The sequence below is a fragment of the Cyprinus carpio genome, chromosome A12 (assembly GCF_018340385.1).
Source record: "Cyprinus carpio isolate SPL01 chromosome A12, ASM1834038v1, whole genome shotgun sequence".
Classification (NCBI taxonomy): domain Eukaryota; kingdom Metazoa; phylum Chordata; class Actinopteri; order Cypriniformes; family Cyprinidae; genus Cyprinus; species Cyprinus carpio.
Genome location: NC_056583.1, coordinates 12,639,239 through 12,757,760, shown reverse-complemented (window position 1 = coordinate 12,757,760; position 118,522 = coordinate 12,639,239). Strand labels below are relative to the sequence as shown.

Genomic DNA, 118,522 nt, shown 5'->3' with positions numbered 1-118,522 from the left:
GTGAGTCTGGGAAATTCTGGGAAAAGAGACATGTGCGCGCACTTTTTGAATAGAACAAGTAACCAGAACACTGTTCAGAACCTTCAGAAGATCAGAGCCTTCTCTTTGGTTAATACATTGGCCTACCGAAAAATGTTTAAAAAAAAGCATCATGGCACAAATCCCATGTTTTGTTCATGTAACAAAAGTTAAAGTTAGCATGAAAAGGAATTAGTTTTCAACACATCATCACACCCAGTAACAATTACAGCTGTGAGGGGGTGTTTTGTCCTATGAGTCTTTCCACATTTAGACTGGATTTCTGTTTGGTTTTCCATGCAAATTCTGTGCCAACTCTGCCAAATGTGATGGAAAGTGTGGGTGGACAGCAATTTGTATGCAGGTCAGACATATTTTCCGTTGCATTAAAATCTGATTTATTCCAGATTTCAAACCCTGTCAAGTCACCTTTATTTGTATAGCGCTTTATATTCAGTATAGATTGTTTCAAAGCAGCTTCACAGAGGTAAACATTACACTAAGAGTGAAAATGCAGGCAAAAATTAATCAAATATGAAATTTCTTCAATTTCAGCTTGAAAGCAGTTCTAGGGAATATAACTGTAATTAATCAGCTCAATGTATTTCAATGTTGATTTGATTTCAATTTAGCTGAAACATTCAATTCTGCTATAAAATAGCTCGAGAGAGGACAATGGTATCATTATTCATCTCAGGTCAGTTCAATGTTGATTCAGTTTAGTTCAGTGAAAGTGTTGATATTGCAAAGTTCATCGATATCAAAACAAACTCAATTCAGCTATAAAGCAGCCCAACAGAAGACAATAAAGTAATTATTCAGCTCACTTTAGGTCGATGTTGATTCAGTTCAGTTCAATGTGTCAGTGTTGCAAAGTGGTCAATTATGAAATGACTAATAGGCAGCTCAGTTCAACTGTTTTGTTCTCATATAATAATGTCAGTACAGTCAAATCAATAATTATCCAGTTCAGTTCAATTGTTTTGTTCTAATATGATAATGTAAGTACAGTCAAATCAATAATTTTTCATCAATGTTAATTCTTTTAAGCCCCCTAAGACATTAAACCAAAGCCTTTGCTTGTGCTTTGCCTCATTGTCCTATTGTTCTGTGCTTTTAAAGGCCAAAGATCTTTACTTTGAGATCCTCCAGAATAAGCTTTCAGGCTTTGTGTCATGGTTACATGGTTATGACGTAATGCTGGTCTTTTGTAGTTCCCCCATGACAAAACCAAAGTGTTTTTGTTGTTGTTGTTGTTGCAATGGATGATATTGTGTTCATGATTTGTCTAAAGTTTTTCAAGCAGCAACTTGGTCTTCATGTTGGCCAAGCAGATATGTGCTGATTTTAGTTGGGAGTCCTGAGTTATCTTTATCAAGTTATTGTATAATTAAGTGATTAACCAGAGGTGAATTTAAATGGACACATTAGGTACTTTGCTAATGAATTAAATTTAATAACTGCATTTCAGTTATTTATTTCACTTTCCACTCATTTTAACATTGTAGAGAGGACTGGAAAGAAAAATCCCATATAAGTTTTAATTTGACATAAGATATAATGCATTCTACTTATGATTAGATGATAAGATTTTAGAAAAAATATGATTTCATTTTGACAATTATTGCAAATATATTAAATAAAGCTATAAATTATACATGAAATATCCACAAGGTTTTTGGACTCTATCAATATCAGCGTTAGTTCGCTTGTTGAAGACACATTGTTTATTCTAACAATGGAAGCAGGCGCATCAGCACACTGATTGTCGGTGCCCTTTATCCTATGGATAAAACACAGCTGGTGCTTTTTTACATTTTCCAGAATCAGTTTTCTCATTTACCTGTGCAATAGTGCAGCAAGTCATGCTATTACTAAAAGGCTATTGTAAATATTTTACAATAGAATTGTTCACCCATTGAATAGTTCACCCACAAATGAAAATTTGCTGAAAGATCTGCTGAAATACAACATACTGTAGCCTACAAAGGCTTCAGATTAGAAGAGTCATGGAAAAGTCATGCAAACTGAACTTTGATTTAATATTTAACATTTTATGAGACTTAATCAGATGCGAGGATAAAAATGAACCCCTGCAGTTTGGAGCAGTTTAGTATGATTAATTCTTCAGAGGGTTTTGCTTTATGTGCTGAGAATCACTCATATATTTTTATTTGAATTAACAAAAATAATAGTGTAAAAAAAAAAAAAAAATTTGCTGAAAATATACTTGCCCTCAGGCAATCCAAGATGTAGATGAGTTTGTTTCTTCATCCGAACAGATTTTGAGAAATTTAGCATTACATCAGTTGTAAACTGCAGTGACACACTGCAGTGAATGGGTGCCGTCAGAATGAGAATTCAAACAGTTGATAAAAACATCATAATAATTCACAAGTAATCCACACCACTGCAGTCCATCAGATAACATCTTTTGAAACGAAAAGCTGCATGTTTTTTCAAGAAACAAATCCGTTATTAAAGTTTTAAGTTTAAACCATCACTTCTTTCTTAAATACAGACCCATAATACATTATAATATAATAACATAATAATATCTCTTGTCTCACATTAAAATCCACCGACATATTTGTTTAGAAATGTCTTGGACAGTTTTTGCTTGTAAATGGTGCTTGATCTGTGCATAGTTCTCTCTTGATTCAGATGAGACTTTTTTTCACCAAAGAAAGCAATATTGTGAATAGAGGACGAGGACACATATTTTAGCTGGAAGCAACAGTTTGAAGTAAAAACAAATGTCTTAATGATGGATTTGTTTATTAAAAACCCACAGATTTTCACTTCACAAGACATTGATGGACTGGAGTCGTGTGGAATACTTGTGGATTACTGTTGCTTTTATCAGCTGTTTGGACTCTCAATCTGACAGCACCCATTGATCCATTGGTAAACAAGTGATGCAAGGCTACATTTCACAAAATCTCTTTTGATGAAGAAACATAATTTACATTTTGGATGGGTCATTTTTTTGCCCCATGTTTTTTTCTCATGTTTTTTTTTACACTAACACTTTTGTTGGTCTAAATAAGACATTCCTAAGTGATTCTCAGCACATATACCAACACCCTTGAAGAACCAGTCATGCTAAACTGCACTTTTTACACCATTAAAACAATTTTAACTAAGCCTTTGCTTCTTGTGCTTAGGTAACCAAAGCCAGTGATGATTGGTATTGTAAATTGCAAGTGGATGTGCTGATATTATTATTTGTTTTAATTTGATTTCTATATAATTTAATGGTTGAACCTGAATTATATTATGAAGGACAGGTAGAAATGACCACTCACCAAACATAACTGTCAAAAAATACCGTGCAGTTCTTAGTGCAAATGTTTTAATCTTATACGTCAACCACCAGGGGGTGCTGTAGTAATAGTTCTTAATGTAATGCTGTTACGTTGTTTCCTAATTACTCAAGTGTTAAATCGACATTGTGTATTAGCCTATGTTTGAGTGTTTGATGTCTTTTTTTTCTCTTTCTTTCTTTCTAACTCACAATTGCCTATAAAATTTCAATAGCTCTTTGTTCTTAACAGATCAACTGAACGTTTGCAGCCATGAAGCATTGCCCAATTTCAAACTTGTCAAACCAGTCTGTGATATAAATTTTCTCATAGAAGAAAAACAATGAGCGAGACAGCAAGGACTAGCGTGTCGAGGCGGATCAAGTCAAACTACTAGAGGTAGAAAGGCAACATATTCAAATAGAATAAACCTGGCGGTCATGTGCTCTAGAACAGGAAAGACAGGTGTTCAGTCGTCTGAACTCTCAGAAAGGAACGATTTATTCATTCCTGGAAATGATCCCTTAGGAAAGAACAATTTATTCACAACAAAAGTGTCATTATGATTTATTAACGTATGCACCGTCTCCCTGTAGACCCCTTATAATAAAACATAATTTCATAGAATAAGGGCAGGTGTGGCATATGATTGATTATGTGACCGCCAATCATATTTTAGGATTACACTTTAATCCCGCCCTTCTTTAGTTAACTGTCCAATCAAGAAACAGATTACTTCCGCTCGCCTGCCTCATTGAACGAGGCGTTTTGCCTGGAATGGAAAGCAGTTTGGACGCGAAGAGCTACTCAAAGCCTGGGATATTTTACTCCAAATTTTTCATTTTTGCCTTTTGAAAGGAAAGTATAGGCAACTTTTTTTCTCGAAGTGCCTGCCCAAGAAGCCCAAGGCGTCTTACTGGACTTCCCGAACACAATACACACAGCCCGAGTGAGTAATAACAACTTATTTATCTTCAGGGACCGCAAGCAAAACATTTACCGCGTTGTTTGTACATAACCGTGACTACAAATCTTAAATGTTTAGTCTTTGACGGGAGTGTGAAAAGAAGTTCTTTTGAAAACTCGAGTATTGACTTCTTTCATTGTTTTTGTGGGTCCTGTTTTGCTCGAGCCAACGGTCGGGTGCACTTGTCAGCGCGAGTTCTCCGGGTCAAGTGCACCCGACCGTCGAGCTGAACTGGACAAACAAAACAATGAAACCAGCCTGCTATCCTTGAGGCATGGAAGCGATCGGCTTTATTTCATCAGAGAGTGCATCAACGGGTGGGTTCGCCTTGAGCAACAGGGCAAACTCATCAGTCATCGTAAGTGCTCAACTGTTAGGGTTGGCTTGACATGCTCAATTAAGTATAATAAAGCGAATGTGTATCAGATCGTTTATTTAATTTCACCTAGTGCTGTTGCTTCTGGGTTGACAGTACTCCTGAAGCCATGTGCTGTCTCCGCTGTTTCTGCTAGAACTACTGTACGTCCTGTGTCTTTTTTTGTTGAGACAAATTAGGTAACGTTATGTTAGATAAACTATTATGTAACACATGTTGTTACTTTAAATATTTACATGTTTATTTACATTTTACATTGAATCCATTACAAATACTTGACTCTATTGTGTCATAGTTTTCTCTTTTTTTGTTTTATAAATGTGCATATGTATTTATTTAATATTTTTTGAAAATGTTCAGAAATTTCATTCTCCCTCTCTAAATTTATTTACATAAACACCAAAATCACACATACACTTGCATATATGTGCAATTCCTGATCATGAGGTTAATATTTGGCATGCTGTAGTCTGTAACATTTCTCGACATCAGTTGATAAGGTCTCTTGGCAAAATGGAGAAATGGTGCAAACCAGAATTAATTTATTATGCATTTCATGGCATGCTTTCATAACTTGGCCTTGAGGCTTCCATAGGATCAGCCCTCTGGGATCTTCCTTCGCAACAGCCCATTGAAATGTAAAAGCAGAAAAAGCAGTGTGATAGTTTATTCTCTGACCCAGAGCAAATGTGAAATAGTCACATAAAGTATTCAAGTAATGAAATGACTATGAACGCACTCTAACATTTGTTCAAACAGATGCTGAGTTTTCACAGTCTTGCTGCCCTGTGGGAAACACTGGAGACAGTGGTTTGTTTGAGAACTGCAATCTGCTGTGTCAGATATCGCTGCTCAGAAGTGCCCTGTCTGCACTCTCTCTGACTCCCCTCTTCTTGACCTCTTTACACACACACTCACTCTCACTCGTCGTCTCACAGTGTCAGTTGACAGGCTGACGTTACAATCCATGTCCTGATCATTCCGGCTGTAACCTTTTAGAGTGCATGTAAATGCGTTATGTGACTTTAACTAAAGTCCTCAGAGATCAGTTAGCGTATCTCTTTTCTGAGTTTAGAATGCAGAGAATTCCCTATCCCTTCGGATTCCATGTCTAATGTGGACTGACAGGAGGGAATGCATTCTTTGGAGGTCCTCCAGGAATAGTGAAATATGAAATACTGAACACATCCACTTGAAATGGAGAAGAAATTTCTGGTGGGTCAAACTGAGGCGATGTGAATAGATCATTACAGTTCATCACCTGTTTATGGGTCTAAATCAAAGCTTGTGTCTTGAACTGGTCTCACTGTTATCATCAAACTGTGATCACATGGCTTTTAATACAAACATAGACTCAGGGAATATTTACACTTGGTAGCTTAATGCATTTTTATTGATTGTATAGCTATCATGACCATGTTTAAATGCCCTCCAAGATGCATTTGAGCATAGAAAACATCAGGTGGTGGTTTGAGATTCATACAAGATGCGGCTCAGCCAAGTGTAAGTGCATCTGGCTGTTTAGGTTAGATAAACTTTAGGTCTCTCAAACATAGTTATGTTATCATACGGAAATTTAAGAAACCTGCAATCCACATGCAAGCAGAATAAACTGTTCAAAAGAAAATGTAGCTGCCTTGTCTGACTTTTATACACACAGGAACAGCAGATTGGATTTGTATTCTTTTTGCAGAGATGTACTTTAGTGGTCAATTTATAAATTCAACGTACATAACCATTCCGATAGGAATCCGATTGTTCAAGGTGCTCGAAGTGACCAAGTGTAAATACCCTCAAACTGTTTTAGATGTCTTGCTAATGCTGACATTCTATGTGTTTGCCAAAGAGCTGAAACACTTTTCACTCAGAAATTCCTAGTAAATTTCACAACTACAAAGAAACTGCAGGGAGTATTGAGGCAATGAGGAAGACATTTCCTATCAAAATAAGGCTTGAATATGATACACCCTCATGCACGGTTTGATGTAACCATGTGGCTCCTCAGATTTTAGAGGCAGAGCATCAAAAACAGCACTAGCTAATTCGGTGAGGTTGTCAGACAACCTACTCTGTGCAAAATAAAAGATGAGAAGGAGAGGAAGGACTGCATATTGATGCAGTAAATGTTGCTGGCAGAAGTCTTGGTGGTAGTAGCAAGTTTTATTAGTCTGGTAACTGTTTGTGGAGGAGGTCATCTGAACTGCAGTGCTAGAACAGGTGTCTTATGTCTGGGTGTTAGCTGATCCAGTGTGTGGCCCGGCATTACTGGCATTCCAGTGCTTTTGTTTCTGTAATGGTGAGGTCGAAGCTGAGGGAAGAGAGGTCTTGGAATGTGATATGAGAAGTTTTGAGCTGCAGCAAATACAATAATAAGCATCCGCTTTAAATGCTAGTTAAAATATATAAAATATACTATATATTGTTTTTACAAAAATTAAAATAAGTGTTTAAAGTTTCCATTGTCTTGAAAAACATAAATATCAAGGAATTTAAGTGGGCTATTTTTTTTTTTTTTTTTTTTTTTTTTTTTTTTTCAGGCCTGTAAAAGTGACTTATTTTTTATTGTATTTTTATATGCAATATATACTCCTATTATTATACAGTATTTTAAAAATATATAAATATAGTCAATACATTTCTAATTATATTATATTTCTTATTTTTAAATGTATAATAAATGTATATTTATTATATATCAGGCAAGTTCACATTAACCAACTTTTTTGGTAAGCTTTACAAAAGTGAAAATATTGTTTAACCATTTGCATATTCCTGTAAAAACTAGAAATATAAAATCTAGAAAACCTTCAAATGTGTTTGTCTTTTCAGGCCTGTTAGTCATGGATTTTTATTGTACATTTTTTATTTTTGTTAATATATTTAATATGCAGTATTATAAAAAGTTTCTTTTTTTTATTGTAGTTTAAAAAAAACTCTATTACATTTCTTTTTTTCCCCCATTTTTGTTTGTATATGCATTATTTCTACAATTAGATGTCAGCTCCTGTTTAATTCCTGTGCCTGAAAAAAAATATGGTCTAATACTCTGAATTTTGGTGCTATATTAAAGCAAGTTTTAAATATTATAAGTGCGGTGGCCTTGGTTCCCCATTATTAACTCGGAGGGAAGTAAGTGACCAGTTCAGCCGTTTAGAAGAATGTGGTGTGAAGGTCATACTCAGCAGAGCACTGTTAGCAATAATACAATGGTCATCACTATATCTTGCAGTGTGTCAAAGCTCAGGTGTTCATTTCAAAGACCTCTGCTGCTTTTGGACTGTAGAGCATCTGAATCAGTGGTTCAGTTCTGCTGATATGTACATTATACCACAGATCTGCTGCTTATTCCCCATCTGGCCATCCTGTGTCTGTTATTCATTGTACACTAATACTTACAGATCAGAAAATGTTACACTGCCATTGCTGTTTAATAGCCATTTCAGATTGAACACTGTGAGCTCAAACTCATTTTGGAAGCAAGAAAATAGTGGCAGCATAAATGCAAAATTCACCTCTCATAAGGTCATCACTAGAACTTGACTTGATATATGTACTTCTGTACTGCAGACTGGTCTCTGCCTCTTCAGCACTTCCTGTGAAAGCTGAGCCCAGGCAGGCTATAAAGAAGGTGCTTTTTGAGACATGAAGGAGGCTGATGCAACTTGTACAATAAGCTCTTGAAAAGGATAGCAGCATATTGTGAAGCCTCTGATGCTAGATACACATTATCTAGTTCAAGACTTCGTTCTGCTGGAAGTTGAAGGTTTTGGAGAGCTTAGTATGTTGGGATAAGCTTGTGTAACAAATGGCCGGAGATGTCACATGTGTTTGTATCCCAGTTTGTTTTATTGATGAGAGTTTTCCCATGGACTGTTTCATGCATTGTAACCAACCTCATCTCTGCTCAGCACTACTTTTAATAATTCAGTGATATCATGGTGAAGAATGGAGGAACGAGATTAAAATAACCCAGTCACTCTGTAAACCTCCATTTGGGTCTATAGTATGGAATAGTTCAACCAAAAACAAACATTCTGTCATTTATTTACTCATGTGATTCCAAAACTGTATGACTTTCTTCTGCGGAACATAAATGAAATACATTTTCCAAATCTTTAAAATATTATTCAAAATATCTTTTGTGTTCTGCAGAAGTCATAGTTTTTGAATGACATGATTGCAAGTAAGTGAAGACATTTGAGTTTTCATTTTTGGAGGAATTATCCCTAGACAAACTCTTAAAGGGGGCGTAACACACACAGTTTCACCCAATCTCATGTTAAATTTGAGTACTTATAGAGTATATCATATCTCCAAAAAGTCTTTAGTTTTATCATATTTATAAAAGAAAGATACAGCTTTACGATTCTCTCCGGAAAATGCTGAGCTCCTGGAGGTGTGCCGTGGGCGGAGCTAAAGAGTGACGAGCACTTGATCGCCGAATGCCAACAAAACAGACATTTGATGCCGTTTCACTTACCGTCTGCAGTTCTGAATCATGACCGTGATCTTTTATAGCTGGGACCGCTCCATCTTTCAGTATCAAACGATGTGCAAATACAGCGTCGAACTGGGCCTTGTTTATAAAACGTTTGTCAACAAACACACTTGTGAAACTCCGTTGCTGCCCAGGAAAAACAAACTGCATCCACTGTTTACATAATGCTGGGTTCTTTTGGAAGCTGCAAGTTATCTTTACCTTACAACCAAAAACACACTTCTTGGGAAACATTCTTCCAGAGTGAGTCACGTGCAGCGCTGCCGCTGGGTGAAGCTCGTTGATGAGCGCGATCCTGCTCTCGCTCTGGTCGATGCATGTACGAGCACGTTTTTCTGGGAGAAGTTCCCATATAAGGAGTTCCACCCTCGTCTACGTCATGAAGAGCCACGATCGAAATAAACTCTCCGAAACTTGTACAAACCCGGAAGTACAATTTTTAGCACAGAAATACTTTGCATACGAAACTTTGTCCATGCTTAACATGAGAATCCAACTCTTTAACAGGGTAAACAACTATGAATGCATGAAACAGCATTGTACCCCTCCTTTAAAAAATAATTCAGGAGATTTAATGCATGGCTGCAATTTGAAAATTCAAATTAATTCATTTAATAAAAACGTTTAAATTGCCAACATTTTCTTTGAGTTCTGTTGACCATAATTAATAGTGTTGATCATTAGTACTGCATGCAATGTAAACTCACATTTCTGCAATAATTGGTTTTCTTATACTAAATGAAGTTTTAGTAACGTGATAAAATTGTCTTGTTACATTTGGATATTGGGCAGTCAATTTCTAGTTCCCAACATGCTTACCTTAAGACTGAAAAATAATAAATGTTGAACATAAGTGTTATTTTGCTTTCTTTTTTTTTTTTTTTTTTTTTTTTTGTGAAGTGACAGACAGATAGTGTTTAATGTTGTGATGTTTGACATTTAAAAGTTTCTGTTGTTGAAGTTTTTGCGGTTACCATTGTCCTGAAGAGTAGACTACATGAAGGTAAACACTATAGGCAGACCAGTTTTATGTCATGGGTCTCCAGATGTGTCCCTGGAGGATTACTGTCCTGCAGAGTTTAGCTCTAACCCTCATTAAACACACCTGAATCAAGCTAATCAAAGACTTCTAGAGACTAGAGACTTCCAAGCGAGTGTGTTGGAGCTGATTGGAGCTAAACTCAGCAGCTGCATTTACTTGGTAGATCCTGTGGATGTTAGAATTGCTTCAAGTTGAATTAACTTGAAAAGTGTGATGCATAAGTGGTGCATGTAAAACCAGCACATCATGCATGAATGCTTTCATTTTGAATGTATTTTGTGACTGTTTTTCTATGATTGTTAGTAATGTCTTGTAGTCCTGTCTGTACTTTTACCTTCTTCTGTCTTCTCCTCTGCAACAATTAGCCCTGCACAACTAAAGTTTTGCAAGCTGCTTTTGCGCTCCATTCGGAATCCTAGCATTAATAATGGCAACATTTCAAATGGTGTCTTATTCTTCTCATCCATGTCTGTGGTCTGCTGGTTCTTTTCATGTTTTGAATCTTTAGACATGCTGTCAAGTGTGTGTCTTGCATCTTTTGTGTATGCGCCTGCATAGAATTTTGTGCAATTAAAGAGATTCAATAAATAAAATGAGGTTTGCAAATAAAAAACATATTCACAAATATCTTTTTATTTCACAAGCACATTGCCTGGCATTCATTTGTGAATTGTGTCCTGTGCATTTGTAGATCGCTGCATGCATCCACACAACCGTCTACTCAAGCCAATCAGATAACAGCCACACTTCGCTGACCAATCAAAGCACGTTCTCGCTATAACCAGTCACATTTTGTTTTACATTCAGGGCGGTCTGATCCTGAAATAACTTCATTCATCTGCATTGGCTCAAATAGGAAATGTAAAGGCCATGAAAATACAGAAAAAAGATGTTTAATATTGGAATTTGTTACACAATTAGACTGTAAGCCAAGCCACAGTGTTATATTTTACGTGCCTTTGAAAATGCCAGAGAACCAAGCTTTAAATCACAGGAAACAACGCTATCCTGGATACAACCACGCTATGGAAGCGTCATGTTATTCAAGATGGAAAGAAAAGTGGCAATAAGTAACTGACGAATAAATAACTTGATTCAACCTCATGATAAACATGCAAGATTATGTAATGGGTTTAAAGGGGTCATATGATGCGATTTTCAATTTTTCCTTTCTCTTTGGAGTGTTGCGAGCTCTTGGTGCATGAAGAATATCTGTAAAGTTGCAAAGACCAAAGTCTCAAATCCAAAGAGATATTCTTTATCAAAGTGTAGACTTTGCCACACCCCCCTACAACGGCTCATTCAAATACGGCCCCACATGTCTACGTCACTGTGGAAATATTTGCGTAATGCCGCCCAAATGTTCACAAAAAGAAAGAAGGCGTGGTCTCAGTAACTGCAGTTAGTGTCGAAGCAGCCATGTCAGGGAGATGTTGTGTGTATTTAGGCGAAAGCAAGAGCAGTTTATTTGGCCTTCCGAAAGTAGATGCATTTAGGAATCTTTAAGATTACTTACGCATTTTATGGACGACCGTTTCGTGAACCTAGGAGTGGAGGTACTTTGACTTTGCTACCTCTGACTTTGCTGCGACAGTCTGGCGCTTCTGAATCAGCTACTGTAAGTATGTTTTGTTATTGGTTTAAGTATTTGTTTTGTGTGTGCATGTGCGTGCGTGCGTGCGTGCGTGTGAGAGAGAGACAGGGTCACACAGTACAGCTGTCTTAACCGTCCGTGGCTTGTGTACTGCAAACACATAGGAGCTTCATCACTGTGTCTGTCACGCGACTTTGTTCCCCTTTCGAGCTCGAACTGATGGTAAAACTAAGGACATTATTAACTGTCATTACATTTATTTTGAAAGATGAAGCTCGCGATTATGGAAAGTGGCATTACATTTCTGACGAGTGCTTGCGGTGTTCAGCCAATCACAATGCACTGGGTCAGTTGGCCAGACTGCCCTTTGCAGAAGGAGTGACTTTGGAGAAAACTGACCAGCTATCTAGTGCATTGTGATTGGCCGAATTCCTCAAGCATGTGACGGAAATGTTATGCCCCTTACCTTACAGTGATGCCAAGTCCTGGCGCAACGAAACAAAACCAGTAAAACCCATTACAAACAAAGCATTTGTTGCATCCATTGGGGACATAATTACTGATTATAATGATACTGTCTTTTTAGACTTTGCGTTGCGTATCGTGCCGCGTAAACATAAAACCATATCTGCATTTGCAATAGGAGAAATGACAAGCGGTACTCTACACTGAAACAAGCGCTACTCTACACTGCTCAAAAACTCGCGTTTGAATCGTCAGTGGCAAATTCTTTAAATAAAAAAAAAACGTACTTGCAGGCTGTGTGTCAGAAGTGCCAGACTGTCCTTTCAAAGTTGGAACTGCCCCACTTTATAGAAACAGCCTTTGTGCACAGACGCATTGTTAGCTACTCTGCAGGTTCAGGAAACAGTCCTCCATAAAATGCGCTGCGCGCATCTGAATATTTGGGTTGAACTGTTCTGGAACAGTGTTGTAAATACAACTTAACCACAGATTTCTAGTTGTGTCCTCTTTTGGAAGGCCAAACAAAGTAGTTTTGCTTTCACAACGGAGAGAGATTCTCTGTACTTGTCATAGCATAACTATTTGGTGTTTTAAACCGCGCAGGTGCGTGAGACTGAGCATATGGAATCACCAATAATCGAAAAAATATACTTTCAATCAAACATACTGATAAACTAACGTTAAATATAAGAATACTGTATTTAAAACGGCTAGTTCATATATAGTTGGACACAACTGTCATACCACGCGTCCTGTGACAAATTTGCCACATTGGGCACGGAAGTTATCAGTCTAAATGTTCAACAAAATCAAAAAACAGTCAAAATCAAAAATAAATATCATATAACACCAAAAACCAAAAATTAAACATTAAACATAAAACAAAAAGTCAAACATAAAAAATATAAAGTATTTTAAAACAGGTAAGTTCATATATTTGGAGTAAAGTTCAATTGAATGGATGCATCAGTCATACAGCGCTCCTGACAAACCACCACATAAACAACATAAAGCAAACCCAACAGAAACAAATGATGCATTCTAACATAACTGTGGCATTAAACTCAGTTAGTGAGGGCTTGTTTAAAATATTGTACATATATAGACCGTTCAGATTACTTGTTTAAGTGCAATGAGATACCTTATATCTGCAGACGATGTAGGCTACGTCTGTTTGTGGATGGAGACTTCGTCACCCGCTATAGGCTCTAATCCTCATGTGTGTGAAATGCGGTGCTGAACTGAAATAACAAAGCAATTTGATAGCCGAATTATAAAGGCCACCAAATAAAAATAATAATAATTATTATTATTGTAAATACAACAGTTTAAATTAAGTATATGAGCAGCTATGTGGATCTAATGGTGTATAAAGCATTCAAACAGGATTTTTTAAACCACACAAACAGCACTGTTCAAGTGTCCATGGAATGCAGTTCCTTAAAGTTCCTTACGATTGGTCAGCGTAGTGTGGCTGTTGATCTGATCTGATTGGCTTGATAGATGGTAGGTGGAGTCCATGCATTTGTGGATTGTCAGTGTCTTGACACTAGAAGTGTTTCAAAATCAACAAATGCACACAGAAATCCACAAATGCACAGAAATACATTAACTAATGTACGGGAAGTGATCCACAAATGCATGTAGCGAACTACAAATGTACAGGATGCAATTCATAAATGAATGCCAGGCTAAGTTGTGTTGGTGACAAAGATATTTGTGAATGTTTTTTTTTTTTTTTTTTTTTTTTTTTTTTTTTGCAGGTTTATTTGTGGATCATCATCTATTTATTTGGAATTATGCAACAATTCTATTTCCATAGAATCCTCTCATTATAAGCAGCTGTCTGAAGTGGTTCTTGGCTGTGGCCTCAGCCCTTTAAGATCTCACTCAAAACACTGGGCCTCACTCCAGACCCCCCACACTAAACCTCAGGTTTGAGTTCAACAGTAGCCAAGCTCCCATGCCAAAAACACTTCTACAGACCCTAGTCTACTGCTGCCAAATTTCTCACTGTTTTCCACATGATGCCTTCATTCATTGTGTATTTGTTTGTGAATTAATGAGCATGGACTCTGCGAGAGGAAGTGAGGGATTGTTGGTGTGTGTGTTACAGGATTATTAAGCTTTATGAGGGTGGTCTTGGCATTCAGGCTCAATAATGTGGACATACCAATGACTTATGTCAAAGCGATTTAGCTTTTGACTGATTTTTTTTTTTTTTTGCATCATTTCCACATGTAATCTACATCTTTTATAATGACTGTGTAAAATATGAAATCTCACATAAATGCATCTTCTCCCTGTGAGATTTTTCAGCGTTAAGGTGTGGTCCCATTTACCATTGTTCATTCAATTTCATTAGGAGTCCAAAATGATTGGAAATTTCTCGTTAGCTTGCTACTCCAGTGTCAGTGGCTTTATTTGATTAATTAGTTAATTAATCTGAATTAGTTTATATGGTTCGATGAGACACTTTTTGTTGCATTGCAATCTTATAATAAAAGGCGACAAGCAGCTAAAATGCTTTAAAATAACTTGCAATTTATCATCTGGTCTGTGCCATTTTCCTCCTTCTCTTCCATAAAATATAATTAAGAGTGATGCTTTATTTATGTGATATTTGAGCTTCCTTCATGACTGGGAGCACAAATAGCTCCTCTCTGGTCCAAGAAGAGGCTGCAAATGTTAAGCCACAGCGTAATTTAAAACTAGTTTTATCCCACCACCCTGTTTTTAGATGCCGTTTATGGTTTGTTGGCTGAAAATGTCCACAAATCCATAACGTCTTCAGAGTCTCTGGTTAACAAATGTATCGATAATGATCGATACACTTGTACTAGCCAATAGCTTTAGATATTTCCATAATAATTCCTATAGTACATGAAGTGCTTGAGACTGCAGTACCATGAAACCGAAGCATATGAAGAACATAATTTCCTCCAGTCTTGGACTGCTTAAAAATCCCACTAAGCTTCCTATGTACTGGAGGCAGCATTTTTTGTCATCTTAGGTGTGCACCTTACTCAAAGGCTGTTCCAAAATGTACATAATTATTCTGCTTTCTAGACTGCTTTCTAGACTGCATTGCATCTTTAATACAATTAAAAATTAAGTAAATCATTACAGAGAAGTATCAATAAAGCCATATCTAATTAAAATGTACTATTTTTTTTATATATATTTTTTTTTACTTTTTTTTTTTTTTTTTTTTTATATATACTGATATTTTTATCCAATATTTGTGTGCAGTGCACAGGGTGTTTTTATGCTTAATATCACTTTGTTGGCTTAGCTGCATGCTAATGACAAACCCTGTTGAAAACAGTTGTGAGTCGAGTTGTGCACTTTGCATGCAGAGCTCTATTTACATGAGTTGCTGCCTAGAGCGTTCCAAATCGATCTCTTATTAGGTTCCAATTCAGTTAGGATGCTGCCTTGGAAGCTAGCTGCTTATGCAAACAGTTGACAACAGTGCAGCTCACTAGTATAAATCATACTTTCAACCCTCTATGCACACATTGGCAATAGAATCAGCACTAGGGATGCAACGATACCTTTTTTTCAAAAACTGTGTGCTCTTGAAGAGAGTTTCATCGTTTTGACTGTAGTAACCGAATGCAACACGCAGTTTGATTGCTGAATGGAGGATGACAGACAACCGCAGCGGAAAGAAGAGTTTATGTGAACTTGAATTTAATGACTTAAATATTCATCTGTACATAACATTGAACTATGGAACAGCTTCAGAATACTTGAAATATAGTGCGCACAAACTTTTTGGTGCTTTATAATGTTTTTGTGCCTTTCGTGGGGCTTAACAATAACACAGAATAGAATAATAATTTATTAATAATTTTTTTTTTTTTTTTTTTTTTTTTTTTTTTAATTTTTAGTTTACCTTCCAGACTTTAAGCACACACAAACATACATACATTCAATAAGCTCCTCTTAACAAAATTACAAAGATTTTCGTGAAGATATGTGATATTACTGGAAGCCATCAGTTAATCAATTTTTTTTTTTTTAATAATAGAATATAATTTTTAATAATTAGAACTAAAATATATGATGAAAAATATATAATGCATGATTGACAAATGCATGTTTAATGTTATTGGTTATTTAATTTATGTCAGAAAAATTATTACTAATGAAATAATCTTTATACTATTACTAATATAAAACACTCTAAAAGGGTTAGTTCATTAAAAAATGAAAATTCAGTAATTATTTCCTCACCTTATTGTCATTCCAAACCTAAAAAATGTTAATTTTTTTTAAACACAAATCAGCCGATATATCGGCCATGGTGCAATATATTGGTTGACCACTAATAAAGGCATCATAAAACGAATCCATATGAATCGAACAGATTAATCCAAGTGTTATAACGAGTCATGGGCTTAGAATACATGGGGGACATGGGTGACAGGGGCCAGTGTGAATAAATCTAGATTTAAATTCAAAGAGAAAATATAGTCTATGTATGACCTGATGTTTTATTTGTATCCAAAATGAGGGGATGTGTACATTTACGGAGCACTCATAGTAAGAGAAGGCTCATAGTAGCAATATCTTATGATGTGCCAGGAAATCCCTAAGATGGACATAGGCATCCAGTAACTAAGCTGAATAAAAAGCAGAAACGTTTTGACTGATGAAACGTGAAGACAATAAATGTATGATTGCGATAATGTATCGTTTGTGTCCATGTTTTTCAAGTCACTTCCAGGTAATAAAGTATCTGAAAAATGCAGTGCTAATTGACATTTAATTTATTACAGTATACAATCTAAATATTTTCTTCCTTATTCTGTGGTAAAAAGGGGGAAAGTGTTTGTAGTAAATAAATAAATCATAAAATAGCCATTAGGAAAATATAGGAGAAAATTTTATAGAACACAAATTATTGGTTATTGTCCAGCAGTGTATTTTAACAAGAGTATTTAAATGTAAGAGATAGATAAATCCTGTCAATTAGACAAAAATAATTGAATAAATAAATAAATAAAGGTATTATTGTATTTGACATTTGTCAGCCTCACTTTTGAAATGATAGGTATGCCCCTGATATAAAAAGTGATATAATTGCTTTGTATGTTGAACAGACATTTAGTTGCATAATTTAGTCATATTTTGAAGATTTAGTTCTTTCATGTGGCCTATTTCTCAGCTGGACTCTTAAGGATTTCTTTAGTTTGCTTGATGTGCGCTCACTTGTGGCTAGACAATGTTTTATAGTGTAACCATAAACAGAGTACAGCATTATGCTTATTCTCTTATTTCTACAAGTCTACGAATATACAATAGATTTTTTTACAATAGATTTTTGACTATTGTTGCTATTATAATTTAAAATGCAGACTGGTGCACAATCACAGAGAAAACATCATGGGACAGAATGGTTGGAAATACTGGACGCATGCCCACTAATGGTTGTCTGGTTATGCATTTGAATACAGTTTAGGATTTGAATGAGCCGGGTTGTTTGCTTGTTTGTTTACTGAACTTTTCAGAGAGTAAGATGCTTTAAAGTAGACATTTATACCCAATAGTTTGCAGGTGTGTTTGTATGTGTTGGTCTGTGACTGACAGACACTATAGGATTAATTTTAATAGAAAGTATTGAGAGTCACTGGAAATGTGCACTTTTTTTTTTTTTTTAATAATAGTCTTTTATTTCTGTTCAGAAAATGTTAGCATTCTGATTAGTTTCGCGTAACCAGACCTTCAGACTTACGGAGGAAAGTTCTGGGAACCATGGACGCTTTGAATGGCTAAGGACTGCCCAAAAGGCCATATGACCGACAAATAAAGCAACCAGTCATGTTCCGTTTTGTGCTGCATCATGTTTAGAGGTGTGGAAATGTCCCCACAATAACAGACTTGTGTGTAAAACTCTTGGATTTATTTTAAAGAGTCTATGCTGCAAACTTTACAAATTTCACATACTTTTGAAAATCCAGCGTTTATTTGATCCTGATAAGCACTCATTTTCACTGTTGTAAACACAACAGCTTCATCTTCCATGAGGGTTTGGCGTCAGGGCATCTTTGTTTCCAGGTGGAATGTTAAAGAAAACAACACACAAGTCTCCTGGAAATCCTGTAGAATGCAAGCAATCAGATGACCACTTCGGAACTAAGTGTTTCCAATTTTACATCAGACGTTCAGCCAACGGTCATGTTCTGATGTTTTGGCTATTGCCAGAGGTGGGACCAAGTCATTGTTTTGCAAGTCATAAGTAAGTCTTGTATCTTTGCATTCAAGTCTTGACACAAGTCCTGAGTCAAGACAGGCAAGTCCTAGTTGAGTTGCAAGTCCTCAACTTTAAGATTCAAATCTTAAACAAGTCATTAGTGCTCTTTGCCCAAATTAGTGTCTCAGTATATTAACCATATCAAATTTATAGTAATTTATATCAGGAATGCAGGCAGAATAGGTTTGACATAGCAGTTCAATTTCATGTGAGATGGGTGCCCTTAGTAAAACTACTCATGTTCAATTTAGGGATTGTGCCAAAATAGGACAAGCAAAAATTTTTTTTTTTTTTTTTTTTTAAGTGACAGAATAGCAAAGACAAAATAATTTCATAGAAATAACAACTTCAACAGACTTTGCATGTGTGCATGAGAATATATGCTTCTAGGTTTTATATCAAAGCCACTGAGCCTTTATTTGGAACCTCAGTGAAACAGATTTAAAAACATGTGAGCGGAAACACAGAAAGAACTGCTTTCTGTTAAAGAAAAAATAACTGCTACCATACCACACTTTACAAGTGTGAGAGGAAACATGCAATATATGGATGCAGACAAACTCATGAACAGTCATTTCAGAATGTTTTGCTAACATCTTTTATAACTACAAGTAACAGACAAAATCATTTTATAGAAAAAAAAGGCAAAATATTTGATATTCAGATTCTCAAATATATGTACATAAATGTTAAAGTGTTGTTGAATGTTGTATGTTAAGTTTATAATAAGCATAGTTGATTGCTAAATTAAGGGGCTATGTGCACTATACAGACTGGATTTACATGAATGCATTCATTTACCCCCCCCCCCCCCCCCCCCCATGAAAAGTGAGTGCCTGGTGAAGAGGGAGAAACATTTAGTTGGTAAAGGCTATTTTAGTTACAAATACAATGCTCACTTGGTGAAAGAAACACTTCAAATTCTATTTGAATGGATCATTATTGCTGCTTGCCCATACAAAAAAAAGTGAGAATTATGTTTAGCGTTTAACAGCAGCGGTCATGGTAATGATGAGGCGAGCACCAGTGATCGCGGCCGCACCTCTCGTTTCTCATGCCCGCTCCACTGGCCGGCGATCAAACGGACAGGGCAGCACTGTTACGAGCGGAGATGGTCACTACACGAATCATCATTTGTTTTTTCTGATCTCCGTTCTTAAGTCATAAGTAATGCTATTACTCCATTAATTTATACTAGCCTAGGCTTTATATCCAGCCAGCGCTCCCTGAACGCAGTCTCTGGCTTATTGCCAGTCAAGCGCAAGCACACTGCAGAGACGCGTCTAGAGCAGTGATTTTCAAACCAGTCCTGCAAGCACCCCAGCACCTCACATTTTGTGTGTCTCCCTATATCTGACTGTCTTGCAGTCTCTACTAATGAGCTGATGAGTTGAATCAGGTGTGATAGATGAGGGAGACACAGAAAATGTGCAGTGCTGGGGTGCTCGCAGGACCGGTTTGAAAACCACTGGTCTAGAGTGATGATAACTCTGATCTGACCATAAAGTCTTTCCGAGTCACAGGGCTCAAGTCCAAGTCAAGTCTCGAGTCATTGCTGTCTAAGTCGAGTCGCAAGTCTTTTTTTAATTATGTCGAGACGAGTCGCAAGTCATCAAATTTGGGGCTCAAGTCCACGTCAAGTCCAAGTCATGCGACTCGAGTTCACACCCATGGCTATTGCTGATGTAAGCATGGGAGGAGCATCAAGCTGCTTATTACTTCCTGGTAAGCACCTTACTAACTGATCCTGCTAATTCCACTCCTGGTTTTAGAGAGAGCAGAGCTGATTGGATCAGTCTGGACAGTCTGGATTAGTCTTTGGCAGCTATTTAAATTTCTTTTTGTGAATCCTCCAGGATAATTCCAGATTATAAATGATCCGGTTGTCTGAGTGTTTTTTTTTTTTTTTTAATGTTTTATTTTGTAAACCGTTCCTGATTTTTTTTGTGTCATGGTAATTTTACACTTCACACACTGGCTGTGTTGAGGTTTGTAATTTGGTTTCTGGACAAATGAGTTATTAAACTAAACAGTGACTTACACTTTCATTTCAACTGGAATGTTGATTATCTTTAATTCAAAGTTTATCTGTTGTTAGGTAAAGGATTCTTTCATCTGATTGTGTAACCAGGTAACCCAGGTTTGTGGAGAGGTCAAGGGAAAGGCCTGGCAGGGTTTCCCCAGTCGGATATCTGTTCTCAGGGATTGATCTTGTCACAGCCACTACAGTCATTAATACATGCAGCCACACAAACACAGGAAATCTATCTTTATAGGTGCCTCATGGGTACTGAGGTAATTTCAGGACACACTCAAGTCTCAGGTAACAACAGCACAGGCAAAAAAGGCATAATTTATGAACATTAAGGCCTGTTCACACCAAATACGATAACTATAAAGGTAATAACAATATCTGTATTGCATCCATGTCAACACACAAGAATGTTCTGTTTATTATAAGTGTGCACTGCAGTTTTCATGTTTAAAAATGCTCAAGCTCTTTAAAGCAGGATTGAATCTGACTGGCAATTTTTTTTTTTTTTTTTAGCATTCATCAGTTGGATAAAAAAAGAATAATTCTGACAGTGATCTAACATTCCTCTGTGCTATAGTTAACCTTAGTGTGAAGGGGACTTTTAAGGGAACATTGAAGCACTGTCATATATCACTCTCTTTACTAGGGCTGGGTATTGAGCTCAATACTTTTTAGGCATCGACTGAATTGCCTCGATACCATTGCGTATCGAAAAATGTCTGGTCGCTCTGTACCAAATTTCGAAACCAGGGGTTAATTTCATCAAAGTCAGTGAGCCAATAAGCATGCATCATGCTTTATGTGCCTAAATCAGTGACTGGCTATGACAAGGCATCAAAGAAAACGCATCTTATGTGACCATTCATTCACACTGTAGCATCATGCTACATAAGACAACTTATAAAATGTATAGTCCGCTTTTACTCAAAACTCACTTTAAACAACCACTGAGTGTTTGTAATAACTCCTGATTGTTATCTAATCAGTGTCTTGGCCATTTAATGTTGCAGAAATACGTTATTTGTAGCATTTTATATCAAGTTAATCTCTACACCTTCTTGGCATTTCTTATGTAAACACCCTGCATTGTTATGAAAATAGGCAGAATCTCATGAAAATCACATACAAATCACATACTGCCATAATCATTTGTTTATTAGCTTCAAGTTTCATCCCTAGAAATGTTTTTCTGGAAGTGTAATGCACGCTCGTCATCGGAGACATGGCGGGTTATGAACACAATATGATTGACATATGAAGAGCGAAGGAGCTTCCTCTGAGTCAGAACTGTGATCACGAAAGAGAAAACACAGGCAGACAGTGTTGGGAGCAGCTAATGCTAATCAGTAAATCAGTGGAAAATGAATAGAAATTTTTATTCTGTCTAAGTTATACGTTTTAAAACAAAAAGAAAATTGTAACATACATTTAAAATAGCTTAAAATAACCTTAAAATAAGTTATATTCTCTGTACTATTTTGCTAGTTAACAATATTTCTGAGCTTACTTAGTTTTTACTTATTTCACCTATTTTCAGTTTAGTTATGGCTATTCTTGTAGTGATTCAACCCAGATAAGAGATTTGAAGCAACAACCAGCAATGTCAAATAAGCTGTGAGTAAACTGTAATTCTAATTCCACAGAGTGATATCTTTGCTTTCCATTGAGTTATGAAGTCTAGACATGGGGCATGCTGAGTATTGAATATCCCTTTGCACTAAACAGGATTAGTATTCCCCTTACTCTCATTTCTTGTTTTGACCATGTAAAGGCATCACTCCTACAGTAGTAAACATAGCAGCCTTGATTGTAACATACCTTGCCAAATTCATCTGGGTTTTTGGTGTTTTAGGTTGTTTTTACACTGGATTCAGTTGTTTGATTTCAATTGTTTCCTATGAACATGGAGTTTATTTAAGTGGTCTAGAGGTTTATTTGCACCAAACCCCACATGCACATGAGAGGAGAACATGAATGTGATGGTGGTGTAATGATATCATGGGTGTGAGGAAAGCCAGGCCCTCTAAACAGGGGACAAGGATACATTGCTAGAAGGCAGTGCTGTACTTGTAAGATCCTAAAACAGATCAAAATTGATATAAATGAGAGAATGCAGATAGGAGAGGATGATGAGGGAGGGAAAGGAAGAGAAGCTGAAGAGAAGCTGAAGAGAAGCTCTGATTATATTACTCTCTTCCACTCAGATTTGGGTGAGTAGTTCTCATTCAAAAAAAGAGACAGTGGCTCTGAAACTCCCTGCAGCCAGTGATCGCTTTGTTTAAACTTCTCTGAGACAAAGGAGACAATTATAAAAAAAGGGGGGGCTAACACACACACCTATTGCTCTCTTTCTGTCTTTCTCATGGTTTAGACAATGAGGCTGTCAAACAGTCACCTTATAAGAGCGCACTACTGTAGACCGCTGTCCCGGTTTACAGAGTCAGAGTGGTTGTGTAGCTGTTTTGACCTCATTTATGTGTTCTGAGCTATTGTGGGCTTTTCCCATGGCACATGAGTACTGAGATCCAGTTTAAGCCTGCAGAGGTTCTGAAACTAACTTGCGTCCTTCTTTCAGACCAGTGCATCGTTGAGCACAGCAAAGTTAGAAAGCCTATAGAACACACACACACACACACACACACACACACACTCTCTCTCTCTCTCTGCTTATTCATTCTTTCTCTTTCTCTTTTCTCTTTCTCTTTCTCTTTCTCTTTCCTCGCTTTCTCTTTCTCTCTTTCTTCTTTCTCTCTCTTTCTCTTTCTCTTTTTTCTCTTTCTCTTTCTCTTTCTCTTTCTCTTTATCCTATTCTATCCCACTCTATCCCACTCTATCCCACTCTATCTCTCTCTCTCTCTCTCTCTCTCTCTCTCTCTCTCTCTCTCTCTCTCTCTCTCCCGCTTTCGTTTTTTTTTTTTTTTTTTTTAAATGGTGGGTGTTTACGCAGTTGGCTAGAGCAGACCTGATCGGGGAGAACGGAGGTGCGCTCACTCTATTGGTTAGTAAGGCTGCCACTCAAGGCTGGCAGTAAGGCATGTGCTCTGGAACAGAGAAATATTGCATCCACATCGCAGGCTTTGCGATTAGCAAAACTGCAACGTCTCAAAACGCGATTGTGATTTGATTTCGATTAATCGCACAGCCCTAATTCACAGGCTTTTGATTTGATTCAATATCGGTTATTTTTGGATATATATTATCAGTTACAGGTCATGGCAAATTTTCTCAAGGGGAAAAAAAATCTCTCAACTAATGCTGTAAAATATACCTGAGAGTCAGTAGTATGGAAGGTTGAAATTTGCTAATTTGTATACAAACACTTAAAATATAGGCTACATTTAGGACTATATAGACATTTATATAAACATTTAAATGGTGGTTGTCACAAAAACTTGACAGATTAATTCAAACATAAACAATATATATATACTATATATATATATATATATATATATATATATATATATATATATATATATATATATATATATATATATATATATATGGTCCTCTCTAAAGTAAAATTTTCTTTCTAGCTGACTAAGGAGTTCAAGGTCACCGAATATGTTTTTCTGTGGTGAATGTGACGTTACGTGACCCATTGTTTACAAGCTAATGTCGTCTTTTCAATGTTTGAAACACTAATTGAGTGATAACATGAGACAGGATACAGATTTCGATAAGTTGTACTCTTTCTTGTAACATACCTTCGGATGTTCATTCATGTTTATTTCATGCTGTTACTGCTATTAAATTGGAGGAGATTATCAGTTTTGCTGATTCTAACTGAGATGCTACAGCGATCTGTCACAACACATTAGACAGTGCCAAAATGGCATTTGATATTTGAATATTGTAATAAAATGGACAGAATTGGAATTGAGACTTTGTTTCATATCAAAAGTAACAAATCACAAAGCCTATTGCAATTTATTGGATGGGAGGCGCACTACAATGTTCCCTTCATTATCTGACAGGCGAGATTAATCTATTTCATAATCTATTTCATTCTGTTTCATAAAAATGAGAATCGATTAAAATCGAGAAATCAATATTTTTTACCCAGTCCTAATTCGTAGTACATGTCTTATTGCCAATGAATTATAAGGTTTGTTATTCTGAGGAAGAATAAAAGTGTGTAGCATTTCATTGAAACAGTTCAGCCTGTGAAGCAACAATTTGTCTGCTGTGATGTCACCAACCTTATTATTGGGTTGCTTGTTGACTTATGAATGAACCTCTTTTCTTTACTCTGTGTGTAATTTTTCAGCTAAGATGATGTGACTAGTCACCATACATCTTGTCTGATATTGCCCAGTTATTTGGAAACTGTATGTTGTTGTTTCTGTATTGGGTATCTCCTTCTCTCACACATACACTTGCAACCAGACTCTAGTTTTGGTGTTTCTATAAACAGCTACTGGCTTTAGTTCAGATGCACTAATGTTTGTTCTATATCAAGTACTGCTGAAAAAGCCAATCTAAGAACTGCTCTCTAAAAAGGTAGATATCAATGTCTGATGGCTTTGTACTAATCACCTGAAATGACATACACCTATCCAGTGGCAAGTTATGGTACGTGTTTTTTTTTTTTTCCATTTTTTTTTTTTTTCACGATGGGAATTTTTACATAATAGTGTGTGTATTTGACCATTAAAGCACAATAAGAATCTAAAGAGAACTGAATTCATGATTGTATGCTGTCTGAGAGTGGCAGCTCTCTGTGCGCATGGTTCACAGGTACGCAAGTATACGCACTTTTTCATTGATCATTGTCTTTTAATAACTCTATTTAACACCAAGCATAGCTACCCCTTTTTTTTTTTTTTTTTTCATTCATGCATGTTTCTTGATCACTATTAAGTGTCAGTAACTTTTAGTTCTGTGCTATGAAGACATATTTACCAACAGTGAAATAAATAATAAATTCTCTTAACAGTGGGCATATTATAGTCATCATGATATATACTGTTATACTGCCCAGCTCTAATAACAGTTTTGCTTCTGTTCTAAAAATGTGATAGGAGCATATAGAAATATTTTAGGTTAAAATCATTTTACCTGTTAACACTTAGTTTCTGCTTTTGTATTTATTTATTTATTTTGTTCTTTTATAGTATAGTGATCTAAAGGTCCTGTTGACAGTTTTTGTTTCATAATGTTGTTTGTTTGTTTGTTTGTTTGTTTTATAATGTATATCATTGCCTTTGTTACTACTATTTAACAGATGCACAGGATGTGAAATAAATTAAGGAGAAAAATTATGCATAATCTTTAATTCATTTTATGATTGATTCTTTTATTAAAGAGCGATACGTTTGGGTTAAGTATATTAGTATGTATGTTGTATGTAACTGCATTTTGTAATTGCAGTGCAGTTAATTTTTCTGATAATTAACCAGAGAAAATATGATGCCGTGAAAAGAGGACAGAACATCCAGTTAAATAAAATGATTACAGACTGTCTATAAATAAACCACACATCTTCTGCTATCTGCTCCTAACTGTGTTCATAGTTGTGAAAGTTTACTGTAACACCTCTAACAGACCAGACTACAAACATGTGCAAAATTCAATTGGCATGGAATTGTGAGAGTAAATGGTTTCCTTTCTTTTTAGATTTACAGTATGTTCTTTCTACCGCTCTCTTTTTAGGACATAGTAACCATAGGAAGACCATATGTTTGCAGAGGTTTCATGTCTTTTAGATGGTTCCTGTTAAAATCAGCTCTCACAGTTGTATTGAGAGTAGTGGTGTTTGCTATTCATAAAGCCTGTTCCTGGCTAAATGGTTGTCTTATAGGATACTTTGAATAGGATACCTGTTGCTTTGAGCTCTCTTCATCTCTCTGCTTGTAGGAAGAGGAAAAGGAGGCTAGTGCTGGTAGAGTTAAACATTTGAACATTTGAATTTCTGGTCCATGTGTAATGCAGTGTCTGTGTCTCTTTGTGTCTGCCATCTGCAGTATTGTTCTGAAAGGGATAAATTTAATATCATAGCACTATTCTTTAAAGGGGTCCTATTATGCTTTTCACTTTTTGAATTTTAGTCAGTGTGTAGTGTGTATGTTTGGCCATAAAAAATATCTACAAAATCTCAAAGTCCACTCCAAAGGGAAATAGTTTTCGTTTTAAAAAAATCCCTTTTCAAGAACTTCCACAAACGGCTTGTTTGGAGTTCAGCGTCGTCTTCCGGGGTATTGTGATGTCACAAAGCGGGCCATTAGATTATCATTAAAATAATTCCTGCCTACGGAAATTCGAATGGATGGGGGGTGAGGAGGGGCGAGGTCATGGTTAGAATGCTTGGTTGAGAGCATCAGACAAGACGACAACGAAGAAGAAGTGCTGCTGCAGAGTTAGTGGGCGAATTCCAAACAGCTTTTTTGCGCCCTTGAAGGGCACTTCGGGAAGGGGAATCCATTTGTAGGGACATTCCAAACAGAAGTGAATAACTGAATCCCTTCACAAAGAGACGTTCCAGAACATGTGATTGATCACTTCATGGAAGAGATTTCCGTTTGTTGTCATGTGATCTTCGGTTAGTAGATCTTGCAATGCTTTTTAAAGCAAAGTTGGGGTTGATTTCGACTTCACATACAAATGTAAGTAGAATGGGCTAATTATATTTGTCTATTATAATGTAATGCAAAATATTTTTTGTCAGTGAAAGAAATATGATTTAAGACTGTAGTGTAAGCAAGAATAAGCAAGTTTAGTTTGAAAAAGTTTAATAGTAAATAAGACACAATTAGACAATATTTGAATAAAATAATAATAAGAATAATAAGAAGAAATAATTATTTGCAACAACTGATGGAGTGCTGAATGCTGCACGCACACTTGGCATTGTCAAGGTAACATTTGGTCAGTCATTTCCTTCATCAAGGGAGTTTCAAATGCTTATAGGAGACAGTAATGCCCTACACCCTTCAAAGAACACACTTCAAGGGCTCTGCCCTTCGAAGGGAGTAGGGCATAGGGATGCTTACCTCACCTAAAAAGGGTTTAGAACCGCCCCTGGTGTAGCGTGCGTAATTATACTGAAACATAAATATATTACCAATTTACCTGATTCAGTGTGATGGCTGAGCTTGTTTCTGAGATGATAACATGCCAATCCATGGTTGGATTTCCGACACTAACCATAAATCATCTTACACGGTCAATAAGCATGACTGATACTTGAGCCAACTCTGCTCTAACTGTTTGACTAGCAGTGGGAGTCAGATTTCCCCCTAGTGGATGGCTAATGATTTGCTAACTCATATTCATAAACCCTCAGGGGAACATCTCTGAATTAATTGATGCTTGTGTCCCCCTTGACAGGTGTTGGGCGCCACAGGTTGAAAACCCCGTTTCTAGTACACCCCCAATACAAAATCAAGACTTTGTAAAAGAGCATAATAAGACCCCTTTAACATGAATTCATAATATATAGCATTAATTAATTGGTTCATATTTGATTCTTCTTTTACAACATTTGATTCCTAACTGGGATTTTCACATATTTAGGAAGTCTAATAAATAGCCTAACACTGTAACAGTCAATCAGTAGAGCATATATGGGCAGGCTTTCTCTGCAAAAGCGCAAAATCTAATTATAATCCTTATACCACTTTGAAATCATTAAAAATACATAGTGAGTGATTGATGCAGTCTTTGTCATGGAATACGCTTGTTGTGAAACAAACAAAACTGGTGTTGAATAAAGGTAAAATGCGTTAAAATAATGTGTTATTAAAAAAAAAAAAATAGTACGAACACGTTATATTGCACCCCATAAACACAATCAAGCCTTCGAAAAAAGCTGATCAACCACCCCTTTAAATAAAGCACATAATCAGTACCTAATATCAACGTCATAGTTTGTATGTTGTTGTTCCAGTTGCATAAATAGAAATTGTTTCTAAAATAGAATCCACTGTGGCATTTGGCTAGGACAAAAACTCAAATTAACATGGAAAAGATAGCCTACCTTTTACTGTGATATTCTCCCTTGCCCCCATTTGCTCTTCAATAAAATAATTAATTAGGGGAAAGAGAAATATGATTTGAATTTATCTTAATTTTGTCTTTTAGCATTTTAAATTAGATGAGTTAGATTATTATAATAATTTATTAATTCAAATACTTAACATCATACTACAGACCCCTTGGAACTTTGCTGTGGCCCCCTTCTGAGTCCCGCCCCCCTGGTTGAGGACCGCTGGTCTAGACAATTTATTAAAACCCAGGAGCTGAAGAGAACGGTTTGTTCGTAGATTAAAGATAATGTGTGCTTCACCAAAACAAGATTCAATATAGAAGGAATTGTAAAGTAGTAAAGGAACAGTAAAATGAGAAGTACTGTAGAGGCAAACTTTATTGTCAAACAAAAATATAAACCTGTGTTTGTTATCTCATGGATCATCTCATTGATCACAGAGAGGGTCTTACATTCATCCCGAGAAAGCACTCCACACGGCCTGCTGCCATTGTTTGTTTTCATGCTAAGAGGCTTAGTATAGGGATTAGCCTGATGGCTCCTGTGTATGGGAAATGACTGTTGAGCTCACAGTATTGACATGAGATTAAAGTGAGAATACCTACAAATATCATCTTTCATTTACTCATTACATGATGTACACTTTTCTTCTGAATAGTCAGTAAGTGTGAGCGGTACCCAGTTCCCCCACAGGAAAGAATAGGTTCAGGGCTGTGTTAGAACATTTATATATTTATACATGCATACATAGAAGAAGAAAATAATAATAATAATAATAATAATAATAATAATAATAATAATAATAAATTTATATATAAAATAAAAGGTCTAAAAGTTGTGTGGCAGCTTTACAGTAGTCAGAAAACAGCTGTAGAAATCTACTAATTCCATCCGTCCTGCTACTCCCTTGTGTTTCGTCCACACATGTCACAGCCATCTGTGTGTCTGCCATCAAAATGATGTCCTGCCTTGTGGTTGCTGACTGTGTTACAGCCCACAAGTGAGCAGCATGTCAGTGTCTTACTGCTTTGTTGCCAGATAGATCATGCTAGGGAAAAAAACTGCAAATAAGAACAAGGCCATGAGAAACTTGAATTCAAACACTTTATCTTGGAAATAAGCCACATACAAAAATATCGCCACCTGCATCTGCCTACTTTTAATAACTCCATAAATTGGAATTAGGAACTTTATGAGCCAAGCCCAAATACATTTAGTTGTCGCTTATTATAGTGGACATGGCAACACCTGAAAAGCGTGCTCTGCAAAGCAGCCTTCCAAACATGGACAAAACACAATGGCTCTGTTGATGGTAGTTTAGATGAAAATCACTGAACATGTGTACACACACACGGGTCTTGGCTTCACTTGTAATGTTATTCTTACTCTCTCAACAACAGTGTGCACTTCAAGCATTCATTCACATGTAGTGTACCTTCTGCTTGTGTCTGTGTGTGTCTGCCCATCCGCAGATGAATGAATAGAGTGAGCACTGATGTGTGGTGGGGTGGCGGACTGCCTCTGGAAGCTGTTCTTCAAAAAGAGCCCTAAATAAATCGTTCATCTCCTAATGACTCTACAAAGCCTCTGAGGGCCAAAAGAGACGGTCGCACACAGTACTCAGCCCAACTCTCATTGAAGAGATAGGGCTCTTGTTCTCACACAAACACCTCCAATCATCACCTTAATGACTCTTACAGTGCTCCAAATCTCAAATTCACCTTTGATGACACACACACACACACACGCTTCTAACCATTTGCACAACAAGGCCCGATAGAAATGAACTTTGAGCTAGCTGAAACTATTGAACTGTTTCTTAGTTTAGACTTTGCATAACATTTATGGTTTGGATACAAGACAGCACATTCATAGGTGCTCTCTAGAATTAGATTGACTTTTTGTATGACATTTAAAGGTTTTGTTACTTTATCATACGTTTATTAATTTATCTTCAACTGTAGTACTTTTTTATTTTATTTCTGTTTTTGTAATGTTTGAGTGGATCATTTGTGACTGTAGCTTTGATATATCTCCACCTGGTGGTTACAATGTGTTAGTGTGTGTGTGTGTGTGTGTGTCATTCTTTTTTCTATTCATTTTATTTTAATTAAATTTTTTGTATACTTTTAGTTTTGTTAGATTGTGTTACAACTGAAAAGAAAAAAAATACTTGGAGGAACTCGCTTTTCTTGTTGTTCTGGTATGTGGGTGTGTGTGTGTTGTCTGTAGGCAGGTGTTAAGTCTTGAGCTGATACATGCAGCATGTGCACACTGAATTAATGTGCGAAAGTAGATTTAGAAACATTAATGCTGGTGTTACATTTTTTTTGATGTTAAAGCACTTTCTTCTATCTTAGCTTCATATTCAAAGAGAACTAAAATTAAGCCATCCAGAAGACTGTAAACACTGTGGCTTTTTGATGTTCTCACAACATTGTTTTACTGTACTTACCTGTAATATTCTCTCTCTCTCTCTCTCTCTCTCTCTCTCTCTCTCTCTCTCTCTATATATATATATATAGATATATATATATATATATATATATATATATATAGATATATATAGATATATATATATATATATCTATATATATATATATATATATATATATATGTATATATATATGTATATGTGTATATATATATATATATATATATGTGTGTATATATGTGTGTGTATATATATGTATATATGTATATATATGTGTGTGTCAGAAAAGACAGCAACTTTCAAATAGCCCACAGTGGAGAAAGATGCCTTTTGCCCACAGAATTTGTCTAAATCTATAAAAAAACAAAAAAAACAAACAACCCCCATTTATATACTACTTGTATACAGTACAATAAAACTATAAAATGTTAATTATTTTACCAAAATAAAAGGAATCATACAAAATGCATGTTATGTTTTATTTTGTACTGACCTGAATAAGATATTTCACGCAAAACATGTTTACATATAGTCCACAAGAGAAAATAATAGTTGACTTTATAAAAATACCCGTGTTGTTACCGCAATACTGTGTTGTTACCTTGATGAATTTTTTTTTTTTGTTTTTGGTGATATTTGTTCACGAGTCCCTTGTTTGTCCTGAACAGTTCAACTGTCCATTGTTCTTCAGAAAAATCCTTCAGGTCCCACAAATTCTTTAGTTTTCCAGCATCTTTTGAGTATTTGAACCCTTTCCAACAATGACTGTATGATTTTGAGATCCATCTTGCACATTGAGGACGACTGAGGGACTCATACACAAATATTACAAAATGTTCAAACACTCGCTGATGCTCCAGAAGGAAATGTCTTTTATGTGAAATATCTAACTCAGGTCAGTACAAAAAAATAACATGATGCATTTTGTATGATCCCTCTTATTTAGATACTGCAAAGTGTATGTTAAATTTTGACCAATACTGTAAATGGTTTAATATGCACTCATACCTTTGATTTGTATCAATATTTAAATATGAATTTTGTCAGCATAATGGTTTAAGATCTTCCAGCAGGGGATAACTGCAAATCTAACCAGCCAATACTGACCTCTTGAGCCCAACAAAGCAACAGATAAGCTCCTATCCAAGTGACTTCATTTTATTAGAATTTTAGCAGATATGATGCGTTACTGACACAAGGGAATTTGTTGTGTTCCCAATGGTTCATTGTATGAAGTCAGGGAAGCGTTTTATAGTTTTCCATATAATACAGGTATGTGTGTTTTATGGATTAAGTTCTACTAGCCCTTCATGACCTTCATGGCACTAGACCTGCTGTGAGTATGAGACAAATGGTGAGAAAAGTTGAAAGGTTATGTGTGAGAAACATAAGACAATGTTAAAGATGCATGCTTTTGTAGATGTACACATTGATGTCCCCTAAAAATACATCCCGCAAAATGCAGAATATACACTCTATATATATATATATATATATATATATATATAATATTGTATATATATATATATATATATATATATATATATATATATATATATATATATATATATATATATATATATAATATTGGTCTGTTCTATATACATATATATAATATTGGTCTGTTCAGATGACATTTCAGCAGTAAAAATGCAACCAATGAGTCAGCACAGCTGAATTTAGCCCCTACTTGCTCTTATTAATGTACTGACGTTACACACGTTTCCAGTAGCTCTTTGTCATAATTAATTTTTCCAGTACATCATCTTTAGATGCTCATTCAGTCCAACATAAATGCTGTAATTCTCATGATTTACTAATCTAGAAGACTCTTAATGCACCTGCAGATGATTCAATGATCTCCTGGTGCCCTTGATTTAGTGATTTAAATATTCTTTGTGAAGCAATGATGCTCAAATATATTAGAGCCCATATCTATTACCTATAATTACGCTCATTTTTTTTTAATGCATAAACATTGCATGACATTTCCCTTGTGGTCTGTGGGGAATGGCTTTACAGCTGCATGCCAGTAATAAAGTAGCTTCTAGGCAAAATTACAATTTCTCTTTTGCCATACGTGTATAACACATTAATGCTCTGGGTTCAAATTAAGCTCAATCAACAGCATTTGTAGCATGTAATGTTGTTGGTCCCAGAAAAAAAAAATTTAACTCAGAAAAGTTTTGGGTTTAGGGCCAATCGGTAATCAGTAAAATACTTACTGTTTTAGGACAACTGATCGATGTAAACCATATGCTTTACAGTTCCTACTTTGTGGTAACAAGTGCCCTCATCCTCGCCTTGCCCTTGACTTGCTGTGTACAAGTGCAAAAGTGTGTTAGTAGTTTGCTTATTCTTCCAGAAGCAGCACGGCACTAATATTATTAGTCCAAATGTTTTATTGACTGGAAGACTACTTTTTTTTTTCTCTCTCTTCACTGTATGAAGTTTACAGACATATAAACACACTTCTGCACATTGGAATAGTGTGGCGTATGTGCTCTTAAAACAGCATGTGCACACCAATGACACACCATGCCTTTAATAACACGACTGCCATGAGCCAGTTGCAGGCAGCAGTTACAAGACTACAGGGAGACCGAGAGATCGACAGAGAAGGGTCAGCAGAGGAAATAAAGAGTGGAGGATAAAGTAACAGACAATAGAGAGGGAAATGTATCAAACTGACCTCAAGCTTTTGTGTTTTTTGTGTATTGTCTCTCTGAACTCTCTCTGATCTTGTGGGGGCTTGCGATGTGTGAAGCATCTGATCTCTACCATGTTCTTTCCAGGTATCTGGAGAGGTGTATGCATGTCTGTGTTTTTTTTTATTTTTAAAGTGTGTTAAGTAACTTTACCTCTGAAACAAGTCTCTTTGCTCATCTTCCCCTCTTGTGTCCTTTTTGGTTCAAATTGCAGATCAACCTTATGGCTGTAAATTGTAATTAGCTGCATTGTCACCACTAGATGGCAGCAGTGTGCTTTACGATTATCACATAGCAGCATATGATTGAATCTCCAGCATACCTTTCATTGCAATCAGGTGTTTTTTTTTTTTTTTTTTTATATTCTCTTCTCTCCTTACGGATTCTTGTTCCACAAACCTGATACTGTATGATCTATATAGAGGGAGAGCAAGTATGGTTGCCCCCACCTTCCTCTTTCCATCTCTCAGTTTTTCATTTGTTCTAACGGGCCACTGGTTACAGGTCTTTGGGGTGACATAAAGGTTTCAGGTGCTTTCGGTGCCGCGGCACGGATCCGGGCAGGCACAGGGGCCAGGGGCCTAGACGGAAAAAGCAGAAATTGGAATTGATTTTGGGAACATTTGGGGCTAATGTATCTCTGTCTCTTTCATTCTGTCTCTTTGCTGCTTTCTCTGTTCCTTTGCCTCACATCTTCTATCTTTAAACTCATTAGGTATTACAGATATTACAGAATGAGTTCAGTTTGAAGGGCTTATCCTGTTAAAACCTTTTATTTGTATATGCATGCTTATATGAGAACCTCTGTATTTTGAATATAATCTTTTATTATATTTTAATAATATCATGTCTTTTATTATCTTTTGTAGATTTGCCAATGACATAACCAAGGATTTGCAGGGGTCGAGTCGGCCAGCCACAACGCTGCTGGATTTCTGTGGTAACGTTGTGAAGTTGAAAGGAAGCAGATTTGCCAATCGCCATGCCGGCCCTCTCCACCAGAGCCGGAAGTGAGATAGGTACCTCATCTTACACTTCATACCTTATTGTACAGCAGTTAGGTCCTCTAGTTTAACCGGCCAAGCTTGGTCAAATGACAGCTTCTGTTTAATAGTTGTTAAAATTGTGTCTTCAGTCACACATCTAACATGTTTCATGATTTCAACATGATTTTTTTTAATGTTCTTGATGGAACTTTCTTATGCTCATCAAGACTGCATTTGTTTGTACAAAAATAGTATTGTGAAATACTGTTAACATTTAAAGTAACTGTTTTTTATTTGAATATGTTTTAAAATGCAGTTTATTCCTGTGATGCCAAAGCTGACGTTTCAGCAGTGGTCAGTGCCACATGCTCATTCAGAAATCATTCTAATATGCCGATTTGGTGCACAAGAAACATTACTTATTATGAATGTTGAAAACAGTTGTGCTGCTTAATATTTTTGTGGAGAATTTTTTTTCTTCAAGATTCTGATAGAAAGTTGGAAAGAAAAGAATCTATATGAAATGGAAATCTTAATTGTAACTTTTATCAAATGTAAATTGTAACTTTAATAAGTGTTTTTTTCTGTAACTTTTAATCAGTTTAATGTATCCTTGTTGAGTAAAAGTAGTAATTTCTTAAAAAAAAAAAAAAAAAAAAATACTGAACCCAAACGTTTTAATGTAATGTAAAAAGTAGGGCTGGGCGGTATGACGGTATATATCATTACCATGAAATAAAGTGTCTATCTTTAGAGATTTGGCTATTTCATGTATTCGATATGTGTTGGACACCTGACATAAACCCTCACTCTCTTTCTTTCTCTCTCTCTTTCTTTCTCTCTCTCACTCACTCACTCACTCACTCACACACACACACACACACACACAAAAAAACAAAAACACACACACACACACACACACACACACACGCGCTTTAAATGTTTCATTCATAAGGCTGGAAGTTAATTTAATTTTTTTTTCTTTTCTGTTTATTTCTCATTGAACCTCGCCATTACACAGTGTCTGCTCTGTTCTAGTCTCATTCCTCTGTATGGACATAAAATGCTGTTCTTTTACCCCATCGTATGTATCCTGTTTTTTCGTGTGAGTGTTTTGCTTCCTGCTGACATTTGATTTCACTACCCATGGGTGTCCTTGGGCTGACAGACCCATCCACCCACTACCTGTAAAATGTGTATGTCTGCTGTTGATCTCATATGATAAATGACTCTTGCATCAACTACATACTCAATCATTCTGTGCACTTCAGCTCACAGTCTGCAGTTATTCTCTTATACGCCCCCCTAAAATAAATAAATAAAGTATCAGTAACCCTTACAGTTATGATATTTGTGTTTTCTCATAATTCCAGTCCAGATCAGTTCTGCTCCTATTTATTTTTGTTTTTAATGATTTTATTCCTTTCATTAATTTATTTTAGTGTATTGTATTGTTCTTATTAATTTTCTGTCACTAAGTTGCACTGGGACACGAAGGCTGAGGATCCAAGTGCAGTAGTTTATTAAAGGATAATCCACAATCATAGTCGAAATGTGGTCAAACACAATAAGCAATCCAAAACAATGACAGAGTTCAAGGCTGAGGTTAAAGGGATACTCCACCCCAAAATGAAAATTGTCAATAATCATTTACCCCCATGTCGTTCCAAACCCGCAAAAGCACCGTTTGTCTTCAGAACACAATTTAAGATATTTTGGATGAAAACCGGGAGGCCTGTGACTGTCCCATAGACTGCCAAGTCTGGGTTATATGAAGCGACGGGAACATTTTTTGTAAGCAAAGAAAACAAAAATAACGACTTTATTCAACAATTCCTTTGTCAACAGTCTCCTCTATGTCTCTCCATATCACCCCATGCTCTTCTGTATGATCCGTGCCACAAAAATGTGCTGTTTTCTTTGAAATCAAAGCTAAATACACGTAGAAACAGCACAACCTTGTAGCGCAGATGATAAGGAAGAGCATGGGGTGATATGTTTTCTTCGCTTACAAAAAGTGTTCCCATCGCTTCGTATAACCCAGATTGCACGTCTGATGGCAGATGGAGTATTCTGACGATGACTTTCATACCTTTTATGGACCTTGACACTGTTATTTACTTGGCAGTCTATGGGACAGTCACAGGCCTCCCGGTTTTCATCCAAAATATCTTAAATTGTGTTCCGAAGACAAACTGATCTTTTACGGGTTTGGAACAACATGGGGGTAAGTGATTGACAAAATTTTCATTTTGGAGTGGAGTATCCCTTTAACAGATAAACAGGTAGAATATCAAGAACCAGGAAAACAAGACACTAGAGCACCAGGACAAAAGGCTTAGAACTGCAGTTGTGACACATGCAAGACTTTGCAAACAGTGACTGAAAACACAGGATTATATATATAGGCAGAGTTAAATGAGCAACTGGTGAGGCATGATGAGTCCGGGGCAATTGGTTATATTAAATGCAGTCTAGGATTGAGTAGCAAAAGTGATCGTGACAATTTTCAATATGTAAGACAAACAAATATGAACACATTTATTTTCAGATATTTTTGACAGAAGTTCTTTAGCAGATAAGAATCCTTTAATGAAGATCAATGTACGTGTAACAGGTTTTATGCATGAAACTATCTGTGCAGGTATTCTGCTTGAAACTGGAATTGTGGATATGCTTATTTACATGAGTCCTGTTCAGAAACAAGTGTATGGTGTAATGGTGCCATTGTCCATAACGAGATCCATATTGAGCTCCATATTGTTTATCGTTCAGGTGCTGAGTCTCTATTACGGCTTCAGCAGAGCACCGGCTGAATATAGCTGCAATGAGGGATATGACAGGAATGGCCATATTAAATTTCTTCTCGGTTAACAGTAAATTTTTCCATTCTAATGTCAAGAATGCAGAGCATCTGGGAACAGAGGACAGAACGAAAGAGAGGGAGGGAGAGAGGGAACGTTAGTAGCGGCAGCAGCATGCGCTTTGGGACCACTTTATCGATTTCCAGCCATTTATCCTCCTCTTTTCCATCTCTCCTCTTTCTCTCTCTCTACTGCCACAGGGATACAGAACTGTAACACAAGGATTTGTTGCCACTGGAATAGCTCCCTGTTTCCAATTACATCAGAATGAAAATTTCCACTTCATTTTACCAAGTGCAGGAGAAGGGAGAGGGAGAAAAGTGGAGGGACAAGGAATTTAATTTATTTGTATTTTATTTTTATATCTCCATTTTCAGAGGATGAAGATATCTGTCGATGTCAATGAGCAGAATGCATACAGATCTGAATACAAATCTCAAAATCTGGTTTGGTTACTGGAATGTAAAAAGGGTATGAACATATTTATACACCGTTGCAACTTGCAACAAAAACTTTTAGAAAGTCATAACGTCCATAAGCTACAAACAAGCAAACTACACTTTATTTTTGTGGGTATGCAGAGGTCTTCCTCAAAGTACTAGGGTGTTGCTAGGTGGTTGCTGGGGGTTCTGGGTGGTGACTTATTAGCCCAAGTCAAAAGAGGCCAGTGTCATGTGACATTAAGGCCACATATGGAACTGGTCCCTTCTTCAGTGTAATAGTTATAGTTTCAAAAACCCAACTTTAATTTCAGACTCCGTTGTAGTCCTCTGTTATTTTTCTGCTTTGATTGAGCTCTGATATAGACATGAAATGTGTACTGTCACAAGGAATCAGTGTGTGATTGGACCAAATCTTTTCTACAGGTGTTCAGATGGCTGCTTCAGGATCACATTCCCTCCTGTTCTGTCTAATCACAGTAAAATAACAGAGACTCTGGGCTCTAAATATGCTCATGTTGAGGGATGGTTTGTTGTCAACGTATGTTGACAAAGCACTTCATGGCTCTGAACAACTGCCTTTGAAATTTAGAAACTAAATGAACAGAAATGCGGAATTTATGTTACCATTTAAAATAAATTTTTTATTTTATTTTGCAAGGATGCATTAAATTGATCAAACATGAGTTAAAACATTTATAATGTTGCTTAAGTTTACTTTTCTTTTCTTTTCTTTGTTTTGGGGAGGAAATAAATCTTTTTAACTTTTTATTCATCAGAGAATGAGGGGGGAGGGGGAGAGAAGCATTGCTTAATTTAATATTCATTTATCATTTAATATTAGTATTAAAATATTCATAAATGCTTAATGAGCAACAAATCAGCAATTTCTGAACGATCATGTGTAACTGAAGACTAGAGTGATGGCTGCTGAACTAAAGAAATTAGAAATACTGAACTTTAGAAATAAATGGCATTTTAAAATACATTAAAATAAAAATGCTATTTTAAATAGTAAAATACTACAAAATACCCCTTTTAAATTTTTTTTTTTTTTTTACGTTTAACTTTTTTTTTTTTTTTTACCAAATAAGTGCTGTCCAACATGTCAAGCAACCAATCACTGTTCGTTTCATTCAGCGTCACGTTTCGGGGCATGGAAATGTCACCACAATAACAGACCGGAAGAAGATTCTGTGCCGCGAACTTTAAATATTTCAAATAGTTTTGAAACTCCAGTTTTTAGTTGATCCTGATAAGCGCTCATCATCACAATTGTAAACGCAACGGCTTTCTTCTTTCTTGAGGTTGGGCTTCACGTCATCTTTGTTTCCAGGCAGAACGTTAAAGAACGCGACACACACGTCTCCCAGAAATCCTGTAGAATTCAACCAATCCAATGATGACTTCGACACTCCTGAAGTGTTCCTTTTGTGTCCTTTTGTGTCCCATATGCATCAGACGTTTAGCCAATGGTCCATGATGTCTGAGGCTGAGACTAGGTGATGGGAGATGCAGTGTATATGTGCAGTACTGATGTATAGGACTAGACACCACTTAGTGTTAGGCTGTGTGTGTATGATTTGAGTTGATGGTCCAGGACATGCAAGTAGGCTAGATCTGTGAGATCCTGAGCAAGAGCTCTGTTGTATGGTGTTGTGGTTTAAGAGGCTGGAGGTGAGGACACAGCGATGAAACCCTGAAATGGACTGCCAAGAGAGCATGCGTGTTTGTGTGCTTCAAGCATATCAGCCATTAAGACACAGATACCTCAAGAACAGATCAGAGATTACAACTTACAACTCATTACAACTTTACAGTTATGATCTCTTTTTGTTGCTATATTTCTCTTTCACTCTCTCTTTCACTCTCTCTCTCTCTCTCTCTCTCTCTCTCTCTCTCACTCTCTCACTTTCTCCCCTCTTCTATAATTTGTCAGCTCTGGAGGGCCTCTCTTTCTCTCTGTGGATGTAGTTTTCTGTTTTAGGAGGTAAATCAAATAGAAAATGAATGGAAGTATGCAGAGTGCAGCTGTTCTTGTTTTCATTTTTCCATTCACTCGCTCTGTTTTCTCACAGACAGGCATGAACCATGTTCTCCGAGTAGCACCTGAAATACTGACCCCTGAGGTGGTCTTATGCATGAGTGTGCATTTGCGTGACATATATATTGCTTCAGAGAGTCAGTCTCTCAGTTTGAGGCCAACAGGAGCGAGACAGGGAGCCAATGCAGCATATTTTTCATGCAGACAGCCTCTTTTGTGGCATGCGTTTCTGTGTTTGCATGTGCTATCATTGTTTCTTTTTACAGGTCTGTGTGTGAGTGGCTAAAAGTATCAGTGTTGTTCCAGAAATCCACCATGTTTGTGTGCATGTGCACTTAAAAGTTTGTGCGTGTCTGTTCGTGTTGTGTTAACTCCAGACATTTTGGATGACCTCGCTGTTTTTCTGACAGCCAGTGTAATTAAGGCTGCTCTCCATGCCCTCCGCTGCTGTCCCATAACTCTGTGAATTTGAGAAGCAAGGCCTTCCACCTTCCACTCCGCCCTGTTGTACTTCAGCCCCGCCATTGATGTCTGAGGAACGCTGTTATTTTCTGGAGGCCGCTGGGAAGTGTAGGCGTGTGAAAAGGAAACATTGCTTGGCACAGCATTCTTTGACATCCCGTCTAGTATATTTGGCCTGGCAGCCAATAATGGTCAGTTTACACGGATCCTTTTATAGGCTGCTGGGACATGGATAGATGTTGACTTTTAAACTCAGCCTGTGTCCAGATGGTCAGCAGTCGGAAGAACAGTGTTGTAAAGTCACTGACTAAAAGTAGTGACACTGCTCTCTTAACATTTATGAGTAGCGTGACAACGTCTCAGCTGTTCGCAAAACAATGCAGCTTTGTGCAACAAGTGGTTTAGTTCGAGACAGTGCTGTTTTTTGATTTCACATCGCAGCTGAGGTACTTTAAAAGAACTGCTTAAAAAAAATTCAGGATTTATGATTTGTGAAAAAAAAAAAAAAAAATGCAATTCCCAGATTTATGATTCATGGAAATGTTGTTTTTCTGCAGCATTTTACATGTCTTTGTAGTGAAACCTTTGTTAAATGCTACTGTTTGTGACAATTTTTAAGAATTAGGGTAAGATTTTCTAATTTTCTATTTATTAAAGCATATACTGTAAGTAAATGTATGATTTCAATGCTGATTTTGTAGTATCATTTTATATACATTTTGAAAAATGTTGCACATTTCAAAAGATATATTATTGTCCCCTTAAAAGTATACTTGGTACTCCGTATTCAGTTTTGCACATAAATGAATAGCACTTATGGCGTGTTAAAAGTCATGTAGACTTACATTTCTTTATTTCACCTTTAGTGTAGCCCCTATATTTTGTACTTTTTTGTGGCTTGATTATAATTTAACTACTTAATTATGAGTATTTTAGCCGGTGAAGTGAACAAAAACATTAAATTAATGGAAAAAAGGAACAACTAAAACCACAAAAAGTACATTCTCTGGGTGGCCTTATAATCATGTTAAGATAAAAAAAAAAAAAATCATCTTAACATGCAAATTTCTCGGACGATTCTTATTTCAGAGTTTTTGTTGTTGTTGTTGTTGTTTTTGTTTTGTTTTTTGTAAGTGTGACCTGCCGATACCGATTTTTGCCAATTCAAATTTTCTTTGTAAAAACTATAATTGACAGCATATACATTGCTGTGCGAAATCTCAGGCAAGAATTTGTCTTTTTTTCTGAGAGTGAATGAAGGCTGTAAAGGAAAGGTTGTGCAGAAGACTTTTTATATGGAGATATTTTACGCATGTTTTACACCATTCACTAACATTAGAACATTAGTTGTGTATTAGGCTGAAATTTGTCATGTTCTTCTGTTCATACAATAGCTAAATCCATGCTGTTATTAGTAACTAACACCCACTGAGGTCATCTTGCGCTTTAAGTTCAAGTTAATCTTAATAGTCTTAAAGGGTTACTCCATCCCAAAATGAAAATGTTGTCATTAATCACTTACCCCCATGTCGTTCCAAACCCGTAAATGCTTAGTTCGTCCTCAGAACAGAATTTAAGATATTTTGGAATAAAACAGGGAGGCTTGAGACTTGAGAACAGTGTCAAGGTCCAGGAAAGTATGAAAAGCATCATCAGAATAGTCCATCTGCCATCAGTGATTCAACCGTAACATTATGAAGCGACGAGAATACTTTTTGTTCATGAAGAAAACAAAAATAACGACTTTATTCAACAATTCCTCTCCTCTGTGTCTCTCCAAATCAGTGTAGCGCTATTTTGGCAATTCTGAGCAGTACGCAGAAGGCGTACGCTCTTCTGTGAGGAATTGTTGAATAAAGTCTTTTTTTTTTTTTTCTTTTTTTTTTCGTGTACAAAAAAGTATTCTCGTCGCTTCATAACGTTACGGTTGAATCACCGATGGCAGATGGACTATTCTGATGATACTTTTCATACTTTTCTGGACCTTGACACTGTTATTTATTTGGCAGTCTATGGGACATTCTCAAGCCTCCCTGTTTTCTTCCAAAATATCTTAAATTGTGTTCCGAAGACGAACGAAGCTTTTACCGTTTTGGAACGATATGACAAAATGACAAAATTTTCATTTTGGGATGGAGTATCCCTTTAATAGTCATCATATCTACTGTTCTGGGTTTTTTGCGTGCATGTATGCATGCCAAAGAAATTATGGTGTGTTTATGCTTGTTGAAACATCACAGGCATACTAATGAAACTTTAGGGATTTGATTCACAGTTCAAGTTGTGATTCCTAGAAAAACAGGAAGTAGTCAGACAAAGGGAGGAAGTGAGGTGCAGCCTGGGAGAGGACCATTTTTACGACCCTCAGTTTGACCCAGTGAGCAAGCTGAAGTAAACCATGATGTTCTCATTATTATTATTATTATTATTTTAGTGTACGGATGTTTGAAGACTATAATAATGTCACGTTAGAATGTTCCACTGGAGAATAATCTTTATAGCCCATCTGACGTGCATCAGGTGTCTTGGTTTAATTCAGATTTTCTGAGTCTTGTTTATATCTGCCTATATTTCCTCTTTGGGTATTGGTTATGTGTGTGTCTGGGTGTGTAATGTGTTTCCTGTATTTCCTCTGCAGGTCTGTATGAGCTGTTGTCTATATTGCCGTCTCAGCTGCAGCCTCATGTTGAGCGCGCAGATGACCGCTCTTTTCTACACGCTATGTTTGGGGAGAGGAGTCTACATTCATTGGTCAAGGTGAGTGTATGTGTGCAGTGTTAGGCGTAATCTATTCTTTAAGATGTGACCTAACACATTATGTCACTAAATCTCTCTCTCTCATTGCAGCTGTGATTTCGTTTTTAAAGAGAGTGTTGTGATTTTACAACAGTTTATAAAATAAGAAGTGATCAAACAAAACAACAACAAAAAAAAAAATAAATAAAAAAAAAAAAAAAAATAAATTCAGACTTGAAATGGCACGTAGGTCGTTTGCCATGTTGATGCTAAATCTAAATCTGTGGTTTTAATTGTTTTTGGAATTTCAGTTATTTTCTCTCTTCTTATTTAATTCTCTTTTTGAGAGGTTTTCACATGCCACTTTTAGGAAATCAGTTTAGTCAGGTTGTGCTTTGCCTGTCTTTATCAGCTTTCACTTGCTTTTAATTTCAGTTCCTTTGATTGTAGCTGTTTTTCTTCCCCTCATTCTTTTTATGTCGCACACAGTGTTTTAATGACCAATCACTGATGTCACTGATACTTTGGTACCTTGGCCCATTTGTGATACAAAGTTCACTGACTGTATGTCCTGTTGAACATTGGATTCTAAGTGCCTTGGACTGAGCTGGCCTGTGCTTCAGAAGTGCTTTGTATAACCGTCTACCCGTACCCGCAGAGGTCTGACATGCAGGACAGCAGACTGCAGTCTGAGCCAAAGACCTCTGCTCTCATCTCTCCATGCAATTAAAGCAGGGTTTCACACATGTCCAGCTGCACTCTGTTCCTCTGCCAAGGTGCCACTCCAAAGAGCCTTACAGGAAATATGACACAACCTGTAATTTCCACCTCGGTTAGGGTGTGTGTGTGTGTGTGTGTGTGTGTGTGTGTGTGTGTGCGCACTGTGCGTCTCTATATAAGACGAGAGAAAGATAAAGGAAGAGAATGATCATTTGGACATTTTCATTTCTTTCCATTTTAGTTTGTATTAGAAAGTTTGATAAGATTTGTTGTTGTTGTTGTTGTTATTATTATTATTATTATTATTATTATTATTATTATTATTATTATTATTATTATTGTAAGGCAGCATTTACACTGATATTTACAAAGATATTTTATTAATTTTTTTTGCATATGGATTTTGTCCAGTTTTTGGTGGTTCCCCCCACCACCAACACCTATTCCTCAGCTCGTAAACTTAACCCAGCTGTGAGATCAGCTGCTAATGTCTGTGGTTTTCACCTCTGTACATTTCTGTATTTGTTATTACAAGAGGAAACCAGATTCAGCACAGACTCCTGTATTCAGCCCTCAAGAGGGAACATGACACACCTGTGGGGGTGATGGGGAAAGGTGACCTCCTCAGAGGAGTCTGAGGCTTTGGCCTGCAGTAGCATTACCTATGTGTGGGACTTTTAACAGCCTTATTTGCTCTAATTTACTAAAGCAGGCATAATGGAGCACAAATGATTACACTTTCCTGCTTTCCCTCTCACAGCATATGAAGTGCCCAATCTGGCCTTGTTTTATTCATTTCCCTCCATGGAAAATGTAGTTCCTGACCTGAAAACTGGGCCCCTTAACCAGAATCCAGAAACATCAGTGGCTAGGGAGCAGGATAATGTCCTCACCATCTAAAGAATTGTTAGATTACCTTTGATCAGATCAAATTTCTTTGAGTATCATGGTCATGAACTAAAAATGAACAAGACTGCATAACATAAATTTATAAATTATAGTCTATTTAAAGCCAGTGTGTGACTTAGTAAAGTCACTTAATTGTGATGCTTTAAATTACACTAAAAGTCAAAAGTTTATCAGGAAGGATTTTTTTTTTTTTTTTTTTTTTTTTGGTGAAAAGTGTAAATGATAATGTTACAAAATATTTCAAATAAATGTTATGCTTTTTGCTTTCTCTATTCATCAAACAATTCTTACAAATAAAAAAATAGCTGTTTTCAACATTGATGATAATAGGAAATGTTTCATGATCACCAAATCAGCATATTGGAATGATGCAGGATATTTGTTTGCGGGAAGGTAATATAGTAACCACTTTGTATCAAATTCAGCTATCAGGTCTGTGGAATCATAGGCCAGTTCTACTGGAAAAGGGCTACCTGAGAACAGTATGGTATGATGTTAAAGGCTGGTTGTTGTTGTTGTTGTTGTTGTGTTATATATATATATATATATATATATATATATATATATATATATATATATATATATATATATATTTTATTTTATTTTATTTTTTTATATATAATTTCACTTAACCTTGGCAAACCCAGTCGGAAAAAAAAGTTCCACTCTCACTATATTAAGGCTTTCTATATCGAGTCAGGCAGTTTAAATCTCACACTTATCTATTTATCAGTTTATAGCCCAGACGGAAATGTCTGCCCTACTGTTGAATCTGAGACACTGAATATGTATTTGTTGGAGTCCCAATCGCTGGCAGTTACGGCTATACATTTTCCTACTTAACACTGAGCTACCATATTAATGTTTGTGAAGTCTCTTAAAGAGCAGCTGGTGTCTGATTCTGATTCTTTATAATCCATAGTCTGCATCCAAAATAAATTCCCAGAGTAATACAAGCCTTCTGCATTCGCTGTCTGGATTCTGCAAGCTCCAGAGTCAACAAATGCATATCTCTGTACACACATATGCTTGAGTGAGAGTGTGTATTTTTTTATGAGTGCGCACATGCGTTTGTCAGGGATACTGAATGTGCTTGGGATGGAATGCAGACATATGTGGTATATGTTTAATCCATAAAGCCCACTGACATATTACATTATACTCACATTTAGAGCATTAGTGCTTGGTTACAGACACAAGGGGCAAGGGCAAGACCTCATCTGAGGAATGTTGGAGCATTTCTCATACAAGCCAATCTGAGATCATATACTGCTTTTACATGACAGGAACCTTTTTTCTTCTTTCATAAGGAAAATGTGGGCTCTGTATCACAATTCTGGATCTTTCCGCTGTATTCACAATGCCGTAGCTTTCATAAATCTAAATTAGCGCATTTCAAGCGCCACACGTACCGTAAAATAGTGCCTTTCCTTCTGTTATATGAGTTGTGAAACTGAATATTAGAAATGGGAAATGCCACACATCACTGCAAAGATGTTTGTCCTTCATTTCTGGAACAGATATGCTAGTTTAAATGTTAATGTTATTTAAGTTTAAGTTCTGACATGTAACTTTTCCCCAGAACATTAACCAGTGCATCTGTTGAACTTTTCCTAAAGATGAGTTAAATAGGTGTGTGTCGCACCCGTCCTGTATGGTGGGGTTTGTGTAAACATCCCTCTCTGACAGGCATCTCACAGTCAAGCCCATCTGTCTGCAGGCTTTTCCTGTCTTGCTCTCTGAAGGTCTGCGATCAGTTTAAGTGTGAGGTGATGAGGTGCAGAAGGGCCGCTGGTGCTGTTTTGGGCCACGCAGGTCTTGGACCTTCAGGGGTTACTCAATCCAGCTGCTCTGGTCACTTTGAGACAAGCGGAAGAGATGAGGTCAATATCATTTCAACATTACGGATGTTCGCAGTAGACCAGAGCAGAAATGGTATACCACTAATACATACCATTGCCATACAACTCACTATCTCTCAGGCCCTGTGTTTACTCCTGGTATTAAGATGCATTTTGGTCAATCACAAGTATAAAAGGGAGAAATGTTCCTGCTTACACCTGGTGTTTTAATCTGTCTGTTTTGTCCACTTTCAACCACTTTCCTGATTTCTTTAAAAGGAGGATCTATGGGCGGGTGTGGACTTTAGTTCAAATATCTAATATTGCGAAATAAGCTTGTGCTATTTACATTTGAACGTGAAAGGAGAAATCAGAAAAGTATATTGAATGCTTTGTTAGTACACTGTTTTTTAGAATCAGGACTGGTAAGAGAACATTGTGCTTTTTATGTTATTATTTTTTTTTCTTTTTTTTAAGACATTTCTAATGTTACAAAAGACCAAAAAAGTATCACAGTTTCCTCAAAAATAAATAAATAAATAAATAAACAGCACAAATATTTTTAAGCTTAAGCATATATATAAAATGTCTTATGCACCAAATCAGCATATTAGAATGATTTAATGTGACACTGAAGACTGTACAACTAGCTGCTGTAAATTCAATTTTGCCAAAAGTTAAAATTTAAAATATTAATAGAACAGTTTATTTTAAAATCTAACAATTCAATATTTCACTCTTGGCATTTTTTTTTTTACTAAATAAATGCAGCCTGGCTGAATAAAATAAACGTCTTTCAAAAACAAAACACAAAATCTTGAGACAAAACCTTTGAATGGTAGTGTAATTGTTCCAAATCAGTCACAAATGTTTCCTTTACTTAGAATTCTGTCTAAGAAGGCAGCTGCGTATGTAGGTAGAACCCAGCTGATTGTTTTTGAAAACTGAGCCTTTTTCTTTGATGCTCTCTATACTCATCTCCCCTTCTTAGCCCTTTTTTTCTCCTTTGTTGTCATATTCCCTAAATTCCACGTCAAGTTTCCACTCCTCCGTATCTGTCAACGTTCAGTGTAATTGTGTTTAAAGCTGTTTGTTTGGCTGCAGAATGCTCTTGGAGGACCCAGAGGCCAGACTGGCTGCCGTTTCTCTCACCTGTTTATGTTCTCCGCTCGTGTTTTGTCAAGGGCTTGTGGGTATTGAACGTCTGGTCCAAGAGGATTTAGACATTGCTCCATTGTAGCCCGTGATCTGAACCTTGACCACAAATCATACTGTGTTTACCGAAGCATTGCTTTGTTTATTCATATGTTGTAATAGTCATTACTAAAGTAAGAGATCAAGCCAGAGATCAGTAAAAATGACACCATTTTATGATGGCTAGATAAATAAAATATGGAAAAGCTATATTGGTAGCTTCATATATATATATATATATATATATATATATATATATATATATATTTTTTATATATATTTGATATATATATATATAAATAAATAAAATATGGAAAAGCTATATTGGTAGCTTCAATTTAATTTTTTTTATATATATTTGGCTATGTATAATTTTTTTATTGCATTCTCTAAATTCATCCCTTTTTTTTTTAAAGCATAAAAAATTGAAGCTACCACAAATGTTGTTAGGTAGATTCAGTGAGGTTAACTTCACTAATTGAGTCATTAACTAGCCTTACAGCCATGGCTGATTCAGATTGTTCTCTGTCCTACTGTGCAATTTTTTCAAGTCTGAAAAAAAGAAACTATTGTTTATCGGTCTGCAATGTCTCTGTGATGCAGTGGAATAATGGTGCACTAATGCTTGAAGGTATTACTCTGATTCATTGCTCTCATTTCCTGCCTTTTTTTTACTGTGGAACGTGAACTATGATCAGTGAAAGGGCTCTGTAATGGATTTTAAATATCTGCTCTCTGGCACTCCTGTGTGGACAGGCAGGTATCTGGAGAACGGCCCGAGCTGTAAATAAAGGCATTGAATCTCACTCAGCCTCTGATGGAATCTAAACTGTACAGAGCAAAACCGCTCCGCCATGACTCAGACGGCCTAAACAGATGTCGCTCCCTGGAATGTGCAGGAACCGGACAGTTACGTTCCATCCTTCACCAGATCCCACATTCCATTCCTTCTCCGCCAAGTGTGTATGAGTCTATGTGTGTGTCAGAGTGGATAAAAAATATGTCTCTTTTCTTCACCTGTGAGTGTGTTTGCCGGTGTGCGAGAGATTCCACTTCTACACCGCTGCTTTAGTAACAGACGTGTGACCCTGCTCAGAGTTCAGTATGTTTTGAGGGTTGCAAACAGAGTGACTAAGAAAGCACAGTTTGTTCGTCACAGCCCTGACAACTGTTCTTAGCATGGCCAAGCTTCACCACATCACAAACAGCTCTGGAGAAGGAGATCCAAACAATTGCATCTTTGGCTCTCTCGGACCCCATTGATCCAAGCTCATAGAGTTCCCTTCCTTCTCCACTTCACTATGACAACCAGCCCCGTGGCAGAGTCATTTTGTCTTGTCTTGATAAATATTTAGTCCCCTTGGTAGCAGTTGAATTTCTCTTTCACTGCTGTGTGCGGTCCAGTCTAAACGTGCTGGTAGCTTCTGCATGGTTCCTGACCGTGATGTTGTCCTGGTAACACAGTTTCAGCAAGAATGAAGTGATTGAACAGATATTGCACAACCAATACAATGGACAGCCATTTAAAACATGTCAGAAGATGGTTTTTACTTTCTATTTTGAATACTTCGATCCTATCACATATTCTAATTCTACTTTTTTTGTGTTTTAATCCTCAGTGTGTAACCTGTTTATGATGTGTATTTCTTAGAAACAGGATATTTAATTAAAAATAAAGTTGGGTGGGTTTTATCCACCAGGAATCATTTTATTTTATTTTTTAATCGTATTTTTTCTCAGTTATTAATCATTGGTTAACTTGGTTAATCTTGAAAAAAGATGAAGAAATAATTTAATAAATTGTCAATTTAATGACAATATTCTAAATGTAATCTTTGGCAAATATCAAAATATAAAATTTTTATGCTGTACATTATAATGTAGTAATGTCTAAATTTAATAAAACTGAGATAGTTTTTGAGTGTTTTATTGTTAATATATTTAGGCAAAATTATATAGAATTTTAACATTGTCCATCTGATGGTTATTGACAATAACATGAAAATAATTATTGGCTTAAGTGTCAAATAGAATTTCAATGTTGAGTCCTTAATTTGGCTATTGGTTAACATTATCCAGTAGCTGTGTGACTTTTGGGGAAGTCGTGGCCTAATGGTTAGAGAGTTTGACTCCTAACCCTGAGGTTCTGGGTTCGAGTCTCGGGCCGGCAGTACCACAACTGAGGTGCCCTTGAGCAAGGCACCGAATCCCCAACTGCTCCCCGGGCACCGCAGCATAAATGGCTGCCCACTGCTCTGGGGTTGTGTTCACGGTGTGTGTGCACTTTGGATGGGTTAAATGCAGAGCACGAATTCTGAGTATGGGTCACCATACTTGGCTGTATGTCACGTCACTTCACTAAGTGATGTGAGTGGAAAAGAAAAGTGATTTGTTGTCAAACATTTGTTTAAAGATTATGTTAAAAATTCTGTTGGTTATTTAGGTAAAAAATGAATAGTTCACAATAAGACCAGGAACATTGGAAGGTGCACACTGGAAAGTAAACATTAGGAAAGTAAACAAAGTCAATGTGGAATCTAAACTGACCCTAAGTGATCATTCTGTTTCCTGTTTCACTACCTATTAGATCCATGAGAAGTTACAGTGTTATGAAGACCGCGCTCCAACTCCAGTACTGGACAGCGCCGGCTCACTGGCTCAAGACGTAAGTGAACCACATGCACACACTTCCTGTTAAAAACCAAAACACTTTTATGCTCATAAAATTTACACACGTCTGGATGGATAAACACACACACACATGCACAATGTGTGCCTGTGAAAACATATCCACAGACGTCTCCCAGCATGTCTAGCTTAAGACTGAATCCAGGAGAAACTTGTCATTAAAGGAGAGAAAAAAGATGGATGGGTGTCTGAGGCAGAGAACACAAGTATATGGGCTGCAGATGAGAGTGTGAGATGAGGCGTGGAGTATTTTGTGTGTGTGTGTGTCTGTATAAGACATTAGTCATCAGTATTGTAAAACACTCAACGTATAAATTCTCAATGGCTTGCATAATGTAAACTGACTACTATATCAACATGGCTGCATAGACATACACACACACAAACCTTTGTAAACTTTGAAGAGTTTACTCTGGATATGATCAGAGAGAGGAAAGATGGAAGGAAAGAACACAAAAGCGATTCAGAGAAGAGCATCTCAGGTCATCACTTACTTTAAGATGAGCGAAAATTCTTTGAATATCCAGACTATTCCGAAGTGGATTTATGTAATAAAAGATGCCACGTCTGTTCAAACAGTGTTGTTTTTGTGCTCAAATCTACATCCTTCGCTGATCCAAGAAGAGCTAATCGGCTTTTATACACGTCCGTTTCCTGTTCACTCATGTCTCAGTGGGCGGTGGCAACCAGCCATCTTGTGTTTCCCTAAATCTCGACTTCCGTTACAGAACTTTCTCAACCTGCAGCTCAGATTTACACTTTCCTTCAGTGTCCCTAAAGGTCCCACACACGGATAACCCGATACCTGCGTGTGCGTGCGGACGCGGTCCATCAAAGGGTCGAACAGCCAAAGCAACCAAATTACTCAGAGCCCCCTCCTGTTTTTTCAGACGTATCGTTTTCATCCATTGCTGTGTAGAATATACGACGTGCTGCTGTTTTGAACGCTGTAGTGGGTTTGCTGCCGCCACTCATTCGAGTGTAAAGTTTCGCTAATGGAGCTTTAATTTATAGTGTAGCATAAAACGCCATTTTAACCTCCGCCTGGCCCAAGATGCTGTCTAGCACTGACGCAGCAGGCAAGCACCTCACACACGCATTTCCAAAGAAAGCTTTAGCAGAGTTGAAATGCACAAACTCTAATCTGAACATCAGTATGAAGTTAAGCAAAATGTGTTCAGTTCTCATTCTGGCCACAGGTAGGCAGTAAAGATTGCTACTTCCACATGCAGGTCTCAGTCTGAATAAAACATTTGCCAGATTAAGTCCTCATTGGGTCCCTGGTGTCTTCCATTAGACTGTGGAAAAATGGAGTGCTCCAGAGCCTGCTGGATGATACTCCACTCCGCTCATACCTCTCAAATGCAGAAGTCTGTTCTGGAGACATCAGTCAAGCAAATGCATAACAACTATGTCAGATTACACCAGAGCAGCAAAACGATATCCCTGATTGATTAATAGAAACCGCTTGTAGAGTTATTTTAGATGATCATTCTATTGCCAGACACAATACAGATGTCATAAGCCAGATGTGCTGTGATTTCTGCTGTCTGAAACAAGAGCTGCAAATCCTAAAAGATTTCTTTTGTTGTAAGACAAAAACAGGCCACTTTGTATGGCATTCTTACTGATTTGTGATGAATATTAGTCTGCAATTGAGTTTTTGGGCAATATTATCAAAAATCAAGAGACTGTTTAGCAAGAGATGAAGTTTCTTGGTTGACTAACCACCGAAACACAAAATTGTCAGTAAATAGTTTCCAGTGTTTGGACATTTAATGGCACTTAATAATGTCTTGTTTTAATTGCGTTCAGATTTTTTTAAATTAATTTTGAACAAAATATTGTTATAAATTTAAACTTAAGTTTTTGTGAAGTGTTTTCTTTAAAATAATGATTCATGGATGTTTTGTAGTGGTCATCTGATATGGATATTTAAAATATAAATGCAATATAATATTACATTTTAAACATGCGTAACAATTGCTGCAATGACATTTATTTATTTTACATGATATTCACTAAATTAATTAGGAAAAGCGTATTGATCATAAATTGGGGGAAAAACTAAAATAAACAGATTCATACTTCAGAGAGTGACTTCTTGACTTTGTTATTCTATTATAGTATTTTTCACTAATAAATGAAATGTTAAAAACATGGATGAAATGCGAGGGAATCAGCAGTGCACTCAGTTATCTGGTAAGTCTGTGCACACTGGGAATCATATTTTCTCAGTGATCAGACTAATTTTACATACAGTTCACAATAAATATGATATGAATATGACATAGTGGAAAACTGGCAATAGTGCAGCATAATTTGAAATCAAGCATTTAAAGTTTGTCTTTTATGCCTGTAAAATTACAGCACAACTGTCCTGTCCACATCCAGTTCACACAGATGGACCATCTCGCCCAGAGTACACCTTTTTATGCAGGATACAATGAAGCTCTAACAGCTGGATTTGCCAGCATTTGCAAGGTTCATGGTTAAATATTTATGAAATATTCAAGAACTTCATTTATAGACTTAAAACAAGTGACATAAATTCATACATTTGTACATTTTAAGTGTGCACTAAGTGTCACTTAAATACTTTATCTGCATCACTGTATACTGTACTGTACATGTGCAAAACCATAGTCATATAAGACTGATCCCGGATCCGGACTGAGACCGGTTTTTCCTCCCTATGTGACCTCTGCTTGCTATGACATCAGCCACAGTGGATGGCATGTATCTATTGTACACATGATGTAATTTGTGTGTGTGTGAGTGTGTCACTAAGGGTCACTGTCACAATTACTCGATTGAACGTCACCTCCCAATTGGCTGGTTACTAGAAAACCTACTGACATCCTACGGGAGTGATTCTTTGAACACTGATTGCAGCAGTTCAGCGGACTCACTCATATATATATATATATATATACACACACACACACACACACACACACACACAGAGATCCAGAGCGAGTTGGGTCATAAGGCTGGGCCAAGGAGTAACACTTCAAATGGACCTGGGGAACAAGCACATCTCTCTCTGTCTCTCTCCTCGCTCAGAGAAACAGCAACGTGTCTCTGTGCTTCATTTAGTGTGTGTCTGTGCTGCTATAAATCTCTCAGTCTCTTAAACATACACACACACTCTCCACCTGCTACCTGCCACAAGGGAGACATTTATACTCCAATTATTCATCATATATGTGTGTTCATGTCTGTATGACCAATACATGTGTTCATGGATGTTATCGATGCTCATTTTCTCTCGCTCTCTGGTTTCTGTTTCTCTCTCTTGCTATCCTTTTTGTCCGTTTCTATCAGTTGACTGAGGAGCTTCAAGAAAGAAGTGCAAGTAATGAGATGAGAGAGCTTGTCAAGCTACTGTCCAAGCCACATTTAAAGGTAAGAGAGTAAACACAAACCAAAAATATTACGTCAGATATAGCATTAAATGTTGTTATTCTACCTGTTAAAAGTTTGGACACATATACTCATTCTTTATTATTACTGTTTTCAACATTTATGAGCAATATTAGTCATAGAAAGTATCAATTGACAAATGAAATGAAACTCAGAAGTAAATAATTCAAAGTTTAGGAATTAGGAACATTGGCATAATTTCTATTGCTAAAATGTATTTGTTTAAACTGTAATCCTTTAGATCAGTATTTTTAGAAATAATGAAAATCAGTTCAGATAAGCATGTTTTTGACTGATTGTGTACACTTATTTATTTATTTATTTATTTATTTATTTATTTATTTATTTATAATGATTTTGGAAAGCTAAATTTAATTTATACCTGTGATGGCAAAGCTTAATCTTTTAAAATGACATTTATTCCTGTGATGGCAAAGCTTAATGGCCCCATACTTTTGAACTGTAGTGTATATCGCCTTTAATCTGTACTAGTCTGGCTACACCATCATTGTACTCTCTGTCCTTCTTTCTTTATTCTTATTTTCTTTCATCTGTTTTTCTTTTCTTTATGTCTTTAACCCAGTGTCTGTTGGTGCTGTGTAAAGCACTAGCAGATGGCTTCTGGGGACTAGAATGGCGTCTCTGTACGATAGTAACTGTATCGCTCTCAATTAGTGTTGAAATGATCCATTCCCTTCGACCAGACATAAATCAGAACCTATTAAACAATCTCTTTCCTCCTCCCTCCTGTATGATTCACACATGAAAAAACACATTTTACTCATATTAGACCCGCTTACAGACTTATATTGACATTGATGAAAGCGGCAATTACAGCAACCCGTGTGTTGTGGATAGAAAGAACTGCTCTGGTCTGACTGAGAAAGAGTGGCTCTCGAGTTTGTGTAGGAAAATATATAGAGGTGTTTTAATTTGTCCTTTTCTCTTTTGCATATGTACAGATTTTGTGCAGGCAGTGCATATGGGTAGTTAGTTTAGAAGCTTGAATAATGACTGTTCAGATGACAAACTCTTTCCTAATGAGAGCTGCATGCCCAGTTACATTTCCCAGACTTTATTTGAACAAGTTCAGCAATTTGTTATTGTAAGAGGCCCAGTATAACTAATTAACATGCTCACACACAGACACATGGCAAGAGTACCTGAAGAAATGAGTTACTGATTTTGACCCTCAATTCACTCTTTTGCCACCTGGCCTGATATTGACCCTGTTCCTCCAACCTCAGGAGAGAGTTTAGCTCCACAAAACTCCCTTTATACCTGTGTGTGTGTGTGTGTGTGTGTGTGTGTGTGCGCGAGCATGTTTTTCTATCCTGGTGGGGACTTAAACCTGAATACACACCGACTCATATGTCACTGTGGGGACCTAAATTGAGGTCCCCATGGGGAAACAAGCTTATAAATCACAGGAGTTTTTTTTTTTGAGAATGTAAAAATGCAGAAACTTTTCTGTGAGGGGTAGGTTTAGGTGTAGGTTGATAGAAAGTACAGTTTATACAGTATAAAAACCTTTATGCCCATGTAAATTCCCCACAAGGATAGTAAACCAGACTCTGTGTGTGTGTGTTTGAGTTTGAGTGTGTTATACATGGCAGGATAGTGAATTTAGACTGAGTTGTTGGACTGTAGACAGATTCTGTGGGAACAGAGTGAAGTGATTTTTTTTTCCCCCGGAAAATCCAAAAATATGGTTTGACTCATTGGTTTCTTCTGACCTCTGTACATAGGAAGAATTATTTAAATGTTTTGAACTGTTCATCATGCATTTATGCAGTGAATTAGTTGTTGGAGACTAGATTGCTTCTCTATGGCATTACTATGCTGTTGCTAAGGTGATTTGAATGTATTTTAGCATGTTGCTTTGTGATGCGCCATACAGATAAGATGATAATTATTTCATGTTATGACATCACAGCATTATAGTGCACAGTATGAAAATGGATATTCATTTTCATTGGCTAAAGATTACGTTTAACAGTGTTAAGTAAATTAGTGTTTTCCACGATTAGCTTTAAGTGAGCATTAGATGAGATTCAGCAAAGGAAGTCTAATGTAAAAATAGGAGAAATGACCATGAACAAATTTTCAAATATCGAAAGAAGTGATGAAGATGTCATGTTGTGTGTGTTTGAATTGTCACATCAATGTACACATCCATCTTCAGCTTTGTAAAGTGTAAACCTCCCATCCCCTCAAAATGACTCCTCTTCTCTTCCGGTCACATGCGATGGTGCGAGGGCGTGGCTATTGGTGTCTGTCTCTCTGCCTCTTCAGAAACCTATCACTGAGAAGATTGCAGCAATAAGCAATTAGCAGTATGGTGGTTAAGTGCACTTTTGGTCGTGCTCCTCGTCAAGTCCTTTTCCCTATTCCCAAACAACCCAGAGTGCGTGCCCGCTGGCTTGAATTCTTGCACTTTGAAAAAGGAGGAATAACGGCAAATTTGCATCTGTGTGCGAGGCATTCAAATCTGCATCCATTTCGTTAGCAACGCCCATCTTCCAACGATCCAATGAATTACCGAAGGACGATATCAAGCCCAACCCTACATTTTTTTCCGTTTCAGAAGCCGTTTCACTCGGATATACATCACAACAAGGAAAAAAGGACAGTTTCAACTTCCGTTTCATGCTGACTTTAAGTATCTCAAAACTTCTTGATTAAAGGCACAATATGTAATTTTTGTCGCTGGAGGGCACGCATTCAAAATAAACAAAGACCAGGTAGCGTTGTTTGATGACACTGTGACTGAATGTGGATTCATGGGGGTTGTCGTCTTCATCTCCACAGCCGACGCAATCCGACGGGACTCGGGCAGAAATCATGTTCACGGATGAGCTAATGATTTATTAACATAGTAGAATTAAAGAAAAGCTTTTATTATGCCACAGTCGACAGCTTCTGCTCCTTCCGGTCGTGCGTATGTAGGAAAAAAGCAGCGCTATTTTATCATACTAGATACGTTTGAAAGTTCTGTTATAATACTACTCTGTGTGGTTGTCACCAATCTATTAAAACGCACAACATATTAAAGCATCTTTGGTGTTTCCATATGTTTTCTTCAAAACAAAACCAGAAATCAAGGGGTTATGACGTCATTGGCAGGCAACACAATGACACTATGGGCCAGTGTTGCCGCATCTTTTAAAAATAAATAAATAAAATAAATAAATAAGATTGCCCTAGCAACTTTTTCTTCCAAAAGCACCTAGCAACAAATTTATATATATATATATATATATATATATGCCAAATAAATTTTTTTTGGCAACTTTTAGCAACTTTTGATAATTGATTCAAACAATAAAAAAAAACCACACAAAGATTCCTAGCAGTACACACATCATGTGAATTAAGTTAACTGCTATTTGCAATTGTTCAATAGTAATTAGGTGTGTTCGTTTTGAAGCGGCACTGTGCAGACCAATCAGTGTATGACATCAAAGTAGCGTGAGATTTAATAGATTGCAGACGGATCAGCATGATTTCAAATTACTTTCACAGTGCTTTTATGTCAAACACTGATCGGTCTGCATAGCGCTGCTTCAAGTCGAACACACTTATTATGATACACCTTGTTAGTTAGTAGCTTGATTGTTGATCAGTTAGTTGATCTAGTAAAATGGAAAAGGTAGTACATTTCCAGGACTTTATCTGTAATCCATTATCCGTTGTAACCCCGTAAACCGAAAACATAAAATACAATGCGTAATTTAAAATGCAGGTAAAAAAAACCTGTGAAAAATAAATATGGAAAATTCCTTCATATAGTATACTATTTTTTTACAGACATTTCTTACAGTGTAGCATACTAACAAACTACTAATACACTGCTTAAAACTATAATTGTTCAGAATGTGTAGTTTTACTAGTTTACTAGCTAATAAAAAAAATAAAATTGTAATGTTCAATAGGCCCAGTTCAATATTTTATTTAAAAATAGTTATTTATATTTTTATATTATTAGAAAGAATTCATAATAATAAAGAATCCATAGAAAGAAGTTTTCCTGTCATTATTTTTGCAGTCTTTTTGTGGACTCACTTTCTGGTAAATGTTTTTTAGCAGGGGAATCAGCAGCATTGGTGTAGACTGAGTGAGTGATCCAGATTCAACTTTATCTACGAAGATAAGAAGACTGAAGTGTTCAGACAAAAACAAATTAATTATCAGATAATTCTAAGATCTAATTTTCAGTAAAATGCTGGACTGATGAAATTGACCTGCTTACTAGACACATGAATCTCTCTCTCTCCCTGTTTGTTTCCTTTCTCCCTCACTCTCTCTCTCTCTCCCATCTGTTCTGCTTTAGCCACATGTTGAGTGTTGTTCTGGAGATTAATCCCATGTCATAAAACAGAGACTTTTCTTCTCCTCTCTGTCTTGTCTCTTTTCTCTTTCTTTTTTTTTTATCTCTGGCACACAACTGGAAGATGGTTTTATATTGGAAATGTGAAGGAGAAAACGAGCAAAAGAAAAAGTGTTTCCAGCTGCATTTGAAAACACAGCATCATTAAAACAGTTCAGTAATGAATCTCTGAATGCTGTCATTCTTTTGCTATAGCTTGTCTCTGAGAGCCGAGGTGTGAAATATCTGAAACGGCTGAGAACTTCATTGCTTTTTATCTATCCGTCTGCCATTAAGCATCCTCACCCCTTGGAAACTCACAGCAATGCTGCCATATTCCCAGCGGGATACTCGTAATACTCATAATAATCAAATCAAATGAGAGATGACAGTATGATTGGTCTTGGTTTTGATTCAGTTCTTTTTTTCCTGCTGGCGACACTTTAACAAACAACATTGCCAAAGAGGGTTGTAGTGAAATAGTGACTGTAATCAATTCAAAAGCAGCTTTATTTGTCAGTAGGAGGTAGTAATCTAAAGCAGACCTCTAAAGCTCCATGATTTATACTATAGGATTCAAACAGATGCTTGGGGTATGAAGGCTGGAATGATTAGCCAAAATGAGTAGCTACACAAAATCAGTCAAACGACTACTGTTTTTCTTACTGTGTGTGCTTCTGTGGATTTTTTATGTGTACAACTCATTCTTGTTGCAGAGTTTGTTGTCAGTTCATGATACTGTGGCCAGGAAGAGTTACGATCCAGAACTTCCTCCTCTGCCAGACGACATTGATGATGAGGAAGATTCTGTCAAGATCATCCGACTGGTCAAGAATAAAGAGCCTTTGGTGAGAGAACTTCCTTCTCACACACACTTAGAAACACATGCAAATTTCCACATACTGTCAAAGCCAGACACACAGGGGCGGCCATAATTCAAGCTCACGTAGTGGAAAACACTCTTGTGAACATGAAGCACATAAATACACGCGCACTCGCGCTGTAGTGTCAGTGATGTGTTTGGCTCGCGCTCCCTGTTCACCCTTATCCTCTAGTTCCTGAGTGACCACATATCCTCCATCTAAACATGACACGAGCCGCATTCCGCATTACCTTACAGATGCTCTCACCCACTCTGTGTCCAGTGGTCTCCTGCGGCGCATAGATGTATGTGTCTGTTCCTCTTTCCCTTACGTGTCATTCACAGCTCTCTCTAGGCCAGATTTCTGGCCAGCTTTCCAGCTCTCCATTTCATCTAATTTCTCTGCGAGCTGTCAGAATCAAGACCTCTGTTTACTCATATAGTCATCAGTTACCCAAACCTGTTTGGATTCAAGCTTGAGGCTGTACTTGAAAGTGACAGTGAATAAGCATTGACATCTATTGGCATTCTTGAGTTTCGAGAATCCCAGAATGACATATTAAATCTTTTTGTATTTAGCTGAGCAGTTGTTGGGTGGTTTGCCAATGTATTGGATTCCTTTTACTACATAACAACAAATATGCTGGACTAAAGTGCTTGTGGGGAGAAAAATGTATTGGAGGTGGTAATGTTTTCGTAACACACTCCTGGACTGATGTTGTCTTGCTAATTTCTAGACCTAAGATACTGTCTGTCTGCCTGACAGACCTTATGTCTGATTTTATAACCAGTTTATACTTGTTATACATGTGATGGATAACTAGTTTTCAATTGCATGTAAATAGACTGCATTGTCATAGTTTTTTTTTTTTTAAATAAATGCGGTTTCTTCTATTCATGAACTTTCTATTCATGAAAGAATTTAAAAAGTATCACGAAAGAGTTTCCACAGAAATATTAATCAGCGCAACAGTTTTTAGCATTGATAAATATTAATTTTTCTTGAAAGTGTCTTGAGCACCAAATCAATATAATAGTAAATGTCATCACAGGCATAAATTGCATTTTAATAGATGTTTTATTTTAATATGACCATTTTTACTATTTTTGATCAAATAATAACTTTTTAATGGTAGTGTACATTAAAGCCAGCAGCTATCACTTCGAACCTCTCACCTGGTTGCCCACTGAAGCTAAGCAGGGTTGAGGCTGTTCAGTACTTTGCCTCTTGGGAAAACTAGGTTGCTGCTCGAAGAGGTGCTAGTGATGCCAGCAGGGGGTGCACACCATGTGGTCTGTGTGTGTCCTAGCAATGGGGATGTTGTACAGTCAAAATGCACCATCCTTTGGATGAGATGTTTAACTGACTCCCTGATCTCTGGTCATAAAAAAATCCCAGGAATTCCTTTGAAAATAGTAGAGGTATAACCCTGGAATCCTGACCCAATTTACCCACTGCCCTCTGTTCATCATCATGGCTTCCTAATCATCCCCATATCTATTGATTGGCTTCATAACTCCTCTCCAGCAATTAACAGATGTGTGGTGGGTGCACTATTGCTGCTGTCGCATCATCCAGGTAGATGCTGCACAATGGAGGTGTTTTTTTTTTTCTTAAAATACTCTTTACATATTTTTGCTATATAAAATGTCAAAATTAATTATTATTAGTTGTTAGTACTTTACGTATGAAAGACAATTCATAATAAACACACCTTCTGTTCAGTTCCATTGTTTTTGTGAATGGCCCTACAGGATTATGTTTATAAGTTCTAATAAAGGGTGTATAGGTGGACAATTAATGATGGATTTCAAATGCATTGCAGATTAGATGTGTCCAGAATTTAGATTTAACATCTGTAGTCGATCAGCATTCAATTTTATAGTGAAGTTGTGCATGTTACTTACTTCTAAGTGAAATGAAATGCAACATAAATCTCTTCTTTCCTCTTAATAAACATTGGGCTTTGGTTAGGTATAGTCTGACCTGTGGCCCAAGTCCTCAGCAGTTTTAGATGCTGGCTGCTCCTCAAAAACCCTTAGCTGTTGTTTTTCAGTCAAGAAGTCGAATGTCAATATTTTTTTTTTTTTTTTTTTTTTTTTTTTTTTCTGATCTGAACTTGAAATTTTATATATATTTTTATATATCAGGTGCAGACAGCTAGTGCAGTCATTATGACAAAAGTACTGCAAAGTTGAACTTTCTCTTAAAGTTTAATGTCTCTTTCTTTCTCTGGTGTGTGGTAGTTAGCAGGCCTCTGCCTCTGAGGATGATTCATTGGTTTGTATAATTGTGATTAGTTGAATGGGTAGGATTCAGTAGCTCTGATTAATTGCTATCATTTTTCAGACCATGACATCATGCGTATTTTAGTGAGGGGAGTAATGAGGAGAAAGTGGAGGGGGGTTCAAGCACTTGGACTTTGGGGATGGGACCCAAATCCTCAAATGCTCTCCCCTCTATTTGGTGACTTTAACCTGCTGATTTATTAGCAGCAGTGGCAGGATGCTGAAATAATTGGGCTTGGATCAACGTACACGTGGGGTGACTGCAGCAGAAGTGAGCTCAGTGGTGGATTTTTATTGAAAGAATGTGTCATTTTGGTTAAGGTTACTGAAAGGTTTATAGCAAGGCAAAAGACTGTGTATAGATGTGTGTTTGTTGGATAGATAAAGTGTACATGTTAAATCCAGACTGTCAGACTGTGTAATAGGAGAATGGTAGATAGAGCAGACATTTGCCAATAAGATGATTTGGCTATAGGTTGTGTGTGTGTGCACGCTTTTCATTGCACGGCAAGCATATTCTCATTTAGTTGCTTGCACATTTAAGATGGAGCCTGCCCAACAAAATCTTTTATCCCTAACTATACAATTTGTCTTTTAATTTAGTAATATTTAAATGTCGCTCATCCTCAGTATGACGATTTGAGTGAAAAGTTAAAAGAAATGTGGTATATCCACATTTTGCTTTAATGACACCAGCACAAGTGTGTCTCTCTCTTCATTTATCTCACACATACACTCAGAGGTCTGTTGTGGAACATGTTTCTCATGAAATAGGCATAGACATTCTTATTTTATTTATGAATCAAATCTAAAAGTCATTTTAATTCTTTATATGGATAAATGTAAATATAATTGATCGAAGTTCAGCAAGTGAAGTTTAATGTACAAGTCAGCAGTAAAGTATTTACTGAATTTCTACAAATTTGCCTTTGCTGTGCATTTAGAGAAATTAGAGAAATGAGTGAAGTATTTATGCCACTGTATTTGTTTTCCTAATATGATCTCTGCCAGGGTGGATCTCAGGAGGGATTTTACAGTCCTCATCAATATCTTATCTTTAAATTCCATATCCAGAATTCTGGAATCACATAACATTCTTAAGATTAAAATTCTCTATTTTTCCTCTGACACCACTGATAGATAATGTAAAAAAAGGTCAGTCATGACTTTTTAAGCAACTCGAAAACAAGTCAAACAGGGACCTCATTTTTAATTTTATAATTACAAAATTCTTTTTTTTTTTTTAGCAGCATAGCATATACTCTCTTGAGAGAGCACAAGAAAGATGCCGCACAAATAAGCGCTACAATCCACTCCATTTTGAGGCAGGCTCTGCAAAATTAACTATTTAAAATACACAGCACATTACAAAAGTGTCTCCTAGTGCTGAACTCCCTGTCAGCTTTTTTGGTAATCGATATTATTGTAATCTGTATTACTTGGAAATGATCAGCGAATCTTCAGCAAGAACCACCATACAATGAAATAGAAGCAAAGCCTGTCAAGACAAAAACAATGTTATTTTGAAAACATTTGAGAGCTTTTCACTTTAGGAACATTCTTACAAACTTTTTAACTTCTTTAAGACTTTTGAGAATCCATCTCTAGGCATGTAAAATGCGTTGTGCAGTACAATTTTTTATTTTTTTTTTGTTTGCCTGAACAATATATATAGAATAATACTTGACTTTTTTTGCTGTTGGATTAAATATAGTGAGTTTGAGAACTTCAGTTCCAGCAGAAGGCTAGTCAGTCGAGTGTGCTCTGGAGTTCAGGTTTTGTAAGGCATATGACCTGAGTTTGTCTGTTTATCCTCAGACAGTTTCAGTACTTCAGGACAATGTCAATGAAGCATGCAGAACGTCCTAGAACACTTGTTTCTTTTGAGGACTAAATATCAGAGACTTTGAAGCCAAAACAAGACTTACTACTTCGGAAAAGGAAAAAATGTTTCTGAATTTCTGTGTTTCAGTTTCAGTGTTTTTTGGTTCTTGATATCAACAGAGTTATATCAGTCAAGTATGTGGTATGAGAACTGTGTGAATGACATGCAGAAGTAAAAGGGTGTAAATGTTAACTTAATACAAATTACTGTATAACTACAAGGACTGTCAAATTAACATTACATGTTAATGAAAAAAACTGAAAAAATAACATGTTAAAATTAATACAAAATACTTACATTGCATTGCATGCAATTGCTAATTGACGAACATGATGCAGGGCAATGACTCATTACATGCTGTAGTCTATAGAATACATATAAATGCCCCTACAATTTAAGATATGAGGGCAAAAAAAATCCCCTGTATGGCGATTAATTTGCGATTAATTACAATAATTATTTGGCCCATGGTGAAATTAATTGGATATAAAAATGTAATCACTTGACAGCACTAATAACCACATGGTATCTATTTCTACCCTAATTTGGAGTTAGCTTTTGCTGCTTAAGTTTTTCATCTGTTTTTTCTTTTCTTTTAAAGCATATAGAAGATTATTAGGTCATCCATTTGGGTTAGCGATGAAAAACTGAGCACTAAGGTAATGTCACTTTCTAGAAATAATGAAGGCACAAATTAGATTAAGGTGAAAGACAGGAGCACACATGCTAGCGCTTTGAGATACATCTGTGTGCTCAGGAGAAATATATCATGGCCCTGATAGCTCCGAGTGGAAGAGAATGTTCTCTCTAGTGAGACATTGAGGACAGATACTGACATGCACTGTCAGAGGGTAATGTTGACCTGAGAGCTTATGTGTCACTCATCTCCCACGTGACTTGAGATCAGTAATAGACTGATATATTGTCCAGACGAAGTTAGGCTATTCATAAAAGGTTCATTCATACATCCCTTCCATGATATACAGCCTTGTAAACAGAATAAACATTTAATTTATTTAAATTAGTTGTATAATTAATACATTTATTAATAGACAAATTATTAATTTTAAAGAGTATTTTAAATGAAGATTTATTAGGGAGTTTGTCACTGGTCATTATGTTAGTGTGGGGTTCAGGCCACTCTCCTCACCTTTTGCATTTTTCTAATCTTTCATTCCTTCCACTGCAGAGTGTGCTCTATTTTTCCCAAGTATCCATGTTTCTGTCTGTATCCTGTTACAGAGTGCACAGGAGGTGCTCCAGTACACACATTAGCACACACTGTGTTCTTTGTGTAGTGAGGTCTGCTTGTCTTGCGAAGGCATTTCCTCATGTAGGTGAAGGAACAAGATCTGTCTTCTGAAAGTGATGTTTTTTTAGTTGGGTAAATATGGTGAACACGAGCAACACTTAAAAGGCAGCCTATGGATGATTCAGGGTGTGAAACCACAGACACACACATTAATTTCAGTCTTTGATACTTATGAATAAACATGTACACTTACTACGTCTGTGTTTTGGCTGGAGCATCACAAAAGTATGTTTCTTTTTTGTGGTCTTGTACTCTATAGCCTCAACTGCTTATAAATATTATTAGTCCAAAAGCCCATATTAAATAATATTAAAAATAAAATTGGTTCTGATTAGCTGCCTATTTCAGTTGCTTAGTGCCATATTTTGGTTTCAGCTCAGATTGAAAAATTACTTTATGTTGGAAACCTGCATTGGAGTGTGTTTTCTCATTGGATATAAAATGACCGTGTCTAGCGTTCAGGGTCATACTGCAGGAGACATGAAAGATGGTATCCAGCGTTTTATCCCAGGCCTCAACTTCCTTCTCCCACTCATTCCCTCTTTACCTCCACCCATTCCCATTTACCTTCCTGTCATTCTTATTTATTTCCATTCAGGCCTGTCCTGTTTTCAGCACATATCCTGGCATTCCTCAGCCATTATTACCTTAATGAGACCCAATTTTCCTGTTTCAACATAATACCTGTTAATGATGGAACTGTAATAAAGCAGGGTTAAAGCAACATTGAGTGTTTACTGAGCAGGTCATTGAAGGGTCAGTCTAACAGTCAATATATACAGAGGGAATGAAACATCACAGACTCAATGTTTGTTTTAAGTCTCACTGTGTGTTTGTATGTGTGCATTTATAATTGGAAGTTTAATAACCCTGTTACCCTGTTTAACGTGTATCTTCTGCCTACTGTTATACTTGCAGGTGGCATTAATTTAGCAGTGATAATTGTGGCTAATTGTGTTTTAATGGCCTCGCTGTTGTTCGTTTTGCTGTCTTTTCCACCCCAGCTTTCTCCTCGCCAAATCTATAGCAAACACAGCCATGTGGTTCTCTGTAATTTATGTTCGTTTAAGCGGCGAGTTGAAGAGATTGTGTATCGTTGTTTATGTTTTCATGCCAGTTTAAGGACTTTGTGTCAAACAATCACTCTGTCTCGGCCCGGGTCTTTGTATTTGTTTTTTCAGGTCTGCCTTGATGGCTAGAGCTTAGGTTCTGCTGAAACGATGTGAACCTCAGACTCTAATTGTAATGATGTTTAAAAAAGTATTGATGATGAGAGTGTGTTGGAAAAAGCTTATGTTGGTATGCACCAAAGAGATAATACCTGGAGAAATCTATCTGTTAGCTTTCCCATTCATCTAAATGTCCATTGCTTGGCTGTTCCCCCCCCCCATAAGTTAAAGACTTGCAATACGCATCATGAGGATGCACTAAATTGATCAAAATTGACAAGAAAAGTTATAAAACATTTGTATTTCAAATAAAAGCTGTTCTTTTGAACTTTGTTCATCAAAGAATCCTGTAAAAATGCTTTCCACAAAAAAATTAAGCAGCGCAGCTGTTTTCAACATGGATTATAATAAGTAATGTTACCTAGCACCAAATCAGCATATTAGAATGATTTCTGAAGGATCATGTAACACTGAAGACTGGAGTAATGGCTGCTGAAAATTCAGCTTTGCCAGCACAAGACATTTTAAAATACATTAAAATATAAAACTATTATTTCTAAGTTCAATAATATTATATTTGATCAAATATATTTGATCAAATAAATGCAGCCTTGATGAGCTTAAGAGACTTCTTTCAAAAACATAAAAAAAAATCGCCAACCACAACATTTTAAATAGAAAGTAAGAGTGTGTGTGTGTTTGTACTTGTTTTGACCATACTTGAAGACCAAATGTTATATTGTGAAATACTTTGACAACCCACTAGTGAGAATATTTTACTGATAATGAACGCGATATTGCGTAGCTTGTCAGTGAACTACGGCTCTGTGTATTAAATGCTGCTCCATCTGAAAGCATATGCTGGAGATTTACTAATCACAGAACCGGCTTTACTGATGAGATGCGCATGATAAACGCATGTGATTTATCATGTAGCCCTATTTATAAATCAGCCAAAAAACGTTTTTATTTAAATCTAGTGTTCTGCACATGTTTCTATGATGGGTAGGTTTAGGGGTGGAGGTTGGGTTAGGTGAAAGAAATTATCATTAATCTGATATAAAATCATTGGAAATCTATGCAATGTCCTCACTAAGATAGCAAAACAAATGTGTGCGTGTGTGTGTATGTAAACAACTAATTCAAATATGAAACAGTACAGCTAACTGTCGTTAAGGAAATAATGCATTTTGGTGGCAGAATGGTGTAGAAATCAACCAGCCTGGTCTAATTGGGCCGTGCTAACCAGACACACCCCTTGACCCATTGGCACCCACAACATCTGTTGAACATCTAATGACCTTGTAGATCGTCTTTGTGTGTTTGTACAAAAGAAAGGGTAATCCATCGTCTTCATCTAATGTCACTGTCTCGAGAGTAAGAGTACAGGTGAGCAGTTACTTTCATCACACAGTTAGGAGTGGCAGTGATGTGCGCTTGATTTTTGCATCTGGCAATCTGTCAACGGATGAACCGTCTCTGAAGAATGACTGCTGTCCCGGCGCTCTGAGCTCTGCACAGATTAAGCCATCCACTTTTGGCTGGCCTTATAATAACAGTCATAAGCATTTATTTGCTAAGAGACTCAGCATATGGAGCTGATCACCTTCACAACTGCCAGCCATGGGTCACGTTACTGATGAGTAATTTAGGGAGCCGCGGCCTCTTATTCTAACTTGCTTAATTTTTCTTCCATCTCGGTTTCTGTTTTCTCTCTCTTTTGACATTCAGAGGAAAATTTTTCATTAAAGTCTATTTATAGAGCATGTTTTAATGGGCAGACCTCAGCAGCAAGAGGAAATAAGAAAACCTTGAAAATGCTCTATCAAAGGACCTGCTCATTTCCTCCGGCTGGCTATTACAAGTTGACCTTACGGCATGAATGAAGTTGTACTCGTGAGGATCATGAGAGTGTGATTGCAAGGATGACTAACTGAGGTGGAGTTCCTGATGGGTAAATTATGCCTGCATGAGGAGTTTGGTTAGTCAGCCTTGTGTAGCATGGCTCTCTCAGCAGTATGTGTGATTTGGAGGAAGTCAATTATGTCCTAGGCAGATATGTCTGTATCAGGCTGTCGGTCTCATTTATAAATATATAAATATATATATAAATTTATCTCATTGTTCGTTTATTTATTTGTCACCGAATAAAGAGAAAAACAAACACCTACCTTGCTTTGTCCTTCCATATGCAGGCCGTTCTAAGCCAGGCCTCAACTGTGAGTTTGTTAGAGGTTAGTCATTATGGGTTAGATGAATATTAATCATATGAGAAATATCCTTTCTAATTGGCTCTGACAGAAATCTTTGTCTTGGCTTTTGTTCTGCCTTTATCTTTTATGAAAGCATTATGTATATCGAAGAGTCTTTGCCTTGCACAATGAGCCAGAATGTTGACTGTGTAATGATGTATTGATATGAATAATAACCTCGTTGAGTGAATAATGATCTGTTCCAACACACTGGAAAAAACTCCTTCCACACTCAATTAAACGGGCTACCTTCAGTTCAGTGGTAGTTTATTGAATTTTTTTTTTTGATTAAAAAGGAAAGGTTCGGACGGGTTCTAACCAGAGATGAGCACTCAAGTTAGTGACTTGGATTCGATTCGCACTTGAGACTCATTTTAATAGACTCAACCTGAAATGACTCCAGACTTGACTCAACTCAACAAGGACTCATGAATATTTTAAACATAACCGGAGTCTTTTATCCTTAACTACTGATATCATGAAGAAAGAACTTGGAATTTTCTTACATTTACATTACATTTAATCATTTAGCAAACACTTTGATCCAAAGCGACTTACAAATGAGTAGAACAATAGAAGCAATCAGACGAATGAGAGAGCAACAGTATACAAGTGCTGTGATAAGTCTCAGTTAGTCTAGCACAGTACACATAGCTAGGATTTTTTTTTTAATAGAATAGAATAGAATAGAATAGGTAAGTGCTAGTATTAGTTAGTCAGGTGCTGGCGAAAAAGATGTCTTTAGACGTTTTTTTTGAAAATGGCCAAAGACTCCGCTGTCTTGGAGTCATTCCACCAGCTGGGCACAGTCCAGGAAAAGGTCCATGATAGTGATAGTCCGTTGTTCACTTGCAGAATGCAAGCTTTTGGAGAGCGCATAGTCTGAACTAGCGAGTTAAGGTGTATTGGTGCAGCACCATTGGTTGTCTTGTAGGCAAACATCAGTACCTTGAATTTAATGCGAGCAGCTACTGGTAGCCAGTGTAAACTGATGAAGAGAAGTGTAATGTGAGCTTTTTTCGGCTCGTTAAAGACCCCTCTCACTGCTGCATTCTGTATCAGTTGCAGAGGCTTGATTGTACATGTGGGAAGGCCAGCCAAGAGAGCAGTACAATAGTCCAGTCTGAAGAGAACAAGAGCTTGGACAAGGAGTTGTGCAACTTGCTCTGATAGGAAGGGTCTAATCTTCCTAATGTTGTATAAGGCAAATCTGCAGGACCAGGCTGTTATAGCAATAACTGATCATCGCTCACAGCTCCAAGGTTCCTGGCTGTCCTGGAAGGAGTTATGGTTGACAAACCCAGCTGTATACTTAAATGCTTTAACTACATCTGCGTTACATATTTCCTTGATGTAGATCAGACTTTTATCATAGTATTTGATCGTGTATGGCCACGTATTGCACGTACATTCCAAAATGTCAGAAGAGTTTGAAACATTGCAGGAGCCACCATCAGGAACTTCATGAAGATTGGGTAGTGAATGTGTGAAAACAATTAAAGATACCGGAATGACAGCATCGAAACTTAGAACATATCACATATTACAACATATCGCATCCACAAATGTAAGTAACATTCAGGTTTGTGTGTGTTCAGGTTTGACTAATCATAATGCAAAAATTGATGCTTAAAATTAACATTTTGTTCATCTCTAAAGATTATCAATTTAATACATTTAATATTCATTTTTTAAAACCTATTAATGCCCATCTATTATCATTATTCTATATTGAATCAAAATATTTATGATCTTTTGGGGGGCGGGGGTGTATGTTCTTAGCTAAAATTAATGTGTGATTAATTTGTGATTTAATTAGATCTAGTATTGGATTCATTAGTATCTATTGGCTACATGTTACAGATTATTTTGAATATGAACGGGCTTCCTCAAATTAATAATTTTACATGTATTTATGTTTTTTTGTATCTTGGATTGACTCCATGTATACAGGTAGAGGAAGACAAGTTGAACTAGAATCCTAGTAGTATCCCTGGAACATATTTTGTCTATAAAAAACAACCTTGTAAATAGGATTTTTAAAGATAATTTATTTGCAACAATTAATAAAATTACTCCAGACTTGACTCTGACTCCAGCTTAAAGACTTCAGACTTGACTCGGACTTGTGGACATGTCTGGTTCTACCATTCACTTTATCACATTTTACAAAATGAAATGATATATCTTTAGTCTAATTCTCATTCTTTACTCACTTCTCTCTCAATCTCCCTCATGTGTGTCAAAAACACCACTGCTTTATCTCACATTGAGATGTAACAGCTAAGCTGATCACTGGTTTCTTTCACCTCCCAAAGCTCTGGGCCAAACATTTTGTCCTCCCAGATCACCAAATTGTTCCAATTATTTGATCAACAGGAAATTCAAAGACTTCTGAAGGGAGCATCGACAAACGGCTGCTCTTTCCATCTTAAAGTCTGTGTTTAACACATCAGAGGAGGACCTTGAGCTAATGTATGAGTCATGATGATGACATCGCAAAATCAATACAGGTGACCAAGTCATCAAAACACTATGACAGAAGATTATTGGTCTTACTGAGGTAAGGCAGATAGAAGAGGAACGTTTTTTTCTAGGGTTTAAAAAAAGTCCTATTGATGTGCCAATGGAAAAAGTTTGTGAAGGTCATTTTTTCACCTCTTTTAGACACCTGAAATGAAGTGAGGTAAAAACTGCAATAGGTTTTAAACACACATGCAGACTGGAGGAACCGCACCTTCATCCCCTCTCTTGGATGCTTCAGAAATAATAACAGCCTTAGAGACACTGATGTAGAAAACAGAGGGCGAAAGAAGGCAGACTAAAGCTCAAACTCTCTGACATGTTTGTCTGTGTGTGAGTAGCCCTGCTCCCTGCTAGGAGTCTTGCTGTCTTAGTCTCGCTCTCTAATTTAGCCGTGTGTGTGTGGTGACAGGCCATGCTGTGAGCGTCTGGCCACATGTGTCTCTCTGTTACAGTAGCGCATGAGTATGAATGACGCAGGATGACACACAGAGCTGGCATATTGTTGGCAGACCAGTGCCATGAATAGCTTGTACTTTTGTATTCCTGCTTGTGTTTTTGGCAGTCATAGCAGTCCATTTAAGCCATTCAGTAGTTGTGTGTATCTAGTCATACTCCATAGTCACAGAGCACTTATTTTCCTTCACACAAATGCATAGAAAGTCAAATGCATGCATATTAAATGTTTCAGTGGCCATGTGTATGCTAAACATTTTCACTGTTATCGCTCCACTTGTCTGTTTTTGTGCAGACTGTGTATTAGCAGTGGGTCTTTATACACATTTATGCAAGTAGGTAGTGGCAGTTGCCTGTTATGAAGTGAGTCACTGAATCATTTGTTCAACTGATTCGTTCAACTAATCCATTCAGGAATCATCTTCATCAGTGAGCCATTTAAATAATTTTTCAAGTGATGTTTTCCAAAAACTGATTCATTCAGGAGTGAAACGAGTGATGCTCTTCATCTGTGATTCATTAATTTAACAGATTTATTCATGAACATTGATTCAGGAATGAAATGAGTGACTTGATGTGTCCTAATTCACCTACTTATTTTGTGCCTTAAAAAGTATATAGTCTTTTTGTGAAGAAAAAGTAAATATTTTTAAGCATGTAGTAGAGTTGGCTAAATTTGGGACACAAATTATGTCATAAAATTGTACTCTGTTGCATAGTTACGTTCATTCTGTCAGTGTAAACTGGCATTTCGAGTAGACATCCTGGGGACTTTTGGCATACTCTTTTCAAAATGCTTTGCTGTATTCATCAGTAGCTGTTTCCATCAACCTTTTATGTGCAGAAAAAAAAAAAACGTAACTCTCAAAGAATTTGTTCCACTCACCTGAGATAGTTTTTGACTTGTGCGAAATAGAGTTAATGCAAATAATGGGAGATGGAAATGCATTTGCCAAAAAAATTCCTCCATGCGTATCAAAAAAGTTATGACTTTTTGCGATGCGACAGGATAACTTGACCTAATCAGCGGACTGTTCTCTTTGCACAGCATCACAAATGTTATTTTGGTCATTCTCCAAAGCCTGAGACAAAGTCTGTCATCTAAGTATTTCCAGTTTTCCTATTCCAATTTTGTGCATAAGTTAAATTCGCAACTTTGGATGGAAACATAGGTAGTGAGTCATTTATTCATTCATTCAATCAATCGATTTGCTCAGAAACACTGATACATTCAAGAATGAAGAAGTAACTTCCTTCATTTTTGAGTCATTGAATCATTCTACCAATTCTTTCAAACACCCTGATTGATTTAGTAATGAAACATGACTTCAGAGTCATTGAATTATTTATTTAACCAATTTGTTAAAAATTGCTCATTCATTCAGGAACAAAACAAGTGACTGTCTTTGAGCTACTTAATATTCTTACTCCTAAAATTTGATGTTTAGCATATTATATAAACCTGGACACTTTTAATTGCATGTTTTCTTTGAGTAAATGTGATTGGCTTTTTGTATGTGTGTTACAGGGTGCAACCATAAAGAAGGATGAACACACTGGAGCAATCATAGTGGCACGCATCATGAGGGGCGGGGCAGCAGACAGAAGTGGTAAGCGCTGATGCACCTCTTCTCTCTATACACAAATGCACTCTAACCACACCCACGTTTAGTTTGTTTATACAAAGCCTAAGATCATTTATTACACTGAATGAACTGCTAAAGTGGTGTATGTGGTCTCTTAACTTCTCTTGTTGCCCACTCCTCTTTGTTGTGTCCAGGGCTGATACATGTTGGAGATGAGCTGAAAGAGGTCAACGGTATTCCTGTAGATGACAAAAAACCTGAGGAAATAATTTGCATCCTGGTATGTGCATGTGTCTGTTGAAAGTCAACAAGAGTTCAACAGTATGTTTAACTTTTGTAATATAACAGAATGCTGTGAAAAGGGGATTTTATCCAAAGGGAAATGTTTGGACTGTTAATGTATGAAACATTATAGGCTGTGAAGTTAATGTTGAAATTGGTTAATATATCCCCCTGGCTATTTTAGCAGAAATAATAATAATAATAAAAAAAAAAAGTTTTAGAACTAGTGTAAGTTAATCTTTAATCAAAACGTAATATAGAATTAAATGATGAACGTTGACTGGTGCATTAATTTTGTTTAAAAGGTTGTTGATATGTTGTCTTTTTTAATCTGTTTATAGTCCCAGTCGCAAGGTGCCATCACGTTCAAAGTAGTCCCAGCCATCAAAGAGGAGGCACAAAGCAAAGAGCCCAAGGTACAATTCATTCTTACTATATGCCGATTAGACATGATGAACAGTTTAGGAGAAAGAGTTGGCCTATATGGGATGTTTTCCCCTGTATGAGTTTTCCCCTGTATGAGTACCACGGGCTGCTGGTTTGATGGATAAGCTTACGTTCCCATTCATCTTCAACACAAATGATTTGCACTAAACCTCTCAGCTCCCTGTCCAGCTTACAAACATTCTCTGTCAATCTGTTCCTAAACCAAGTGAGCTGTCTCACAGCCTGCTGTCTACATGAAACCTCAATTATGACTGATTTGAAATGCTGTACACAGCAACACTCACTTGCATTGCACAAATAGCACTCTTCACGTGAAGCCTCCAAGAAACTAAAATTAAAGACAAAACATAGATCACATGCACAATATTACATAAAATTAAAGCATTTTGGTGGTAATTATCTATACCTTTTAGCAAAGTTTTGCGATGCATTGTGAGATTGCTTTATCCTTGAAGAATAAATGAAATGCTGACTGAAATTTCAGCCAAAACCACATAGATGTAAATTAACATAATTGTGCCTAAAAATGTTCCCTAGGCTGCAAAGTTGTAAAACCAAAAGTGCATGATAAATAAAGTTATTGTCTCCCAAAAGAAAGAATTGACTCTGAACAGCCTAAACATGTCATCAGTAATTCGAATCCTACTTCACATTTGCAGATTTTGTAACACATTTACATAATCCCTGCCTGTGTTCTACTTTGGCTGGCCACCAAAAACACTGTGTTTTGTTTGCAATGAGCGTATCGTTTCCAATACATGCTGTACACAGTAGACCAATCACAACAGACTGGGCCATCTGACCAATTAGAGCAGAGCAGGCTCACGGAAAGGAGGGGTTTAGATGGACTGAATTTTAGAACTGCTTTGAATGAATCGTTTGAGAATTGTTGGAAAATTATTTTATGTTAAAAGCATATTTTGAAAAAGGAAAGAGATTTTGACCATGCATGTATGTAAATCTATTGAAGGAGACTCCTAAAACAATATTAGGAACCTTATAAATGGCATAATTGGGGCACTTTAATATTTTTGAAATACCATTGTTTTTTTTTTTCTTTGAATAGAAAGCTCAAAAGAATAGCATGCATTTTTAATACATAGAAACCTTTTTTTACATTATACATGTCTTAACTGCCAATTTTTATATATATTTTTAATGCATCCTTGTTAAATATAAGTGAATAAATTTCTTTAAAAAAAATCTTGACCACAATCTTTTGAGTGTTGTGTTATAAGTGAGGACTGTCCCATTTCTTTGCGGGTCTGTTATATTCCTTTTATTGTGCTGTAATGGTTTAAATACGTTTCAGTTTTGAATTCAGTCATAACCTGCATGTGTGTGTTATCCAATGACCGTAGTTTACTGTTTTCCACACGTTTAATGAATATGTTGAAGTGCTGCTAATTGGCTGCACATGTGTAAGAGGGATAAAAAAAAATTGATGGAGTGCGAGACAGAGATGAAGCGTTCCCTCAGGATGTATTGGTGTGTTTGTGGGAAACGTTTTCCTCTGTAACATCATTTTTCTGTATGGCACATGCAGCTCTCTAAATCAACATAAGCCACTGCTCTGCGCTTTGGGAACTTTGCTGTCTCCGTTTGCTCTCAGTAGCCCTTCTTATTTGTCTTTTTTACTTATTTGATATGTCTGCACAATCGCTCCAATCCTTTAAACACCTCACGATGTCCTTTGTTAGAGAAACGCTAATGACAATCGCACAGAATTTCCAAGTGTTGCATTGTAGTGTGTATATGTGGAAAGTAAGCCTGTCTGCTACCCAGAATACACCTTTATTTGGTCATGGTTTAGTGAGAGGGATGGAGTAGAAGTGATTTGAATCGCATCCTTCTCTAATTTCATTTTAATCCATTTAATGTTGTTCATTTAAAGCTGTCTCTCTCTCGCTCTTGCTCTTCAGATGTTTGTAAAGGCGCTTTTTGACTACAATCCAGCTGAGGATAAAGCGATCCCTTGCAAGGAGGCAGGTTTGGCATTCAGGAAAGGAGATATCCTGCAGGTTATGAGCCAGGACGATGCCACCTGGTGGCAGGCCAAACTGGAGGGTGATGGCAACCCGCGCGCAGGACTCATCCCATCCAAACATTTTCAGGAGAGGTTAACCAATGCTTTTCTCTCTTCCCTACTCCTTTCCTCCCACTATCACCAGTTTTAAATTCAACAGTACTCCATGACTCAATCTTCCTGTCCGCCCTCTGTCCAGCCCCCTCATATATCATATTCTCCTGTCGTGCATCCATCTCTCTGTCTCTCGATCATTCCAGACTTCTTCCACTCCATTACAACCTGACTTTCACTCCCTACTATGAAAGGAATGACTTTTCTGACTTTTTTTTCTCTTCCTCGTCATTTTTTTCCCCTTTTTGTGCAAGAGGGCTCGGCCAAAATACTTTGGATTTCCGTGGCTGTCTGGGCTGGAACGAGCAATGACAGATAATGATAGCACTGGTTCACATCCACTTTGGACGTCCACACACGGAAAATTGCACATCAGTGGCGTTCTTCGTAAAGTGGACTCTGACATGCATGCACATGTGTGCTGCCTTAGGAAATAGTTTCTTTGCTCTGTTTCTCTTGAAAAAAAGTAGCTTTCAATTGTAAAACATATTTTTGAACCTGTCAAATGTACAGTAGCAAGTGCTGTTTCTGGCTGACCATTCTTTGTATCGCTCACACACATACTCACTCACTCACTAATGGATACTAAGGCAGGTAGCTTTGCATTGTAGTTAAGTGTTTAGTAATCCCCCTACGGTCGTAAAGTCTGATGGTTTTATTGCATGTCTCTGTGTGGCTACGCTCAAAGCAGCAGAATAGGCTTGTCAGTCTGGTTTAGAGTGTTAAATTTCTAATTGGCAAATTACTTTTACACATTTTGGTTATGAACAAGAGCGACAAATGTATTAGATGGCCAGACTGACACCCTTACATTTTCACCATGCGTTGCTGTCAGTTGATTCAGATTTGATGGATGAAATTGCTTCTCACTCATGTCATACGTTTAATACATTTGTATAATACATATAATACATACGTATAATACATTTGTCAGTCCCAAACACTGACTTTGTGAATGTAGACTATTTATTTGCCTCTCTAGCTCCTGATCTTCTCACTTTTTTTTTTCAGGAGGTTTGCAGTCTGGAGACCCATGACCGTCACGACTCTTCAGAGGACCCCCAGCAAACGATTTTGTAAGGACCACGCTTTATACAATCATGCAGCAACTAACCACTGAAACGCACACGTACACAACAGGGCTCAACAATAAGGATTTTTTCCCCCCCTGCTAGTCCAGTTAGGCTATTACAGATACAGATATAATGTAACATTCATAAACATTTTGCTGGAAAATTATAACATATGATGCACAATTTTCAAATTTCAGCATTTTACTGGTAATTTCAAGACTGTCACAAATAATTTTTTCAACTTTGAGAAAATCTCACCCATGTTGGCAGCTAGATAACATTGTCTTGGTGACAAATCATCATAATGCAAAAATGGTGTTGATATATTTACAGAGATACAGAAACAGTGGTTCTCAACCAGAGGTCCTGGGCCCACCAGGGGGCTTCAGCAAACTTTCAGAGAGACCGAAGGATGACTACAAAGTAATGAAAAAACCTTCTCACTGACATAGGCCAGCAAGCTACCTTATTGTTGAGCCCTGTACATACTCATATGCAAGAGGCCTGTGTATTGCAGATGCTGTGACGTTACTATTTGAGTCAAGCAATGGCTAGAAAAGAAGAAGAATAAAAGGAATAGCAACCTGAAAAGATTAGATGAGAGGGAGGGAGGGAAGGTTGGGAAGTGCAAGGTGAAGTGAACGCGGTCAGGGAGGCCAGACTGCCCTGATTGGTGCCAGGCAGATATGTGCACACATGTGTATTCAAGTACACGTGCATTAATGCAGGCCTGGACATAAGCTTCCTCTCCTGGTTTCCATTTAATGTCTCTTGTCTGATTATTGTATGTGTGTGTGCGCGTGTATTTGTACACCACAGCTCTAATCTCTCCCACTGGCTGACAGCAGGGGTCTTTACGGAGCTGTGCTGGGTTACTCTCGACACATGGGCACACTTAAGACTCACCACGAGACAGACGCACAGCAACACACTCGACATGTTGCCGTCATCCATCCAGCTAGACACACACACTTGATTAAATAATACAGCCACTCTGGATTCTTTTCCCCCATGCCATATGTTTGGCCCCCCACCTCTTCCACTTTTCTCCATCACTCTATCAGCTGCTTAAAACAATGAGAAGGAAAAGTTGATGTGCATGTCACTGAGGTATCGGTTCTTGATGAGTTTTCCAGGACCACCCCAGGGGTCATGGAACTGCCGTCGTCTTTGCAGACTCTTTACATTTCACATAACAAATAAGCATAAGTAATATTAAAGTGCTGCTTTTATTCAGCTTTTCAAGTGTAGAATTTTTTTTCAAGTGTAGTCACGTATGGGGATTTGTCAGAAAAATGTAAAGCTCCATGCATGACTTGACCAGAAACAGTCCAGATACAGTACCAATCTAAATGTGTTCCCTCACAGGTATAGATGCTTATAAGTGTGTTTGGAAGAAAGAGGTTTGTTTGTTTAAAACTGCATGAGCGTGCGCTTTAAGAGTAAGACCATCTGTCCACCAGCCTACAGTGAGGTGACATTAGCCCATATTTCACAGAGCAGAAGTGAGGGGCTTTCTTTGGATGACTGAACACACGCTAGTGCTTTGCACCACAGATATGTGCACTCAAAGTCTTACTTGTCAGAACGGCATGATTGCTAGCTGAGGCTGTATGTCATAAAACCCTGAAAATGATTAATATTTGGTTTCTATAGACTTCTATAGTCAGTTAATGTCTGTTTATATTGTTTGCAAGTGGATTCCCTTAATACATCGTGTCATCGTCATCTCTTACAATTAACTTTTAATATGAGGGGGGAAAAAAGGGGTTTTCTGGTTACACTAGCTGGATTTATATGCGACCTAATATCAGTTAATAACCCTAATGTCTTGAGGACCACTGGACAGAAGTTTCTTGTTGTTATTGTAGTGTTGACACATTGCACGTGGAACCATTTTCTTTGGAATATATGTAATGCACATGTAAACTGATATATTTACATTGAATAGGGTGCATATAAACAGTACATATGGAATCAGTGGGACTGATGTAAATCTGTGTATGTAAACATAGTGAGTCAGTAGCTCTATCCTGCTGTTCACATGCTCTGGATTGTGCCCTTTGTTTGTTTGACCAGATATACTTTCGTTCCAATTGTTCTGTCATCACTGTAGATATGGAAACTTGCACCCCTTTAATCTACACTTACAATCGCCACTTATTTATTCATTTATAAATTGTTGTAGGCAAAAGGCATCTAAAAATCAATAATCTTGTTTTCATATTTGCTCTGTCCAATTTATATCTAAGGGTTAAAAATTTTTTATTTTTATTTTTTTTTTTTTTGTCCTTTGGGTCACACCGACAAGAAGGCAGATGCTTAAGGATTCACTTGACTGATAGCACACAAAAGATTTTACTGCCCTCCATCCTCCCCTTCATGGTATTGCTTTTTTGGCAGGACTGTGTGGATGTCTATGGCAGGCTGTGTAGATGCTGCCCTTTGCTCGTGTGTGTTTTGATTTAAGCTTGTTTAGTAAAATTGAGACCACATGAACTGGAGGAAGCTTTTAAAGTGACTCCAAATGTTCTCATGTCTTCAGGCCTGCACATGCACACTCAAAAGCACACTTTCTCTGCTGTTATGAAGTATGTTAATTGTTCGGTAGTTACAGTTACCTATGAGGTAAGCAATGGTTTACCACATAGTAGCACACTAAAGACTTTTCATAGAAAACAAACATGGAATTTTACATTAGTTTGACATTTAAAGTGATAGTCCTCCCAAAATTTACAACTGTGATAATTTCCTCACCCTCATGTTGTTCCAAACCTGCATGACTCACTTTCTTTTGTGAAAAAGAATACTTTTATAGAACATTGGGGTTAAAACCTCATTGGACCCCACTGTCTTTCATAACAACAGTAGACAAAGTAAAACAGGTTTGGAAAGACATTTTTGGTTGAACTGTCCCTATACATTTTTAAGCGTATTTCAAACATGTTTGTAATGTGTACGTCCAGTCACATCACTGCATCTTTCCTTTTTATTTTTTCCTTCATAAGATGATGAGACAATTGCATGGGGTAGGTCAGTTTCTTCTTCCTCCATTCTTTTGCTTTCCTCATCCCTCTCTTGATCTGTTTTTAATCTTTTTATGTTTATTTTACTCCTTTCTTTGCTTTCCCAGTGGAGGACATTGAAGGTACACCTTTCAGACTAACTCTGATTCACCTATAAGATGTCATAGTCATTAGATCATTGGCTGGGGACCCCTGTATGTGGTAACAGAGTACCAAACAATGAAGATACGGTTGATTAGCATTTAGTGGACCACAACTACCTAATGGAGCATAGCAGAGTGTGTAAGGGGGCCAAGAGTTCACTATACTGTATCTCTCTAATACACACACACACACACACACACACACACACACACACACACACACACACACACACAGGCACACAATACATCACTGTTTGCCTTTCTAACTACGCCTTACACTTTAAATGATATTTGTATGATGAGTGCTCAGATGAATCCCATCCATTTTAGTCTTTCTTCATGATAGACCGTGTGAATGTGAGTTTGAACGTGAATGTTTCCCCCAGTATTTCATAATCTTATTGTTGTATAAGATGCAAAAGATGTTTTGAATAACTTCTTTTATCCCATCTGAAAGACATGTATTGAATGCTTTATGTGTTGTGTCTAATAGACAAAAGAAATCTGAAGTTTATGGCCCACATGGAAAGTTGTGAATGTTGAATGCAAACGCTGCCAGTAGATCTGTCCACCTGGCTTCGCTGTAGAGGATCAGTTGATGAAGAAATATGATAGTTGTGTTTGAATGTAAAATACACAACTGTTCAAAAGTTTGGGTTCGGTTATGTTTTTGGAAATAAGTCTCTCATGCTCACCAATACTTCATTCGTTTGATCAAAAATCAATTGTAATTTATTACAATTTAAAATTACTGTTTTCTAGTTGAATGCATTTTAAAATGTCATTTATTCCTGTGATGGCAAAGCTGAATTTTCATGAGAATGCATGTGCATTTTTCCCAGGATTCTTTGATGAATAGAAAGTTTGAAAGAACTGTATTTATCTAAAATAGGATTTTTGCTTAACAGTTTAAAAGTCTTTAATTGTCACTTTTGATCAATGTAAAGCGCCCTTGCTGAATAAAACTCTTAATTTATAAAAAAAAAAAAAAAAACTCTTACTGACTCCAAACTTTTGAACAGTACTGTTATCACTGTCATTTTTATTTATATACCTATAAGCTGAATTGACAATCTTTTGTTTTGTTCATCTTTCAGTATATAGTAGTGTTCCTAACTTCTCTCTAATATAAATCTGTCCTGATTCCTTCTGCCTTTCATTATTTGAAGAGGACACTGAGTTTGCCTCCTATTTAAGTGGACTCCATATTGGTGAGCTCTTTTTGATTATGCTTGATTATGTGTTTGTTCTCTGTCCCATATCATTCCTCTCTCTTCTGTCTGATTCATATTATTGATGAATCCTGTTTTTTGAGTGTGTTATTGATTATTGAGTTATTGATTATACCGTTCTCTCAATCTCCTCCCTCTCTCCTTCTCTGTGTCTGCGGACAAGAATCTTTTTTTGACATGTCCTATAGTATCATTGTCTAGCTTCCTTCTGGCTTTACCTATCTCTTCGTTTATAAGTGGTAGCAGTCGTTTTTCTGCAGTAGTTGTCACGGTCATTACCATGTGCTTTTTACATTTTATCTAAGATTGACTTTGTTATTGTTTGTAGCAATTCATGAGTGTTGTTCAGTCTAACTGAAATATCTGATATCAGTGATATATAAGTAATCATGTTTTTTGTTTTTTTGTTTTTTACAAGAAAAAAAGAGCCAAATGTGCACTTGTTTCTCATACAGTGGTCCTGAGCAACTGTACTTTCTGATTTTCCTGTGTGTTGGCAGTGTTTTTAGTTTAAATAGCTCTTTGTGAATATTAAACACATTGCAGTTAAAGGCACTGGTTCATTTCCAGGCTTTGTGGTGGAGGTCCGGCGGACTCTTGATGTGGTGTGTGTTGGACATTGGGCTGTTTGAAGGCCAGCTCTCAGTCAGGCCTTAGTCTGGTTCCCATCTCTAGCATCAGTGTGTGGAAAGTGAGTGTGGTGTAGCGTTCTCATTATCTGTCACCACACACGCTCATGTACTCTGTTATACAGTATGTCCGTCTGGGACAGCTCTGTTCAGTGGCCGCAGAAAGTACAGTGTTTCCGTGGATTCCGTGCAAGTGTCTTCGGTTTCAGTTCATAGCAATTTCCCCTCAGTGTTCTATAATCACTCCATTCTAGTTCCACTCCAGGTTTTCCATTTCACCAATTGTTTTTTATTATTATTATTCCTCCATTTCAATGAATCTGTCAGTATAATATGAAGGTAAATGATGTTTATTTGTATAGCTACTTTGTTGTTCAAAAGTTAGGGCTAAGATTTTTTTTTTTTGTCTTTCAAAAAAAAAATCTCTTATGCTCACCAAGACTGCATCTATTTGGATAAAAATACAGTAATGTTGTGAAATACTATGGCAATTTAAAATTAGTTTTCTATTTGAATATTATGTAAAGTGTTATTTATTCCTGTTCAAAGCTGAATTTTCAGCAACCACTACTTCAGTCTGCTGTGTTATGTGCTCCTCTTTTTCTTTTTTTTTTATTAATTTTTAAAATGGTTGGACTGCTTTAATGTGTTTGTGGAAAGTGTTGTATTTTTTTCAGGATTCTTTGATAATACAAAGTTCAAAATAACAGCATTCATTTGAAATAGACATATATAATGTTAGAAAATATTTCTGTCACTTTTAATCAGTTTAAAGCAACCTTGCTGTTTAACAGTATTAAAGTCTTACTCACCCCAAACTTTTGAACATTAATTGTATACATGTACAGTATGTTAACTGTATATGTATATTAATTCGTTTTATCTTTTCTTATATTTTTATAATGTTTTTACAGTTTGTACAGTATGTTCCACTCCTGTTCTTCTAGGTTTCTTGTTTGCTACTTGTTTCACAAACTTTTTTCCTCTGTCAGTCCTCCAAATTGATTTCCTTCTTTCTCCATTGCTTGTCTTTGTTTTTGTTTTGTTTTTTGTCTCTCTCTTGTTTGTCTTTCTGGCTCTTCTCTCTCTCTCTCTCTCTCTCTCTCTCTCTCTCTCTCTCTCTCTCTCTCTCTCTCTCTGTCTGTCTGTCTGTCTCTGTCTGTCTGTCTGTCTGTCTGTCTGTCTGTCTCTCTCTCTTTCACTAGTAGACATTAGTCTGTTTTTGTAAACCGTAAGCCGCTGGCCACTTATTTAAACTCTTTTGATTTCACAGGCAATCCTGTGGGTAGAAAGTTTATAAATAAAGCCGCACAGTCCTGTCTGCCAAGATTAATCAAGCACCGTCATTCAATAGGGTTAACCTTTTCAACGCTGTGCCTCTCGGTTCTTTTTATTTTTTTCTCTGCCCTCCTGTTTTCTTCCATGCTTTCATTACCAGCCTTGTGACCTCAGCCTCTCCTCTTCCTCCCAACGGCCAAAGCACCTCAAGGGCTGGTCCCTGGACAGCTCCTTCTAGCTTCCATGCTCTGCCATGCATTACATATTCAATGTAACAGGAGAATTATTAAGGGGGGAAACATTGACCTCTTTAAAGCCTATGGTATAGTTCGCTGTTATGATTTGAACCTGGTGCTGTAGTAATGAAAGTCTGAATAACATGGATGCATTGCTAGTTCTGCTCCCCTCGTGTCGCTAGGATGAAGGAGTGTCAGGTGTGCAAGGAGTATTAGTCTTAATCCCAAGTTCATTCATGTACATCAGCAGTCCAGTTTTCAGCTGAACCAGTGCACGTGTTTCTGTGCATGCATGTGTGTGATATGACAGAAAAGACATGCTTTGCTTTGAAGATGGGGTTAGACAGAACAAACATTTAACAACTATAATAGCTGGATTTCCATCTATGTACACTACCATTCAAAAGTTTATGGTCAGTATTTTTTTCAGCATGGGCTTTTTTAATGTTACAAAAGTTTTCATTTTCAAATAAATGTAGTTGTTTTGAATTCTTTTAAATCCTGAAAATAAATCATTTATTTTACAGAAAAATTAAGCAGGACAAATGGTTTTCAGCATTAATAGTAAGAAATGTTTCTTGAGCACCAAATCAGCATGTAAGAATGATTTCTTACAATACACTATATACTGCTTTTAAAATCTGGACTTACAGTTGCTGGGTGTTAAAATGGTTACAGCGTAAAACTGGGCATCGTACACCAAACGACTGAGGATTACATACTTTCAGAAACAGACTTTCAAGACACTCCGAACATGACAAATAAAAGCAATATGTGTTTTAAAATCAGATTAAAATATCAAGCATGTATGATATCTTCCGACTGGTTGGAATCATAGTCTGAAGCTAAAAAAAAAAATCAAGAGTCTGTGTCTATCATATGCTAAGCGATGTTATGTGAAATCTGTCAATTCATCTGCAGACTGGCTCTGAATTTCGGTAAAAAGTATCAGCTTGTCCAGATTGTAAATTGGGGCAAAAATTGGGGCAAAAGTTGTGTAGTGTTTTCCAGTCTTAAGCAGATGATTGGTAACAAGTTTACCAAATAAATTACTAGATACACAAAAAGTCATGTAATTGTTTTAGGTCATGTGCCAAATAATTATCTCAAACAATTGGCTGCTATTACCTAATCATACATGAGCATTTGTCTGCATGCTTTAAACTGCAAGTCAGTTATTGCATCCAGTTAAGCCTTGCTTTATTTGCGTATAGTTTTGACTATATTCCCCGTTTTTGCATAAAATGTGATGTGATATGATGTGAAGACAGGTTTGCAGTGATCGGCTAATCCTAATGACCTCTCTGCAGACTGAAGGTGACCACAATTTAGGAGAAGTAAAAACGGGGGAGAAAGTTGACGGGAGAAGAAAGAACAAAAAAATGAAAACATTTGGGGGGAGAAGCTAAAGCTGGGAAAGCCATTAGCCCCCGGAATCCAATTAAGGCCGGAGTTATGGAAAAATGGAGACATGTTTTAGACTGAAATAAAAAACGCTCCATTTCCAAAATGAGTTTATCTCATCTGTCCACAGGTTCACTCCTGGAGGAGGAGCACCGGGGCCAGAAGCCCCGAGGCCTGTAGCTGTGCACAGCTTTCGATTACCACGCTTTTCCCCAAACTGACCCCGGCTCAGGTGGATATACTTTAGTATAATCAGCTGAAGTCACTGGGATTTTAATTTGGAGGGGTCGTTTGGCAGTGTCTCTAATTTTGTGTGTATGGTAGACAAGATTTGAATTGGCCATGGACATAGAGAGCAAATGGGCATCTGTCCGTCTGATTTGTAGCCAGTAGTAGATGATTATAGTCTCAATGTTCTCTACTCCGTGTTTGGCCGTCCGTCTGTGGGGGTCAGGAATAGACTTTGCAGCAGTTTAGTGAATAGGTTTTTTGTGTCTGTTGATGATGTTTGCGTGTGGGTGTTTCGTATCTCTGATGGAAGGAACAGGTGATTGATGAGACTAACAGCAGGACTCCTCCAGCTAGCCTATTGGATTTGTAGTTCAGATACTTACTAAACCTGCTAGTGATGACTGCACCGGCTTGAGCTGGCAGCCCACTCTGTTTGTCTGAGAGTTTGACTGTGTATATGTGTCTCCACTGATAAATCAAGCAGTGTTCCCATGCTTTTGTAGTTCATATATTGAGGCACTATCCATATAAGGACAAAATATACCAGATAATTCTTTTTTTTTTTTCAAATTCATAAATCGAGATTTCTTAAAAGATCACTCTCTTAAGAAATCTAAACTTAAGAACTGTAAACATGCACCTCTCACAAAAGTATTATTTTGATGCGTATAAAATAATAATAATAATAATAAAACATGTATTACTAATTATTTCATAATTATATACATTAAATATTTATAAATATGTTTGTGATTGTATGTATTTACATTATAATTTGAGCTATTTTTATTTACTTATATTCATGTAATGCACTGTAACACTGATAATAATAATAATAATAACAGTAATAATAATAATAACAATGTATGTGTATGGACGTTTTGAAGTCACAGTTCTAGATGGATAGATAGATGGATGCTTTAGAGTCACAGTTCAGTATGTTTTCAGTACAGTGGGGGAAAACTAAACAAAATTGCTTTTTCTTTTTCATTAAACAGTGGTTTACTGAAGAAATTGTGGCCGTCTTTAAATAAATTAATTTATAATTACATTTTCTTAAGGACAAAAAAAAGATTGCATTAATGCATTTATCCAAAGCAACTTACATTACAGTTAAGGTATACATTTTATCGGTTAAAAAAATATATACAGTACAGGTCAAAAGTTTGGAAACATTACTATTTTTAATGTTTTTGAAAGAAGTTTCTTCTGCTCATCAAGCCTGCATTTATTTGATCAAAAATACAGAAATTTTTTTTTATATTGTGATATATTATTACAACTTAAAATAATTGTTTTAAATGTATTATACTTTAAATTATCATTTATTTCTGTGATGCAAAGCTGAATTTTTAGGATCATTATCACATGATCCTTTAGAAATCATTCTAATATGATGATTCATTATCAAAGTTGGAAACAGTTCTGCTGCTTAATATTCAAAAAAAAAAAAAAAAAAAAAAAAAAGAAGCAGCAGCTATGTTTTTAAAATATAAATATTTTGTAATAACAATATACACTACTGGTCAGTAATTTGGGGTCAGTAATTTTTTTTTTCCTTTCTTTTTTTTTAAAATAAAATCAATACTTTTATTCAGCAAGGATGTGTTAAATTGCTAAAAAGTAATAGTAATATATTACTATAAATATATTATTAGAATATATATTATTAGAACTTTTTTTTTATTTTGAATAAATGCAGTTCTTTTTAACCTTTTATTCATCAAATATATTAGACAGCAGAACTGTTTCCAACACTCATAATAAATCAGAATATTAGAATGATTTCTAAATGATCATGTGATAGACTGGATGTTACATGTGACACTGAAGGCTGGAGTAATGATGCTGAAAATTCAGCTTTGCATCACAGGAATAAATCTATTTTTTTTTAAAGTATATTCAAATAGAAAACTATTATTTTAAATTTTAAAAATATATCACAATATTACTGTTTTTTCTGTATTTTTGATCAAATAAATGCAGGCTTGATGAGCAGAAGAGACTTCTTTAAAAAACATTAAAAATAGTAATGTTTCCAAACTTTTGACCTGTACTGTATATACAGCTTATTATTATTGTGTGTGTGTGTGTGTGTGTGTGTGTGTGTGTGTGTGTGTGTGTGTGTGTGTGTGTGCATATATAGATCACTCCTTCATTCAAGTCTATTCTCCTCTGACCAGCGGGTATGAAGAGTCGGTATTCAGAGCAAACCTGTTACACTTGGGCAGAACACGACTTTCCACTTAGGCAGGACAATGGAATCCACTCCTACAGTGTGTTTCCCCTAGACATCCATTCTTAACGAGTTCAACATGATTCAAAGCAGTGCCCAATACATATTTCAAATAGCACTACTAAATACTTGTTTTTCTTTAATCGTTGCCTGTGATGGTAATCCATCTTCTCCCCTGGATCCAGGCAGCCAGTTCGTGCTTATCTGTGGGAATGGTGAGAGATAACTGGAGTTGGTAAACCGTTTGTCTGAGTGCACAGAAAGACACATATCCCCCTACAAGAGATGGAATATAGTTAGTGTGCACATGAGATGAGATCAGACAATTCTGGTACGTGCGATTTGTGCCGGAAACTTCTCAATGTTTGATGCTGGGGGTCTCCCTGACACCACCCCAGGGGCCTGTACAATACTGCTAAACCTTTCCACAGATGACCGTAAAAGAGGGTGGGAGTGAGTGAGGGCCATATGTCTGTCCATCTGAATGAATCGTTCACATGCTCAACAGGCAGCTCTCCATTAACCTTGTTTGGGGTGGAAGGCGTAGGCCGAGACATTTCACAAGAGAGAACTTTATTTGAGTTCATTTCCTCCTTTCAGGAAGCCTAAAAACGACTCGTACTGAAATACAGCTAATTTTGTTCAACCGTATCCACCTTCACTCTCTCAATCAGTAAAAAGTGGCATACTAGGGAAAATCTACTACATGATTAAATATGACTTAAAGCACAGAACGAGGATTATCCATTCAAAATTAATGGATAAAAGAATTAGTCGAACGTTGTAAACCAAAAATAATGGGGAAAATACAAGAGCTCTTTCTATGAAATCACTTTCAGTTTGACTGATCACTCTACAGAGTATTATGATTCCCCTCTTTGACCTTTTTCTGGTTCCCTTATCTTTTTGATAAATGTGAATGTGCATCATTCCCTATCCATATGGGCAGTTAATGTGTTTGAAGGTTATAACCCCTCTTCATCCTCAGTGTTTTTAAATCCCTCAGGGCTTTCACCTCACACATCTACAAAATTTCTTCCACGGCTGTAAGATATTATTGCTGTGGAAAATGGGCATTTGGGAGCCACAGCAGCTCTCAGGCGATTGTGTGTACGACGGCAGCGCGTGTCTTTCTGTGTTTACACTGAACCTTTTCGTTGTTTTTCCTTCCATGTCTCAGTGGAAGAACAGGTTTGATTTGTGAACTGCTAGTTGGTGATGGTAGGTTGCGTAGCTCTGAGGTCTAATTAACTCGTCACGCCACAGTGCACGCCATTAGGAGGTGCATGTTTGGGCCTCTATGGTGGGCACGTGTCGTTCTTCTAGCCTGTACTGTCATACTGGAAGGGAAATGGAAGCAATTTTATGACTGTCCTTGGCTAGCTGGATTTATCTTTTTATATTTATCTTTGTCCCCAAACCAGAAGGTCTTGGCTGAGCATTTCTAATATACTTGAGCTGCCTTCTGTCACCCCACATATAGATTTGTCACGCAAAGCTGCGTCCTTTGGAAAAAGAGAGAATTAAGGTTCACTGACAAGAACCAGGCCCAAAATTTAGAAACATTTCTGCTCAGACTGGAATGGATTAATTTTCATGTTTTTTTTTTTTGTTTTGTTTTTATTCAATCAGTTACGGAGAGGGGTTCAAGAGGGGGTAGATTTGCTTGCTTTCTGTCTTGATTTATTTATCCTCATTGAGATGGAAGGCAATATTTTGGCTATTTAGATGGAGCCGTCTATCCAGTTTTAAGTGATTTTGAAGGGTCCAGATTACGAATCCTCTTCAGACAGAGAACCACAATTGGCATTGACTAGCCGCAGCCGTAATAAAAGCTTTGCACCTGCTCTGTGCTCGGGAAATGGGAGATTCCCGATGCCAGAGCCAATCGACTATCGAAACTGAAGGGTACAAAAATTTAATGGAACAAGCCACTCAGTGTTTCAGCTTACTTAAGGTCACCGTCATTTCCTCTCCAAGGGAATGATTTCCTTTAAATTAATATAAACCTTTTTCCCATCAAATGATGTTGACATTTGTCAGATAATCATACCTATATGCATACCTTGTTATAATAATATAATACTTGATGTTTTTGCTCCAGTCACGGTTGAGTTTTAGCATGATGGCAACATGTCAAGTGGCACAAGCAGCAGAGACCACAGGTTTGCTTGATTGAAAAAGTGTTCTGTCCTAAACGCTTGTAACCAAATCCTCACTATGGAACCACACAAACACTTGTGTTGTGCTACAGCGAGCGCTTGACTTGCAGTGTGTTTCATTTGTACCCCAGCGTAGGTCCCCACCAGCCCTTATTAGGTGACTGTGTGGAAAAGAACAAGCTGTAAAGAATGCAGGATCTGTCCATGGCTGCACATCTGTGCTCCACAGTCTCTCAGTTCTGTGGAAAGTATTAAATGGGGACTGGATCAGGGTTTTTGTTTTTTCATTCCCCTTCTTCTCAGTCCATAATTGTCTTACTGCTGCATCTTGCATCATGTCCCTGCATTCATTAATCACAGTTTAAAAAAAAAAAAAAACGCAGTTGAGGCAGCAGGGAAAATGCCTTGTCTATTAGGTGTCTCTGGTTTGGGGCTGTGCTAGACTAACTAGCATCTGTCATGAATATAAAACCGTGCTGCTTAAATGAGGGGTACGTTTTGAGTTTTGATACAGTCTGGGGTCATTAAAGACAGACTGGTGCTGTCCAATGTAATCAGACAGGAAGTTTTGTGGTGAGGATCTTAACAACCTTTTAGGGCATGAAATAACCACCCCTAGCTATGACCGTGTCCTGAAATAGCCCACCTCCTGCCGCGTCCCATGAAATACGTGGCCTCAGATATTTCAGTCTGGTCGTTTTGTTATCTGGACGTGGATGAAAGAACCACAAGTAGGTTCATATGATGATGGCGCACAGGAAAATCTGTTATGATTGGGCCCAGACGGAATCTGTGGATGCTTTTCATATTTTCCATGCTGATTTTTAGGGGAAAATCTGTGGAATTGGTTTAGATATGGTAAAATGTGGTATATGAAACTAATAGACCTAAACACTTGACAGTGGATGAAAGAGTACCCAATACACCAAAATATTTGATGAATGAACAGGAGGAATGGAATGGAGGATAGAGTACGTAGAACAGTCAAAAATAATACTAAAAAAAATTTTTTAGAAGAAAAGTAAATCTAGTACAAAAAATGTATATAACACCTTTAAAAGTGGCAAAAGATGATAAGGAATATGCATGAACAGTACTGTTCATAAGTTTGGACCACATTTTGCAAAAAAAAATTAAAATAAAAAATGGGTAACAACTGTTTTCAACATTACAGTAATAAATGTTTATTGAGCACCAAATCAGCTTCTTATATCAGGCCTGCTTCCAAAAAGCATATTTATCACTGACCACAACCTCAAACCTATATCAATGGTTTGTGAATGTCTCTGTAAAGAATGAGTAAGTGTAGGAGAGTGGTAAGATCCAATAAGACTTCTATGTCTACGTTATATCCTCATTCTCAAATGCACACAAGAATGTAAGACAAGCTTGTTGTTCTTTTCTCTTTATTTGTTTCTCTCTTCCTCTCCAGCGGGTCTACGGAGGAGTTTTCGTCTCAGCAGAAGAGATAAGAAGACAAATAAGTCGATGTATGAATGTAAAAGAAATGAGCAGTACGACACAGCTGATGTGCCCACTTATGAAGAGGTGACGGCCTACCGCAGAAAACACGGAGACAGGCACAGACTTGTCTTGTTAGTTGGTAAGTGTAACAACTTTGATATATGAAAATTACTCTGTGGGACTCAACCTGACCCTCTGAAGACCCCTAGAGCTGACGGGACCAGTTGAGGATTCATTTATTTTTGTGACACTTCATTCGCTGCGCTGGTGTTCTATTGGAACATTTTATTCCTTCTTAGTTATTCACCAAAGAATTGTTAACACTTATTTTCAAGGGAACAATGAGGGCAAAACTGCAGTGGGGCATCAGCTTTACAAAGTAAAAAAAACTTGAAATTATAATAGATTTTCGAATGTCAGATTTGGTGCATGTTTGCCAGAAATTCTGGACAACGAATATAGAGACCAGAATAATGAATTAAGTGTTTCATAAAAGTGTGAATAAAAAGTCTTTTAGATTTGTATGACAGATAGCTTAAGGGTTTCAGTTTCCTTTCTTTTGTTTTATTTTTTTGTAATGTTGAAATGCTGCATTAACCTATTCCCATCGACCTCCTCCACTTTAAATTAAGTTCAGAATTTGTTTTTCCCAGTGAAAAGGGTTGTTGTTGTGAACATTTCCTCAAATACTGACAAGTAATGTTGACCAGGTGTATAAAATATTTCACGTACAATTTTGAGAGAGGTAGCACAGGGTCATGGTTCACTGCAGTAGACCAGGCCATGTGATTGTGAACGCAACACGGCATATGGATTCCATCACAGTTTTGTTGGTGCATATAATTAATGGGGTGTGTGTTCACATGCCTGTGTAAGTGAGTGCATAAGGTGGTCTGTTTAATTAATCAAGCTTTTTCTACTGTCAGGATGGCCCTCTGGTAATTTGCAACTCATACAGTGAAACTAACCCAAATATTTTCAGTTTTGTCTCAAGGTGGAGGGCAGCATCATGGATGTATCAGTCATGACAAAACCAAGGATGCAGAAAAAGGGTCTGCTGTGTTTTCTCTCTGAACTGTTATTCTGTACCTTGAGGTCATGCTTTAACTTTTCCTGGCCTGCACTTTTTACAATTTTTTTTTTTCCTGTCTGTCTTTATTTCATGCTCTTTGTCGTTTGTTTTATTGCGTTTAATAATGCAGCCGTCAATGATGCCATTTGAATCTTTTTTCCCCATTCGTCTCTCTTTGTATGCTATTAATGTAGTTATTCTTGTGACTCGTCTTTTCTTGCCTTTGTGTTTGCAGTTTGAATGAAAGTGATTCATTTGAAAGCACATTAAACTTTTACACTCCCATTAGGTGTTTACCCCTGCTTGTGGACAGCAGGGTCAGGCAAAATTGCCCCAGAACAAAATAGTCCTATTCCCCTTTGCTTTCTCTAACACAACTGACCCATGGTTTGTGGTTTGGTTTCAAATGACTTTCCAGACTAATCAAGATCTGATCTGTTTGGATACATATTAATCGAGCGGCCAAAATCAACACGTTTAACATATGTGCAGCTTTGCAAGGCCACCATAGTGTTTTAACTGAAACCTGATTATTTAACATAGCAAATGATCTGTTTTTTGTACATGTTTGAGTTAAGATTGAAGAGATTTCAGCTGATAAAGTGGTAGTTCAGACCCAGACAGAATAACGGTGGAACAGACGAATGACCATTGAGGAAAATGATGATCTAAAGGAGCTGTCAGTTTAAACGATGGATCAGATTCTTTATTTCCTTTTATATCAGAATTTGCTTTCCAAACATCTCTGTCTTGGCTTTTATAATTGAATTTTACAGTTTGGGCTGCAATGTGTTTCTTCCTAGAACTATGAAGTGTAATTTTTTCACATTTGAGCAGTTGGCAGGGACCTGTACAAGTAGCGTAGTGCCCAGTCTCTCCAAAGGCTTAAAATCTCGGCAAAAAATTTAAATTGCAAACTTATTACACACATAAATGATAAGAAAGGTTATTTATCGGACACATTGGGTGATAATACTGTATGAGGACAGTGTTTTAAGGAGTGTTGAGAGAAGGTTGGACAGCCCCCCCCCCAATCCAGCCAGCCTAGCAGCTCCTCAGGGTTAACTGCATCTGCTCTGCGCTTGGCCTGGAAGTTATTAAGCCTTTCATATTAGCCTTTCGTATTCTCTCCTAATGAGTGCCTTAATGACTACTGACACTTTTACGGCCGCTGCAACCTGCCCCTGTGAGCACACACATACACTTGGATTGAAAAACAATTACTCAAATGTGTTATTTTATTGGGACTGTTGGAAGAGTAAAGGGCTAGTTTTTGTTTGGGTCAATAAAGCAAATGACAATGAACAGAATAATCAGAAGGAAAAAAATGCATAAAGGCAAGTCAGTTAACCTCTCTGACGCACCACATTTTGAAGGCTGTTTAGACTGTAGGGATCTGGCTGGCTGCTCAGAGCTTGAACACCGACTACAGGTTTCAATGCGGTTTGTGGCTTTTTGGACACAAGCAGATATACATCAGAGATATGGTGAGCTGCTGCAGAGATGAGTGATTGAGGGCTTTAAACTCATTTAGTGCAAATGATGAGTGAATAGAATGGCCAAAGGGCTATGGACCATCCGTCTTCCCTTTGACAAGGTTTTTATGTGGGCCTGGAAGCAGCCAGACAGGGCCTAGTGGGGTCTGGAGATTAACATCCCCTGAAAATAAAGACTGTTTGAGTTTGTGGGTCCTTTTAAGGGGAAGGAGCATTTGCATATGAAATATGACTGGTCGGAAACATGCATCGCGGTGTACTTTTTTCCTTTTCCACCTATATACATACACACATAAACTTGGAGTTACATATGGCTCTCAAACAGGAGCTCCACATTACTCAGTGACCCTAAAACACATTAAATAATCTCCTGTTTCCTAACCGTAATAAATCAGCATCTTACCTTTCTCCTCTATTACAGTGGAATAAGGAAAACGTTTTGCACCGTCATGGGCTTCTCATGGAGTCATGTGTGTTTTGGAAAGTGTATGATGCATCAAATGAAAATGTGTATTCTCTCAGCGAGTATGAAAAACATCTGTTTTTTGTTTTCTAATATATAGATTTTGATGTCTCATAGCAATCATTAGTGGCTAATAGAAATACCATGCTTGACTCTCCGCATTATACAGTGTGAATCTTGGGCCAAATTATATTTGTTATCCAAATTCATTTTGTATACACTGTACACTTTTTATATACACTACATATAAAGGGTTTGGGGTCAGCAAGATCAGCTTATGCTCGCCAAGGCAGCATCTGTTTGATCAAAAATACAGGGAATTTTTTTTTTTTTTATGAATTAAAATTGCAAATAAAAAATGATTGTTTTCTGTGTCAAATGATCCTTTAGAAAGCAGTCTAATATGCTGATACTGAAAACACTTTAATGAATATGAAGTTCAAAAGAACAGCATTTGTTTGACAGAGAAATCTTTTGTAACCATGTTAAAGTCTTTAAAAGTATCAATGTCTTACCCAAACTTTTGGACAGTAGTGTTTTTTTAATAAAACATTTTAATTAATGAAAAATCTTTTTTTTTTTTTTTTTTTTTTTTTTTTTTTTTACAAAAATAGAAATAATACAATAGAAGAAATAATAATAAAAAGAAGATATTAATGGGGTTTGTTTCTGTGTCTCTCTGTTTTCTTATCTAGGTCCTACTGGTGTTGGTTTGAATGAGCTCAAAAGGAAATTGTTGATATCCGATCCACAACATTTTAGTGTCACCATCCCACGTAAGTCCTTTTGTGTGTGTGTGTGTGTGTGTGTTTGTGTGCGTATATGCATATGCGACAAAGTATGAGACTGATTTATTTTTAGTCGTACTCCTTTTTTTTGGGGGGGGGGGGGGTTTAAGGGGTCGGGCACAGTTACCTTTGTGACAATGACTCTCTCACCTCATCAGACTGTCACAGCTCTACTTGACACATTCCTCTGTCCCCAGCAGCAGAGCCCATGAATGTCTCTACCCTTCACTCCCTACAGCATCCAGAAACACATGATCCAGGGAAGTAGACCAGAGCAGATATTTTTAGACATATAAATAAGCCTGCGATTTATGTATTTAAGCAGGCTGACACTGTGGAGAAAATGCATATTTAGTGGCAGGAAAGTGAGAGCCAGAGCTTGAAAGTTTGAAGGAGTTGGAGACAGTGGCCAGAAAACCCATGACTGTTGATATAACAGTGGGATGTTTGTTACATTCGAGTTTGGCTTTAATAGATGTGTCTGATTCAGGCTCTGACACTTTAAAATGCCACTGGTATTAAAATCCCATCCAAAGAATTTTGCCTTAATTCTGCCTAATTGCTCACAAATGTGACCCCTGCATTAGTCTGTATTATGTAGCCGGCTTCCCTCAGACCTTACAGAGCATTTATATTAAAAGAATGGATTCTTGGAAAGTGACTATTTTGAAAGTGCTTTTTTGTCATCTTTCCCCTTTTATTTCAATCCTGCCAGCTCTGACGTTCCTTGTTAAAATGGACTGATTAAACATATATCTTTCTTTAAATTCTCTAAAGAAGACCAACGTGAACAATTGCTTCTCGTTTCCAACTGGATCTTTTAAAATGCAAACCAGTTGTGGCAGCAACACTTGTGAGATTGTAGAATATGAGTAGTTTGGAGCACTTGAACATTTCGCCTCCTTTCCAGCCTTTACTGCTATTTTCCATGATCTTAGAATGAAATTCTAATTCTTTTGCCACACCAAAAACATTTCCTATGCCACAGAGCTAATGCCGGATGAAATATATTCTATTTCTTTCAGCAGTGCAAGGGAATAGCTTTTTTTTCTTTGTTTTGTGAGCACCAGCAGTTGGAGGTATAATAACATGTTATCTTATGTCTGTGGTGGGCTGTCATCATGAGAGGGGGATGCCTCTTCATCGAATTTGTTATGAGTTGAGGGCAACTAATAATTTACTCCTATCCCACCCAAACCATACTTTCTCTCTCGCTCTCTCTCTCTCTTTCTCTTTCTCTCTCTCTCTCTCTCTCTAGGAATAGGTGTCCACCTACAAACTAAATGAGGAAAAAAATTAGACAGTCGGCGGTCCACTGCTCAAAAGTTTGAGGACTGTAAAGTTTTTGTCTGTAGCTGTTTTTTTTTTTTGCTCTGATGCTTACCAAGGCTGCATTTATTTGATCAAAAATACAACATGCAGTAATATTGAAAAAATAATAAGTGTCATGGTCATTCAAAAATTATTCTAATATCCTGATTTGGTGCTCAAGAAACATGTTTTATTATTATTACAGTTTAGAATGATTGTTCTGATTAAGATTTTTGTGAAAAACCATGATACCCTTTTATCAGGATTCTTTGAATAGAAAGTTCAAAGAACAGCATTTATTTATTTATTTATTTTTTTTTTTTTTAATATTATAAATGTTGGTACCCTTTACCATCACTTTTGATTAATTTAATTTATTCTTGCTGAATGAAAGTATTAGTTTATAAAAAAAAAAAAATGTAAAAAAAAAAAAAAAATCTGACCTGTAATGGGTTTATTTATTATAAAAAATACAGGAAATTTACCCGTACATGTCATGATAAATAGATAGAGCAATAGAGACCATTCAGTAGAGGCCTTGAAAAAGCAGAAGGAAAAAATCAGGGAAGAAAAAACTTGGAAGACGGTGAGTTGGAATGGTGATAAAGTTTAATAGTTTGTTTTGGAGCTGCTGGCGGCTTGCAGACGATTTGTCGGAGGTGTGTTCTACAGTGACCTTTGACCTCCCCGACACTCGTTAAACACACCGCTGTGTCTCTCTGCACGGTAAACTCTGACCCTGGCTGTACCCGGCGGAGCCATGCTGGCTGGACTGGCACGCGCCATCTGATTTAAAGACAGGAGTTTATAAGCAGCTGAACGGGGCTAATGAGGGACAGAGTAAACTCAGTGCTGGTACTGTACAATGTGCTCCTGGGGCTTTACGAGCAGCGTTACACTCACACTGCCCTTGAGGAGCCTCGTGGTGAGGTGAGCCAAGACCTTGGAGAGGTGGTTTACTTTAAATAAAAGTAAGTGGGAAATAAAGTGCCCATGGGAAACTCCCTTTAATCAGGGAAATGTCTGTAATGAACATTTCTTCACATGTTCTTCTTGAATCACCTTCAACCATTAACTTATTCCACCACTGTGCTGAGGAAAACCCTGCTGGGAATCCACTGTTGTCTTTCAGTCAGGGACACAGTATCTAATGCCACTTTAGGCTGGGTAAAAATATTGTTTTTCCGATTGATTGTAATCTTTATAACCACGTTCTTTGAATAATCCCAGTATTGATTGTTAAATTCCTATGATTGAGCTTTTACTTGAATACCTATTTTTACTGGCTGTGTGAAAATGTATTGTCTGTAAATCACCTCCTGTACTGTAACTCACTGATCTTGTGAGCCTGCATGTAAAAAATACTGTATAGTGTGACCGGTGTAGTTCAATGAAGTTTTCTGAAGCTGTACTAGAGCTTAATTTCTCTGCTTATGTGGATGTTCTACAGTTGTGGCTTGTGTTTTGTAAAAGCTGGAATACACTACAACTTTTACCCAGATTTACAGTCTTGCCAAGTCAGTTTTATGAGGTGATTTTAAAACATATAGTACAGTTTTTCTGTGTAACCATTTACAAAGTCGACAAGTGCATGATGTCAGGTGTTTAAAAGTCATGCATCATATTCTATTTGATCATTAAGTGTGAAACTACACAAAACCATCTGAGAAAAACCTCTGCTCACATGTAAGATTTCCAACAATTAAAATGGCTTTTCTCTTCACCTTGCCTTATCTTTCACAGATACCTCTCGATCGAAGAGACATCAGGAAAGTGATGGCGTGGAATATCATTTTATCTCCAAATACCTTTTTGAGGCAGATATTCAGAACAGCAAGTAAGTTACCCTCCAACACAATCTTTCTTAGGCTCGCTTAGATTGAAACACTCTAGTGTGTATTATTTGGAACAAGCGTATGAACATTACTGCTGTGATTTGGACTGGGGTTATGAAAGTTTACCGTGGAGATCACATAGTCAGTATTAATCATTGAAGTTTAGTGGACCGCTTCCTTTATTCTCAGGATTGTAATTATGTCAACCGTAACCCTGACACAAACACTCCACAGTGGAAGAGATATAAATCTGAGAGACGGAGCCTCCGTGGCCAGTTAGTATTCAACACATCGTCCGGAGCCCTGACTGAACTTAAGTAAATCAGCACCCCAGTCAAAACACTGCTCAACAGTTTTCACTGATGTCGTCTCTCTCAGACGCTATGGCAAACATTCACCAGCTCTGCCTTTCGGCTGCCCACTATTCTTTCATTTTTCCACTCCATTTCCTCCAAGCAAATTGTGTGTGCGAGTGTGTGCTTCTTGTGTAGCAGCATGATGTGGGCTCAGATCCCTTCTCTGTAAGCGAGAGTGAGAGGGTGTTGACAGGTGGTCTGTTTCTGTGTGTGTGCGCGAGAGAGGGGGGATCAGACTCCTTTTACCCAGTGGTTCGTAAACTCAGATTTGTATGGATGGCCTGGTGATGGATGTTTTTCTGCAGCCCCTCATCAGAGGATAAAACAGCACAACAGGAATGCGTATAGAATGTCACCTCGCCAGCAAACCAGGCATTTTAACTGCCTTTTGGTGGAAAAAACAAGCCGTGGCTTGTTCTGTGGTGAAATGAACATCAAAATAAGTAAACCACAATTATCAAGATCGAGCAGGTGGGCACAAGGGACTGCAACAGGGCTGGAAAGACAATTTTTTCCCCTTCTGTCAGCATTTTCTCTTCCATTTTTTTAAAATCTGTCTGGACCTATTAATTTATTTAAAAATACATTAAACGTGTAGCTCACAGATACAAAGACTTATATTATCAATATTTTTTATTGTAATTTTCAGTAATAATTAATTAATTGTATTTTTTATTAATTAATATTTTATTATAATAATTTCATTAAAAATAAGTCCTTATTACGTAGTTGGCATAATATTTTATTACTTAGGAAAAAATGTTTTTGTAAAATGTTAATATACTTTTAAATAAACAAAAGAACTGTTTACATTGGGAAAAATATTTGTATTTTTTCATAATGACTAAGATTTGTACACTCACATGTGTTCGAAATTCAAGGAAATTATATTTTGATTGGTTACACCATATGACATTTTTAAAGTCATTAAATTTGAACTTTTCTTGAAAATGGTATTACCGATATTGAAAACTATATTAAAGCAATGAATGAAAATGTTAAGGAAAAACCATGTGGAACCAACATATGAAAATACATTATTATATTTTAATTGGTTACACCTCATGACATTTTAAAGTCTTTCAATTTTCTGAAAATGCTTTTGAAAACCATATGAAACCAGTATGAATACATTTCTAGGAACATTGTAAACCAGACAGATATATTGTTCCCGCTGTTCATTATTCTGCCTTCCAGTGAGAAAACAGACATTCTCATGTGGAAACATGACATTCTTGTTCCCAAGGAAAACCCTACTCAGCGCTAAAAACAGTTGTTTAAATGATCCCAAAAACCACAGAAGCAGCCTCCACCCCGCCATCCAAAACATGCACTGCATCATGACAACAAACACCTCGGCACATAAGTCCTGTTTGGGCACATCTGCCTTCAAATTAAAGTTTAGTCACTTTGGGAATTCCGGGTAACCCTACATGTCACATTAACACCAGCAAACCACCTCTTAGCACCCAACTAAATCAACTTGACTCACCATCAAATTGCTTTCAATGACAGAGTGTACAGACTTTTAAAACATGTCTAACAGGAGAAAAGTGGCAGGGAGTCACGTTAGCTTCTAAAAATGATCACCCAATCACAGGTTGCTGTTAGACACTGTGGGCCCAAAAGTGTGAGCATGTTTATAGTTTTCACTTCAAACACATTTGGATTGATATTTAGGGAAAAATAAAGAAGCCTGTACATACAGTATAAAGAACATTTCACCAGTTTCAGTAGTGGTGATTTTAGTGGCCTGTGTTGCATAACCAAATATTAATAAAATATTACGACACCGTGCTCTTTTCGTTCTTCTGGAATACTTTCCATATCCTTCCACATTTCTTGCTAATACAAATGTCCTAAAAATACACACCATTCTGTGACGCTGATCAGAAAAAAAAATTCAAATGATCGGATTGAACGAGAGGCAGATTAAACCGTGGAAAAGTGTTTGTTTGTCTTTGTCTTCTCGGGAAGTCCACTTACTCTTGCTTTTGGCATTCAAACCTGCCTGTGCCGTGAGGAAACAGGTGTTACTGATTTAAACTGTAACACAGAAGATTATATAAAAGAGCCTTGTGTCAGACTGTCTAGAATTGCCATGTGGAGAAGAATGCGAGTGATGGTGAACACACTGTACATGTCTAAGCAGCTTTTTACATGGAAAGCATCAAGACAGGCTGGAAGTAAATAATAGGTTATGAGTTTCCTGTCATTATCCTGTCCATTGGCTTCGCTTTATATTCTAGGATAGTGTCATGTAGACTCATGGGCATTGCTTTTGCATTTAGAGCCATCAATCATTACATCAAACCTCTCCTGTTCTTTCTGTCTTTTCCTATGCCTCAGATTCATTGAACATGGAGAGTATAAGGGAAACTACTATGGGACGAGCTTCGACTCTGTACGTTCAGTCCTGTCCAAGAACAAGGTGTGCCTTCTAGATGTACAGCCACATGTGAGTAACTCCATTCCTCAAATATACATTCTACCTCTTAATTTTACCTCCCTCTGCGTCACTCCATTCTTCAGTCTCTGTTCCAGATTTACTTTCCCCCCTTTCACAGGTGTGACATTCCACACTATTCCTCGTGGATCTTTTCTGAGATCAGTGTGGTGTGTGTTTGTGAGTTTGCACTTTTCCTTTTGGTCTTCAGGTCAGGCAGGAGATTCATGTTATCTCTACTAATTGTCCCACATTTGAAGATTTCCTCAGGCTTTGTGTAAGTGTGAGAGAGTAGTGCAGAGAAAAATGATTTAGTTGGTTGAGTTTTCACAGAACTCAGTGTCCCCAGTGAAGCCAGCGAAAGACCACCGTTACCTCTGCCTCATCTTATTTTTTTTAGTCTAAGCCTGGCTTCTCTCTAGGAGTAGTGAGTACATAAATCTCATAACATTATTTATTGCAGTTGTAATTTTGCAGTGTAAATTTAATTTGATTGGTAACAGCCTCAGTGTATATTGAAATTCTTGATCAATTGTAAGAATTTGACTTGAAAGATGATGCATGTATTTAATAAGGTAAAGAAATATTGTTATTTATAAAGGTGAATAACATCCTTGGGTAAATATTAAAAAGTTGTAAAAAGTATGTATAGGTTGATAGAACACTGATGATAATATTGCATCAAAATAAATCATTTCGGTGATGTGGTGCTTACATGAGGATATTTCGTATGGGTTTTTGTCTCCTGATATGAAAAGTTCACTGTATTTCGTAATAATAAATAGCATTTTTAACAGCAATCTTTTTTCTTTTTACATTAAGCACAGTAAATATCACACATACTTATAACGTATGTAATATAAGGTGGTCTTTAAAAGTCTTAAATTTAACTTATCCATATCGGTATTGATATAGCTGCTTCTATGTTAATTCAGCAGCACATGCGCAGCAGTGGACTGCGCTTAATTTAAATACAGAACCACATTTAAAATGGAGTGGAAAATTAATGAATAGAATATAATATAGGCTGCAACAGGGTTTAATCTGGCCACTAGAGGAACATACCTGCGGTTTCCTGATATAAAGAGACATAATCCCTCAAATAGAGCTTGCAGTTTATGGGAATATCTGCAAAGTGTGTTACTTTTTTTTTTTTTGTCAACCTGGCATGTGCACGTGCTCTGAAAGAGAGAGATCGTGTATGTATGAATTACCTCCGTTTTGACACATTTCTCTATTAACGGTAAAGCTGTGGATTTAATTGCTTCAAAAACATGTGATGTTACCAACTCCTTGCTGAGAAAGATAATTTAGCTGTGTGCTATGGAAGCTTCTGTCACCAAAACAAATTCCTCGTTTGTATAAACATACCTGGCAAAGAAGCTCTTTCTGATTCTGATTCTATTTTAATTGATAAAAATTGCAGGGCAGCACTGAGAAGTTTCTGCTGAATGTATGTGTGCACTTGCAGCAAGATTTGTGTGAGTGACTGTCTGAATGAGTGTGCATGAGGTACAGTGAAGACGGCACAATAGCTCAGAACACTTCTAATTTTTAAGTGATTCTTTTTCTTAAATGTAGTGTGTTAATTGGCAATGTACCAGCAATGTAAAGATGATTTTATTAACATATTAGAATGAGTACATTACCAATATAAAATTTTTAGAACGAGTACATTATTATTTATGGGCTTAAAAACAAGATGCAAACAATCAGAATGTACCTGGTGGAGAATGCCCAATGCAAACATGAAACCTAGGCTATATTGTTATACAGTGGTTGAGTTTTGGAGGTCCTTCATAATTCTAAAGGGTCAATTGCCTGCTCTGCCTATAGTTAGAAATGGCCCTATATGCAGTGTTTAATAACGACTGTTATACTAAATTCTGCTGAGTTGCAATTTAATGTAGACCTGTATCAGGATATGTATCGTAACATGACTTTGCTGCCGATACACAGCTCTAGTGGTAAGTCTGTAATACCTGGAGAGTTTTACAGTAAGTACTAAGTTTGGCCTATACATTTTATACACTGTTCTTATTAAATGCATTATATTCTTATACTTATGAAGCCTTATGATAGCTTTGTATGATGAGGAGACTGAATTTACTAATAATTTCCAGTATAGCTCCCCAGTCTCAGTTCAGACTTGTTTTGCAAGATGGAACCAGAAAAACGTACAATTTTAAAAATATTTTAAGAATATAAGAGTTATGTAAATACAAAATTAAGAATTGTTTCAAGTTAAAGATGATATGGCAATGATCTTAAATACAACAACGACCAATTTAAATATGCTGTATCATATTACTTCAAAACAGTGTGGACTACATTTGTGATAATTTTATGTTGCGGTTTTTACATTTTGGAGCTGAACAGCCCTTGGCCACTTTTTGCTTTCGTTTGGAACTGTAAATGACATTGACATGTTTACATTTTAAATGAATGATCCCTTTAAATGTACAGCGGCAAAAACCTTCTTAATTATAGGGCTAGAAAAAGGGTGGAAATATTGATTTTCCAAACTAGATCATAACTATTGTGGAAAAATGCTGCAAAATGTTACAATATGCTTTAGAGCCTATGATTAATTCAGTCATTTGAAAAATCTCCAAATGAAAAATGTGGTAAAGTTCAGTGGTCTGATTGTTTTGAAGATTTCCTCAAGATCTCGACTACCTGAAGTGTAATGTGTCTGACCAAAGTGCTTTATTTTCACTCATGGAGTCAGATCAGTTGAGCTCAGTGTGAATCAGCTGCTCTGTTTTCTGTCAAAATGTAACTGTGACTAACAGTAATAATGTACAGAAGTATCAGTGTCAAATTAAATCATGATGACATGAGTGATGCTGCTTTAATGACTGTGGTTCACCCTGCTCCCTTTTTTTCCTCATTCTTTCTCCATCAGACGCTAAAGCATCTTCGCACAGCCGAGTTTAAGCCCTATGTGGTGTTTGTGAAGCCTCCATCCATCGAGCGTTTAAGAGAGACCAGGAAGAACGCAAAAGTCATCTCAGGCAAAGACGATAAGAACTCGTCCAAACCCTTCTCGGTAATACACACCACACACAGCTTTGACTTCAATCTGTCCACCTGTCATCCTCTCTCATTCTTGATGTGATCTCTTTTCTCTCTCAGTAGGTTGTTGTGGGTTTTAGGTCATGTTCACTGAATTTTTATTCCACTATCTCACATAGTTCTTGGTGAAATAAGACATAGATTTCATCACTTCCTAGCAACAATCACATCATTTATTATAGTCATTTTCCGCTTGGACATACCAAACATATCCTGAGTTAGTGCTTAAACGTGTGTGTGTGTGTGTGTGTGTGTGTGTGTGCGTGCGTGCGTGTGTGCGTGCGCATCTCATGTGTGTGTATGTGTTTGTGTAACCGGTCCCCTGAGCGGCAATCTGATATGAGACCCGTGAACTCACACTACACCTGTATGACTGCACTCAAAGAAAACACATGCAATCAATTAACACGTACACCAGACACTTACCCAGTCCTGCCGTTAGTTAGCGCTATGTGTGTGTGTGTGTGAGATGTGGATTGAATATGCAGGGTATCTAATGACTTTCCCAGAGTTCAGCTCATGCCTGTGTATCTTGCTGTGAGTCTGCACCAGGGCCACGCGTGCTTGCTACAGCATAAGTGACCCCAGGAACCCGACTCCACCACACGCCGAGAAGGCTTGATGCCGATTGTTACTGCAGAGACATTCTGTGTCAAATGCAGTTAGTAGTTCAAAACATGTGCTCACCTGTCAAACAATTGACCCAGCAAGTGACCAAACGCTATATGTACTCTTTTTCGTCTTTTTCACAACACAGATCAGCAATAGTAGCTCATGGCAGTTTTTCACAGGAATTCCTATACTGGCTGCTAATCATTTTCTCACAGCAGGTTTGGTCTGTTTATCCATTATGATTTTAAAGAAGCAGCTGCTAAAACATAAATGGCTTCAGACACACATGCACCCACAATATTGTCTGTCTGAGTTCATCTAGGCTGTGGTGCGACACACAAACATTGATTTTTATTTTATTTTTTCTGCTGTATGTATTGATATAAAGAATTGATATTGATAAAGAATTTTCACCAGATGAGTTGAATAGCTATATTTGGGAAGAATTTTGATGGTGGTGGTTTTGTTTGGGAGTGTATATGCATACAAAAAAAACATAGAAAAATATTTAGATGTTTGCACTTTGGTATCCTTTACAGGAATCAACTGAAACCTCTTTCAGTAATCAGTTTTATTAAAAAGATTTCTGTCCACTTGAGCTTTCAGAGGCATTGTTCCCACTGTTTTTGAGGGTGGAATATGATTATTTTCAATATGACTACATATGACTTTCAAGAACAGTATAAGAAATATGTTGCAAGAGTACTGTTGTACTGTAAAGTAAAGAGCATTTAATCTAACAGTAATGATAATAATAATAATAAAATTGCATTTTTATTAGTTTGTCTTAATTTCCTCATTTTCAAACATTAAACTATCGAGCATTTATTTTCATGCTTTGCCAACAAGAAATATATGCACACACATGCAGCTCAACTTTGAGACGCTGAATGTCTGTATAATGAGCTGCTTGCTTGTTAATGAACCGTGCCACTTTACTCTTGATGTCGGCAGCACTCATTTATTAAATTAAATCACAGCCTTCGTGATTTGCCATCGTGTTAAGCCATATCCTGATATCCATTTTATTTTGACATATTGAGCAGCCCTAATACACATTATTTCAACAACTTTTCAAAAACTGAATAGATGCTGGTCATCTTAATTCAAACCACTGAATGTGTGATTATTAGACTACGCCATACTCCCCAAAGTTTTAAATTCCCCAAAAACTCAAGAATTATGCTATTGTCAGTGGGAATGTTGCCCTGGCTATCTCTGTTGTAAGAGCAACTGTACCAAAGGCTGTCCACACAATCCACAGCAACGTCTGCCTGCTTTCAGCAGGTCACTTTGGGCACTAGTAAGGGAGGAAAAAAGCCACCTTTGCTGGCAAAACTTAGCAAAAATAAATTATAGACCCTGACAGTGTTAAAAGCACCCAGATTCAGCCTATTATAGGCACGTAAGAAAAATGTGTTTGATGAAATGTCACAGACATATTTTATCCAGGACTTAGTATTTATTTCCCAGAGAGACGCTGCGTCTGTTAGAGCCATGAATATGAGAGCTGTCGGCTCTGTGCAAGAAAACAGGCATCCCTTTGTTTCTGTGAATCCAGTCTTCCACTCTATTGTTCTCCCTTTTAGTATTGCTTGTATAACATTAATGTGTAAAATATCAAACTATCACTCATTCTCTTTTTAGGAGTAGCAAAAAAAAGTTTCATAGAAATGTCATCAGAGGTGGAAGAGTAGAGGGTTTCATCGTCTGGTATTAAATCGTCATAATGAGGAATGGAAACAAGCTAAAATTGGAGTATGTTTTTTTTGTTGTTGTTGTTGTTGTTTTTTGGATTTTTACTTTTTTGTCCTGTGCTCGGTGAAAGTCAGCCAAGTCCACAGATGAAGTGCCTTTACTTTAGGAATATAAAAACAGGGACCTCTTGACGACCCAGAGATGTCCTTTTTGAACTGGTTTAATGATAAGGGCAGGTGCACTTTATATGATCCAATAAAAAATTATTTTCTGGCAAGGATTGAGAGATAAGCAGACTGTGAAGGGAGCTTAGTACTCAAGAAACTCTTCTATTGAGGAGGGAAGACCCATACGTTGAGTGAGAACGTGCATTAGAGCCTTTGGGAAATAAACAATCGGAAAGAAATGCAGAGGAAAAATGGATTTAAACCCTTGAAACTGATCAGATTTGGTAATAGCACTCCCCTGGAGGCACAACATCTGTTATACCTCAATTAGCATGAGGTTTATATTTGATGACAGAATGACGAAAAAATATGTTCAGACCTTGGGCCAAACACAAGCTAATCCACCACGTTGAACCAGAGCTTTATTAAAGCCATGTCTTGGTCAATGAACTGTGACTTTTGATGCGTTCTGCCAATAACTGTCAGATTGAGAGACTGCTGTAATTTTCAGAATGCCAGCAGCTCTGTGACCCAAATGAAACTGAAATGTTGACTAAATCTCAACTCTTGAGAAATGAAGAAAGAAGGACAGGGAAGAGGTGGGAAGGCTTCAACAGAGAGTGGGAGGGGAAGTTGGCGTCTAACAATGGCCATGCACCATGGCTTTGCTAAGCTTGCCACTGTCTTGTCCACTAATGCCAAATTTCAACATTTCCATACTTTCTATGTGCTTAATAGCTTCCCGGCACAATTTAAAACTTTTTAAATCTGGCCAAAAGCTTCTAATTTAGAGTGGCAATATGTTTTATAGCATCATATCGCTCTCAGTATGGGTCCCATGTTTATGTGTTGTAAAAGTTAAGTCTATATTGGTAAAGCCACTCAAACCCTGCCATGTTCTTTGATACTGGCACCAAATGCCAAGATTGCCCACATAAACATTTATTTAGGACCCACAACCCCAGAAAGGTCAAAGGCCATGTTAGAAAGTCCATAACTAGCCTGTACCAAGACTGCAATGTCATGAAAAGAGTACTTAGTGGTAGGAGGTTGATGTGCTTGTTGTAAAGTAAGTCTGATTTTAGCCTGTTGTATTTTTACAGTTTTTCAGCGGTCAGTTTTTTTTTTTTTTTGATTGGTAAAAATATTTAATGAATAATGACTGTTGATCGTTTTGTTGGGCGTTTAAGCGCCAATGCCAGGGTATAAAATTGTGGTCTGTTTATTCTCTCCACTTTTCCTATAATCAAAACCACTGGAGATCCAGACCTCAAACTATAACTTTAACTGTGCACCACCTCTGTAGAACATTAAATATCAGTTTATAGTTTTATCTTTTATCACATGAAGATATTTTTGTATTTCTGCATCTAAAGCAGTTTTATTGTAAACAAAAAAAGAATAGTTTTTAATTAAGTCGATTTTGAGGGCATCTATGAAAGTCCTTTTTGGAAGCTGGTTTTCAGAATACTGTGGGAAAGTGTTTTGGACTTTTGGAGGGGGATATTTCATGTCTTTAAAACGAACTTTGACTGAATGTGTTTGTTGTTTAGGAGGAGGACTTCCAGGAGATGATCAGTGCTGCTCAGATGATGGAAAACCAGTACGGTCACCTCTTTGAAAAGGTCATCGTGAATGATGACCTCACGATTGCCTTCAACGAGCTCAAGCAGGCGCTCAGAAAAGTGGAGACAGAAGCTCACTGGGTGCCCGTCAGCTGGACTCATCCCTGAGTGGTGGCACAAAACAGGACAGAAGGAACAAGTACTAAGGGAAGGACTTGAAGTACTGTGAAAGATTTCATTTTATTGTGTATTTTTATTTTTGGCTGTAGATGGTTATGGTCTTGACACATCTGAAGTGGTTTATCTATTATCAGAGACTAAAGTGGAAGCCTATAGATTCATTTTTGTTTTGTCGTGGTGGATATAGCTGAACGGGTGTAATTACACTCAGAAAGTCAGCAAACGTCTGATTGTTTAGCCGCCGCTGAGATAGTGTTTCAGACTGCCAATCAAGTGGTCTGGTGGTGTTGACCACTCCTTGGTGTATTTTTAACAATAGTCTATAGAAACCTAAGTGATGGATATTTTTTTTTCTGTGCTCCAAGTACACATTTTTGTAGTTCAGAACTTAGCACACTGTACTCCATTGGCCTGTTACTCTGCAGCTAGTTTAATAAGCACAGCATTAACCATATACATGGGTGGGGGGGGGGGGGGGGGTCATGTGATGTTCAATGGGCCCAAAGTGATTTTATTTAAATAGAAAATTAATATATTTTGATATTTTTTGGACTTTTACTTTTTTAGCCCATTCCCTATTGAGATTTTTAAATCAAATTCAGAGCTGTGAGGATTTATTTAGCCTTTTTAGTAAGTGCTCTTGGCTGATCGAAGCCTCAGGGTCCCTGTAGACAGAGCTTTTATTAATGTACAGTATAATCCGATGTGTGCAGAAGCTTACTGCTTTCTTTCAGTTGCATCTCTCGTTTTCCTCTATCCCCTTTTCCTTCCATTTTCCGATTTGCTTTAATGCCCAGTCCACAAGGACTAGGTGTTGTTGAGGGCAGGCATTTGGAAAGAACATTCGAGGGAATCTACTCAGTCTGAGCTGATTAGTCAAGAGTCTTGGAAGTCTAACAGCAGCACTTCCACAATTGAATCTCATTGAAATTGATGTGAAATGGTAACCTCAAATGTTACAAGGCATTTCACACAAGATTAGTTCACTCAAAAATGAAAATTCTGTCATAATTCAGTTCTATTCTATAGCTTGAATATAGGTCATGCAGACTAATGGTACTTGATTATTTTTGGTGCTCGACAGACCTCCTCCAACTTAATGGGTTTGTAACTACTAGTGATGCTCTGAAATTTCAGCAACCTTTATTTGGCCACAACGGAAAAAAATGGTTCTATCGTAAACAGTCTTGATAGAATTAATGACATTAAATTAGCGCTTCTCAGATGATGCAGTTTGACCGTCTGTTTTGTGCACATAATGTGGAAAAGTACAGCAGAGTAAACATGTCAGCAATTTGGACAATGTGAGAAAAAAAAAGCTTAAAGTAGCAGAATGTAAAATTAGTTTGAAATATCAAGAGGTGGCTCATTGCCTAAGACTACGACTGCTTTAATTTATCGTCTGAAAACATTACACCCTGAAGTTACCCAAATTTATTTACCCAAACTTTATTTTCAGTTTTTGAGTAAATGACAAATTTAACTTTTCTTTTTCTGTATTATTGTTAAAAAAAAATGAACTGGCGCATCGCTAGTAACAACATAAAGGTGCGTAAATGTTGACAGAATCATCATTTATTGGGTGAACTGGTTCAGGTCTTTTCAGACATTAAAGGGATAAAGATACGTCACTAAATGCATGCTTTTCTTGTCATTTAGTTCTTTTAGAACATTGGTTTACAGTCAAGCAGTGTCAGTCTCTCACTCTGTGCTGTTACTGCATTTAGTTTAGTCCCATGGTCCACTTAAATACAAATCAAAATCAAGGTGCACTGATGTTTGTTGATTTGATTCACTGTTAGTTTTGTCCTTGCCTTGTTTTTTTTCATATATTTCTGTTTTTTTTCCATACTTAACTATACAAAACAGTTTCAAAACTTTTGTCAAGCTTCAAAGTCTTTCTTAAATGAAATATGCAAAGTGAATATTGAATCCTGTATTTTAGTAATATACCTCTATATCTGGTTGTCTGTCCTCTGCCAAGTGGTCTCAGATGAATTTTGTGGAAGCCTCATCTGAACAACAATTTATGTATCTGTATTGTTTTGTTCTGTTGATGATCATGAGTTTACAACCTGTTCTGTTATAAAACATAATTAAATATGGCAATCAGTTATGTTCTGTACACTTCTTATTCAACAGGGTTGTGATGAGAGAGGTGTTCCTAGTCCCATAATTAATAACCAGTGTGTCCTTTAATAGTTTATTCACATCAGCATTTTCAGGTCTTCAGACACAAAGGGCCAGTGGGACAGACTCATCGCTCAGGACTGGCTCACTACTGAGATCTCATTGTCTGATGAAATGCCAAAACAAACCAGCAGCCAGCACAGCGACCCATAATCCTCCAGCTCTGATGAAAGGGATAGATGACATGAGACAGGAAGATGAACAGGGTTTGAGTGTAGCTGGCCAGGAGGAGGTAACAATGATTTTCAAGATTGTTAGAAGCGCACTTCATGTGTCACTAATTCCTTTGTGTTTTCCCCTTGTTCTTAGCATTAGTAAAGGGAGAGTTCACCTGAATTACTCACTCACTTCTGTGAAATGCAAAAGATGTAAAATATATATATATTTTTAAGTTTATCTTGGCTCCAAAATTGACCAATAAATAACCATAAGAGTGGTCTGTATGATTTGTGCACTGTTTACCAAGTGTTCTAAAGAAATGTATTTTTTTAATTGAAAATCCAGTTCACAAGCTCAATGACTCACTGTTACACAGCAGTAACCTACTCACTGAAGGAGAAGGTATTAAGTGAATAATGATTTAAATGGATAGTTCATTAAAAAAATGAAAATTGTCGTCATTTACTCGCCTTCATGTCATTCCAAGTCTATATAACTTTCTTCTGTAAAACATAAAGAACATACCCCGCCTCCATAAAACTGTAGTTTGTTTGATTACCAACTTTTCTCAAAATGTATTTTTTTGATCAGCCCAAGAAAGTACACCAAGTCATGGTTGGGAATAACATGAGAATGAATAAATGTTGCCTTTTTTATTTCCATTTTAACTGTGCCTTTAAATTTTATGTTTCTCACAGACTTGCATTATAGAGCGATATGGACCCTTTTTATGCTTTTATTGTGCTTTTGTGTCCTTTTTAAAGTGTAATATTAAGTTCCCATTTATTTAAATTTAAGTAAATAAAGAGCAAACAGTACATTTAAATTAAAATTGTTCCTTAAAAATTAAGTCATATGGATTTGTAACGACGAGTAAGGTGAGTAAATGATGACTGAATTAAATTAAGAATAAAAGCAAGAACGAAAAAAATTGGAACAAGAAAAGAGCGCAAAATGTCATTGTTAAAACATGCTTGAGCACATCCTTACTCTCTTTTCCATCCATTTCTCCCTCACTTCTTTTCCTTTAAACTGTCAAACACAGGAAGTGTGTCACAGGACTGCTGATCTGGTGAAGCGTGGGAATGTTGAGATGTCGTAATACTGTTGTAATAATAATAAGGATGTGTTTGTGTGTGTCAGGTAGAGACCATTATACCAACCTCCTCTGATTACCATCTTGGTCGCAACAGGCCTGTCAGAAAGCCCTCGCCACTTACAGCCAGGACAGAGCTCAGCAGGTTTGGCAGAAGTAAAACGAGGAAATGAGAGAGCGAGTCGGGCCACTGGGGGAAAAGACAGACCGTCTACTTTAAACTTAATCAGCACTGGTGCCGCCGCTCCTTAGCACTTGTCTGTCTGAGGCTTTAACCATTGTGTGCCTTGCTCACTTAGCACACCTCCTGATCTCTTTGAGTCAGATCCTGGGGTGTAAAGTCCAGCAGCCCCTCTTAGTTTTTTTCTGTTCTCTATTCATTTCGTCTTTATGGAGATTAATTTAGTTACATTCATTTTTGTTTGTTTTCTCCATGTGTCAGAGGTTCTCGGGATTCTCTCAGAGTTCCCAGGGCTCTTGTGATGGTGCCAGTCTTGGCTTTTCGTTCTTAGTTAAACCGTGTGAACAGTGTGGATGAATGACGGTCTGTTTCATTAGGAAAGGTTGTGTGTAAAAAGTAAGCAAGACGCTCTCAGGAAGAGGGAGGAATGAGCGCCTTTATACACACACACACACACACACACACACACACACACACACACACACAGTGCCCTCCATAAGTATTGGAACAGTAATGACACAATTGCTTTGTCTGCTGTGGAGTCAACACATCTGCAAATATGATTAAAAGATGAATATGAGACAGAATTACAGAATGTCACATTTTATAATTAGCCGTTTCAACACATTAATGTTTTACCAAGTAAACAGGACAGTACTTTAAGAGTTTCATTCCCTAATCTGAAGTTTTGGGATAATTGAACTTAAAGCAACTGTAAAAGTTTAAAAGCTAATATTTAGTTGCAAATCCCTTGCATGCAGTCACAGCAGCGAGTCTGCCACCCACAGACATCACCAGACTCTTGGTTTCATCCATTGAAATGCTTTTAATACAGCCATTTTCAACTTGCTGCTTGGTTTGGGGAGTTTCTGCCTTTTAGTCTCCTCTTTAGCTGGTGAAATTAATGTTCAATAGGATTTCAATCTAGAGACTGGCTGATAAACTCCTTGATAGAGCTAGTCCTGTTACAATATGAAGCATTTTCTGATGAGTCTTGTGGCATTTTCTTGAACATTGGTAGCCTAGATGTTTTTGTACACTTCTGCATTCATTCTGCTATCACCATCATTAATTTATCTATTTCTAAAGTTGAGAGAGCCTTTTCCAGAGGCTTGCTATGACACCACCTCTACCATGCTTCACAGATGAGGTTGTATGCTTAGGATCATTTGCAGTTCCCCTTTTTTTTCTACACACATTTGCTTTCCCACCACTTAACAGTGTCCATAAAACTGTTCCAAAATTCCACTGGCTCACCTTCATGCTTTTTATGCAAACTCTAATCTTGCCTTTCTATGTTTGCACTGATCAGAGGTTAGCGTCTTGCTGTGTAGCCTCTATAATTCTGAGTCAAAGCTTTCTGCAGACAGTAGATTGTCAGAGCATCACTCCAGCTTTCTGGAGGTTGTTGGTGATTTTCCAGACACTTATTTTAGGGTTCTTTTTCACAGCTTTTCTGATTTGTCTGTCATCAACAGACAGTTTCTCTTTTCTTTTAGCATCCAAATTGCTTGCTTTTCTCTCAAAGTCAGCTCCCTGGTCTTCATCCTGGTTTGTGTGTGTCATCATCGAATGCAAGACTCAGAGTGCAGAAGCAATGGCTATAACTGATACAACACATTTCCTGCTTTTAATATCAGAACAATTAATGCAACAGGACACAGCTGAACACTTGAAAAACCTGTGAGTCAACTGTCCTAATACTTATGCTCACATCACATAGGAGATGAAGCTCTAAAGTGCTGATCTTCTTAGCTGGTAAAACTAAACAATGTGTTGAATCAAGATCAATATGTTTATTCAGCAATATTTAATGTGTTGAATCAATAATAAAAATGTGACTTTCTTTCGTTTTGTGTCGTATTCATCTTTTAAACATAGTTGCAGATTACTTGACTCCACAGCAGACAGAACAATTTTGTCATTACTGTTCCAATACTTATGGAGGGCACTGTATACACACACACACACTATATATATATATATATATATATATATATATATGTATGTATGTATGTATATGTATGTATGTATATATATATATATATGATGTGTATATATATGTGTATATGTATGTATATATGTGTATGTATGTATATATATATGTGTGTATATATATATATATATATGTGTGTGTGTGTGTGTGTATATATATATGTGTACGTATATGTATGTGTGTACGTATATGTATGTATGTATGTATGTGTATGTGTATATGTATGTATGTGTGTATGTATATGTATGTATATACACTGTATATATATACACACACACACACACACACACACACACACTACTGTTATTCAAGTTCTATTATTATTCAAGTTTGGGATCGGTGGAATTTTTTCGTCTATTGTGCTCACCAAGGCTGTATTTATTTCTACTGTAATATATTTTAAAATGTCATTTTTCAACAATGCATTTTCTGTAGTTTGCAGTAACATTAAAAATAAAAGTCACATGATCCCTTGGAAAAAATTCTGATTTGGTGCTTAAGAAACTTCTTATTTTTATTATTAAAATATTTAAACAGTTGTGCTTTTTTCAGGATTCTTTGATAAATAGTTTTTTTTTGTTGTTGTTTTTTTTTTTTTTTAAACAGCATTTATTTGAAATTGATTTTTTGTGACAATGTAAAAATCTTTATTGTCAAACTCAGTTGGCAGTCAATTTCGGTATCAGTGATCATGCAATTTTTTTATATAAGTTGGCATCTTGGTTAACACAGCTAACAGCTGCTTAACTTTGAACAACACAATGGTGTGCGTGTGTGATATTTATTTATATTTATCTACAGTAATGTTTTTGGAAGTTTCATTTAAAATCCACTTGTCTCAGAAATGACTGAGGGTGTGCATAAAGGCATGACGCTTCTGCTTGCACCAACTTGAGTGTATCAGATGAAGAATCAGTGTTCAGTATGTTTGACAGACACTTTGTGCGTGTTTCTTTTTACGCTTTCAGTCTTGCATCAGCCTGTTTGGTGTGCTCCCACAGCTTAGAGCAGAGCAGACAGGAAAGCATGTAGTCAGATTAGGTTTCTGCCACACTGTCATTAATAATCAAGCAGCCCCAGAGAGGAACACGACCATTACCTCTGACACATGTTGAATCTTTAAATGAAAGTGCCACATTCCCCATTTCAGTCAGTCTCTCCCTCTTGTTCTGTTCTTTCCCACCACAGCTCTCTTGCAGACAGTTATATTCACTATATGTTACTGATTAAGTCAATGATGTTGATTGAATATTACATACATTATCTTTCCGCTCTCCATGCCCTCTCCAGAATGAAATCATCTTAAGCTTCTCTGAACCACATCGTGACTCAATATGAAGGTGGGGGAGTCAGAAGAGCATGGCTAAAATGAAAGCTCCATTTTCCACTTTGTTTTAAAGTGAACCATTCAGCAAAGCCCTAAGAGGCCTGCTTCTTTTATCCAACTTTTCATGGCTCTCCTCTACATAAATCTCTGTAGAGTGCTGCTGTGATGACGTATTTTTGTAGGCCAACCCTGAGGTTAGCATCACCCTGGTTCCCTTGACAAAATTACAAGATTTTTCCATTGGCTTTTGGATTATTGCAGGAAATAAGCTCTGTGACCGACAGAAGTTTATGATTCATACATGTTTTGTTCATCATGATAATCTTCACAAATGAAGACAACTTTCATGAATTCTGAAGCCTAAATACAACTGACAAGTAAAGAGTATGAACAAACTATACCACAGTCGCTTGACTACAATATGTCCACCATTAAGCTTCCAATAACTCTTTCAAACATTTTCCCTGGATCCTGACGACGGGGCCCCCTCCTGAAATACTCAGGCCAGTGTGAGGTTGTCTGGCCCCTTCTTCCTGATCCTGACCCCTCTCTCCTGGGGATGTGGTGTAAGCATTAGTATTCTTCACTGGACTGGATGAGTTGCACAGAGTAGAAGTGGAGGTGGACGTGTAGGTGGGTCACTGGGGTTAGGGGGTCTCTCTACTACGACTAAAGTTTGATATTCATCCAAAAAGACACTCTGGAGGGAGAAGCAATCGCTCTCGTGCTTAGATTCTCACTATTCCCAAGCTTTAATCTCTCCACACTTTCTTCTTCTCCGCTTTGACCCATAATTCAAGCATTATCACTCACAACAGGACATATCTCCTCTTTCTGTCCCCTTCCTGGCTGGATTTGAACACATAAGTTCTTGTGATGTGACACTTTACTGTCTGACTTGTTAATACTTTGCCCTCATGCTGTTTGTCTGCTTTGGCTCACATAGTCGGCTCTGGTTTTCTCATCTGACCTTAGAAAGACAGAGAAAAGGGTAACAAGAGCCAAAGAGGAAAGATATACAAGACAAAGGGTGGTGGATTGGGTACAGAAGTGAAGAATGGGCTTTCTCTTGTATTAACTGTGCATTACTTCACGTCTGAGATGTAGACTCTTGCAGGTCTGCATAACCTTGAACTGCTCATCTTAATCAAAATGAGAACAACGAGACGTCAGAGCGTTTCACCCCAGTGAAGGTAATAGATATGTAGATGTGAATTTAATGTTTAACAGTGATGTCACCACGATATGCATAATCATACAATCTAAAAGCAGTTTGGAGGTCAAAGGTTAATTTACTTAATTTGAGTGGTGTTGCAATCCAACTGATGTATGCAGAGTTGAAACTCAGTTCAAGACCCTCTCTGCTAAAAGCATAATGGCAACAGGAACAAATGAGTAATTTTGAGGCATTATACTGACAATACGTAGACAATATGCAGAGTGACCACTGACAGTGTAAAGACGGACTGATGGAACGCATTTACTTCTACAGCTACGCATGGACTGTTTAGGGAAATCATTGGAAATGTTTAGGGAATGTATCGGCAGTGTTTGCAGAACAATTTGGCCGAGTCTTGAGAATGTCGGGGTAACTCCTTGGCTACTAAGAAAAGTCAACCCCTGTTTTCTTAAAGTTTCCCTTACGGCTCTCAGTGGAGCCCCTTCAGTCCTAACATTATACTAATTACATGACCAGAACAACCACTCTCATAGTTCTCAAAGAGCTGAGTGGTTGTAACTTACTGATAGTGTACAGTCCTGACTAATCAGAAGAAGAACGAAAAAGGAAGAATGTGGTCTTATTGATTAATCTGATTCATGATATAAATATTTTAAAGAAAGGTAGTTATGAAAGATAGTCCAACATACTGTATACCGGTCACTGACTAAGAGCTAAGTCAGCGAAGACACACTGGTGAATAAACACACACACTCGCCTTGGCCAAAAACTAACCCTATAAGTACACAGTGGCCAATTTAGGCAAAGTGTGTGTTATGTCAAAACTGAGGAGCCTGCTTAATCACAAGTTTGTGCATAAGCTTGCTGAGTGTGTCAGTCTGTATGCGTGCACATACAGTAACCTGCGGGGGAATATTTTTTGGTTGGCAATGATTGCGACTGTCACAGTTTCCTTCAGCGATGCCATGTCAGAGTTTGAGGATAGACAGTCTCAGACGGTGAACACTGTATCTAATGAGAGTGTGGATTTTAGTCTGGAGACCAATCTTGAATCACATTATCTTCTCACTCAAGCTGAGAAAACCCAGTCCTACAGTCTCATCAAGCGTGCAAACATTTGTGCAAATTAAAGAACACACAGCCTGCTCATTTCCATTAATGACCAAGCACAAAATGAGTTAAGACACGTTCTAATTATAATTAGAGATGATGACATTACAAAAAAATAGTTCTAAACATTTCTATTTCATGCAAATTATTACCTTTCTATTCATAAAAGAATCCTCAAAAACGTATCCCAATTTCTATAAAATTTGGTAAGCAACACAACTGTTTTCAACATTGATCATAATAAGAAATGTTTTTTGAACATATTAGAATGATGTCTAAAGCATCATGTGACACTGACAACTGGAGTAATGGTTAAATTCAACTTTGTAATCAAAGAAATAATTACATTTTGAAATGTATATAAAAAATAGAAAAGTTATTTTTAATTGTAATATTATTTCACAATATTGCAGTGTTTTTTTAAATGCATAATCAAAAAAATACTTGGTGAGCAAAAAAGACTTCTTTAAAAAAAATACCAACCCCAAACATTTGAACAGCAGTGTATTCATTTATTGTATTTCTTTTATACTTACTTATAATTTATTGTCTTTATTAAACAGGATAAAAATGATGCATTCTGATTCTGTTCAGCCTTCACAAGCTGATGTATTGCACACTAAAACACATTCACTAATACTGTTGCTGTAAGCTTTATGTGTCTGCGTGACCCGGTCTCTCTCCTTAACACTGTGGTATGTTCACATCTCAAGGGTGTATGAACCTCCCCATAGCAATATTTAACCCTAACAGCTTGTCATCAGCTCAGAACATTTAAAGCATGTCATACATACATACAGTAAGATGACTCATGTAACACACCATCAGCGCAAACACAACATAAAAGAGTCTTTTGCCCCTGACGAGAGCCTGGAACCACTAAAGCACTAAATCCTGGCCTATGTGTAGAAATCCCTCTCGAAAGTAAGGTGCTGTGAACTGCATGCGAGAGCGGTCACGTCTAATTAGCGCTTAAGAGGCAGATGTTGCACATATCACTATCTGATCTGAGTGAAGGGAAAATAAAAGACTTCTAGTCATAAAAGCCACATGGAATCTGTGCCCGCAGAACTCTCTAGAAAGCAAAATTTTCACTCAATTCCACTGTTTTTGCATTTGTTTTTGTCAATTATGTAAATTTTTATTTAAAATCTTGGCTAATATGATTATACTGTATGCCTCAAAGTAAAATAAAGAAAAAGGTAATCATGACTTAATTGCAGCTTTATATCTTCCAGTTGTGATTTTTATATCTCACAATGTGATTTTTTTTTTAAACGTCAAAATATGTTTTTTTTAATACATATTTTAAATTTTTTCATAATTACCCTACTTTTCATAATTACCTTCCATATCAGCTATCAATATATGAGCATAATGGATAATTTGACCACAAACTTTCATATTTTACACAAGTCATACATTTTTGCACAAGAAAAATATTCTAGCTATAGAGTTTTTAACAAGATTTTTTTTATTTTAATAATGTATTCGTAAGTTTTTACATTAATATTAAAAAATAATAATTA

The 118,522-nt window shown here is 37.0% G+C and overlaps 1 protein-coding gene across 3 annotated transcripts; it reads left to right on the top strand.

Moving 5' to 3' along the window:
* Nucleotides 1–4,044: 4,044 nt before the first annotated feature.
* Nucleotides 4,045–109,870, top strand: LOC109109548 (MAGUK p55 subfamily member 7). Of its 3 annotated transcripts, XM_042767603.1 has the most exons (20): nt 4,045–4,272; nt 34,561–34,710; nt 43,126–43,244; nt 50,475–50,552; nt 53,903–53,983; nt 59,087–59,218; nt 72,647–72,728; nt 72,899–72,984; nt 73,328–73,402; nt 75,356–75,552; nt 76,585–76,649; nt 79,655–79,675; nt 79,780–79,794; nt 80,985–81,026; nt 90,656–90,826; nt 94,414–94,494; nt 97,561–97,654; nt 100,358–100,466; nt 103,363–103,506; nt 107,563–109,870. In XM_042767603.1, exons 2-20 carry the CDS (start codon nt 34,674–34,676, stop codon nt 107,740–107,742), a joined length of 1,809 nt encoding a protein of 602 aa, XP_042623537.1. In that variant the 5' UTR covers nt 4,045–4,272; nt 34,561–34,673; the 3' UTR covers nt 107,743–109,870. The 3 variants fall into 3 exon arrangements, with proteins under 3 accessions (XP_042623537.1, XP_042623536.1, XP_042623535.1); XM_042767601.1 differs by lacking the exons at nt 79,655–79,675; nt 79,780–79,794; nt 80,985–81,026 and having other exon boundaries at nt 4,048–4,272; XM_042767602.1 differs by lacking the exons at nt 59,087–59,218; nt 79,655–79,675; nt 79,780–79,794; nt 80,985–81,026.
* Nucleotides 109,871–118,522: the final 8,652 nt, after the last annotated feature.

Bases quoted from the DNA above. Each gene is read 5' to 3' on its own strand.
- LOC109109548 (XM_042767603.1), top strand. From the start codon at position 34,674: ATGCCGGCCCTCTCCACCAGAGCCGGAAGTGAGATAG. The intron at 72,729-72,898 runs GTAAGCGCTGAT...TGTTGTGTCCAG, and splicing joins CGGGGCAGCAGACAGAAGTG to GGCTGATACATGTTGGAGAT. The intron at 100,467-103,362 runs GTGAGTAACTCC...TTTCTCCATCAG, and splicing joins TTCTAGATGTACAGCCACAT to ACGCTAAAGCATCTTCGCAC.